The sequence below is a fragment of the Mauremys mutica genome, chromosome 6 (assembly GCF_020497125.1).
Source record: "Mauremys mutica isolate MM-2020 ecotype Southern chromosome 6, ASM2049712v1, whole genome shotgun sequence".
Taxonomy (NCBI): domain Eukaryota; kingdom Metazoa; phylum Chordata; order Testudines; family Geoemydidae; genus Mauremys; species Mauremys mutica.
In genome coordinates, this window is record NC_059077.1 from 113,080,601 (window position 1) to 113,224,779 (window position 144,179).

Here is a 144,179-nt window from a genome sequence, read left to right on the forward strand (position 1 = left end):
GAATGAGCAGGGAATAACAAGGTGTTCATTGTTTCAATGCTGTTTAAAGGGCAGCAGTGATGACAATTATAATTACCATCTGCTGTAGTGCATAAAGCACCCACATGCTTTTCATACGGCCCCCAACGTCAATCTGAACCAGCATGTTGAGACTTCTCGGTCTAGGAAAAGGAGGCATTATCCCTCCATTAATTTTTCAGTGACAAGAGTCATAGGATCAGTTATACCAGTGTCTCAAACCTCTGTGTCCCAAGGGGTGAGTTGAAGTGTAATGTTAAAGTAGATCAACTTTTACCATACTCCTTTCTCTGCTCTTCTGTTATAATCCACATGCTGCAATAATGAAGCCAATAGCATATTCACCTGACACATAAAGCTGTCAGGCAACTTAATTAATCCTAGCAACTTAATACATATTTAAAATACTCAGAGTTCTTTACGCACAGCCTCCACCAGGGATTTGAAAACTGTGCATTAGCACAGGGGTATGCACTAGCTTTTGAAACCTACGTAGAAGCTCACTCTCTTCTGGGCTTCAGTACAGAAAGCAGCTCAATAATTAACGTCCACTTCGGCTCTGCAAATGAAATCTGGTTTTGCTCTTTCAGTTGAAAACTCACATTTACATCAACATTCCAAATGGGTCAGCAGGGATGCAGATGGAATCTTTACACTGTTCTGTAAATAGCTTTAGCCCATGTCCGGGGTGAAAGTAACTGACATTGCTTACTGATATGGTCGTATTGCAAGCAACCCACCTCTCTTACACATTGAACTTCATGGATCCATTGGCAGGGCTGATATAGAAATTAGAGCTACTGCTACCAATACTGTCTCCAGTAAAACTTTAATATTGGAATAAAAGCCTGAAAAGTGAAAAAAACCTCACTCTGTCACATTTCTCTCCTCTCTCCTCCTCTGGCCAGGCTGTGGAAGGTGGCTAGGCTCGGCACTTCACCCCACTAGAAGGATGAGTTTTTTAAGTTTTCCAGGAATGCTTTTTCCCCCAGAAGCTTTGAATTCCACAAATCCCAAGTGTGTTTCCTATTGACTGATTCTCATTTGATCAGCAATGCTCTTATTTACTTTTCTCCAAAGTGGGAATTCTCTTGCCATTTTTCAGGATTCAAAACTGACAAAATTGTTAATTAAGTTCTTATAATCAAAAGCCCTTTCTTCGCGTGTGCTTTGATCGGCTTCATTTGAGGCAGTTGTGAATAGTTTTGTCCTCGTATTGTCAACAACTGCTTGAATGAATTGAGATGAGTTGATTCCGGGGCTTTTTCCAAAATCATTTGGTTTGCTGTTTTTGAACATCATGGATCGTTCAGCCTTCTGAGCTTGATTCTCTTGATGTAGATTTTCATTAGGTTGTCTGCTTTTGGAATGGTCACGTCTCATTCTTCCAACATCTCAGACAAGTTCTTCAGTTCGTCAGCACATCCAGCATTAAAGAAAGGTTTCTGATGAAATTTACAGAACACAGCTTTGAATGTAGTCCTTGAAATTTAAGACATTCACTTCCGATCTCGACTGGTCTTGTGAGGCCGCTGCGAAGTGTTTTGCCAAACCAGGGTATGTTTGCCACACTGCACTTGAACATTTTGCCGATTTTTTGAAGTACAACATGTAATTCATTGGCATGATCACTCAGTTCACTAGAGTTTTTTGGTGATTGATTGTACAAGGAATATAATGCATCCAAAAAAGCCTTAAAGTCATTTGTATCTCTGGTGACTTCTAAAGCTTCATCGACAGCAAGTTCCAGTCTCTGGTTGAGGCAATGCCATAATATCACGTTAGAAAAGTCCATTTGTAGTAGTTTTCCAACACCAGCTTTGACTCCTAACATCACATTTGCACCATCACTACAAAAGCTGATCAACACTTCCAATACTAGTTCTTTAGTGAACCCACAACACAGCAAGCATTTTAAAATTTCCCCTTTAATGGCTGCTGCTGTTGCGCTTTGCAGCTCAATCAAGTCCAGAGGAAATGTAAGTGGCCTCATAATTCCATCTGTACTGGCTTTCAAAAAAAATGATGAGACTTTCCAGCGAGAGTGGTCGATTCATCGACAAGTACTCTAATTTTTGACTTATTGTGGATGATTTTGTTGACAATTCTCTCTCATTTCAGTGGATAAATGATTGATCATGTCTACACAAACTGTTCTACTATGCAACAAACGCCCCATTTCAATTCCGTTGATTTGCTGTAGGTCAATGAGGCTCTCGTGGTCACTGAGTGGTTGATTTGTTTTGGCAATGTAGTAGGCTGTTCGGAATACACGAGCAGTAGTTTCAAATGCCGCTTCTTTACTTTTAGCATTCAGATTAAGAAGAGTTTCTTTTGTAGCCATGGTTTGAATTTTTTCGTCCTCCATGTGAGATGCAGATTTCTTATGTTTAATTTTATTTATTTATTTTTGTGAAGGGAGGACACCTCTGTCTCTTTATTCATTCCATACAAGGATATTTCACAAGAGGCCAAGTTTGGAGAGATGTTGACCCCTCTTGCAGAATGTAGCTTCAAATCGGAAACATCATGACATACTGTGCACCCAAGTTTACTGCCCGAAGCAAAAAGCCAGTAGTTTTTCTTTTTGAACTCCTCAAATTGCATTTTTGACCACTCCGCAGGGGTATGGTGGTGGAGTCTCCGTTTTCTTACCCAGCAATTCAGCAGTTTCATTTGTCTCCTCTCTTTGTGGAGGCTGCAGCTCACCACATGACAAAAAAGTGTAAAAGTGTCAGCTTTTTTTCCCTGTAGATGACTAGTTTCAGCTTTATTTGTTGCTGTTCTTTTTGACTGACAATCCCCCATTTCCTCATTTTTACATTTAAACATGCACATTCAACAAACCCTAATCGGTATCATCTCAGGTGGCATTTTTTCCCCCGCACTTACTGTCCTCCTACTGTAAATTCCTCACCTAACAAAACTTGACCAATAAGAACTAAGTTCGCACAGTTACCATGTGGTAACGTTTCGAATAACCATGTGAACGTCTTCCTGTGAAAACAAAATCATCTTATCTTGCTTGACAGATCTATATCCATCTCTCTGATCCATATGTGTTCTAAATGTATATATTTGTACAGTATGGATGGATCCTCACTGTAGGACCAACAGCCCCCCGGGGGCAGGACACCATTAAGAAGCAATCCAAAAGCTGGGTGCCCACAGATGGGTGGCCACTTGCTTGCACAAGGACAGTATGTATGTGTATGTTTCACAATGTAGCTGCTGCTGACCAGCAGCGACCCCAACAACCGGCCCTTGCTGGCTGTTGCCTGCAGAGAGCCGGCAGCTATCACTGCGCCCAGCACTAGGCTGGGTCTGCCAAGGAGTAAGGCAAAAACCACAGCCAGCCAGCGGACGGGGCAAGGGGCTGCACTGCGCCATGCCCGCCAGTGCCCCGCCTAGACCCTCTCTATTTCCTAGCAAGTTAACAGATCTCAAGGATTGTTTAATCTCCCAGGTGCATAAAAGGGCACAGCGGGTATCAGTGGGTAGCTAGTAGTAGGGTGAAGGAGAAGTGAATGAAGGACAACTAGAATAGCCTTCATGAAATATATAAGATACTTAGAGAAAAAATTGTCAATTTCAGCTGCCACAGGACACTGAAACAAAACAGAAGGATCTGAGATCACGCCCGTACGTCCTAACGACGGTTCAGGTGTTGAATTCAATATATAAATAGGGTGGAATGGAAACCATTTTTTCTTTCAAAGGTAGCACAATAATTTCCTTAAATATCCAGTTCCCCTCTCCATTCTCTATGTGGTTTTGTCCAACACGCTAATTGCTTTCCCTGTGAGTCTTTCATTGCTTTAGCAAAATTCCTTTGCCAAACATAAGCCCCAGTCATCAGGACACATCTTCCCACCAGGTACTCCATTTTTTTTAAGTAATATTTTAACGAGGATCTGCAAGCAGTTTGGGCATTACATCCATCCTCTGATGGAGAGGGATAGACTTGAACTCGGAAATGGTCCCCGATTCCGATTGTATTTGCGTATTGGATCCAGGGTAGAAAAAAACTGCCCCTTGGTCACACCAACAACTGTGAAATAAACAAGGATGCTAGAAAAAGCCCCTAATCCTGCAGTTTAAACTCAGCTTTGTCTGCGGTTCAAGCTGTTAGTTAGGCACTCCCTGGGCTTCTCTGTCAGCCAGTCTCCCTCCTCCCGACGTATCAGTAAAAAACATGTGTGGTGGTGTACCGGTAAGAAAGTGGCTGAAGCATTCAGTACCCACTTACTTTCACCTCTTTTGGCTGCATAACAGCTTGAACTTTGCTAATAAAAGCCTGAAAAATAAAAACTCACTCTGTCACATTTCTCTCCTCCCTCTTCTTCCGGACAGGCTGCGGAAGGTGGCTAGGCTTGGTGCTTCACCCCAGCCTCACACTCACCGGCCTGTACCAGCTTACTTTCACCCCTGCCCATTTCTATCCAACACATGGGCGGTTCAAAAACATTTTTTTTTTAAAAACTTTCAAATCCTTTGCTGGCTTGGTACATTCCAGCTGAATTGCCCTTGCACACACAAAAGAATGTTCAGGATCCTGGAGTAACAAAGAGGTTAGAAAGTACGTGATGCCAGCGTTTCAGCTTGAATTCACTCTTTTAAGCATTTGTTAAGGTAAGAACAGGAACACAAGAATTGCCACACCAAACCAGGTCAGTGGTCCGTCTTGTCACATGTCCTGCCTGTGATGGTAGCCAGTATCAAATGGTTCAGAGGCAGGCTTCAGACCCCATAATGGACAATTACATAGTAAGTGAAGTCTCTTCCTAACCCCAGAAAGTTAGTGATTGGCATGCATCCCTTACAATTTTAATCATCTCTAATTTATCTGTGGATGTTCTCCTTACCCATATACATAGCTAGTCCCTTTTGAATCTAGCTAAATTTTGGACATCAGCACCACCTTGTGGCAATGAGTCCCAAAGGTATAGCATATACAAATAATTTTATTTAATTAGTTGCCTTAAATTTTCACTGGGAATCCTCTTGCCCTTATGCTATGAGAAGGATTGAACAGGATCATCTGATAGATTCCCATTCATTAATTTATATTCCTCTACCATGTCCCCGCTTATTGGCCTCCTCACTTTCATGTCTCCTAATCTTTGCAATGTCTTCTCATATAGAAAACCTTCCCTGCAAGTACATCCATTTTGTTGCCCATCTACGAGCCACATTGGTCTATGCTCTATTCTTTATGTGACCAGACCTGAACACTAGCATTCAGCCGACTCTGGGCCCTGATGAGAGGGCTGGACCCATGGCTCCACTTCCTCCTCTCCCCTTTGAGACTACATGGTTCCCAGGAATTTCAGTCTTTTTGCTTGGACTGCCCAAGTGGATGAGATCCTGGCATGCTCCCTGTTATTCTCTCTACCCCTTGTAAGAAACAGTCACAATCTAGCTCTACATTTTTACACGATGTATACCCATCTCTCAAGCTGTGTATAAATAGTCATTAGAGTGTGAGGAGGCCTGATTCCTGGTGTCCTTCCTTTGGGAACACTTCTCCTGAACTCAGGGGTGAAGACAGCAGGGTTATGCCAATAGCTAAACTTTCTCTCCACGTTTAATATGTAAATAACATCACAGATCTTCCACAAATCTTGCCACCTTCCACTCTATGTGCAATGTTCACTTTTGACTTTGCCTTCTTGAATATAAATAGAACATAACCATGCCAAAAATAAAAACCCTAGCAAAACACTACGGTGCAAACACAGTTCCCCATACTGGAAAAAGCATGAGTGAGAAAAATGCACCATGTGTGACCTATATTAATCACATTGCTTAATGCACTAATGGAAGGCACTCAGATGTTATGGGGAGGAGGGCAGTACAAGAACCTATATGCAGGGCCATAACCAGGGTGGGATGAGTTGGGTGGCAGCCCAGGGTGCAGAGTCACAGGGGTGGGAAAATAGGGCAGACAAATGATGAAAAAAATGTCCGGGAGAGCAAATATGCTTGCAAGACGCAAGCACTAAATGTCTAGTTACTGCTCTGCCTATATGAATTAAATTAAAACAGTTTCCTTATTAAAAACAAGGAAAATCATTAGTTGCTACAACCCTTCTGATATTTGACTCCTTTGTATTAATGATCATTTTATCTTGTGAGCACTTTTTTTTTAAACTCTGTAAGTAAAAAGTTAAATATTTAAGTAAGTGAGAATGGTTTTACAACAAGACAATTTTATGTTAACATGCCTATCCATTATCAGGAAATTGCCTGTTGCTATTTTTTTTTATTTGCAAGAAGGTTCACCAAAAGCTTAATTAACTTCTTTTATTGGACAGTAACTTTACACATATTATATTTCATTCTGAAAGCATCACCTTCTCTCTAAAAGAAAATTAAGAAAGGGGAAAAAAGTTGCTGTAAAAATGTTGAGATAGTCAGAATATATCAATTATTTATCTTAATATTCATTATCATACTAAAAGGCAGCACAAAGGCCTTGGGGAATTGTAGGGTTCATATAATTTCATTCTAATTATTCCAATTTACTGTAATTAAGGCACTAAAAAAACCACAGTGCAAGAAAGCAATAATATCCCTTTTAATGCCAACTGACAGGGAGACTGTCTAACATTTTTACAATATTATTTACTGGAACCGTGAGAGAGAAAATGCAAAACACCCATCCTGAAATTTAAGGAAATATTTTCTTAAACAAAAGGAAATGTCATCATGTATTTATTTCAGTGGTTTGTTTGTTCTTTTTTTTCCTTTCTATATCATCATCCCCAGAACCCAATGCATGGGGAATGGGACTGGGCTGAAAGTGCCCAGGGATGCTATTCCCAAGCACTGCCACTTGTCTGCTGTGGGCTCAAGCAAGTCAGTACATCACCTTTTGCCTCAATTTTCCCATCTGTAAAATGGGGTGATGATACTTAGCTTCCTTGCAAAGAGCTATGGATGAAGCCATGAAGGAGTCATACAATAACTACCTGTGGTATCTACCCGTCACCACTGTGAAGTCCAAAATATTCAGAGTTGACCTATGGTTCTGTGCTCACTATAACTGATTCTGTACGTTTTGGGGGGTATGCAGTTTGGGACAAATTTTGCACACATGAAAACATAAGGCCAAATCCTCAACTGATGTAAGTCAGTGTAGCTCCATTTATTTCAATGAAGCTATTTTGATTTACACCAGTTGAGGATCTGGCCCTTACATTTGCTCAGTAACTAGGTTGGATCCAAAGTAGTCACACATGAAAACCAGGTATTGAGCACAACCAAAGTTATGCAATTAGGTTGGAGATTTTAGAGGCCACTGTGAAAATTGCACAGCCTGAGAAGTTTTGCAGCTTGACTGCAACAAGGAGAGCAAGGAGCATGACCTTTAAATTCAAAGGATGTTTTCCTTCTGTTTCTCCATAATCTAAATTACAGAGCAGTAACATTAATCCCAGTGATACTCTGTTCTGAGTGATGCACAGAGCTTGTAGTGGCCTGTCCAAGCACTGAATTTCACCCCAATTGCAGTGCCAGCCTACCCCAAGCCAGCCATGAAGTTTGTCCTTCTCGCCAGTTCTTTGAAGTATGCATCTTCAGTTTAGTTCCAACAATGTGAATTATTACACTGAATATCAATTAGAGATGCTTGTAGAAATTGTAAGTAGAGTTTAATATAATTGAAGGATCAGTATTTTTAAATATCCTTCTCAGCTGCAGTCCTGAATAAAGACAGCAAGATTTTTCCCAGCTTTTCTACTGGTCCAGTGGTAGGGTTACCAGACAGCAACTGTGAAAAAACGGGATGGGGTTAGGGGGTAATAGGCGCCTATATAAGAAAAAGTCCCCCAAAACAGGATTATCCCTTTAAAAATAGGACACCTGGTCACCCTATCCAGTAAGTGTTTGCTGTTCCCTGTAAGTTGCTCAAGTTTGTAGCAAGAGAACATGTTTCTGCTATCACCAGCATAATGCCTGCTGGGTCACTGCAGGCAGTGGGGTCCAGCAATATGCAGTGGGACTTGACATCCCAAGAGCAGGCAATTTGGATATGCAAAGCCTGCAAGATCAGATTCTCAGTTACTATTGTGCTGGATGTGAACCTCTTAACCTGCTCATTTAGGCAGTCAAGCTCATACTTTTAAAATCTCTGGATCCTTGGTAAATCTATTTGTTAGTCACCTTGAAAGAAAATAAAACTGGAAAAGTTAATAAAGCTAAGAGGTTACTTGACAAATATGAGACAGGAGCAATCCAAGAAGTATTTGAATGAATTCATACTTTAAAGTAATAAGGCCATGTATATACACCCACTGAAGCATGCCTTTGTGGAAGCATAAACTAGGAGTGTTAAGCCTAGTCAATGCATACAGAAAGAAGAGAGAATACAGCCAGAATCCTGCCTGGGCAGACCCCTGCATATGCATAGACCCATTTAAGCCATGAGGGATGGAGAGAGGCACAGAAGTAGCTGGATTTACAAATCTTTTAACCTCTAATTTAAATATATGCTTTGTAGGGTTCACCAGGATGATTCCGGTTATAATAAATCAAAAAGCGGAAAAACGAAGGTGATCATAGCCGCAGATGAAGAGACGCCTGTATGACACAGCCAGGATAGCACATCTCCTTACTCACAAGTAGGTGCCCTATATATAGTATAGTGGACTATATTTTTAAAAAATTGGACTTTCCTCCTTCCATCTCCCCCCACCACCACACTTGTCACCTTCTCTCCCAAGTGGAATGACAACCCAGTAACACTTGCACTCAAATCTAGCTTTCACATCCACAGTAGTTGATTGGGTCCCAAATTAGGCCAGATGGTTTCAACCCTCCCTTTTATTAATTCAAGAACGGAAGGGTTTGGGGAAGGTGAATTTCAAGGAGTGTCTGTTCATACCCTTTTATGAAGGTTTATCTGATCCCACTACAAAATACATGAGGGCTGTCCCTGCTTGGAGTCAATGCAGGTACAGGGATCTATGCACAGATCAGCTGATATCAGCAAAAGGTGGCTATATAATGTTACGAATATGTTTTATGCTGGGAGAAAAAAACCCAAACAGATGAGAGTTATACTGTATGCCGAGAGAATTATATCTTCCCCGTCAGAGTCTGTGCCCAGTAATCAAGAGACGCTTTTCACAAGACAACTCATATTTCACATGTCAAAAGAAATGAAAAAAAAATAATTAAATTGCATGATATCTTAAGAGAAAATATACTTCAGTACATTGATATGTTATCTTTAGTCTAACCAAATGGAAAGACACATTTTGGAAAAAGAATTGTTTATGAGCTGTAATCCATCAAGAAACGCTATAGAGTTTATAAGCATAGACCTGCATATAACAGTTTGTCACAAGTAGCAAGTGCCCAATGTGTGTTCTGAAAAGCAGAGCATAGGTGCTGGGACTAGGGGCATGGCAGCACGCCCTGCCTTGAAATGGTTTCCATTATATATGGGTTTACAGTTTGATTCAGTGGCTTTAAGCACCTCCATTATACAAACTGTTCCAGAACCCCTGAAGCAAAGACACACACACAAATAAGCTGCAGCTCACCAAATCCATTGCAATACACATTGAAAGCTTAAACTGCCCTTGTGTTCCAAGCTACTCCAATGTTCTGTACAACTGCAGTTTATTAACTTGCATAAGTGATTTGGCCTAGTGTTATGGCACTTATGTTATACATGGGTTAAGGTTTTCCATATCAACTTGGGGGATTTAGCCACGCAACTTCCATTAGTTTCAACCTAAAATTGAATTAGTGGTTATCTATTTATTAGATGCATCCAAAGAAGATAAAGCTGGACAAAAGTGACTAAATTGCCTAGTTGGGTTTGAAAATCTCAGCCAAAGACTTCATTTAAGCTAGCGCCTTAAAAAGTAAGATTTCAATAAAGTGGTTCACATAAAACGTTTCCCCACCCATAGCCTATTATAAATCCCCAAATGGAGGGCTGCATGCATGCTTATAAAGAAAAAGGGGAAGAGAAATTGAATTATATTTGTATCCCCCAAGAACACTTTATTGTTACATCATTATTTCTTTGTTTTGGGATAGCATCTAGGGGCCCCCATCATGGATCAGTGCCCCATTCTCCTAAGCACACTTGCAAGTTTTGTATGAAGTGGGGATATTAGGGATGTGTGTATTTTGCTTCTGAAAAGTATATGATTGTCTCCTATTTGAGTACCTCGAGGGCAGGAGTAACAGCATCGACTTCTCCCCCAGAGTTCATCTAACAAGGCGACAGGAATTCAACCCTTCAGTGACATGTGCAATACAGCATAATTATGGTCCCTATTGCCTAGTAGTTTAATGTTTTGTGAAACTGAGCATTTCTCATAGTTGCCTCTGACAAAGAATATGCCAGATCAATAGCGGGGGGAAAAACAGTTCATTTAACTGCATGGACACAAGTTTAAAAGCAATCTATTTTGTGCACTTCGCAGTGATCAAAGAGAGAAAAAACACATGGAGAAAGCACCTGAGAGCTCAGTGTAGGCCACCCACAAATAGAGGAAAGGTTAAGAAATAAAACCCCTCTTAGTGTTCAGAGCTTTTCCAGCTTCATGAACCCCTCTTTCTCTCTCTTTGAAGGAGGAGACCATTCCAAAACAATTACTGCCAGGTACTACCAGTCTGCACGCTGTTCTACAGTCATATTTATTCCTGAAAAAGCTGAAACACACAAGAAAAACTGAACTCCAGACTTTCCCCATCCCAAACCTGCCTGTAAATTTAGAACTAGTCCCAAACCACACTCACCAAAAAAAATCAAGCCAACAAGAAGGCCTGCACAATAGAGCATTTTGTATGAAGATGATATTATAGGACACAAACCAAAAAAAAGTAAAAGTATTACTTAACTATAGAAAAAATTTCTGATGTCTCTTTTAATGGAATTCTTCTCTTGACTCTCAGAGAACTTTAAATCTCTTCCTCATCTGATGAGGATTCCAAGTTTTTAGAGCTGGACAAAAAACGCATTTTAGGGGGCAGCGAAACTATTTGCTTTGAATTAGGCAAATAGTTTTGGCTGAAAAAAAAACTGAAATTTTTTTTTGAAATGTCAAAACAGTTCATTTAGTCATGGTCTCTAATCAACATTTTCAAAACAAAATGTCAGTTCAAATCAACATTTCATTTAGAGAGGGTCATTTCAAATCAAAATTCAAAACATTTTGTTCTTCCTGCACATTTTTTTCCAGTTTTTTCATTTCAGCAAGAAAAAACAAACAAACCAAAATTCTCTTTCGGTTTGAAACAAACCCTTTTTTTTCGTTTTTATTTTTGGAAGCAACTGAACCGGAAAAAAAAATCAGTTATTTGTTCAGCTCTAGTGGCTGGTGATTTTAGGGGTCTCCCTATGTGGGTGCCCATAAGAAGACATTGTAAAAAGGCTTGAGTTTCAGAAAGGGTTGAGCACCCATCCTCTGAAAAAATCAGGCTACTTTGGGGCCCCTGGAATGGAGACTTCCAAAATGACTAGTTACTGTTCAGAAAATCTTGGCCTAGATTTTTTTGGGTTGGAGGGGGAAGATAACCTTTAACTTGGCTTTCATTTGTATTATTGCCTTATTTGGTGGAGGAATAGACCACCTTCCGAAAGAAGAGACAAGAGGTGGAGAGGGCAGGGAAATAACTGATTACACTTTCATGCAATTATTCTGCAATTATGACTCTACAGCACATAAAGCTGTGCGTGAAATCTGTGTGTGTACAGATGAGAGCTTTATATCTACAGTACTTATTCCCAGGATGTTTAACAAGGTGAACAGCAATAAAAAAGAGACCATTTTTGGAAGTGTCAGACACCACTAGTTTTTTTTTAATAAGTGGTTGAGATTCTTGTTTGTATCCTTGTAAAGGTTTATACAGGGTGCAGTGAAAGCTTGGTTATTTTGCACAAAAATAACCTCTGCAAGCACTCTGCTCATAGAATGTATCATTCAGACATGCACACTGTATAAACAAAGTGTGTTTCTTTTTCCCATTAAAGCACAACTCCATAGTTGCCAAATTAGCAATTATATACCCAGGATCTTATTCTCCGTTTATACAAATATCACTTTACACAGCTCCTGTAGTGTAAAGGGGTGTTAAACTGGGCATAAATTACACTTACCCTCAACTTCAAGGCCCCTCCACCCTGCTGCAGTAGCGTAAAGTGGACTTACAGTAAATGAGAATCAGGCCCCAATACACATTATACTACTTGGACAGGAGACCTTCAGGTAAAGTAAGGTGCTGCAGGAAATGGGATTGGCCATTCAGTCCACAGCTCCTTCCCCTCTGGGTCTGTACTGAACCATGTTACTAACAATGCTAGTGGTGTAACGGGAGGAGCTATCTTTTAGCACGAGATTAAACCTGTCCTCTTATTTAGAGCTCATTAAAATCTCTCCTCCTTTCCTTCCTCATCCTTAAAGCTTTTAATAGATGAGGGCAGGAGGGTGGAATTTGCTTTTCCCTACCAGCCCACTTTCACTTTGATCTCCTTTCCTATTTGCTTCCTTTAGGCCCGTCAATAACCTGTTGCTAGAAACTGCTGTCAGCAAAGTGCGTCTCCCACACCCACAGTTCCCACTCACTGAGTGCACAAATGCCAGTGAAGGTGGGAAAAACAAATCAATCATCTCAATCACACTTTCTGTGATGATGCAGAAAACCTTTTTGCCTAGATACGGTCAACTCTATTTCTGATTTTGACATTTTGAACAAACAGTTCAAAACAAAGAATGGAGAAAGGTTCCTGTGCTGAATTTTCTCAAACTGAGATACTTAACGGTTTTGAAATTAGAAATAAATTGAAAAGAATTTCATTATTTGTTGTTCCCACCAGTTCTTGACCCACTAGCACTTAAGCAATTTCCAACACTGGTTGCAAGAGTGAAAAAAGAGACTGGGTTGCTCAGATCATTTTTCCAAACATTAGACAGGGCCTGTGGGCAGGTCCTACACCAGAAGTGCTATATTGGCACATCTGCACTGATGCAGCTGCACCACCGTAGCACATCTGGTGAAGACGCTCTATACTGATGGGATAGCACTCTCCCGTTGTTGGGGTAAAAATCTTGTTTTTGGTATATTTCTCTTCTAGTCTCCATCTTGTTTTGTAAAAACAACAAAGTAGGACACCATTTTGGATGCCCTCCTTCATGGAGAGCTTCCTGCCCCTCCTGCCTGCCTTTTTCAAATTAGAGCGGGAAAAGGCAAGGAGCGGTTAGAATCACATGACTGCGTAGTCTGCCTAGCAACCACAGACTATTTAGGTGGCAGCCTCACTGCTGCTCGGAGCTGTCCATCCTAGTGGCAGCTAGTGCTTCCCACATTATCAGCCTGTGGAAGGAGTCTAGGTAGGCCAGGGTTATAGCGTATGGTATCAGGTCCCATCGGTGTCACACACTGCACATGCCTGTTCTCATTTTCACTTGCAAGTCTGCACACTACCACTTAGGACGACACATAGGAGACGGAAGACAGAAGGAAGAAGAGAGAAGCCACTTACCTGGTGAGCATCACGTCCTGTTCCTGTGCTCCAGTGTTCCTATGGTCCAGCATCTTCAGTCTTCCTTGGTACTGGCCAGGATTCCAGAATCACCCTCATCATGGTCAGAGAGTTTGTTCCGTGGGACAGTCGGGCTCCATCCCTTGGGCAAGCGGGGTTTGCATCTAGGACAAGCAGAGAGATGGTACCGGAGTTTCCTTTGATTGTCTTTTGGTTATCCCAGTGTATCAGGTTTGTGGGCTCCTGACTTTAAGTCCATTTCCATCTTTTGTTAACAACCAAGCCATTTGTATCTACCTGTGTTTTGTTATTGCTTGTGCTTTGTTATTACTTGTAACAAGGATTCTGCTTTTAAGACCACGTTGGTCTAATAAATCTTACTGTATTTGCACCTTACCCTGTTAGTTTCATTTTTAATCATCCCAGAAACAGATACGGGGAGGGGGAAGGGCCTGCAGATAAGCCCATCTTCTCAGCGGCCTCAGAAGGTAAACACCTTAAGAACTATTTTGGGCTCACACTGTCGGCATAAATTACTCCACCTCTGCGAGAGGTGGAAGCTATGTCAGCAGGAGGCGCTCTACCACCAACATAGCACCGGTGTGGACAGTGCTTAGGTTGCTGTAACTTGCATCACTCAGGGAGAGTCTTTTTCACACCCCTGAGTAATGCAAGTTAAATCAACTTAAGCGGGTACTGCAGACCTGTCCTATGTCTCTTGCCATTCTCAAATGTACTTGTTCTTTTAGCTTCTAGCATCTCTCTCTCTCCAACACCCTTCAAAATCCATTTCCTTTGGGAAATCCTTTAATACTGCTCACTGACTCCAGAGTTGCTACTGAACTGTGATTACTTCCTAGCATGCCTTTTCTGTTTGAATTATAAACTAAACTATACAGAGCAGGCAAAGACTTTGTCCTTCTATGTGTCTGAAAAAAACAAAACCCCATCATGTACGCTTATGGCACTTTAATAATAATTAAATAAAATGTGTACATATATTTGCAGGAAAACTGAAGTCTTGAACAGTAAATATTTAACAACAAACAATCTCTCTTCTTGTCTCTTACTTTGTTTATTAAACGAATTGCTTTATTTCAACAACATTTGCATTTCACATACCCGCCTACATACTTCAGTGCACCTCCCCACCCAGAGAACAACGCACCACTCCCCACTCCACACACAAAAATGCACAGTTCCTCCTGAGTTTTGCTCTGGAAAGGTCAGGAGGAATAGCTTAGTCCTGGATTTATTAACTAGGGTAACTCGTTTGAGCATTGGCCTGCTAAACCCAGGGTTGTGAGTTCAATCCTTGAGGGGGCCACTTAGGGATCTGGGGCAAAAATTGGTCCTGCTAGTGAAGGCAGGGGGCTGGACTCAATGACCTTTCAAGGTCCCTTCCAGTTCTAGGAGATTGGTATATCTCCAATTAATTATTATTATTATTATTTTATGCATGCACAGCAGCCCCAGTCAGACCAGCACTTGCCCAAACTTTACTTTTATTTAATACTGCTCCTATTGAGCTGCCCCATAACACATGGCACATGTTCAAAATGGTTCAGCATATTTATGTGAAATGAGCCAACGTTTTACAGACTGGCATTTTTATATACAAAAATTAATAACCCTATGTTGCTACTTGTAATAGTTGAGGCAATAGCTCTTACATCTTGATCAAACTGCATTTTCAATATGTACTTTTCTTCCTTCCAAGATTTCAAACCCTCCAATCTGTGAAAGGATAGATATCAAATAACTAGTATAGGAATGACTCTCAAAATGTGAGAATGTAATGTTAATTTATATAACCCAGTCAGTGTTTTGGGAACAAAAAATTTAAATTGAAAAATAGCCTAAAAATTGTCAACTTTTTAAAAAAAATCATTTTTGCAAAAATTGTTCTATCAACTTTTAAAATTGGAAATATCAATAGTTATCAATAATTTAGTTTAATAAACCGTTTTTAGGGGAAATGTCAATCGTTTCAGCAATGTTTTCAATCAAACCATGGATTTTAAAAAAATTAAACTGAAAATGGGTCATATATGAACCTTGCAAATAAAAACAACTGAGAGTTTTTGTTTTGCTTAAGCAAAAATAGTGAATGTAATTAACCACTGAAACTATTAAACATAATCTCTTATTTCCAGCTTGAACTTTTCTGAATTAAGCTTCCAGTCACTGGATTTGATCATGTTTTTATTTGCGAGATTAAGTACCCCTGCATAGGTACTTTATCTGTCTATGCATAGTACATATCTGGCCCCCATTATTTTAGTATCTGAGTATCTCACAGTCTTTAATGTATTGATCCTCACAACCCTGGGATGCAGGGCAGTGCTAGCACCCCCATTTTACAGTCAGACAACTGAGGCACAGAGAGACTAGTGACTTGCCCAAGGTGACACAGGAAGGCTGTAGTGGAACAAGGAATCAAACCAGTCCCATAATAGCTTGTTCACCATAGATGGAGATGAAGTTATCTGTGAAAGTTCTCTTTAGTATGCAAAACAGACTGAACTCCTTCAGTCTCATTTATAGGGTTTTGTTGTTATTGTCTTTAAACACAGACTTACTTCTAAAAGGATTTATAAGAATTGATTTGAAGGGTGTATACCAGAACTGGGCTCTGTATTTCAGTACTGGTCTCACTAATGCCATGTACAAAGATATATTATCTCCCCACTTCTACTTGATATTTCCCTGTTAATATAGGCAAGTATCGTGTGACGCCTTTAGTGACAGCATCACACTGGGAGCTCATGTTTAATTGGTTATCTGTGATAATCTCTAAAGTCCTTTTCAGAGTCACTGCCTTCCAGCATACAAAAGCAATACGTCCCTTGATTTTTTGAGACGACCCCAGATCACATCACAGATACAGCCTATAGACGACAATTCTGACCAGGATTCCACTGATGATACAAGAACCATCTTCTTCTCTGAGGAGAAGACAAGATCTTAGTGCACTAAGCACAAGACTGACAGCAAGGAACCTATTCTGACATTGACTCGCTATGGCATTTGCTATCTCACATAGGCAATGTTTTCAAACGTCTGTAAGCTAGACACCTAAATCCAAGGCTCAAGGTCACAGATGAAGCCTATGGAAGAGTCAGTAAATGAACCCAGATTTTCTGAGTGCCAGTCTTGTGCCTTCAACCCAACACCATCATTTTCCAAAGGATCTCAAAGTGATTTATAAACGTTAATGGAGTTGGACTAACACCTCTGTAAAATAGGTATTACCATCCCCATTTGACAGATGAAGAAATGGAGGTGGCACATGGACAGATTAAAGATCTGATTTTGCTCCCACTTTCCCAAGGATATGCAAGATGTCTGTAACAGAGCTGGAAATAAAGCCCTGGTCTCCTGCCTCAGTCCAATGTTTTCTTCTTCTTTGCCCCAGTATAGACCGGGCAGGGCTGCCCAGAGGGGGAGGCAAGTGGGTCAATTTGCCCCAAGCCCCGGGCCCTGCAGTGGCCCCCACGAGAGTTTTGTGGGGCCTCTGGAGCGGGGTCCTTCACTCGCTCCAAGGTCCCCGGAAAACTCTCACGGAGCCTGGGGCCCCGGAGCTTCTTCCACTCCAGGTCTTCGGCGGCAATTCGGCGGCAGGGGTCCTTCCGCTCCGGGACCCGTTGCCGAACTGCTGGGTCTTCGGCGGCAATTCAGAGGCAGGGGCCCCCTGCCGCCAAAGACCCCAGGCCCCTTGAATCTTCTGGGCGGCCCTGAGACTGGGTACCATCAATTGGACGTGGTAACTGTGAATGCTCTGTTGGTTATTCATATTGTGCTTTGTAATCGGCAAACCCTTACTCATAGAAGTTATGTCTGCTTACATACGGGTATACAGAATTGAGCCCTTTGTGAACATCACTGGAGCAAAAATGTTGTTTTAAACTGGACCTTTGTTCCTTCCAACATACTGCTCATGCACTGGGGAATAGGGTGCCCTTCAAGAGACAAAAATATATCTGTTTCTCTAATTTCAGCCATCTGGAAGTTTTCACTTTTACAATGGGCTTCATACTGCTGGTTTTTTACAATGATCTCACTTTTTCAGCAAGATGGATGCCATCTCAAATAATCTTCAGAAGGTCAATTGTAATTATAACATTTCTACTGAAATGCAGTTTACACTTTGTTCATGCTGAGAATTGCTCATGAATTTCCAAACTGCTGAGTTCAACAAAATTATCAGACTTCTCCCTGAATAATTGCTGAGATGATCCACTTTTTAGAGAGGGCCCACCTGGGAAGCACAACAAAGCAGATACTCAGAGGAAAGAAGCTACACATCACTTATTGGTTCAAAACAAAATGCATAGTCAGAAACCTTCAGATAGGACTTACAATATGGGACAACTCTCACTATAATCTTTGCAGGCCTAACAAGTCAGGATATTTCATGGTAAAATAAACCTTTTGAAACATAGTTACATTAACATTTAGAATGTTTTAATAAAAGCCCATGACACTGATACAGGCCTGGATCTGCAGTGCTTTCACTTTCATTGAGAGTAATGGAATTTAAGGATAGAAACAAGTTTACCTCACATCAGATTGTCTACATACAAAGGCAAGTACATATCACAACATAGCAGTGCTTATTAGGGAAAGAAGGGTAAAATAAATTCATGTGTGTGTTAAGATGACAGGAAGTGTCTTTTTTGTTGTGTGCTTGTACAGTGTCTAGCACAATGGGGTCCTGGCCCATGACTAGGGCTCTTTCATGCTATAACAGTCAGCAATGGACCACTTGAAAGACAGTGGCAGAAGTGCCAAAGCAGTTCAGTTACTGTGTGTCATGCTGCAGCATCACGAAGTGGCTAAAATGTCCAATTCTCAAGTGACAATCCTTGCCACAAATAGCACAGGAGTAGGGTACCAGGACAGAGGATGATCCCAGTGCACTACTAGCACTTAAGATCTGCTGCACTTTCCTCTCCACTCTCCTCTCTCTCGACCACCTCCCTTCAGCCTCTCTGACTCCCTGGTGGAGCACAGAGTATCAGTGTGGCCCCTTGCTAGCTGCATCTCCCCAGGTTGGTGTGTTAATGTCAAAAGCATTCAAGTCCCTCTTGAAAACTTCCTTGAACCTGAGTTTGAGTTGGCCCAGCAGCCTTGGAGCAAGTTCTCCATACAGGAGATGCTTTGGCATGCATCCAGTGTCCATCCGGTGCAGATGACCAAGCCAACGGAGGCAACGGTGTTTGAGAATAGTGATTAAACCTGGCACTTTTGCTTTTTTAAGTACTTCAGCATCAGGAACTCTGGTTTTCCACTAGAAATGTAGAATACAGCAAAGACAGCAGGTGGGAAAGGTGTTCACCCTTCTCTGGGTGGTCCAGGTTTCACCCCATACAACAACATACTCAGAATGCACGTCTTGTAGACCCGTATCTTGGCGTTCAGTGTTAGTTTCCCGTTATCCCACATTCACTTGGCCAGGTGCTATGATACCACAAGAAATAAGAGTAATATGCAATTTCAGCGTGAACATTCCTTCTTTTTTACATCTTCAGCTCACTATAATACTCAAATTTGCGCTCATTCAGCATTTTGATTTTCCTATGAACAAAACCACTATACTTTGTTAAGGTCACAGTATGGCTGTTCTAGCACTTTCAGTCTCATCCTGAATTTTACGGTGAGTATCACACACCATTTGTTCAACACCTTTCTTCTCCCCCATCAAATACAATCTAGCTAGGAATAATAAGCATCAGCCTTGTGTGTAAGATTTTCAAAATAATTTCGCATACCTGACTCTGACGTTTATCAGTGCCTTTACAAACTAACATCAAGAAGGGTTGGTAAGAGTGAAGGATCTCTTCTTCTGTATGATCTATTTCCCTTTATAACCAGAGGTAGAAATAAAAATATTCTCAGATCCTATATCTTGATGTCCCTTTACCAACCCTTATAAGATGTACTTTTACAAAAGAAAAGAAAAAGGAGCTTGCCATAATAAATCACCTGAAGTAGGAAAGAAAAAACAGAGAAAGAGGATCATCAACAAGACACATTTGTGGTTTTAGAGGATTTTTATGCTACATTGCCTTTTTATATATTTTAAAGACCTCATAAAAACTAGCCTATCTGTGGACTCAGATATTGATCTAGTCTCCGTGGTGCTGAGACATCAGCTTACTAATCAGAATGTGCTATACTTTCTATTACCTTTCATTCCTCCCCCTGTGCAGTGAAAGCAGTTCAAGGATTGCAACAGCGGAGCAGCAGGTGATGTTATTATGCACTGTGACTGAATGAATCACTTTCTCCAAGATGGTAATTATTTTCCACGTCTTTTATTGTAAGTTCTTATTTTGCAGCAAGATTTTCCAAGTGGGTGCATATGAAGCCTAGAAAGATAAGTGCTCAGTGCTGGCTGCCCTTAAGACCTTTGGAATTTTCAAAAGTGAGCCTGGGTGGAGATAAAAATTTTGAAAATTCTGCTGCCTTTCTGGGTTACCTTGGTCTTCTGGCTCTATCTGCATGCACGTCCTTTGTGATTTTCATAAAGCACCTATCAGATGATGACATGGTATCCAATGATTGGAGCACAAACCTAGAGATTCTGTTCTGTGCACTGCCTTGGGTCTGTTGCCGGGGGGGGGGGAGAGGAAAATGAAAAAAAGAGGGTCTTCTGATTAAAGCACTGGACTCGGACTCTGCAGATGCGGGCTCAATTCTTAGCTTTGCCCCAGGCTTTCTGTATGACCTTGGGCATGTCAATTAATCTGTGCTGCAGTCCCCCATCTGTAAAATGAGGCTCATATCTTCCTCATCTCTCATGAGTGTGAAGGATAAATTCAGTGGTGCTTGAGAGACACTCAGATGCTACTAGGAATGGAGCCCAATAAGTAGACAGGAAGCAATGCACAGACAAATGGAATAAAAGAAGCAGCCCGATGCCTGGCATGCATGTTATCAGAGCATGAGGGGCAAAGCCTCTCTTCCTTTATAATACACCTACCCCTATGGACTGCTGCAGAAATGTCGCAGAAAAGGAACATGCAACCAAAAAAGGGCTACTTCAGCAATCACTCTCTGAAGCGAGACAGACCGTAACAAAGCGTTTGATAACTTCCTTTGCTAGCTGTATTTCAGAACACTGAATATCACAATGCCCCAGGGGACACAGACACATACAATACAGTAAGTCATGCTTGGTTATCTGTGACTGGAGCTTTGGATTGGGATATGAAGGGGATGGTAGAGGGGAGGTGCTGTCCGTGACAGATACCGAAAAAACGATCCTCATTGTAGGCTCCCAGGCTCAGAAGAAGTGAGGGTACCAGTAGAGACCAATAGTCAGCCTTTCTTCAGCCTCAGAAAAGTAACTGGACTCCATATACAAGACGTTGTCTATTAGATGTATGCACCAACTTTTCAAATGAATGGAGTCATGATGTGATGGAGAAGCTAAACCACAATGTCCCCTTTATAAGGCCGGGGGGGGGGGGGAAATAGGGTTCAACCCAATCCTCTCACACATTTCCCAGGCACCTGGACAGACCAAAAATTTATCCATTTCACCGGCACAGAGTAGGTTGAATTCAACAGCGACTATTCTGCTTCCCCAAGTCAAGCATAGCTAGAACTCCTATGCTTAGTTGCTGCTACTGGCAGGCAGCAGCTGACAGCAGAGGGCTGTGTCATGCGTTGCACAGACTCAAAAACCAAAAGACAAGACCAAACAAACACAACCAGCAGGACAAAAATAGAACAAGACCACAAGCAAACCAACATCCCAATAGAGAGTGGTCACTGATGGATCTTCCATTTTCTGTAACATAACATTTTCTTATATTTCAATTGGTCATTCCACATATAAATTGACAAGTGATTGGCTGTTACGAAGAGTGTGTAATATCAGCCCACAAACTCAAAAATACTGTAAAACAAATCAAATAATGTTTATGCCATTATTGAAACCTCTGGGGACCTTCCAACATTTTATTATGCATTATACAGTGCCAGAGGTGTGGATAGTACTCAACATACAGAGAAGAACAATGTCCCTGACCCAAGATGTTTACAATCCAAACTAGCACTGGGGCCTGCAGCAGTAGATTAGGCCATCTGATTTGGAGGACATACACCATGAATGCCACGGCTAACCTCAACTACTAATTTTTTGGAAAAAAAGGTACTTTATATTGATAGAACTTATTCACATGAGAGCTTCCATTGAGCTCAAGATCTCACCTGGGTTTCGCAGCATTGGATGCTCAATGTCTAGCCTTTTTTTGGTTGGGAAGGTATCTTTGCAAGGGTAAGATGATTGCCGAGGCTGGCCTACTACTGGGGGAGGGGCTTGTTCTTTTGGGGAAGGGTTAGGAAGAGGTTTGAAAGCCAGTCTGTGACTGTGAAAAGGCTGTGCTACTTATGATGCCACTGATGCCACTAAGGCTCTCTTCTCACTGCCGGCCATCTGCACTAAGTAGCCATTGTTGCTTCTGGCCAAACAGCTCAACTGAGTGAGCAGTTGACTGAGCTATGGGACAATGCATAGACCTACAAAGTAAAGGAATCTCTCACCAGCTTCCTCTGGGGACTTGCTCAAGTTACCGCTCTTATACCACCTGGTTAGCTACTTTTTTTGCTACATTCCTGTCTTATAATCCTTCGGTGTGTGAACCTAGATTCCTTAGACTTCTTTATCACTCAGTAGATCAAAGAGGTGCATAAGGGGGTTGCAAGATACACACTGATGAGAGGATCTGAGACTCTGAGTCACAGCAGAGAGCGAGTCTAGCATGGTAAAATTGAATCTTTTGAGGGGCCAGAGGAACGTCTAAAGGTAAACTCAAAGACTCACTTTTCAACTTGGCCCTTAGGTTTCCTTGGATATGTATGTAGATAATGTATCCTTCCGTATATTATTGTTCTTTATTTATAAATTGCCATGTGAATATATGACACCTTCTAAAGAGACAGAAACCCAGTGACCTACCTGGTAAATATATAGCAAAAAGAACATTGTTTCCCTTCTCTTACTTCATGTAATAAACTAATTTCTTTGCTCCTTTATTTTAAGAGCTGCATTTCACACACCCTGCACAAACACTACCCCGAGGCTCCCCCTGAGTCTGAGCTCTGGGCAGATCTCAGTGAACTTTGTCCTCCTGTTTTGATTCATCCATGGTGAGTGTTTGTATATACAGGCCTGGTGCACGTACTTCCCCAGTTCTCCCTCAGACTGCTACCTGGCCAAACATTTCCATTATTCAGTACTAGTGCTTCTGAGCGCCACTGTAACACATGCTGTATGTGCCAATTAGCATTGTGAAATGAGCAAATATTTTATACCTTGGCATTTTAATTTGAGACAACGTCAGCTTTAGAACTGCCACGCCAAAACCCCTGACAGGTAAATCATAGCAAGGATATAAATTCAGAGGTCTGGCATTTTCTGATACCAGATTTTTTTTTTCCAAAAAGGATCTTCCATAAAATTGTTTTACATCAGTGATGGTGGATATTAAAAAAAACTGACATCTAAACTAAGCCAGGTTAAACAGAGGTGATACATCGTGCACTGAAGGCTAAGATTGGCCTATCTATCTTCAGCTCATCAGCTGGCTCCAATATCCTTCAATAGCATTCTAAAAGCTTTTAAAGGTCAAACCACAGTGATGGAAATACAGCAAGGTACAACAAATGTCTACAGTGAAAATTTACTGACTAGAACAGCACAGGACGTGCAAATATTAATATTATTTCACAATGTTATTAATTCCCCACCAGTAATATATACTCATAAAGTGAGTTCCATCTAAATCTGATAGCCTTCTGCAAAGTGCATAGCGAGCAGAATGCTGCACTCCATTCTCAGGTTAAATCAGGGGTCGGCAACCTGCGGCTCCCGGCTCGCCAGGGTAAGCACCCTGGCGGGCCGGCCCGGTTTGTTTATCTGCCGCGTTGGCAAGTTTGGCCGATCGCGGCTCCCACTGGCCGCGGTTCGCGGTCCCAGGCCAATGCGGGAGGCAGGAAGCCGCGGCCAGAACATCCCTCGGCTCGCGCGGCTTCCTGCCTCCCGCATTGGCCTGGGACCGCGAACCGCGGCCAGTGGGAGCCGCGATCGGCCGAAGTTGCCGATGCGGCAGATAAACAAACCGGGCCGGCCCGCCAGGGTGCTTACCTTACCCTGGCGAGCTTACCCTGGCGAGCCGGGAGCCGCAGGTTGCCGACCCCTGGGTTAAACACTTCTACCAAAGCCAAGGAGTTACATCTGAGTTAGGACTTTGCCATCACACCCTATACATATAAAGCACTCTAAGAGAATGCAAATTATAATTGCCTTGATGGAAATATGCTGAAGGAAGAGTCTATTTTATTCCTATAATTAATAATAGGTAAGGAGGCCTCCTTCAAGGCCCCATTAGCGGGCAGTGAAATCATTCTTAAATACCTAAATATCACTTTTAAGTATTCTGAAATGGGCGGAAATTTAGATCCCAACAGCTGGTGCTGAGAGGAAGCTGTGGTCCAAGGTGCGGAGGAAGGAAGGGGGCGGGGGATAGAACAATGAAGGAAGAAGAGGAAAGAATTGTATTTTTATTGGAAGACAACATTTTGAAGTCTGGTGTGTGTGTGTGTGTGTGTGTGTGTGTGTGTGTCCCCGCCATTTAACAGGGCTTGTGCAGAGCACATCAAGAGGGATGATGACTGTTCCATGACTGCCATGGAGAATGAGGTTCCATCCACAAAAGGTAACAATGCTTTAAATCAAATGTACTCACATTCCAATTATTAAGCCATTAACAAAAAATCAAAACAAGTTCTCCTAAAGTTACTTAGATTCAGTACTTAAAATCCAGATCCTTCAGAGAGTCCAAGTGAGTGGATGGGAGGACCTCAATGCAGATCAGAGTTCACTAAAAAGATCTTTAGTGTTATGAAGAAAGATTGGATCCTAGTCCACATTATTCATTTAAATTTATATTGTTGAAATGCTTGGTTGCTAACCACTTTAAAGGCACCTGGTGCTAATTACTGCACGACCATTGCCTCAAAAAGATGACTATCTACATTCATTTCAGAACAGATTTCAAGCCAGATTAATTACTCCTGAATTATAAAAAAAAATATTTTTCTTATTGAAAATGTAGTGAATGTTTTCACCAAAAATTTGGGCTGAAACTTCTAACATTGGAAAAACATTGATGCACTCTGTGATGGAGTACACTCAGCTCCTTGTGGCTACATCTGGGGATCAGCTCCCGCCTGGTCTGGAGCCCCTTTCCATTGGTTACTCATGCTGTGACCTCCCACACACAACTTGGGGTACTCTCTCTATGATTTAGCCCTACGGCCAGGTCGTTCTCTAGTCCTCCCCTCTGGGGTAAAAAAGTCCCCCCAAACCAGCTGCCTTGGCATCTCCAACTATCCTCTGCTACTTCCCAGGGGCTGGTAGGGAAACCCAGGCTCGCCCCCTTCTCTGGGTTCCAGCCCAGGGGCCCTAAAACAAGCAGCCAAGGTCTGCTCCATCCTACTCCTTGCTGCTGTTTCCCTGGGCTTCTTCCTACTCAACCCTCTCAGACGTTCTTTCTTCACAATTCCTCTGGGGTTGACCCTTCTTCCAGGGCTAGGATCCCAGGGCTTTTGCTCCCCTGGGGGTGTCTCCTCCCCACCTCTCCTCCCAGAGAGTGACTGCCGGGTCTCTCTGTGCTCTTCTCTCCACTTCCTGATCATACACCAGCCCAGCCGGACATCATCACCAATAACAGTTTCAGCCCTGACTCTCCTCCAGGTGCAGACAGATGCCATAATTGGCATCTCAGGGCCACATGAACCCATCCAGGGCCTGCGGACGGTGCACAACCCATCCCACGCTCTATTTATAAATCACAGCACTGGGCCTCACACTCCTCTCTCAATCTAGAACAGTAAAATGTTTGTTTCGCAATGAAATACCCGGTGTTAAATTTTGCCTTCTGCAAACAGACACATTCAGTCTTCCGCACAGCACAAACTGAACAACAGTACCCATCACATACTCTGGGCATCTAGCCCCTCCCGTCACGTGTGCTGCCATGGCTACACTCTATTTTTAGTGTCCTGGTTTGATCAAATCTAGCAGGGATCTGTCTCCTTCAGCTAGAATTTACCACTCCAGCCCGAAGTGCAGTGTGTCTTCTGGTGGCCCACACTCATCTCTGAGAAGAAAACTGATGAACCCTGCACACAAGGTTGACTAGCACATCCTGGGCCGGCTCTACAACGATTCCTCCGATTTCCCAGAATCAGGCCCTGCACCAAAGAGCTCTTGTGCCCACGCCTAAGAGGGCCCCACTCCGGGGGTCTTCGGCGGCATTTCGGTGGCCCGGGGGTCCTTTGGTGCCGCAGGAGACCCGGAGCGGACCCCCCGCTGCCGAAGTCCCAGACCAGTCGGGCCCCGTGGGTCATAAAGCCGGCCCTGAGCACGTCAGACACAGAGCGTCAGAGTATTACACAGAAAAGCAGAGGCATTACAAGTTCATTTAGAGGCCTTTAGGCAAGCAAGGAAGGGCCACCTTAGAAGCAAGGGTCTCCAGTCCTATCCAGCCTTCAGTCCCATGAAACTTTTCTACCAGGCAGTTCTCATTGTTGGCACTTAGCAAACAATAAATAATAATCCACCATGATCATAAATACTGCACTTTGCAAATATTGATATGTCTGCTTTCTGCACAGGAAAAACTGCAGAGAGAAATATGGAATTTCTGGCCCTAACCATGCGTTCCAATTACAGAAAGAAGAAATGTCAGGAGCATATATCTTTAAATCCACTCCACAGTCCACATAGAGAAACACCTATTTCTAAGATGCAAGTGAAAGAATCAGACACCGTCTTACAGGTCTGCTCATGCTTGCAGAGAGCTGAGCTGTTGAACAACATATACAGACTATTTCAAAAGCAGTGTAATGAACTAAGTCAAATAGCTATTGTAGGAAATATTCATTTAACCCATCTGAATCTCTCTCTCAATCTTGGATCACGTTCCCTTTGATCTCAAGCTAAAAAATAAATAAATAATAATCCAGGCCTATTGCTCGGCCCTGATACCTAGCTTTGTTAGCTCAGCCCTCCCACAATGAACTTTGTAAATTTAAGAAGCAGAAGTAAAGAATAAAACTTTATCTCCCTGTTCAAACACATTCTTATATAGTGACAAAACAAAGCCATCTAAAGTATTCAGCAACATTTCTTAAATGTCACAGACATTCAGATTTCTATAATCAAGAGTGGTGCTGGCTGAACACTGCATTAAGAGCATTTATTATTTATCTGTATTACCATAGCACTGGATCCCACTGAGCGAGGTGCTGTACAGACACTGAACAAAAACAAAGTCCTGTCCCTAAGAGCTTACAATGTAAGTATCAGCAAAGAAATGGATACAGGTAAACTGCTGGGCAGTCAGAGCCGGCTCTGGCTTTTTTGCCGCCCCAAGCAAAAAAAAAAAAAAAGGAGGGGCGCGCTGGAGCGGCAAAGCGGGGAAAAAAACAAAACAAAAAACCCTGCAGGGCGGCCGGAGCCAGGGAGCAGGGGGACTCCCTGTGCTGCACCCGGTCTAGTGGGGGGAGGGGGAGGGAGTGGGGGGAGAGAGCGAAGGGGGGCAGCCAGCACTTCAGCGGGGCATTCGCTCCGCGGCCCCCAATCGCCACGCCGCGAGGGCTCCGCGCCGCTCCGGTCGGCGGGGAGGGACGGACGCAGGCTGCCCTGCCGAGTTTGCTGCAGGGCACGCCCCTCCTCCGCCCGCTACAGGGTGGCTGGAGCAACGAAAAAATAAAAAGCAGCTGTGCCGCCCTAGGTTTGGGCGGAATGCTGCCCCGTAGAATCTGCAGCCCCAAGCACGAGCTTGCTCGGCTGGTGCCTGGAGCCTGCCCTGGGGGCAGCATAAGGAAACAGTGAGACAGTGTTAGTCAGCAGGAGGAGTTAGTTCAGTCCCTTCGTTAATTAGGGATCAATCTTAATTTTTGTGATGCATTTTTTATTCTTAAGTATTAGTCAGTTGGTTTGGAAAAATAGTGTTCAACTATACAAGAAGAATAAAATATAGTCAAACACTCATATCCTGGTCACTTCAGTCACAAGTATTATTTCTCCTCCCCGACTGGATGACTGAAACAGTATACCAATGGGAGAACACTAACAGGGGTATCCTGGTTTACCCCTTTTCCAAAATCCTTGCAGACAATTACAGTTATCAGTTCATTTCAGCAACACTGTCAGGGGGGTGATTGTATTGTCAGAAAGCCAGAGGAGACTGCAGAAGAGGTAATCTTGTGGTTAAGGCACTGAAGTCAAATTCAGGAAATCTGGGTTCAATTCCTGGCTCTCCCACAGATTTTTCCATGTGAACTTGTACAAGTTCCTTAACCATGGGTTGCCTCATTCACATCTGTAAAATGGGGATCATAATACACCTAACCCAGTAACTTCGGTGACAGAATGGCAGATGCTTTGGTGGATAGCCTTCCTGGATTAGATCTGAAATCTATCTAGTCCAGTGTCATATCCTTGGACAGACACCAGTGCCAGATGCTTCAGAGGAAGAAACCTTTTAAACCCTTGAGCTTGGTTTAGCATGAGATTTAATTTCAATTAAAAATGCTATCATTAAGTAAAACAACTCTGGAGCATATTGTTATCCATATAAATGCCCAATCTCTTTCAATCTTATACTAAATTCTTGGCCTAAACATCCTGTGGCATTGAGTTCTACAGTTTAATTAATTGTATGAAAAAATCAGTTTATCAGTTTTGAATCATTTTTTCATTTATTTGAATGACATTCCTACTTGCTTAGAGGGTAAGTCATCATCAGAAGGACTTCTCCTCCTTGTAACTGTTCAGATCCAAGTAAGATAAATATGTTGTGTTCATCACCCGTCTTTGTGGCAGGCGATCAACCAAACTCAGTTTTTGGCAGGTATTCTATCTAGTCAGAGCTCCATGTAAAGCAGATCATTACCCAGGGAATTCCTCCAATAATAGCAATTATTCAAACCAGTCTTCCATGCCCAGGAAGAGATTATCAGATGAGTGGCCTGAAATGCAGAAGAGAGTTTGTTAGTTTTGAAAGGCGATTCATGTTTTGCTTCTCATTTAGAAAATGGAATAGATTTACACACTGCTATCATTTTTCCCAGACATGAAATAACCAGATTAGGTATCAGAAGATTATCATAAACCAATATCATTGTACTTTTCTGTGTCACTTGTTAGTTATGCCACTTGTTAGTTAACTACCTTTCTTAATTATAGCTGTCTAAGTGGATTAGGAGAATATGTGACACGTTCTCCCACATGTAGGAGCTAATCACACTGTATATTGAAGACATGCAGTAATTCTTGCTCTGCTCATTCCCTTTGCTTATAGTGAGTGGCATTTTCAAAACCACCTAAATGAATCAGGAGCACAAGTCTCACTGAAATTAAACGCTGTGGAAAAATCTCACCCACTATCCTTCCATTTAGCACAGAAATAGGGTTACCCTAGAGCAGGGGTAGGCAACCTATGGCACATGTGCCAAAGGCGGCACGCGAGCTGATTTTCAGTGGCACTCACACTGCCTTGGTGCTGGCCACTGGTCTGGGAGGGCTCTGAATTTTAATTTAATTTTAAATGAAGCTTCTTAAACATTTTAAAAACCTTATTTACTTTACATACAACAATAGTTTAGTTCTATATCATAGACGTATAGAAAGATACCTTCTGAAAACATTAAAATGTATCACCGGCAGGCGAAACCTTAAATCAGAGTGAATAAATGAAGACTCGGCACACCACTTCTGAGAAGTTGCCGACCCCTGCCCTAGAAGCCGCTGGACTCTGTTTTCTGGCAGTCACCAGCAGAGTCAAGGTATGTCTACACTACAATTGGTATTTGTGAGTGCAGCATGTGTGCACATACCCAGCTAGCTTTAATCTAGGTAGCTCACCTCTGAGAGCAGTGAAGCGGTGGCAGCAGGAGCTGTACAAGCCTGTCCAGAACCCTAGGTAATTACTCAGGAAGCTAGTCTGCGCTGAGCCCATGTTGCCATGGCTTCATTGCTAACAGTATGCATGATGGTTAGATCAAAGCTGTCTCGGTATAGCTACACATGCTGCAATCACACCTCTGATTGCAGTGCAGACGTATCCTCAGAGGGAGAGAGAAGCTGCAGTATGTGATCATGGAATTAAAGACTATCCTAATGCAAGTGAGACAATTTAATTCTGACTTCTGAGTACCTGACTTTTCAACCTTAATGGTGTTCTTCTAATGTATTTTTCAAAAAGAATATACACACTCCGGATAGTGGGGGTGGGAAGGGACCTAATGACCCAAATCTCTGCTCTTCTCAAATGAGGTAACTCATTACCACTAGTTACACAGGAGATTTGCCATTAAGTAATGCAACTATTGTCAGAATCAAGGTGTGGGTGTTTGTTTTGTTGGGGGGCCTCTTGAGGGAGGAGATAATAAGGGGGAAGGAAGGTTGTTTTCATTGAGTTTTACTGTTTAGTCTAAAAGAAATGAAGAATGCAAAGAAGAGCCACAATCATCTTTTTAAGGTTTCAGAAAGTGCATCTTGATTGAAATAGTTTTGCTTTTTGCTATTACTTTGCTTTTTCCCCGTTGACTACAGGCCAGAGCTTTAATTCTTTGTCGTCATCAGTTGCTTGAATTCGCTACACTTCTACAAAGATTCTGGCCTTTTTGATTTTCACACCCTTCTCCATGGAACATGTTATGCTACAAAAAATAAAAATAAACATTTTAAAGGGTTTTGAATTTCCCCTATTGGTAAGTTTAACAATAAATGACTTGTAAACAATTTTTATAGACATTGACATAATGCTAACCATTAAAAACTGAATACAGCTGATGTTTTCAGATGTGAGTAGAACTCCAAATGATTCAGTAGGAGCCATCTGCAGCTAGTTCTATTTCACCTTTGCTGTGATGAACTGTTGCATTCTGACAAGTGAATCAAAGAAAGTGCATTTCTTCTACTTTGAGAAATGGTCAAAATGGCATCTTGAAAATATTTGTTGTTTTTGTTTTTCCATTTTCTAACCATGGAAACTCAGCTTGAGTTCTGAGAGATAAGCTAAGTCATTTGATATCACCTGTAACAAAGGTTCCTTCAGGCAAAACTATGCCCTCAATGAGGTCTGTGCAAACTCAGTTCTTCAGGTTATGCCCTCACAGGCACTTGTGTAATCCATGTCAATGGGTTTGCACAGGGGTAACTATCAGTAACCCTTCCCATGCATCATCCACAGAATTTAGTAGAACCCAGATCACTCTGTACAAACTCTATAATGTGAACAAGAGTAAAAAAGGAGTAAACTCATATTGTCGCCAAAACAAGCAGGCAAAACCCTGAATTACAGCTCACCAGAAAAAAATAATCTTCATGCAAAGCTTCAACATTTCAGCCAAAAACCTGAAACTTTTCATTAGAGAACAACAATTTTGATTAAAAAATGAAGCTGTAGTGCCTCTTTCATAGGCTGGAGTTCCCTGGTTGGATTATATCTTCCATGGATGGATGTACCTTTAAAAATAATTTAGAGAAAAACGTATATGTTGACCCTATTACAGTGATTTAAATGGTTTTAAATTATTGGTTTATTTTAAGTCAATATTTAATCAATCATTTAAAACCAGATTTAAATAAATTTAATAGTGCCCTCACAGGGGCTTGTAACGCATGTAAATATATCAAAACTTACACCAAAAGTAAGCCACTGAAATCTATTCGACTCCTCATGTAGTAAGGGGATCAGAATCTGTTCCTAATGACTATTTTATCACAGATACAGAAACTGGTAAATCTTTAATATTAGAGAGACAAGATAACAAGAGAGGTAATATGTTTTATTGGACAAATTTCTGTTGGTGAGAGAGAGACAAGCTTACACAGAGCTCTGAGTACGCATGTAAAGAACAGAGCTCTGAGCAAGCTCAAAAGTTCATCTCTGTCACCAACAGAAATTGGTGCAATAAAACATATTACATCACTCACTTTGCCTCTATAATATCCTGGGACTAATATGGCTGCAACTGCATACAATAAGAAAAAAATAAAATATCTCCCATTGGGACATGCTTGTAGGATACTTTTCTAGAAAAAAAAATATCTAGCCTTGGACATGGTGCATGGGAAAGAATTAATCACATGTTACCGTTCGCTAGCTTTTAATTGGTTTATCAAAACTCAATACACAGGTCATGAAATCCTGAGTTTATCAAACTGATTATAAAGACACATCAGAAGATGGTACTTTAAATGAATCTGCCCAATGATACCTTGGCAATAAAAACAAACTTATAGCAATGTCTGCCTGCTTGCTCCTCTTCATTTCCATTTGTCCTGCTGACAATAACCCTAATTATTTTAATATCATAATTAAGGCTGTCAATTAATCGCAGTTAAGTCATGAGATTAACTCAAAAAAATCAATTATGATTAATCACAGTTTTAATTGCACTGTTAAACAATAGAATACCAATTAAAATGTTTTAAATATTTTGGAGGTTTTTCTACATTTTCAAATATATTGATTTCAATTACCACACAAAATACCAAGTGTACAGTATTCGCTTTTATTATTTTTATTACCAATATTTGCACTGTAAAAATGATAAACAAAAGAAATAGTATTTTTCAATTCACCTCATACAAGTACCATACTGCAATTTCTTTATTGTGAAAGCGCAACTTACAAATGCAGATTTGTTTATTACATAACGGCACTCAAAAGCAAAACAATGTAAAACTTCAGAGCCTACAAGTCCACTCAGTCCTATTTCTTGTTTAGCCAATTGCTAAGTGAAACAAGTTTGTTTACATTTATGAGAGATGCTGCTGCCCCGCTTCTTATTTACAATGTCACCTGAAAGTGAGAACAGACATTCACACAGCACTATTGTAACCGGCATTGCAAGGTATTTACATGCCAGATATGCTAAACATGCGTATGCAGCTTCATGCTTTGGCCACCATTCCAGAGGACATGCTTCCATGCTGATGATGCTCATTAAAAAAATTGTGTTAATTAAATTTGTTACTGAAATCCTTGGGGGAGAATTGTATGTCTCCTGCTCTGTTTTTTACTTGCATTCTGTCATATATTTTATGTTATACCAGTCTTGGATGATGACCCACCATGTTAGTTTTAAGAACACTTTCACTGCAGATTTGACAAAACACAAAGATGGTACCAATGTGAGATTTCTAAAGATAGCTACAGCACTCAACCCAAGATTTAAGAATATGAAATACCTTCAAAAATCTGATCAGGGCAAGGCGTGCAGCATGCTTTCACAAGTCTTAAAAGAGCAACACTCCGATGCAGACACTACAGAACCCAAACCACCAAAAAAGAAAATCAACCTTCTGCTGATGGCATTTGACTCAGCGGATGAAAATGAACATGCATTGGTTTGCATTGCTTTGGATCGTTATCGAGTAGAACCCATCATCAGCATGGAAGCATGTCCTCTGGAATGGTGGCTGAAGCATGAAGGGACATAGGAATCTTTAGCGCATCTGGCACGTAAATATCTTGCAATGCCAGCTACAACCGTGCAATGTGAATGCCTGTTCTCATTTTCAGGTGACATTGTAAACAAGAAGTGGGCAGCATTATCTCCTTCAAATGTAAACAAACTTGTTTATCTGGTTGATTGGCTGAACAAGAAGTAGGACTGAGTGGACTTGCAGGCTCTAAAGTTTTACATTGTTTTATTTTTGAATGCAATTATTTTTGCATATAATTCTACATTTATAAGTTCAACTTTCATGATAAAGAGATTGCACTACAGTACTTGCATCAGATTAATTGAAAAATACTATTTCTTTTATTTTTACAGTGCAAATATTTATAAAAAAATATAAAGTGAGCACTGTACACTTTGTATTCCGTATTGTAACTGAAATCAATATATTTGAAAATGTGGAAAATATCCAAAAATATTTATATAAATAGAATTCTATGATTGTTTAATTGCACGATTATTTTTTTAATCACTTGACAGCCAATTGATTCTGTATCAAATTAGTGTCATTCTTCAATTATGGAATACGAAGTATTTAATGATTCCAATTAACAAACCACAGTAGCACAGAGTAAAGTTAATGAAGGGCCCAGTCCTGCAAGGTGCCAGGTGCCCTCAAACACTTACACACTGGGCCTAAAGCTGATAGTGCGAAAGCCAGCGAAGAACACAGTGCAATTAATGGAGCTATGACACTTTACCCCAGCTGAAGATCTGGCCTGTTTTGAGGTGAGCAATGCCAGAAGTGCCTCCCTCTACCTTGAAAGATTTTGCTGTGGTGGATATTAAGGGAATGCTGTCCAGCAACTTCATCATTTCTTTATGAAGCATAGAATGTACACTTCAATTCTGTTTATCATTCAGTAGCAAGAGCAGTTCGGTCAAAGAGCAACCATTTTTTTTCAGTACAGAATATGTATTTGAAATGTGGTTTACTTTGACTGAGGCTGTGTGCAAGGCTGTGTTCTTCTTGACAAACCTTACTTCAAAATCTGGTTTTCACTGCATGTGCTTTTACAGGACTCTAGTCTCATTACAGAGGAACACCACGTAAACAAGGAGAAAGGAAAAGGCTTTCCCCCATATGGATGTGCTTTTCTGTTACAACAACTTGTAGAAATATTTATGGACTAAAACCTATTGGGTCTATTACGATTTAATTTCTTGTAGACAGAATCACAGGCAATGCTATAAAATGGAAAAGAAATTGGCGTGCCTAAGGAAAAACAGGCAAGTGTTTTGAGGCAGCAGTTGCCTCATCCATTTTCTGACATTCCTGATATTTAAGTGTAGGTCTTTGGAAGCGTACAGCAACTATAGATGGGAGTGTAAGAATTTATTGATCCCTGAGGCTCTGCACCAGATATAGACTAAAAATTTCAAAAGCACCTAAGTGAGTCAGGCACCTGGGAGCCTACATTCCAGTGATTTTCACAGAGACTTAAGGCATGCCTACACAGCAATTAGACACCCGTGGCTGGCCCGCGCCAGCTGACTTCGGCTCATGGGACTTGAGGTAAGGGGATGTTTCATTGCAGTGTAGAATTCTGGCTTTGGGCTGGAGCCTGGGCTCTAGGACCCTGCGAGGGTCCCAGAGCTCCAGTTGTAGCCCGAAGCAGGAAATCCACACTGCAATGAAACAGCCCCGCAGCCCAAGTCCCAGGAGCCCAAGTCTGCTGGCACGGGCCAGCTGCAAGTTTTTCTTCACAGCATAGACATCTCCTTAGGCTCCTAAATCACTTTTTACATTTTTATCCTGAATCTCCACTGTCACAGTGATACGTACCAGTCTATTTTTAGTTAGGGGGTCTTTTCTTCCCTTGATCTGTGCATACACTTTCAACTTACAATAGCAGAAACTGCACATTCCTCCACAAAATTCATTTAGGTTTCTCCTACTTTAAGAAAACAATATTCAGGAATTATATTTAATTGAAAAACATATAACAAAGGATCAGGAGTCAGACTGGAGGCAAAGGCAAAAGAGTGACACTACTTCGGCTGCACCCACAATCCCAGAGGAGCTGGGTGTTGCTTAAAATGATCAGCAGCTAAACAATTTAGTGTTATGTTTATGTTAACATCACTCTGAGAGGAAGCTGAGCCACCATGCCTTAGCTATACTTATTTCTACAGGTTAATAAAGATGCACCCAACCAATGGTCAGTGCTTATATATAATGAAATCAAACAAATTAGCCAATGATAGATTATGGACTCCTCTCCCATCATGCAGTTGGGAATAATAAATACCCATCTTATACATGTCCCATACACATTCATTAATCAATCAACCAACCCCCTTCTCAGAAGCTTGGGGGAAATGCCCCCAAAATGTCAACAGATTTTGCGTGTAGGACCAGTGTGTGATGTGGGTTTCAAAGTCAAGGTCCATTAACTGAAAATACCTTCTCGTAGTTAGACTAGTGGTTTGTCAACTTAACCACCACATCTCATCTCAAATGCTGCAGTGTCAAATTGGGAGGCAGAAGGTCTAAGGAAAGGCAGGTCATATTCCAAACTCATTTAGTGCTTAAGGGACAAATACCTTAAATTGAACTCAGAAATTGGCAGCCAGCACAGAGAACAGGTGTAAAGTTACTCCACAGGAAACCCCACTAAATAAGCAAACTGCTGGATTCTGCACTGGCTGAAGTTTACCAATGATTTTCAGGATAAGCACCTCTGAGAAGACAAAGCTATAAATAATGGTAGAGAAGTAAAAGCCACAGCCCTTTAGCCAAGTGAAGACAAGAAAAGGATTCTTGGCCAACACAGTTGTTTGGCCATCCAGATCAGTTGGAAGATCCAGTAAGATGCCTAGTAGAGCTGGTCAGGATTTTCTTTCCAAATGTTTTTTTCAGTGGAAAAGGTGGTCTCTGGGATATCAAAATTTTTCTCGATGAAGAAGATTTTTAAAATTTTTCCATCTGGAAAAATAAATCACTTTGGGTTGGGTTGGCACTAGGCCACCACAACATCTATGTGAGGTGTAGTTTCAGTGTCTCATACCCCCATGCTCCTCTAGGGACGGGACTGCCTGGCTAAACTATCTTCCACTGAGAACAACAGTCTCCCATCTGACTGAAATCCTTAAGTCCCATTGCAGCGCTTTGCTGAATGGAGGCAGACTTAAGCATGTGCTCAAGGGCTTTGTTGAACTGCAGCCTTAATCAACAGTTGCCTTTATATTTGTTACAATGGAGTCCTGTTTCTTCTCAACCACTTGAGAACATTACACCATGGCAGTTCATATATTCCTGTATTACACTAGGCTAAGAAGATTAAAGACAACCAATTTCTACTTGCTTTGTTATGGGAATAGCCACTGGTTGGTTGTCCCCGTTCATTCTGCTTTCATAAATTAATCAATTTATTCCGTCCCCTTTCCTCCTCCCACTAAATTTTGGTAAATAAATTTTGCAATGCAACAGAAATCTTTTGTAGATAAAACTTATATCACATTCATTATGCATTACAAAATGCTCATGTGTACCCTAGCATTGTAATTAAATTATTTTCCAAAATTAACTTTTGCTGTGTAGATGATGGAATTCAAAATCCAATTTAATGTTAGATTAGTGAAGTATCTCCTCATGGGATAAGAGCTAGAGAGTTAACAAAGCTCATTTACCATAGGAATAAAGGTTCAGAGAATTGGCACACAAAGATAGATGCTGCAATCTAAATGCCAGACACAGTCAGCTTCTTGTTTAAGGTCTCTAAAAGTAAAAATATTCCACAAAAGACAGATGACAATTATAATGTATTTTAACAATAATATAAAATGAAGGCACACAGCAGTCAAAGGCTCCATAATTATTTTTTTCCTTCATGCCTGTAATTTTCCTCCTGTTCCTAATGTTAATACAATGCTAGATTGTGGCTTACAAGCCAGAGCCCTAAGTAAGTGGTGATGCAAAGCCAAACCACCGGTGAAAGGAGCGCCAGAGAGACAGACTCTGAGGGTACACGTGCAGTGCAATAATAGACCCACAGGCACAGCTGTGGCTGGCCCAGATCAACTGACTCGGGCCAACAGGGCTCAGGTTGCAAGGCTAAAAATCACAATGGAAATGTTCGGGCTGGAGCCCAGGCTCTGAAACCTCTTGGGGGATGGGCTGGTCTCAGAACCAGGGCTCCAGCCTGAACATATATGCTGCAATTTTTAGCAGGGGTGCCACTTGCCCACAGCAGTGAGGGGACTGCGCAGTCTGCTCCATTTATGCCCATGGGGGGAGGGGAGCCAAGCCCCAAGACCCCTGAGAGTATACATGATCATCTGCACTATCTACTGTGAGTGGTGTCTCCTGCGGATGGAATTTATTCTGTAGGGGGAGCTTGGAAGAGTACCATCACCTTCCCCCTGCCACCTAATCTAACCTCTGGTTTCACTTGGGTCGCTTGGCAGCAAGGAACAGTGACCTACTGGTACTTATAAAGGTTGCATTATGTATGGCCGTTCTCAATAGCATTTCCTCCCTAGCACTTGAGCACACACTTGTTTGTTTGCTTTTCTTCATCCTAAGCAAATCAGCCCATAGAGTTTTCAAGTCACTTAGCAGAGATGTAACAATACCACATGGACTACGCAAGGGAAGTTTGCAACAAGTGTTTTGATTATGAATTATTAGGCGTATTCTCAAAAGCAAGATTTAATACCAAATTATATTTCTAGACAGCTGCAGAAAATGCTGGCAGAACACGACATTAATGAGTTAGCTGAACAGCTCTGTGAGCCGCATTTACACCACTTAGATAAAAGTGCAAAAGAATATTTTAGCTTCAACATGTGAAATTGCTCCCTAACAATATAGCCTGTTGGCTTTTTTGATAAGTGATTCAGAAATAACTACTTTTTAAAAAGAGTGCATACATGTAAGTGTCCATACTGAACAGACCTCTGTTTTTTAGGTGTTTTTTTTTTTTAAACTTTAGCACGTTAATCAAACTTGCTTAATTGACAAATCTGTTTTACCTATGACTGGCAGAACACAATTAATAACTGGTGCCTTATGAGTAGTTGTATTGAGATAGCCTGTTTTATATATTTGGAATATAAACTATAGATTTTATTTTCCACTGCCTTATACACAGACCTAAGGAGGTATAAGTAAAAAGTGGGCACAGTACACTATTACATTTTTACACCCTCCAATATATTGCCTGAAACCCAATATACCACAGGAAGTTATATTATGTATATTCTGTATACCATCATACACATACTCTGGAGAGCTGAGTGGAAATCCAGTTTAATATGTTTAACTGTCCTCAGTTACCAGCTAGGTTTTGGAACAGAGCAATGGACCTATTGAGCTTCAGTAGAAACCAACAAAGACTAGTAGACATCAACAGATAACATCTATAGGGACTATCTGAAGGATTCCAACAGTCTAATGGAATTTCCAGTAGAGAAAATGATTGATTTTAAGGCCTGAAGGGACCATTATGATCATCCAGTTTGACCTCCTGCAACACAGGCCACAGAACCTCACCCAGTAATTTTTGCATCAAGTCCATCACTTCTCAAAGCCATGCAGTCTTGATTTAAACAAGTTTAAGTAATGAAGACTCCACCATGTCCCTAGAAGAGCTTTTGCAAAGGTTAATTACCCTCACCATTAAAAATCTCAACATAATCTTCACACAAGAAATGGCAACCTAGTTTTTAATGCCATCAGGAAGTAAATAAAGCTACAAAACTTCACGTAGTACGTTTCCCATTGAAATCCCCTTCCCCTTATCTCTCATGGGGGAATCTTTACAGGACAGAGTCCACTATTGAGGGCTTAGATCACATGCTTCATGAGACACAAGAGGCTTCAGATCCAGCTCCAAGCTCAGCAGATCACTCCTAGTTTGTGATGTGAGGAAATGAGCATGCTCAGACCAGTCGTCTTTGCCCCTTGTGGGGGAACTTCTTAATCCAAAATCAGAGCCCTGTTGCATTTTTTGTTCTTTTCACAATCACACATAATGTGGAGGAACCACATGGTAACGGCTGGGCGCAAATAACCTTGTTTAGTAACTACAGCATATACACGTCAGCTTCTAGCAGCTTCTTAAACATAGCAGACAAGTGAGGATCATTAGAGGACTCTGAAAAGAGACATCACTCAATTCCTATGCATTACAGGCCCCTTTCTGACTCAGGTTATGCAGCCTGCCAGAAATTTCCCGGCATCTCAGATGCTATCCCCCTCCCACAGTTCCGGCACTGAACCCAAAGGCCTCTGGATTTCAGACACAGGACGTGTGCATTGAGGAGCATTTGTGGGCTAGTTGGGGGATGGAAGGAGCCAGCATGTTCCATTCCCGCCATGCGTAGATTTAGGGCAGTTAGTGCTCTAATTGTTATTGTGTTGCACTCCCATGCCTGTCTTCCGGTCTTCTTACTGGGAAGAGATTAAGGCCTCTGGGTTCTTGTAACTACTTCAGAGGCTGTAATGGAAGTAACCAAAATGATAAACGAGTACCTACTGCTAAAAGGAGAGGGCACGGTAATTGTTTATATCTTCAGACCCTGAGAAAAGTTATTGTTTAATGTATCACATCATGCACACCAAGCTAGTCACAGAGCACAGTCCTGCTAACTTTACCCTCTTTGAAAAGGGATCAGTCTTCAAAAAAGTAAACAAATAATCAGCCATAACGAACATGCATTTATTTGCCCTTCCCCATATATACTACTTAGCTTTACACTAACGATAAAAAATGGGAACATGTTGAAATGATGGAAAGCTCTGACACCTAGCTGATGATAGCAACAAGCATAGGGCAGCAAACTGCATTCTCAATTTTTCATATGCACTCAACTTCATTCCTGGGTTGCAGCCATAGACCAGGAATTTGATTTTGCATTTAAAATTGTTGATTCACTGCTTAAACAGCTTCATGTCCTTTGAAATTTCTGAGCTCCCTGGCCATGACAGTCTGACAGTGTCAGGAAGACATGTCTTCCTTTCCCTGCATTTACAGTTGCTGGTCAGGTGTCTAAAGTTTCATACCAAACTTCTTGTGTTGTTTGTAGTTATAAATGTTGATTTCTTTCATGGTATTGATTTGTTTACAGTCCTGGAGTTTAAATTCCACTTCCCTTATAGGATGGGGATGGACTTTATTTTTTACAGGAGCCCAGAATTCACCTCACTGGACAGGTAGAAAGAACTTTAAAGACTACAAGGTTGTGTACTTAAAACTGTGATTTGGTAATGGATATTGCACATTTGCTCTGCTTAAATTCAAAGCTGGAAAAATCACATCAGCACCTCAGAAAATTAGGCCACAGATGTTGGCACACAAGTTTGAAAGTGTTGACACGCACAAGTCCACAAGAACATAAGAACGGACATACTGGGTCAGAACAAAGGTCCATCTAGCCAAATAGCCTGTCTTCTGTCAGTAGCCAATGCCAGGTGCCCCAGAGGGAATGAACAGAACAGGTAATCATCAAGTGATCCTTTCCCTGTCGCTCATTCCCAGCTTCTGGCAAACAGAGGCTAGGGACACCATCCCTGCTCAACCTAGCTAATAGCCATTGATGGACCTATCCTCCATGAATTTATCTAGTTCTTTTTTGAACCCTGTTATAGTCTTGGCCTTCACAACATCCTCTGACAAGGAGTTCCACAGGTTGACTATGCATTGTATGAAAAAATACTTCCTTTTGTTTGTTTGTTTTAAACCTGCTGCCTATTAATTTCATTTGGTAACCTCTAGTTCCTGCTATTAAAAGGAGTAATTAACATTTCTTTATTTACTTTCTTCACCCCAGTCATGATTTTGTTGACCTCTATCATAACCCCTCTTAGTCATCTTATTTCCAAGCTGAAGAGTCCCAGTCTTATTAATCCATCCTCATACAGAAGCCATTTCATACCCTTATCTACAGTGACTCCAAGATCTCTTTCTTGAGTGGCAACAGCTAAATCAGACCCCATCATGTTATATGTATAGTTAGAATTATGTTTTCCAACATGCATTACTTTGCACTTATCAACTGTGAATTTCATCTGCTATTTTGTTGCCCAATCACCTAGTTTTGAGACATCCTTTTGTAGTTCTTCATAGTCTGCCTGGGACTTAACTATCTTGAGTAATTTTGTATCATCTTCAAATTTTGCCATCTCATTGTTTACCCCTTTTTCCAGATCATTTATGAATATGTTGAATAGGACTGGCCCCAGTACAGACCCCTGGGGGACACCACTATTTACCACTCTCCATTCTGAAAACTGACCATTTATTCCTACTTTGTTTCCTATCTTTTAACCAGTTACTTATCCCATGACAGCTTACTTTGCTTAAGAGCCTTTGGTGAGGGACCTTCAGAAAGTCAAAGGCGTTCTGAAAACCTAAGTACACTATATCCACTGGATCCTGCTTGTCCACATGCTTGTTGACCCCCTCAAAGAATTCTAGTAGATTGGTGAGGCATGATTTCCCTTTACAAAAACCATTTGACTCTTCCCCAACAAATTATGTTCACCTACACATCTGACAATTTTTACTATCGTTTCACCAGTTTGCCCGGTATTGAAGTCAGGCGTACCGGCCTGTAATTGCTGGGATCACCTCTGGACCCTGTTTTGAAAATTGGCATCATAGTAGCTATCCTCCAGTCCCTTGGCACAGAAGCTAATTTAAATGATAGGTTACAGACTACAGTTAGTAGTTCTGCAATTTCACATTTGAGTTTCTTCAGAACTCTTGGGTGAATACCATCTGGTCCTGGTGATGTATTACTGTTTAGAGGAGATTTTAGAAGAAATAGATAAACTAATGACATCTTAATCTGGGACAGTTCCTCAGATTTGTCACCTAAAAATAGTGGATCAGGTTTGGGAATCTTCTTCACTTCCTCAGCCATGAAGACAGATGCAAAGAATTCATTTAGTTTCTCGCAATGGCCTTATCATGCCTAAGTGCTCCTTTAGCCTCTCGATCATCCAGTAGCCCCGCTGGTTGTTTAGCAGGCTTCCTGCTTCTGATGTACTTAAACATTTTTTTGCTATTACTTTCTGAGTCTTTGGCTAGTTGTTCTTCAATTCATTTTTTGGCCTTCCTAATTGTATTTTTACACTTCATTTGCCAGAGTTTATGCTCCTTTTTATTTTCCGCACTAGGATTTAACTTCCACTTTTTAAAGGATGCCTTTTTGCTTCTCACTCCTTCTTTTACTTCGTTGCTTAGCCACAGTGGCACTTTTTTGTATTTTTTACTATGTTTTTTTTTAATTTGGGGTGTACATTTAAGTTGAGCCTCTATTATGGTATCTTTAAAACGTTTCCATGCAGCTTGCAGGGATTTCACGTTTTGTGCTGTACCTTTTAATTTCTGTTTAACTAACTTCCTCATTTTTGTGTAGTTCTCTTTCTGAAATTAAATGCTACAGTGTTGGGCTGTTGTGGAGTTTTCCCCACCACAGGGATGTTTAAATGTAATTATATTATGGTCACTATTACCAAGCAGTCCAGCTATATTCACCTCTTGGATCAGATCCTGTGCTCCACTTAGGACTAAATCAAGAATTGCCTCTCCCCTTGTGGGTTCCAGGACTAGCTGCTCCAAGAAGCAGCCATTTAAGGTGTCAAGAAATTTTATTTCTGCATCCCATCCTGAGGTGACATGTACCCAACTCAATATGGGGATTTCTGAAATCCCCCATTATTATTGAGTTTTTTAAATTTTGCTAGCCTCTCTAATCTCCAAGCATTTCACAGTGACTATCACCATCCTGGTCAGGTGGTTGGTAATATAGGCCTACTGCTATATTCTTATTAGAGCATAGAATTACTATCCATAGAGATTCTATGGTACAGTTTGGTTCATTAAAGATTTTTATTTTGTTTGATTCTACACTTTCTTTCACATATAGTGCCACACCCCTGCCAGCACAACCTGTTCTGTCCTTCTGATATATTTTGTACCCTTGTATTACTGTGTTCCATTGATTATCCTCATTCCACCACGTTTCTGTGATGCCTATTATATCAATATCCTCATAATATGAGCACTCTAGTTCATCCATCTTATTATTTAGACATCTAGCATTTTTCATTTGACTGTTTCTCAGCAGATCCCACCTGTATTTTATCATCTTCCATCCTCTCCTCCTTACTAGGACATAGAGAATCTCTCTTAATAGATCTTCCCCTAAGGGATGTCTCTGTCCGAACCATGTGCTCCTCCGCCCCTGTGAGCTTTCCCCCAGCCCTAAGTTTAAAACTGTTTTACGACCTTTTTAATTTTAAGTGCCAGCAATCTGGTTCCATTTTGGTATATGTGGAGCCCATTTAAACTCCTCCTCCCTACACCATCGTCTCATCCATGCATTGAGACCCTGCAGTTCTGCCTATCTAACTGGCCCTGTGCGTGGAACTGGAAGCTTTTCAGAGAATGCTACCATGGAGGTCCTGTCCTTCAATCTCTTATCTAGCAGCCAAAATTTGGCTCCAGGACCTCTCCCATATCCTTCCCTATGTCACTGGTACCTACATGTACCACGACCACCAGCTCCTCCCCAGCACTACACATAAGTCTATCTAGATGTCTCAAGAGATCCACAACCTTTGCACAAGGCAGGCAAGTCACCATGCGGTTCTCCGGCTCATCGCAAACCCAGTTCTCTATGTTTCTAATGATTGAGTCACCCATTACTAATACCTGTCTCTTCCTAATAACTGGAATTCCCTCCCACGGAGAGGTATCCTCAGTGCGAGAGGGTAGTATAACATCATCTGGACAGAGGATCCCAACTATGGGATCGTTTCCCTCTGCTCCAGTTGGATGTTCTCCTTCCCTGAGACTTTCATCCTCCTCAATAACACAGAGGCTGTCAGACCAGGGGTGGGACCATTCTACTGCATTCCGGAAACTCTCATCTAATGTACCTCTCTCTGTCCCTTAGCTCCTTCAGTTCAACCACTCTGGTCTCCATAGCCAGTACATGGTCTCTGAGGGCCAGAAGCTCCTTGCACCGAATACACATATACGCCACCTGCCCATTGGGCAAGTAATTATACATGCTAATCAGTGGCCAAGGTAGCTCTGGAAAATGTCAGGCACCAGACTAATGCTTATTCCTCTAGAGCTCACTGACTTCCTATACCCTTGAAAACAGGGTTTAATAATAAATAGACAATTAATAGAAGATGCACCAAATGTAAATGGATCTAAGATGAGTAACCACAGGAACATATTTCGACAACCCTGATCCTCCTTCAACCCTAGTCCCTTTAACCCACACACATCTCCAACCTAGAATTTAGTATACTTTTCAGAGCAATCATTTGTACTGCAGAAGCAGGAGAAGCCTTCCTGTGACATATCTTGCACACATCCGAGCACATTAATAAACAAGTACTGATAATACACACATGGCTTAGGAGAAGAACATCAGAAATAAGCTAGTCCAGATTTCAGAACTTCTAAAGCAGGTTTCACTTATTACTACCTATGTAATATCAAACCGGTGGGTGCAGCTGACCCCTCTGCAGAGACCTGGCACAAAGACTATGTGCACTTTAATCCAATTTATGTCCCCCAAATAAGGCTTAAGTGGGATTTAAATGGTTTGAAAGCATTTGTTGCCCTCTGCACAGGGTGAATTGCACCATATGTTAATGTCTATATACACAGAGAGAAATGTAAATATAAAATCAGATATTCTGCATCTAAATATTAGATTTTTATATGAGCTATGCCTGACTTATTTATGAGTCAGAGTGAAGCAGAACCTCAAGTAGATTAGAAAGTCATGCAAAATTTGTCAGTGAATTTCTTCTGACACAGATTAGTATATGCTATTTTCGCCTCAGACCATAAAAATTGACTAATAGCTGGTTTTGATTTATGCAGTTAGCCTTCTTTCTACAGACAGAAATGAAGTGTCTTACAATACAAATCATTAGCATACATAAAAGAAAACCTATCCCAAAACAGAGTTGCTGTTGCACACATCTTATGGGAGGCAAGGCAGTAAGAAGTGGGAGGAAGTGTTTGTATTCTGCAGATTATCAATACCTATATTTCTGTACCAAGGTTCTGTCAACTCCCTTCTCTGGCTACACATCAGTCAGCTCACCTCACTGTGCTTCTGTAACCCACTGAGCAGTGTGTTCATCAGGGCCGCCCAGAGGATTCAGGGGGCATGGGGCAAAGCAATTTCAGGGGCCCCTTCCAAAAAACAAAGTTGCAATACTAGAGAACACTATATTCTCGTGGGGCCCCTGTGGGCCTGGGACAAATTGCCCCACTTGCCGCCCCCTCTGGGCAGCCCTGGTGTTCATTATGAATTTCCCAATTCACAAAGGATATGGATCTGTTGCAGCTCCAGTTTGACAGCCTGGCTCTCTTACTCAAGCTGCAGAGACTTGTATTTCTAGTTTTGGAAACCACTGGGTCAATCCTCGGTGTCAACAAAGATAGAGGCCATCACTTTTACCTGTTATATGGAGAGTAAGGAGCAAAGGAGAGTAAGAAGCAGTTGATTAAGGGAGCATACGACACCATGGGCCTATTAATTGTAAGGAAACCATGGTTGTTTCTCAGAGAATAGAAAAATCTTGGTAAACAGAAAGGTTGATGATAGCCTAATCCAGAGCCGGAGAGAGAAAAATATGTCCCTTTTGGGAACAGATCTTTTTTTACAGTTCTTGTTTAGCTACAATGTAGAAAATGTTGAAGAATGAGACTAGATTCAAGTTCTCTAAGGGAGACACTGCCAAGATAAAATGACTTGTATTTGACTAAAACAGGTCTTCCAGAATGGCATCCAGTCTTGATTTGAAGACTTCAGGAGATGGAAAAGCCACTACCTTCCCTTGTTAGTTTGTGCCAGTGGTTAATCATCTACAGTTAAAATTTGTGCTTTATTTTAATTTTAATTTCTCCAATTTCGGCTTCTAGCCCAGGGGTAGGTAACCTATGGCACATGTGCCAAAGGCGGCACACAAGCTGATTTTCAATGGCACTCACACTGCCTGGGTCCTAGCCACCAGTCCGGAGGGCTCTGCATTTTAATTTAATTTTAAATGAAGCTTCTTAAATATTTTAAAAACCTTATTTACTTTACATACAACAATTGTGTAGTTATATGTTATAGACTTATAGAAAGAGACCTTCTAAAAATGTTAAAATGTATTACTGGCACGCGAAACCATAAATTAGAGTGAATAAATGAAGACTCGGCACAGCACTTCAGAAAGGTTGCTGACCCCTGTTCTAGCCATTGGTTCTTGTTATGCCTTTCGCCACTGGATTAATGAACCCTTTAGTTCCCAGTATTTTCTTCCCAAGAAAGTACGTATATATTGTAATCAAGTCACCTCTCAATCTTCTTTTCAATAATTTTAACAGATTGAGCTTTTTTAGGCCTCTCCCTATGGTGTAGCTATCCCATAAATTAAAGCCACACAACGCAGACAGCTGTCCATAAAAATCCACCATACATCTCCCAAATTAAGCCTACTCTCTTCCCAAAAATCCAAGGTGGTTAAAAAAAAAAGTCCATTTCACTTTTTGGTTCTCTCATACTAGCAGAATACAATGGTGCCCTGATGTTTTAAAATCACTTCTAGGAATTATTTAAAACTACATTTTATAAAAAGTTAATTAATTTTTATATTTAATGCTAACTTTGAAATTAATGACCTTTTAAAAGATACGAACCCTTATATATAATCCTGGCCTTCATCCTCAATGAGCTCTGTACAAGCAAACTCCAGCACCAGTGACACTTCTCTTTGAAATCAGCAGGACTCTATGCGGGTGCAGTGGTCTGATCAGTCACTCATTGCAGGATCAGGGACCTATGCTGCATAGCAGTGTTCCTTAAAACAGCCTTCATAAAAAGTTCAGAGGCCTGTCCCCCACCACCATGGCAGATCTTGAAACACAGCAGAAAAATCATAGAAAATGGCTCCTCGGAGATAGCACTTCAGACTTATTGTCCAAATTCCTCCCATCCAATTAGATGATTTGAATTGATAGCACATAAATTGTTAATATATTGCTGGGTAAGTGAAGAAATATACTTATCTCATTTTTCCAGCCCACTGGCTCAGTTTCTGCATGATACAATCATTTATTACAAAATTTTCATTTTTTCATTACTTTTTATTGTTAGTACAGAAATAAAATCCCATTAACAGAGGATTTATGATGACAAGATAACTACAGTGCAGGAACAGAGAGTGTGTGAGTTTAATGACACACAAATAAAGTTTAATGAAATATTATGTAATGGAAATAATATAGAGCCTGAATAAATCTCTCCAGGAACTATATATTGTGATTGTTAGATGAGAAGATTTAGGAAAACAGGCTGTAAAAATAAGACAACACACCGAACACAGTGGCACTGTCCGAAATAGTTATCCAGGTCTACTTTTATATTTAAGAATTTCTCAAAAAATACCCAGCACAAAAAACCCTTGCCTTTCCCCCATCTATAGTGTTCTGTTAAAGAAATCTGCAGCAGTAATGTCTAACAGTAACACACATCAAGAGCCATTCAGAATAAATACTCATGCAATGAAAAAAGAAACTGAGCCCATAGTTAAGGTCATTGAAGCCTGTCTTTTTAGTCATCCTCCAATTCCCTGGGCTGAAGGCAGGAAATTCAGTAATTCCTAAACAACTTTGTTAAAGCAGGAGTTTTAAATATGCCTACCTTATACAGAAAAGAACCAATAAGAATGAGCGGGCTCCTACACTGCATCTAATTCATGTCAACAGGGTTAGGTTGATTGATGCCAGCAGAGAAAATGGCCTTACAAATCTAGATGACTGAAAGTCAAGAGCATTTGGGATAAAATCCTGGCACCATCGGATTCTACGATAGTTCGCCATTGAGTTCAATTAGGACAGAATTTCAGTCTTGTAGTTTAAGTTCTACAAATATATACTTGATTGTCATCCCACATCTGTTTCCGGAGGGTACTACACAGCAAAAAATACCTGTTGGAGTGATTCTCAGAGCCCAGGTCAACTGACTTGGGATTGTGGGGTACATGCTATGGGGCAAAAAAATAGCAGCTTGGGCTGGATCTCAGGATGTGAAACCTGGCAAGGGTCTCAGAACCTGGGCTCCACATCAAGCCTGAACATCTGCACTGCTACTTTTAGCCCTGTAGCATGAGCCCCAGGAGCCCAGGTCAGTTGATCCAGGCCAACAGGGGTGTTTTTTGCTGTGTAGACAGACCCTTAGATATTTGTACACCTATATACCCAACATCTTCTACATTTCTAAGATGGATGTTCATATTGGATGTTTTGGTTCAGGCAATTATAGACAGATATAGGCCTTATCCTGGAAGATTGAATCTGGATCCAAATTTCTCCAGGAAGTGTTCAGATCTTGGGTGCTGGTTCAGACCATCTCTAATATATTTTGGACATTCCTTAATATTTTTGTTTCCTCCATAAAAAGGTTATTTGGTAATTTGCATTATTAAGTGTGTTCTCTTGGGAGAGAAAACGGATGTTGCTTCTTCAGCTTCTTATAATTCAAGTCAAACATTAAATGAAGAGGTTAAATTTGATACAGTCTTTGTTTCATGAATTATAGTGAATCTGTCCTTGATAATTTTAAGTATTTGCCAATATCTCAGATGAGTAATTTGTAGACAATGGGTTGTTCACCAAATGTTCACACCAGCTATTTGCTATTCATTTTTCATTATTCATGATTAGTCATATAATATTGTTTTTGCTTTTCTTTATACACATCTTTTTTCACAGGCAATAGTTTGTGTTTAGTTTGGTTTTGGTCAGACATATTAATACTTGTACACAGAATCATCCAGAACTCACTGAAGTCAATAAAAGGACTCAGGCCCATAGACATTTGCAATTGAAAATATGACAGTAATGGCCTGTCCTTGTCCTTGGAAACTAAAGGTTTGGTGGGGTTTTTTTTTTGGTAATATATATTTCCCTCTCCTACACATTAAAAATTATTTTAATAAATGACAGGCTCAATCCATTATCGTTGCTTTGTGATATATGGAATAAGAGAATTGTGTTGTAAAATGTTGATGTATATCAACATTAGTTAATAAAATGTATCTGGGCATGTTTTTCAGTGCGCTGTTGTGTTGCAAATCTTTTGCAATCTCTTTTGAGGGAAAATAAACTATGAAGTTGCTTCTAAAAATATACTGATTAATGTGACAAAAAAACCCAACACATCAGAAGAATGGCATTCAATCCTTACTTTAAGTATTCTGGTTTTTTCTCCTACATCCTCAGTACCCTCACTTTAAAAAGGTAGTAGGAGATTCACAGGTCCCAGAACAACTTGTGTTACGAGTTTTGCAATCTCTCTCTCACACCTACCCCTCAACTCCCATACACACCCTCCACCTTATGGCAGACATTTTCAATTTGCTCTCCTAAGAATGTGATTCCCCCGCAGCCATTTTTAAATCCTAGCTTTTCAAATGCCTCTGCACTCAAATGTTTTCTACTCCAAGGCTGCATCTGCGCTACAAGCTAGTGGGGGTGATTCACATGCTTGTGTACACATACTCATGCTAGCTCGCGTTCAGCTAACTTGAGCATAGACAGCAGTGCAGCCCCAGTAGCAAGGCTGAACTGTGCCGAGTACAAACCCACCTGACCCCGGTGGGTATGTACTTGGCCCTACTCAGCTGTACCTGCACTGCTGCTACCCATGCTCTACTGCTATTTATATGTCTGCTAGCTCGATGAGATCTATTGCAAGTATGTGTACGCGAGGAGCAGGGGAATCACAGCCCCAGCTAGGGTTGCCAACTGTCTAATTGCACAGACCCAAACACCCTTGCTCTGCCCCCTGCCCACCCTTCCACAAGGCCACACCCATTCCCCACCCCTTCTCCGAGGCCCCGCCTCTCTCACTCCAGCTCCCCTCCCTCCATCGCTCGCTCTCCCCCACCCTCACTCGCTTTCACTGAGCTGGGGCAGGGAGTTGGGGTACAGGAGGGGTGTGAGCTCTGGGATGGGGGGTGAGGCCAAGGGGTTTGGAGTGTGGGAGGGAGGTCCGGGCTGAGCCTGGGGCAGAGGGTTGGGGTGCAGAAGAGGGTTCAGGGTGAGGGCTCTGGGACGGAGTTTGGGTATGGGAGGGGGCTCAGGGATGGAGCAGCGGGGTTGGGAGCGGGAGGGGCCTCAGGGTGCGTGCTCTGGGAGGAAGTTTGGGTGAAGGATGGGGTTCTGACCTGGAGTAGGGGGTTCAGGCTCTGGGAGGGGGTTTGGGTGCAGAAAGGGGGTCAGGGATGGAGCAGGGGGTTGGAGTTCAGGAGGGGGTTTGGGGTGCGGGCACTGGGACAGAATTTGGGTGCTGGAGGGGGCTCAGGGCTGTGGAGGGGGTTCAGGAGGGGGTTCAGGGCTGGGGCAGGGGGCTGCGGTTCAGGAGAGGTGCTGGCTCCAGGAGGAAATTTGGGTGAGGGAGGGCTCTTAGGGCTGGGGCAGAGGTGCAGGAGGTTTGGGGTGCTCTGGCCAGGTGGTGCTTGTTTAAAGCTGTTCAATGCTCCCTTATAAAGTCATTTGGCAGCCGCCTGCTTTGTCCACTGCTTGCAGAAAGAACAGCACGTTGGAGCTAGTTGGTGGCGGCTTGGAACCAGGGTGGACCAGCAGCCCCCTATCAGCTCCTCCCTCCCCTAAGTTCCCTGTGCGGCAGCCGCCCAGCAGGCTATCAATTGCCGGCAGTTCAGCTGTCCCTCCCCCCACTGCCATGTGCTGCTCCTGCCCTCTGCCTTGGAGCTGCTCCTGGGAGCCTCCTGCTTGCTGTGCAGGTGGGAGGGAGGGGAGAGGGGTGCTAATGTCAGTGTGTCCCTCTCCCCTCCCCGCTTCTGCTCCTTTACCCCATCCAGCCATCTCCACAGAGCAGCGGGGACATGACAAGGCTCAGGACAGAGGGAGCTTGCTGGCAGCAGCTGCTGTCTCAACTTGCTGATCAACTTAAAAAGATAGTGTACTTAGAGTGGGGTCAGCGTACTTAAAGGGGCAATGCAGTCTCTCTCACATACACACAGACACACACACAGTGTGCGTGTCTGTCTCTCTCTGCCATGCTGTCTCCCCTCCCTCCATTCATGCTGCCTTGTAGAGTGTGAGGCTACATTAGCAACGTGTCAACCCTTGAGGGCTCAGCCGAGTGCTAGTTTATCATTTAGCAGTAAGGCATTCCCTGGGAAATATCCCACCCTCTAACTTCACCACCTCAACCAACCTTCACAAACATCATTGCACTGTACAGTATTAAAATGTTTAAAACTGTGTGTGTGTGTGTGTGTGTGTGTGTGTGTGTGTGTGTGTGTGTGTGTGTGTGTGTGTGTGTGTGTGTGTGTGTGTGTATTTATATATAGTCTTTTGGCAAAAAAAAGTTTCCCTGGAACCTAACCCCTGCTATTTACATTAATTCTTATGGGGAAATTGGATTCACTTAACATTGTTTCACTTAAAGTCGCATTTTTTCAGGAACATAACTACAGCATTAAGAGAAGAGTTACTGTATTGCAAAAACAATACTCCCAAGAAGTTCTAGGCACAGGGTATTCATGTATGCAGATTCCAGAAGATGCAGGTACCCCCTAACACAAAGGAATGGCATAAACACAACACTGGGAAATGGAATAACAACACACCAACCCCAAGTGAAGCAAGGATGGGAACACCTGACAGGATAAGACGATGAATGAAAATGTTTTGTTTGAATCAGCAGGTACAATGTGTAGGGTTGGTAAATAACCAAGTCAGAAGGATAATATGTAACTTGTTTGTATCAGTGTATAAAAGAAGGTTCACAGAGCAGGTGTCTTTGTCTGGCTGAAGAGGGAATAGAAAGTCCTGTTGTTCAGTGAGCTGGTCCATTGTAACAGGCATACATGTGGTCCTATAAAGTCTACGGGATACTAGAACCTTGCCTCGTTGACAATAAACCTAACCGAGTGCCTTCGCTACCGAACCAAGTCTGTGGTCTTCTTGGGCAGTTTGATTGAGGTCTCCTGTGTCAGCTATCTGCACCGAGCTGGCACAGCACACATTGAGAACACACACGTAGCCAGCAACCAACAATGTTATCTAAAACAAGCTTGAATATCTGGATCAAATACAACTGAACAGCATCATGGAATTAGCACATTTGCAAATGTAGAAAGGATTTCACACTTTTTGTGCAGTATGATTGTGATCATTGATGGGATATGGTCTCTCTCTCTGGAGCTTCATTCTCAAAAGTCAGGAAATGCCAAAGTTCAGATTCAATAAGCAGCCTTAACTAAGCCCCTTGTAATAGAGGACGAAATGGGAATACTTTGTTAACAATTTCTTAAAAATAGGATTTGTAAAGATATATACAGTTTCTAGAATATATTTCTATTCTGAGCTCCTCAGAGGAAGAACTCTGCCTACTTCTGTTTGGAAAGCAATTCATGGGGCTGATTGAATATTTTCCCTCAAAACTTTCTTGATGGTGTTTTTGACTAAAAGAAAATATTTGTGGAAAGGATCTGCTTTCCTCCAACAATGTATGTTTTTCCCCCTTTGGAAAACTGAAAACTCAAAAAGCAAATATTTTCAGCCAAAACCCAAAACATTTTCCATATTCAGCTGCTGATTTTCAGTTTTGCTTACCAAAAATTGAAAAATGTTCATTTTTAACTTTTCACTAAAAAGTTGGTGTTTTTCCAATGAAAACCTTATTAAAAAGTAAATGTTGTCAACATTTTGTCAACACACAAAACTAATGTGACAAAACCAACAATTATTAACGATGGATGCCACCAGAAAGCAATAGTGATGAGTACTTCTTAATGATATGAGCACTAGAATTGGGCAAGTTATCAAATATATTACTTATTAAGTTTCACTCTTCCTTCTGTCTCAATTGGCCACGAACAATTTGCAGTTTTCTCAAATGTATCCATGATTCCCAAGGCTTCAACAAGTAATTTTGGTTTGTACACAGCTTGTTTGAAACGGTTGAGAGTATTCAAATGTATGCAAGCCTGGATTAACCAATTTGCACTTGCCCTAACCACCAGATCTGGGTGGGTGTCAGTGCAAACAAGAGCATGAGGTCACAATGCTGCTCAGCTTTGGCCCAGCCACCCCTCCGTCGCCAATGTGGAAGGAAAGAGGGAGTAGCAGGCTTAATTTGAGTGAAGGGTGGCAATTTCCACAGTGCACAGAGCCACAAAATTCGTTAACCTAGCACTGCTCATGCGTTTGTTTTCTGATTCCATGAGTATAACTATTAAACTCATACTTCTGGTGCAAATACTTTGCTTACAATGACAAATTCTATATTCTTTTTCTGCAAATAGTCTGCCACGCTATTCCCACCAACTAACACTTTATTCCACAAGCAGTCCCATGGGGAGATATTCCTCACTGGGAGTAAAGGTTGCAAACTGATACCTAGTATTTAACTGGTCAGCAAACAATTACAAATATATCAGTTGAGAAACATTTTTAGAAGAACGTGCTGTTTGTTGGCTGGATCATTTGAGAACACCCAGTTCTATTTTTCACCCTGAAAACTATCTGTTGAAAATTAATTTATTTTTGAACTGCGAGTTTAAAAAAAAAGCTTTATCGTCCCATAAACTCGCAAACAGCTAAACAGATTTTGATCAACCCTTCCAGAAAACTTCACCTCTCCAGTGAGGTTAAGCATGGCAACTTTCTTTTGAAAAGGTTAAAAAATTCAGAAAGTTCTGGGATCCTGAAAGTAGTGGGTTATAATGAAAAGCCGGACATAACCTTAGTTATAGTGAGCGCATGCCTGCCTCTGTTATAATAATGGTCTGGTATGTGATACTCAAACATTGAAATTATGGAATAACTGTCCAGGTTCTGGGATTTGGACTAGATTGTGCCCCTAGTTGTTAGCTTGTAGCAAGAGGCAAACTAGCACTATACTACACAAAGGGGAGCACTAGAAGCACTGCGTCTTGGAGAAAGAGAGCACCTTCCACGATGCAGTGGTTGCACAGTGGGAAACAGATTGTGACACGCCCCTTTAAGGGACTGCAGCATATTCCTCTACTGAGCAGTCAGACAGCTCTGCTGGTCAGTATATTAGGAGAAAAGCCAAAGCTGTGCTTTCTCTGCATTCCTCCTAGTCACTTTTTGGGTGATTTGCTTCAGGAGGAGAAGGAACATTCAGATCTTCTCCATCCTCCCTCCATCCACCAGCATACAGACTAGCCATGCTCAGTCCGGACTGAGAGAGACATTCCCTGTTGCATCTTTGTTCTCTATACAACTGAGAACAAGGATGGGATCCTAATCCAGGAATACTATGGAATAGACTGAGCCGCTATAACTTGCAGCAATGTATCCATGTCAGTAGGGCCTGTGTGTTTATCTATAGTTAGGAAGCACGGTTATGTAGAATACGAGGAAACCCCATATTCACAATGGGGTTCCAAACTTCTCAGTCCCCGCCTCCAGTCTGCAATCTCACCCTATTACCCAGAATGTTTTAAAACAAAATACAACATTTTGAACAGTGATAAAAATACATCAGCCCCTGTGGAGTGCTAACAAGCTGTGCACACAGCCCACGCAAGGTACTTTTTCAAACCTTGATCTGCAAAGACATTAAGCAGACATCCATTTATGAAATCTTCCTCCTCCCTCTTATACCTCTTCCTTTGAACTGTATATTAAAAGGGAGACTTTGGAAGCACCCTCTGTTGTCTAGGAAGTTTTCCAGTGCAAGTTTTACTAAAGTGAGGCACCTAAAATATTTTTTAGTTCTATCAGCAGCACTAAATATCTGTTGTGAACTAATCTCACTTGGCAGGCAGCTCAGGTACAAAACAGCACTTTGTGCCACAGCTGGCTGCTCATTTCCTAATACATTGAAGTGTTTTCCCTTGAGCCTATGGGCCAGCCATCAAGCAAAAATTCTTCCAGTGTTATAAATGCAGATTGATTCTGCCTCAGTCTTGTTGCTTCACTCTAAGGCTAATGACAAAGACCCTTTTTAATCTATGTGCTCTACTGAATGTCAACTCTTTCTTGATGCAGTGCACTGCCCCTGCTGTTCTGAGTACTGTTACACATACTTTTTTTTATGATAGAGCAGCAATGGACGTCCAAAGAACCCAGAAGCCTCGTATGCCCTGCGTGCAGAAGAAAACCCTGAACAGTTTATTACGGGATGCTCGTAAATATGTTTGGATCTGATTTTCCTCTGCCTTACTCCTTGCACAGTCATTTAACCCTATGCAAAATGCCACTATTCTGATTTTGTAGTGCTTTGCACAAGTGAGTGAGACCACTCCAGAGAAAAAGGCAGTGGAGAATCAGGCCTATTTGTGTCTCTTCATTTCCTTGGGCAATACTATATGTTACGCTCTATATTCAGGGTGTGCTTCCAGATAGAGCCCAAAAGCAGTGTAGGAGAAAGAGAAAAGAAGAACTGACATAGCCTGTTGGACCTTGAAATTCTATATGTGTAGAATGAACTTTCATTTTGACCCTTGAAAGAGAACAAACAATATATTCTGTCCCCGCTTTTCAACTAGAGCTGTTGAAAAACATCTCAAGTTTATTTTCCCCCCAAAAAATATCTAAACACAAAGGGAGAGGGAATGCAAAGAAGGTAAAGATTGCTTGATGTTGAAATGAAATTTTTATGTAATTTCAAATTATTGTCTTTGAAAGATATTAAAACATAGTTGAAATGGAACTGCTTAGCTGAAACAATTTGACAAACTGCCTTTTTCAACTAAAGAACTACTTCGCTTGAAAAATTTGAACCAGTTCTATTTCTTGTATTTTAATTATGGTGAAGTTCATGATCAGTTTCCAGTGAATATGAACCATATTTTTGTTACCACTGCTGCAGTTTTCCTTTTGCTTTCAAGTTTCAATATATTTTTGTCATCAGCTACTATATACAAAAGAGGATGTACAAGTCCATGCTCATACAAAATATTATCAAGCATTTTACTTAATCATAGAATCATAGACTATCAGGGTTGGAAGGGACTTCAGGAGGTCATCTAGTCCAACCCCCTGCTCAAAGCAGGAACAATCCCCACCTAAATCATCCCAGACAGGGCTTTGTCAAAGCTCATATTAAAAACCTCTACGGAAGGAGATTCCACCACCTCCCTAGGTAACCCATTCCAGTGCTTTACCACTCTCCTAGTGAAAAAGTTTTTCCTAATATCCAACCTAAACCTCCCTCACTGCAACTTGAGACCATTACTCCTTGTTCTGTCACCTGCTACCACTGAGAACAGTCTAGACCCATCCTCTTTGGAACCCCATTTCAGGTAGTTGAAAGCAGCTATCAAATCCCCCCTCATTCTTCTCTTCTGCAGACTAAACAATCCCAGTTCCCTCAGCTGCTCCTCATAAATCACATGCTCCAGCCCCCTAATCATTTTTGTTGCCCTCCGCTGGACTCTCTCCAATTTTTCCACATCCTTCTTGTAGTGTGGGGCCCAAAGCTGGACACAGTACTTCAGATGAGGCCTCACCAATGTCGAATAGAGAGGAATGATCACATCCCTCGATCTGCTGGCAATGCCTCTACTTATACAGCCCAAAATGCCATTAGCCTTCTTGGCAACAAGGGCACACTGTTGAATCATATCCAGCTTCTTGTCCACTGTAACCCCTAGGTCCTTTTCTGCAGAACTGCTTCCTAGCCATTCGGTCCCTAGTCCGTAACAGCGAATGGGATTCTTCCGTCCTAAGTGCAGGACTCTGCACTTGTCCTTTTTGAACCTCATCAGGTTTCTTTTGGCCGAATCCTCTAATTTGTCTAGGTCCCTCTGTATCCTATCCCTACCCTCCAGCGTATCCTACCACTCCTCCCAGTTTAGTGTCATCTGCAAATATGCAACATGTTTTGCATAGAATAGAAATTAAGTTAGACACTACATATGCTAGAACATAAGACACCAAAGAAGAATTGGTTACAAGTTTACAACAAGCAGGAGAAAAGGTTTGACAGAAGTAAACTCCAACAGGCCTAGTACATGTTTGCTTCTATTAAAAGATTTCAGCTTATATCAGACAAGAGTGAACTCCAGCTGCAGAGGGTGTGGTGGGTTTTCAGGAATGGTACAGGAATCAGCAAGACATGAAAACCATAAATCTTGCAATTGGCTGAACTATACTGAATGAGTTGCATTGGCAAAGATGGCACTACAGCACTTTTGCATATCTCTAACTTTAGAGTCAGCTGGGCTGCCCACTTTATATCGGGCTGTCTATGGCTCCAAGGGGCCACTGCGGCATCTGGAGATCAATGGGGCGTAGATTGTCTAACATGGCATGACCCAACAACCAGATAGCTTATAAAAGCACTGTCATCAAACTAGCATTAGAAAGAATCACCAAGAAGATTCCGAGCCATCACCTAGGACATCCAAATATCTTTAAAATTAGATCTGAGCTTGAATCAAACCCTCAAATCTGGATCAGAATAATGCCAATTTTGCAGAAGTTCAAAACTACATGGATCCATGTTTTGCAGATGAGGCCTCTCTATAGTCAAAATAATCACAACCTTGAGGGCTGTTTGTGGTATCTCTCTTACATTATTGCAAGGACCAAATCAGGGGACTACACTTCTTGAAATGATTCAGAGTCCAGTGTGTAACCAACGTCAAAATAGTAACAAAAAAGCCATCCTGCCCACAACCCTTCTCCATTGCCATACTCCCACCTTCCCATTATTTCCCTCCCTGCTTTTGGGCTCATTCCTATTATCTTGAAGAAATTTCATAACAGATGTGCAGTCTGTTGCGTGCCCACTACCCACAAGCTAAAAAGGAATTTTTCTGCTTCCTATATTACAACAGATTCACTCAGCCAATGGCAACAAGTTTTCAGGCACAAGGAATAATCAAGTATGATCATGACCCCAGAGCAGAATTACCATTATACAAGGTCCTGGTAGTACTGATAAAGTGTATGAAAAATTAGTTGGCCTTCAGCAATTTAGTCTAGTCATCCTTCATAGTGCCCTGCATCTAAATGTATTCCTGGCAAGGAAAAACATATTTCAGAATGAGAAAAAAAACCCAAAAAACAAAAACAAACAAACAAACAAAAACTTTGTTGCTTAAAGGGTGGAGCATTTAAAGGGCTTAGCTACAGCAGATCTTCCTAGTGTAAAGAATGGTGTGCCGCTTTGAAAATGATATACATTGAGCCCAGATGTACATATAATATTTTTTAAAAAGGATGAAAAAGGCAAGAACTACCTTAAGTTCAGGAACTGGATTTACTGAAGTGTAATATACAAGTTAGATCTAGTTAGCAGAAAAGGACTATTCAGTGAGAATCACATTAAACTTCCTGATCTCTAACTTGCTAGTGGATACAGCTCCTCTGTTCCTGCCATGAGGCAGGAGTATTTTAGCAAGAAATACTTACAGACTTACCATACACAACGTGGATCTGATTTTGAACTGGCTGCTGGAAGGAGGAGCTCCTCTTTCTGCTTGACTAACAAATCAGCTTAAAAATGCTGCTTGCTAGGGCTACAATCCTGCATCAAGCTCCATGTGGGTGGTCTGCCTTTGTCCATGCAGCGCTCTAATTAAGTTAAAAATCATGATGTATATCCACCTCCCAACCAGTACTCTTCTTTTAAATCCATTTTGACAAATACATTCCCTGAACTGAAGCCCATACAGGCACAGGAGCCCACTGCTGCAGAGCTTATTGCAGGATCAGAGGTCTGGGATAGCTTTTTTAGTGACAGCAAATATTATATCTAATGTACTGGAGCCAGGTAGGAAGGAACACACACAAGTCACTGCCCCAGTTAAGCTCATATCTCCCAGCGGTCCCAGGTTTCATGGGACTGTCCCACTCTGGCCCCCAAAACCTCTTGTCCTGGTTGAAGGAGAACATTTCCCACATTCAGTGGTGCCCACAGCTGTGCATTACGCATAGCGCGCACTATTGGCAGAGGCAGAGCAAGGGAGGACAGCACCTTCAGCTGCTCCTATGCATGCTCAGCCCCCACAAGTATGCTCAATGGCTGAATGGAAGCTCAGGAATGGGGAACAACACGGACTGAGCATGGCGTGAGCCCAGCAGGCAAGATGCTGGGGCCAGTGACTGCAGCAAGGCCGGCTCCACAGTGATTGGTGGCTACCAACTGCTTCCTGCTTTAGCTACGTGCAATCTTGGGAGGTACAGGATCTAAATTGATTGGGTGGGAGAAAGAGAGACTCATCCCCATATTACAGACGGGGAACAGAGGTCAGCATGGTCTCGGCATACCAGCAGCGTAACCATTGTCAATTGGCTTTAGGCATCAAGCAAAGGAGTGTGTTTTAAAGGAGATTTTGAAGGAGGGACAAAGTTGTAGCTTTGTGGAGGTTTATGGGGAACCCTTTTAAAGTTCCCATGCTGCCCCTCACACTTGGACTTTGCTACCATATCCCAGCTATTATTATTCAATGAATTGAAATCAGACAGCCCTAGGAATTCTATACATTTGCAGACTGGGTGAAATGCAAGTCCAAATCACCTTGATCTGACCACATAGCCAGTCACCACCAAACCCAACAGAGGGAGTTCAATCACATGTATTTAGTCTTTAAGCTTTCATTAACATGACTACTACTCTGCTAATTCCTGAAATGCAGAGAACAGATGATTTTTGAAAATAGCTTAAAACCAATAAATCCTCTTCAGAATTATACCCAATAAGCTACTGCATCACATTCAGGCAGTCCGGTGCTTTTTTCCACATGCTCACATTGTTGTGATATAAATGTTTATCCCCACTCTGCCTGAATGCTTGTTTTATTACCTTAGATACACCGGGCTACAGATTAAGGAACACATACTGTAGATAACACCACATTCACCTCTTTTCTCATTAGCAGAGACATATCTTGGTAGAGCTGGTCAATGAATACGCGCAAACTCTGATTCATTTGACTAACTCAGACAGATCCATTTCATGGATTTATTTTTTATAGCACCTTTGACCAGAGTGAGGGGAAAAAATAACAGAAAGGAACCACAACCAAATAACCCAACAATATCCATAGTTAAAAAAAAATAAAAAATCAGCAACCGGCTATCCTGAAAGAGATGGAGATCAAAACAGAGTGGTAATTAAACAGAGGGAAGGGAAGACACTTTAAATCACTAAAAGAAAATTACACTGAGGAGAGAGAGAGATAGATTTTGAGTTGGGGTTGAAAACAATAGAGAAAGTCAGGAAAACAGAGTGGAAGGAAGTTGCAGAGAACTGAGGAATGTCACTTTTAAGGCATGCAAATTAGGGGGATAATCCAACACTATTTCATTATTTGGGGAGTGCAGGAAGAATCCGGCTTGATGCTTTTCAAAGCCAACATAGTCATGGCTGCAAATACTTTCCTCCATTCCATAGCATAGGACCCACCCTTTGACAGACCATCAACTGCTAGCATTGTAAAACAGCTACATTGGGCACTGAAAAGCACAGATCTTCAAAAGGAAACTCCCTGTTTATTGCCCTGATACAAAGTCCAACCACGTCAATGGAAAGACTCCCACTGACTTCAGTGGGGTTGATAACAGGCTTTATAGGGGATATTTGCAAACGGGGATCTGACACTCCAACCCCTGACTTTCAGGGAGAGTTGGGAGTCTACGTCTTTGAAAATCTTCCCCTATTCAGTCTGCTTTTCGGCACAATACCCAAGAAGAGGGCCTAGGTGCCTACATTTTCAAGCCAAGCTACCTTCCTGCCCGCCCGCCCGCACACAACTACAGGTGTTTGGGTGGGTTTACCCCAACAAATTAGTGTGGCCCACTTAGTTTCATAGCAAGCCTAGTTGTGATCTCTGTGTTCAGACAGCAACAAGCTTTGCTACCACTGATACACAATCTTATATTGGCTTAGGTCAGACTTTCTGGGCAGGTCGACACTACCACTTAAGCCACTGTAACTTACTCACTCAGGAGTGTGAAAAAGACACACACCCCCACGCACCGTAAGTTACAGCAACCTAAGCGCTGTCCACAGCAGCCGTATGCTGGTGGGAGATGCTCTCCTGTCAGCATAGAACATCTTCACCAGGTGCACTATGGTGCAGCTGTAGTGCTTCTAGCACAGACCTGCCCTCTGAAATCCACCATGAATGCAGCATGTGCACTGCATCACCGAACACACATTGAAAATATATTACCAACATTTTATATTGAACTCTTATTACATTACCAAACTATACTAATATGTACAATATATGGGACATTTCACATGTTATTCCTATACTTACAGCTGTATTTTAGTATGTTGTATCAGTTATCTGTTGTATTTTTGTAATCATGATTCATTTCATACAAGGCTAGATTGTTGCAACTTTACAATCTGTCCTGAGTAAAGGGCAGCACACAGCTATACTGCTCCAGGAGTGGAGCAGAGAATGAACTGACTCAGGGTCACAATTCCGACCCTGCAATTGCTCACCATCTTACTAGGGGCAGCTTCACTTCCACATTCAAGGACTTTAACAAAATGGTGGTCATCTTCCCTGACTTCAGCTCCATTGAAAGTCATGGAGATAGCAACTATGTTGAGTAAATGAAAATTCATGAGATGAAGTCAAGAAACATGCTTTCATGTTAAAGATAAAGAGATTCCAGAATTCACAAGACTCACAGTAAAATCACAAGAGACGGCAATGCTGAGGATGTATATTATGAAGATGGACAAAATCTACTCTGAGTGACCCCTCTTTTTGGGAAGGCTTTTAACACATCAGGGCCAAAGGAGGATGTGAATGCTTTTTTTCTAGAAGGGAAGCTCATCTGTCAAAAGTTTTGGAAAGGTTGCCTCTTAAGTGGTGGGCACTTAAGAGCTGGGTTCATTTTTTAGAGTTCTCATTTAAGCAAATATGCACAATACAACTCTGAAAACTTGGCTCTCAAAATAACTGAGATATATTAATATTTCTTTCTTTAAGAATGCCTTGTATGTGCCAATGGAAAGTAAAGCCATCACCCCGCCAAAAAAACCTCTCTCTTCATTATATATTAGCAATAATGACTAGACAGAGGACATTTTCTGGGAATTAATGGCTGACGGAGATTAATGGCTCTGCTATTCTTTGTGCCATCAACTCCTCCCAGCCAGTCATTAATTCCAAGGAAATGCCCCACACCTCAATCATTATTGCTTGAGTATGATGTGTTCAGCAAAAAAGTTGTCATTGCAGTCTTAGCTGTACTTTCCCAAGCAAGATGCAGCAACTGCGGCAAAGCATTTATGGTATTATTGCCTCTCTTTCATACATCTTAAAGATCTCAGTCTCAATTTAACCACACATCCAAAATCACCAGACTATTACAAAATACTGAATTCAGAAAGCTTCTTTATCAGAACACCCTGGGCTAGACTGGTACAGCCCTTACTCGGCCATGCAGTTTTAAAATGGAGAAGTAACCCCACCTCCATTCCCTTACTTAGCTCTTAAGGCCTGCTGCTAACACAATACTCCCTGGCTGTGGGTAAACAGGTGGGGTTGGAGAGGTGTAGAGGAGGTGGGGGTGTGGCAAGGGACTTGGCTTCACCCCTTATATGTCAGCCAGAGAAGCTGGCTGGCTACACTGCAGGGTATAAGCTGCTCTAGCTTTGTCCTCCCCACGAATCAAGATGGGGGAAGAACTGTGGCCAAGTCACCATTATTCCCAAGGCTCCTCCTGGGATTTAATGTGGATAAATGTAAAGTAATGCACATTGGAAAAAATAACCCCAACTATACATACAACATGATGGGGGCTAATTTAGCTACAACGAGTCAGGAAAAAGATCTTGGCGTTATCGTGGATAGTTCTCTGAAGATGTCCACGCAGTGTGCAGAGGCAGTCAAAAAAGCAAACAGGATGTTAGGAATCATTAAAAAGGGGATAGAGAATAAGACTGAGAATATATTATTGCCCTTATATAAATCCATGGTACGCCCACATCTCGAATACTGTGTACAGATGTGGTCTCCTCACCTCAAAAAAGATATTCTAGCACTAGAAAAGGTTCAGAAAAGAGCAACTAAAATGATTAGGGGTTTAGAGAGGGTCCCATATGAGGAAAGATTAAAGAGGCTAGGACTCTTCAGTTTGGAAAAGAGAAGACTAAGGGGGGACATGATAGAGGTATATAAAATCATGAGTGATGTTGAGAAAGTGGATAAGGAAAAGTTATTTACTTATTCCCATAATACAAGAACTAGGGGTCACCAAATGAAATTAATAGGCAGCAGGTTTAAAACAAATAAAAGGAAGTTCTTCTTCACGCAGCGCACAGTCAACTTGTGGAACTCCTTACCTGAGGAGGTTGTGAAGGCTAGGACTATAACAATGTTTAAAAGGGGACTGGATAAATTCATGGTGGCTAAGTCCATAAATGGCTATTAGCCAGGATGGGTAAGAATGGTGTCCCTAGCCTCTGTTCGTCAGAGGATGGAGATGGATGGCAGGAGAGAGATCACTTGATCATTGCCTGTTAGGTTCACTCCCTCAGGGGCACCTGGCATTGGCCACTGTCGGTAGACAGATACTGGGCTAGATGGACCTTTGGTCTGACCCGGTACGGCCTTTCTTATGTTCTTATGTTCTTATGGGGCAGCACAGTTGTACTGTTCCCTTTGTTCAGGGCTAGGTGCTAAAAGAAAGCACCCAAGCCTAACATGACGAAGGGAAGCAATGGTTAGAGCATGAGATGGGGAGTGAGAGGACCCGGATTTGATTCTCAAGTTTGCAGGTGAGTCACTGTTTCATCTTGGACACAAGATTTACAGCTTGTCTACAAACAGCAAATTGCTGCATGGCAAGTCAGGGTGTGACTCTACAGTACACTGGCCTACTGCACAACACCCTGTGTGAACACCACAGCAGTTAAAGTCCCAGGGTACGTCTACACTATGGGACTATTCCGAATTTGCATAAACCGGTTTTGTAAAACAGATTGTATAAAATCGAGTGCGCGCGGCCACACTAAACACATTAAATCGGTGGTGTGCGTCCACGGTTCGAGGCTAGTGTCGATTTCTGGAGCGTTGCACTGTGGGTAGCTATTCCGTAGCTATCCCATAGTTCCCGCAGCCTCCCCCGCCCCTTGGAACTTCCGGGTTGAGATCCCAGTGCCTGATGGGGCAAAAATCATTGTCGCGGGTGGTTCTGGGTAAATGTCGTCAGTCACTCCTTCCTCTGGGAAAGCAACGGCAGACAAGCATTTCGCGGCTTTTTTCCCTGGATTGCCCTGGCAGATGCCATAGCATGGCAATCATTGAGCCTGTTTTGCCTTTTGTGACTGTCACCGTATGTGCAATAGATGCCGCTCACAGAGGCGATTCAGCAGCGCTACACAGAAGCATGCTTTTGCTTTTGCATGATAGCAGAGATGGTTACTAGCCATACTGCACCATCTACCATACCATAAATTGGTAATAAGATGGTCATGGTTACCAGTCCTTTTTCACTGTGCCATTTGCTGCTGTCATAAGTGCCCCTGGCCGATCAGCCAGGGGCGCAAAAGCCAAAATTGGGAATGACTCCCTGAGTCAATCCCTCCTTTTTGGTATCTAAAAATAGAATCAGTCCTGCCTAGAATATGGGCAAGTGTACTAGAGAACCACTGTATCATAGAGCCAGAGAGCACAGCTGCTCTGTGTCAGATCCCACAGAAATTATGAGCTGTATGCTATTCACAGGGGGTGCTTCTGCAACAACCCCACCTGTTGATTCCGTTCTTCCCCCAGCCTTCCTGGGCTACCATAGCATTGCACCCCCACTTGTGTGATGAATTAATAAAGAATGCAGGAATAAGACACAGTGACTTGTTAGTGAGAAATGAGTGGAAGGCAGCTTCCAGCTGCTATGATAGTCCAGACAGGACAGTAAGGAGTGTGGAGAAGAGGAGCCCAGCATCCCTCTGCTAGTCCAGGGGCAATTGAATCTTTTCTTTACACATGAAGGGTGGGGGCTGATGGAGCTCAGCCCCCTGTTGCTATTATGAGGATGGTTACCAGCCATACTGCACCATCTACAAGGAAAAATTAGGGCCAGGCGCCCTTGATTGACCTCACTGATGCTAGTCGGCATGGTTACCAGCCCTTTTGCACTGCCCCATGTGCCAATAGACTGATGACGAGGACGGGTATCAGTCGTATTGCACCATCAGCCACCCATGGCGGGGGGGGAGTGAGGATGTTAGTGTTGACGGCTGCAGCATCGCGTCTATCTGCAGCATTCAGTAAAGATAGGGTGACATGTAAAAGAGTCAAGAGAGGATTGTTTTCCCTTTCACTTCTGGGGGTGGGTGGTGGGGTGCATAAATTGCCGAGCTATGCCCTGACCCACCGTGGACACGGTGTTTGACCCTAGAAGCATTTGGAGCTCAGCCAAGAATGCAAATGCTTTTCGGAGACTGCAGGAACTGTGGGATAGCTTGAGTCCTCCAGTCCATGAGCGTCCATTTGATTCTTTGGCTTTCCGTTACGCTTGTCACGCAGCAGTGCGCTGAGCCCCTGCTATGGCGTCTGTCTGGAGATTTTAAAAAAATGATTTTGAATTTCGTCTTCTGTAACGGAGCGCTGATAGAACAGATTTGCCTGCCCTTACAGCGATCACGTCCGCATGGTCCATGCGGGAGCTCTTTCTTTATTTTGATTTTTAACTGCATCGCCACACGTGCTGATCGGAGCTCCACGCTGGGCAAACAGGAAATATTCAAAAGTTCGCGGGGCTTTTCCTGTCTACCTGGCCACTGCATCCGAGTTCAGATTGCTGTCCAGAGCGGTCAGTGGTGCACTGTGGGATACCGCCCGGAGGCCAATACCGTCGATCAGCGGCCACACTAACCCTAATCCAATATGGTAATACCGATACTAGCGCTACTCCTCTCGTTAGGGAGGAGTACAGAAACCGGTTTAAAGAGCCATTAAAATCGATATAAGGTGCCTCCTAGTGTGGACGGTTGTGGCGTTAAATCGGTTTTACGCTCCTAAAACCGATTTAAACGCCTAGTGTAGACCAGGCTCCAGAGTGCGGTTTGATGGAGTCCTGTTTGACAGTGCAGTGCGCCAAGCTGCACTCCTGGATTTTCAGTGTGCTGCAGCAGTATCTGCACAGTACATTATGGGAGGGCAAGCTTGTGCACCGTAGATTCATGCCCTGGTTTGCAAAACAGTAACTTGTCATGTACACAGACACTTTGCCTCAGTTTCCCCACCTGTAAAGTGGGGATAATAAAAGCCGCCAACTTTGTGAAATGCTGAAAAAGCCCCCAGTTAAGTCCAAATAATCTTTTTTTTTTCTGTCTCACATCTGATATTTTGTTATATTGTGTGTTACCTGGGTAGGATTTCTCAAAAGTAAAATTAAAAGTTTTCCTTTTCACTACATTTTTAATGCTTTGATTGAGTTTTAGGGCGCTTTTGCATCAAGTGTATTGGAGTATGACCTAGATTATATTTGTGAGCCTAATTGGAAAAACATTACACTGAATGCCTAATAATAATATGTCACACTTGTGTTGTGATAGTTGCAGCAGTTTTAAAGAAACTAAATCAGTAGCAATTACCATTACCACTACAATGTTTTTAAATGAAGCATTTCAATTATTAAGTCTCAAATTCCATTTCATATACCCACTAAAAGCTGCATCCTATAAAAAAAATAAATTTACTCATAATAAGGTAACGTGTAAAAGTAATTTCATGATGCTTAATTTTTTATTAATACAATAACTCTTGCCAAGGTCATTAAAACTGATATTTTCTCTATGCAATTAAGGAACAGCTTCACATTTATATAACATGTTCCTATAATTTCTTGCTTAGCTCAACTGGGACAAAGTGCCACTTCAATAAACCCCAAGCTGGCTGATCTGTATGGAGTCTACATAGGCAATCTCAGGGTTCTGCCTTTCTCACCACATTCAAATGAACAAAACTGAACTCTGTGACATAATACCATGGCTGAGAATGGACTGAATCGAACTACTGTCTAGCACAACACAATATTTCAGCACAACTCATAGAATATCTGGATTGGCCTATGGGAGGTATATAAATAATTGAAAGGACAAATACTGGGGATGTAACAGCTTTGGTGGTTCATAGATTCTAAGGCCAGAAGGGACCACTGTGATCATCTAGTCTGACCTCCTGTATAACACAGCCCATAAGCTATGCTGTTGTATTCCATAACATCCCAAGGTGTAACATGGAATCCAAACCCTGCCAGGGACACTGGGACACCTGGATAACCAGTAGGTTTCCCAGTGGAAATGGAACATATGTCAAAGCTGTCAGTGTTACTGAGCCTAGATCATGGTTTTGATATATTTTAGCTAAGTGCATCACAGGCATGCGAGAATCAGGCATCAGTACAAGAAACTACCTGAATAATAGCCATCAAATTATTTATTCAAGAAATTCACAATTTTCACAGATTTGACAAAATATCCCCCCCCCATCCCACTATTCATTTCATTTATAGGAAACAGAGTAATTTGGTGCAGAATGTGATGAGCTCTTGTGTGGGTGCATAGTATGGGGGAAGAAAAAAAAAGAAAAAAAACAAAAAAAACCACCTTACCTCAACTCCTTATAGAATCATAGAAGAATCACAGAAGATCAGGGTTGGAAGTGACCTCAGGAGGTCAGCTAGTCCAACCCCCTGCTCAAAGCAGGGTCAACCCCAACTAAATCATCCCAGACACGCCTTTGTCAAGCCGGGCCTTAAAAAGCTCGAAGGCGGGAGATTCCACCATCTCCCTAGGTAACCCATTCCAGTGCTTCACCAATCTCCTAGGGAAATAGTGTTTCCTAATATCCAACCTAGACCTTCCCCACTGCAACTTGAGACCATTGCTCCTTGTTCTGTCATCTGCCACCACTGAGAACTGCTGAGCACCATCCTCTTTGCACACACCCCCTTTCAGGTAGCTGAAGGCTGCTATCAAATCCCCCTCACTCTTCTCTTTTGCAGACTAAACAAGCCCAGTTCCCTCACCTCTCCTCGTAAGTCATGTTCCCCAGCCCCATAATCATTTTCCTTGCCCGCCGCTGGACTCTCCAATTTGTCCATATCCTTTCTGTAGTGGGGGGCCCAAAACTGTGCCAGATGTGACCTCACCATTGCCAAATAGAAGGGAATAATCACTTCCCTTGATCTGCTGGCAATGCTCCTACTAATGCAGCCCAATATGCCATTAGTCTTCTTGGCAACAGGGGCACACTGCTGACTCATATCCAGCTTATATGGCCTGCGGAATGGTAAATCGCAATAGGACCGATCCAGTGCATACTGATGTCACTGAAAGGATTCCCATTGACATCAGTGGGCATGGACTGAGCACAGTTGCAGCCTGTACTTAGGGGTGGATATGAGCAAGGCAAAGCATTGGTTCAGATAAGCACCCAGTTTTTGGATGCTTATGTGACCTTTATCCAAACTATCTGAGTCTCTTGGATCTGAATATCTGGACCAGATGTCCTATGAGAATAAGCTTTCCCCCAAAAATTCCATTAGTTCCTGCTTTCCATCTCATTGAAAATGCCAGGAAAAAAGAAGTCTTGCTGTAGTACCTCAGATCTTTTACTTCTGCTCCTGTCCAGAAATGTGGTGACAAAGAATAAGTTAAATAAAATGTAACAAACTGTTGCAAACCTGGGAAAAAATCAGTTTAGGTTCCGCTGGAGTTGTGGCAAAGTTTGTGACTAGGTCTTATCCAATCCAAACGACTCATCAATCCCTCTTTGACGTTCTCTAATTCAAATCTCATAGGTTCCCATGCAGGAAAGCACCTAAGGCCAGATTTTTCAAGGCATGTAGGAGTTAATGATGCATTTGGGCACCTAGTGGAATTTTCAAAGACCCCAGGCGAGTTGGGCAATTAATTCATTAATTTCCAGTGGAAGTTAAGTGCCTAGCCTACTTAAGATGCTTTTGAAAAAATCTCACTATCTGCCTCTTTTAGCACCTAAATACTTTGGAAAATCTGGTTCTTAAGCACATGGCTTCCACAGGAACACTTGTATCATATACTTCAAGTTATGCAGCTGCATATGCACTTTGCTAGATTGATACTTTATGTGGCATTATTTGTCATTTTAAATGAAGGGAACAAAACATTTTCTTGGGCCTTGATCTGTTTTCTGGTGGGTGTTCTACTTTTTTAAGACAGTTTTCTGCTCAACGATAGCCACTAGAAAAGGATTGCAAGCCATCCCCATGAGCATGTCTTTCTAGATTAGGCCTTCATTTAAATGTGATAACATCTGGCATAGAGAGTTTGCTGAGACAGCGAGCCATGCAGGCCCTTTATTAAATATTGAACTATTGAGTAAATAATATAAATTCTACAAGTGCAGCAAGTTACTTTAAGATAATAGTACATGATTAGGAGTTCATTACATTTCAGTGAGGGGAAATTCCTGTTACATATCACTCCTAGGATAAGCAGACTAATGTATTGACTGGAAGATGATAATACTTGAGGGGAGAAGGACAGCTGGGTTTTATGTTCAGCCTTTGCAATAGCACTGGGAGGATTTAAAACTCAAACCAGTTAGTTCATTTACAGAAAGCATAACAAACTCCAATAGGGATGGGATAGGGTTATATTTTGGGAATTTTCAGCTCCATTCAAAATGGTCTTGAAATTTCCATTTGTGATTATTTGTATTACAGTAGCTCATTGAATCTCACCTGGAAACCTGAGATTAAAAGGCCAGAAGGGACCACTGGGATCATCTACTCTGATTTCTTGTAAACCACAGGCCATAAAACCTCCTCAAAATAATTCCTAGAGCATCTCTTTTAGGAAAAAAACCCCACCCAATCTTCGTTTCAAAATTGTGGATTCTCCATCACTAACCACAACCCTTAGTAAGTGGTTAATTACTCTCACTGTTACAAATGTATGCCTTATTCCAGTCTGAGTTTGTCTAGCTTCAACTTCTAGCCATTGGATCATGCTATACCTTCTCTCATAGATTGAAGAGTTCATTATTCCATGTTTGAACCCCATGTAAATACTTAGAGACTGTAATCAAGTGACCCTTTAACCTTCCCTTTGTTAAGCTAAATAGACTGGGCTCTGTGAGTCCATCAGGCATGTTTTCCAATCCTTTAATCATTCTCATAGCTCTTCTCTGAACCCTCTCCAATTTATCAACATCCTTCTTGAGTTCTGGCCACTAGAACTGGACACAGTATTCCAGAAGCAGGAGCACCAAATACAGAGGTAAAATAACATCTCCTCTTCTACCTGAGATTCCAGTTTATGCACCCCAGGATTGCCTTAGCTCCTTGCCCCAGCATTGCATCGGAAGCCTATTACCTGATTATCACCTGATTATCTAGCGCAACCCACAAATCTTTTTTCAGAGTCAATTCTTCCCAGGATAGAGTCCCCCAGCCCGTAAGTATGGTCTACATTCTTGGTTCCTCGATGTATACATTTAGCCATATTAAAACATATAGTGTTTGCTTGCACCTACTTTAACAAGCGATCCAGATCACTTTGAATCAGTGAGTTGTCCTCTTCCTTATTTACCACTCCCCCAATTTACCACTCCCCAGGTCATTGATAAAAATGTTAAATAGAGTAGAGCCAAGAACCTTCTCTGTGGGATATCATTGGAAACACACCTGCTTGATGATTTCCCCTTTACAAGCACATTTTGAGACTTATCCGTTAACCAGTTTTTAAATCAATTTAATGTGTGCCATGTTACTTTTATGTATGCAGTGGAGTTGAAGCCATGTCGGTCCCAGAACACTAGAGAGACAAGGTGGATGAGGCTTGCAAGCTACACAGAGCTCTTCTTCGAGTCTGGGAAAGCTACTTCTAACATCACAGCAAAATGCAACATGGAACAGATTGTTTAGCATTAATGGGCCACTCTATCTTGAATGGTCCCTTACAATAGGTACTAACGACTTACGCTAAACAATCCGTTCCACATCCCATTGTGCTGTGACACGAGGAGTACTTTTCCCAGACCGGCGGAAGAGTTCTGTGTGTCTTGAAAGCCTCTCTCACACCAACAGAAGTTGGTCCAGGAAAAGATATTACCTCACCCACCTTAACTCCCATGTTCATTTTATATCTTTCTAGTTATTTTAATCAGAAATAAGTGGTACCAAGTCAAACACCTTACAGAAGTATAGTATGTCAACAACTATTTTCTTTATGTACCAAACTTGTAATCTCATCAGAAAAGATATTAAGTTAGTTTAACATGATCTATTTTCCATAAACCCATGTAGGTTTGCATTACATTACCCTCCTTTCATTTTTTTTTATTAATTGAGCACCATATGAGCCACCTCTTGCCCAGGATCAATATCAGGCTGACAAGCCTATAATTAACTGGATCTTCCCATTTACACTTTTTTTAAAAAATTGGCACAACATTAGCTTCCTTCCAGTCTTCTGAAACTTCCCCAGTGCTCCAAGACTTATTGAAAATCAACATTAATGGTCCAGTGAATTCCTGATCAAGCTTTTTTAAAACTTTTGGATGCAAGTTATCTGTACCTGCTGATTAAAAAAATGTTCAACTCTAGTAGCTTCTGTTTATCATCCTCCAGAGATACTAGTGCAATGGAAAGAGTTATTACCACCATATCATGAAACTGCATCATCTGTTTTCCCCACACACACACAAATACAGAACACAATTATTTATTGAACACTTCTGACTTTTTGGTATTATTGATAATACTACCATTTCCATCTAGGACTAATGGACCAATATCATTGTCATCAGGGCCCTATTGTGTTAAGTTGTGCAAACAACCTATTCCAAAGAATTTACAATCCAAATAGACAAGACTGAGAAGGTGTGAAACAAAAGAAATCTGAGTCCCATTTTACAGATGGAAAATTGAGGCACAGAGACTATAAAATTGATCCCTAGTCTCACAGAGTCAGTCATAACTTAACCCAGTCCATTGCTTTAAAACCATCATTCCTCTCATATAGAGCCAAGGCCATTGGATTTAGTAGCATGGGATCTTTTACAGTTGGTTGAAGGTTGGGAGAGAAAAGAAGGTTGGCTGAAAGTTGTTTTCTCCTCCCATCCCTGATCAGACATTATTATATACCTTATGAATTACAGGAAGTGGAGGTGAAGAAAAATTTCAAGAAATGACACTGAAACTGGTTCTAATGCAGTCAAGGAGGAGTTACGCACCACTAATTTGTGCATGGTAGTAGCAAGAAAGCAGCTTGAATTTTCCAATGGGTTCTTCTTCAGAAGAAGAGATTGGCTCAAAAGAAGTGGGCCTGCAGGAAACGGCAGATCTGGCTGAGGAACAAAGCTAGTTCTGAAGTCAAGAGGGTTTGGTCCTTGAGGGAATGTCATGGAGAAGAAATACAATTCCTTCCAACCCAAACAAACACAGAAAGGCAACGGTTTTCTGAAAACTACCATGGGATTTAATAATTGCAGTTGATCATTCATTTATGTGCACAGGCCTTGCAGATGTACAGGGAAGGGGACAGAGCCTGAAATTTTCATATAGGATGGTAATTACTGACCTAGGGTCTCTCTCTTTCCTCACATCCATCCCCCACCCCCCATCTCAGCCCAACTATATGGCTACCTGAGCAGGACGACTTCTGTACAAATCACACTGACAGAGCAGGCGTCACAAACTGCAATTGTACTCTGGCAACATCAACTCACTGGAAATGATCAGCATGGGAGGGAAGACTGGAGCACTAGATATGATGCTTCTGTTCCTTGACTCTTCCTTGCCGTTCTTGGCTTCTCGCCCATTAGAGAGTGGAGCTTATTTTTGGCAGGAGCTCCTCACAGGGCCGGCTCCAGACCCCAGCGCGCCAAGCGCGTGCTTGGGGCGGCGTCCCAGCAGGAGGGCGGCAGGCGGCTGCGGTGGTCCTCCCGCAGACATGCCTGCGGAAGGTCCGCTGGGACCGCGGCTCCAGTAGACCTCCCACAGACGTGCCTGCGGAGGGGCCGCTGGTCTCGTGGCTCCGGTGGAGCATCTGCAGGCGTGCCTGCGGGAGGTTCATCGGAGCCGCGGGGCCAGCGGACCCTCCACAGGCATGTCTGCAGGATGTCCACCAGAGCCGCGGGACCGGCGACCGCTAGAGCGCCCCCCACGGCGTGCTGCCATGCTTGGGGCGGCGGAAATCCTAGAGCCGCCCCTGGCTCCTCAGACCATCGTCATGTGTTAATTCCACACAGCACACTAAGCAGTGAGGTTTCCATTACCAAGGCCACACAGTCCTTGTCCACCTCCACCAATGACACCTCCCTTCCTATACCTCCACTGCTTCCCCCCACCAACACTGAGGATGTCCACCAGCACACACCTCCACTTCCCCTCATGTCCCCAGCCATCGTCTCTTAGCCTAGCTGCTTCCTCTTACCCAACAACCCCTCACCTAACTGCAATCCCTAATTTCCTCTTCCCTGTCTCCACATACCCCTCCCTGCCACTCTATCAGCACCATGCCCCTGCTGACTCTGAGACCCTACAATCCCTCTTCTCCATCCATCACCCGTTGCTGTACCTGGCCTCCCCCAGCCCACCCAGTCCTCCCATTGCCTCCCCCACACCAATCAATAAACCTCCACAACTCTCACACACAGCAATTCTTTCTGCCCTCCCTATTTACACTGTCTCCCCACCATCCAAAACACACTCCTCTATGCAGGGCCGGCTCCAGAGCCCAGCGGGGCAAGCACCTGCCTGGGGCGGCCCTTTCCCGGGGGGGCGGCAGGCTCCTCTATGTCCTTCACTCAACACCTTCTACACTTCCCCACACCTTAAACCAAGGAAATCATACCTCCAAAAATGGGTCACTGATTTATAATGAAGTTTGCTCAGGTATTTTCTTTCAATACAATCACTGAATATCCGAGAAATCATCCATTAAGACGTCAAGACCACCTACTTCATTTCACATGCCTGTTACTGCTCAAATATCTTAACATCCAAATGCCCTCGCCGACTTCTTTCCCCCTCAACAAACAGCCTTTCATTTTCAATACACAACCACCCACTTTCCACATGTCCAGTTTCTCAAAGTCACACGCAGGCAGACAACACTAAAGCCTACCCTCAGATTTGCTGAAGTAGTAATGATAGGCTTTTGGATTAAAAGTACACACACAGTAACAGCATAACCTTGCTGAGGGCAGAATTACAATTGTGCCAACAGTGTACATAATGGGGCGATAATGGAACAGGAATCTATTATGCTGCCAGTGGGAATGGCACAAAATGATTTCAGATGCCTGCCCAAAAATGTTAAAACCAGGTCCAGTCCACTCACCTTATTTATATTCAAGCACCACAAAAATCAGACACTGAAGAAAGCGAGGCAGTGATTTTACTTTATCTTTTTTCTCCCCCCATATATGAACCAATCTCTTTAATTATTAAACTGCTTTGTTGCAGTTTTACTAATTCCTTTGCTTAACCCAAACTTGTCCCTGCTAACATGAACTGTTACCATAGAAACATAATTAATCAACAAAGACCCCTGTGCATTATAGAAAACAATCACTTCTGCTAAGAAAGAACTATTTCAAATGAATCATCTGCCAATCTCTCCTCTATGTATAATAATGCCAGATGCGGATTGGTGAGCAGTTTGCAAAGATAGGGAAATTACATGCTCTGCACAAACTGTTTGTCTTGCTCCGTCCACCAAATGTTTTAAAGCAAATGACCATTATCTAAATTGACAGGATTGCTGCCAAAGCATTAAATCCTGAATCACAGTTGGAGAAAAATCCTCTGTGCTGGCCCATTGGTGTTGTGCATGTAGACTCCTCTGTTTAAACTGAGCCACTACCACTGAGCTGATTTAGGCTGCCTTTCATTCAGCACCCCTTCGTGGTGATACCAGGATGTGTGCAAACATGCTATTAAGTCCTTTAACATCAATGTAGAAAGCTGGGAGGAGTGCACAGAATCCCATCCAATCTGGAGGAAATATCTGGCACTGGGTGAAGCTCAACGTGAAGCTGCCTTGATCCGGAGGATGGAAGCAAAGCGAGAAAGAAGAAAGCAGCTTGTGTAAACTTGGATTCTAATGCAGACAACACTTGGATCTGTGACATTTGTAACAAGCTGTATCACTCTCAGATTGGGCAGGTCAGCCGTAAACAGATTCATAAGGCACATGACTAGACCTCTTATGTGTACACCATGATTCAGTGGATTGATGGGTGCCTATACTATACATTCAGCATCAGGATTATCTTCCATACTCCAATAATATACACTAGCAAATAAATGGTAGGATTGTCCCCTGCTTGGGAAATAGCCTACATATGAGCCAGGAAACTGTGTTTCAACTCATGTTTTCTGCAGATCCTTCTAGCAAGGGGAACGGGGTCATTTTACAATAGGCTGGACGAACAGGTCATCTCAGAAATTTACCCATTGTGTACACATTATAAATTTCAGAACAAATTACTAGGTGTGAACAAACCCATCAAATAGTCTGTTGGCTAAAGGCTATGCATTTTACTGACACGGAGAAAATGATTCAGGACAGAGTAGAGTTTGATACAAATTCACCAGAAGTCTGTAAAAAGCTGATTACTCAGGGAGAGTGTTTGAATGAAACATTGCTAGAACACAAGAAATAGCACAAGTCCAGCTAAAAATATATATCTAAAGCCATATTGTCAATTCCAAAACATTCAAAAGCCATAAGCCAGGCCACTAAAAATCATGAGAGACTTCTTAAAAATAATAAACTTGGGGTTCTTTTTATTTACCTTCTGGGTTTTGAATTTTTAGGGTTCATATTTTCAAGCCTGCCATGAGAGCTAGAAATTTACTTAAATGAAAGCTGAGATTCTCATACAATCACATGACTCCAGGGGCTGGGGATTTAGGAACATGACAAAATATTGTGAGTCTTGTGATAACATTGCCTAAATTGGCAATGGTGCTACAGAGGACACAGTATACAGAGTAGCAAAGCCTCACCATAATTTCAGGCAGCTTCAAAATCAAGAAAGGGTTAAATCCTAGCTCCACTAATAGTTAGTCAATATATAATCACATTGACTTCACCAGGATTCCATGCAAAATATCTAATTCACACAAGCACGCAGGCTATAAAACAGTAAACAAAGGGAGAGCCTGTGGGGGACACACACACACACACAGGCAAAATGGGTCACAAATGCACATGTCCAGAGAATGGATAAGAATCCATAATACAACATAGACAATGTTTTAGAGGAAGCAATATCCTACTGATGAGCTTGAGTTGCAGCAACTCCATCTGCAACAGACCAAGTCTTCACATAGGTTCCCAGTTGAAGACAAAGGTCACCAGATCAATGTAAAATCGCGTACTTGTGCCCAAGTTTGAATAATACACACATAGTATATACAAAGTTAAAGCACTCACGCTCATCGTCCAGAAATTGTTTAGCTGTGTATGTGACCCACCAGGCATGTAAAGTACATGTACTGAGACGTGTAAGCACAATAAGGACCACAAAGCATGCAAAATGTTGCCTTGTAAAATGAGTGCTTTGTCTCAGAGCAAGTCCGGATCTTATGAAATTGATCATATTGGTAACAGTAACTCGGCCAACAACCCAGTCTCATTGTCTCTAAGCCACATGATCTAATGAAAGAATACAGTAAAGTATTTCATATTTTTCTTTAAATGTTCTTCTCCTTGGAAAGTTTCAAAACTAACCAAACTTTTTTTTAATTCAGCTTTCTAAAAAAAAAAAAAAAACCTGAAAAAAGTTGGATTTTTTTCTCACGTCCACACATCTTTGACCGTTGCATTTTTTTCCCTTTTGTTTCTCTGTAACTTTTCCACCTTTGGAGAAGTCTTTGAAAAGTTAGAATGTGGGGGGAAAAGTGGACATAAATGCAAAATGGAGGAGGGCACAGAGGGGGAAACCCTAAACAGTTATTCATTCTATACCATTCAGAGACAAAATGGAACAAAAGGGGAAGAGGGAGGGGGCAGGAATCAGTTTCAAAATATTGAAATTAAGTGAAAATTTTAAATGAGAAACAATTTCTCTAAGACAAAAAAATCAAAATAAATATCAAAAAGGAACTTTTCTACAAGAAATATTTTTGACAAGATTTTTTTTCTGTAAAAAATATTTTGATTGGTTATATTCACTATACAAATTTCTTATATGCAAAACTGCTGCTTACTGAATAGACCCAAGCAGACAAAAAACAGGTTCAACAACATGATAAATTTCGCTGTTTGGCCGTTTCATTTTCAGATTCTTAATGCTGTTATGTTTGGGTTTCTATAAACTATTTTCACTAGAATTATTTTTTTAATGTGGAAATATTGACTGATCTCAAATTTTATTTTAAAATATTTTTGTTTTATAGAATTTAATTTTGGCCAAATTTAAACACTGCTGCTAAAGAATTCCAATAATCCAATCCAGAAGTAGAAACAATGCCATCTGATTTTGGTAACAAATTGCACACCTTGAATACACAGGAAATAGAGTTAACAATTAATGAATTACCCATAAGGTACCCTGGGCTGATAAATATTTATCAATAATCAGCACATGGACAGTAATTAATGCTCCTTTCCCATAAAGTCAATGGGGCTTCATACAGGCAAAGTAGCTTATCCATGGCGATCATAGCACAGGATTGCCATCTGGGATGAGTTTGTGAATCACTTGTGACCAGTAAAAAGGATGAAATCTTCATTGAATATTATTCATGACGAATAACTCAACAGACTATATTTATGACCACACATGATGCATTTCTGATACTCGCTCTAGTCAGCATTAAACTGCTCTTTTTCCCCCATCCTGACCATCTCAGCAAGTAGTCATGAAGTCAAATAATGCAGCATTTAATGCTTCTTAAGTTAGAGTCAGCATTACAGGTATCTCCCCTCTCTGAAGACTGCTATTAAATCTTGAGGAGAATCTCTAACTTCGGGCATATAGTTCCAGCCTTTGCTTATTTAGCTTAACCACACCCACCAAATGGGAAGTTCTATTATTTATAAGCAGACAAGAGCTCATTCTCTAAATTAGACAAGTAACATGATGAATAATGACATGAGACCACTGGACCGTGTGTTTGCAGTGGGAGTAGGTAGCAAAGCCAAGGAAGCAGGAAAAAAATGGAATAGTTTTGGCATTAAATTTATAGCTCAAGTTCCCAGAAGGCAATGAAAGAGAGAGAACAGAATGAAGGATCGCTGCAGTAAAACTCAATGAGGAAATATTTGTTCTACAGGATCAGGTAAGATATGCAATTCTGACATACAAATGGGTAATGGTCCAAAAATATGAGCACTGGCTATATTTAATTTGGGAGAAATAAGGAGATCTCAAACAAAAGTCCTTCTAAAGTAAATTTTACTTCCTAACTATCCATAACATTCAGGAGGTGAGTTACTGAGTCAATGCTTTGGACAGGTAGATGGGAGAGAGTTTGGGAAAGCCCGTTCCATTTTGGGGAAGGGTGTTCTGGAAAACTGCAATTTTTAGAGCATCTATAATAGAAAACTTGACAATCCTGGAACAGTGAAGTTCTCGGTCTGCTGAAGAGGCAGACAAGTAGCAATTCACGTTTCCACACATTGACATGCCAATATATTTAAACCAGGACCCAAAGGGTTAGTTCAGATACCACGTGCTCTGATCCCCATTAGAAGAGCCCGGGGAACGCATGTGATTTACACTAGTGAGGGAGTGCAGAGGAAGAGGTCCTTGGTTTCCTTGCTGAGACCATCATCTAAGGTGCCTATTATGGTGGCTGTTTTGGTGATGTGGAATCCAGGATCTGGATCTGCCAAACTCAGTTAAATGTAGGAGGACACTGAAGAATCTTATCTGGTAACAAAATTCAGTCACTGCTGACCTAGTGACAAAGTAATTTATTTTCCCATGGTCAATTATACCATTTCTATGACAATTATATTGTGAGGCCACAAAATCCCAGGTCATTTGTCATATGGTACATAAGAAATAGCAGCTTTCTGTAGAATATAGGTCAGGTAAATAGATATTTTAGAGATTAGAAACTTAGGCGGTTTTAAGGCCCAACCCAATGCTGATAGAAGTCATTAGAAGGACTCATTGGTATCAGTTGGTGTTGGATTAGGCCTTTGGATGACGAAGCAAAATATTTCAGTTCCTGGGCCTGATTCACTGTTACCCTGCACCTTGTGAAGATATTTACCCCAGTGCAAAGTGGGTATAAAATGCTTCCCGATCAGAATGGTACCATCGTACATTCCCTTTGAATTGGTCTAAATGACTACACAAGGCACAGGGACACAGATTGTCAAGCACCACCATCTACTTTGAATCTTCACTTCCCATAGAAGTAGGCACTGGATTTAGGAGAACCACCATCAAAGCAAGTGACATGCCTATTTGAATTACTAAAATCAGCACAGCTATATAGGAAGTGTGTTAATTAAGAACTAAACTCTGCTATGGTGAACGACTGCAACTCAGATTTCATTCCGAATATCACAGGTTTCAGTAGTTTCACCTGCCTGCACCAGGGATTAATTTGGCCCTTTGTATAATCAGAAATAATGTATCTGTACAGCAAACCTAGGTCAATGGGGCTCTGGTCCATGACTCGGCCTCCTCAGTGCTATCTGAGCTCAATACCAATAAAAATAATAGAAGTAATATGATGGTGCAAAATATTTGTATAACTAGTAAACGTGAAAAGGGATGAAACATGACATGACATTCAAAGCTTGTTTCTAATATAGCTCCAGATTTTCCGTGTTACTGAACTATATGCTAAACCTAAAGCAATTCCTTCTTCCCCTTTCAAAAAAAAAATTCAGTGGTTTCTCCCATACACAATGGGATTGGGACACTTCTCATGCCTGTCGTTCTTGTCTAACAACTAACAAAAGAGCTGGCAAAATGAAATAGCTTTGCCATTAAATGCACCATAAGCTTCCCACCCTAGGACCCTGATATACAAACATAACATATGAGTGTTGGAATCCGTTCCACTGATTACTTCAGCTTTGCCAGAGGCAGCAAAAACCACTAGATAACTCTACAAGTCAGTGAAGGCCATTTTCCCTACTCTTTGTTGTTGCTTAAATAACTACCTAAAGTAAACAAAACATGAAGTAACAAATGAGACTATTGCCTTCTTTCTGAAGCAAAAGAAACAGACAGGCAGCTCTTATTTATCAAAGGACATTGTATGGTACCATGCATGTGCCTAGAAATGCAGATAAAAGAAGTAATGTCAAGATGAAAAAGCCTTATATTGTATAAAGGGTATTGCTAAGTAGTTTTAATGAATAAAAGCCAATGCGGGCCTTCTTCAGAAATTCAGAATGAATTTGAAACACACATATGAGATCTGAAAAAGTTCTTTTTTTGTGTGTGCTTGAGATGCCTAAATATATTTGAGGATCTGGGCCTTGCGGGCTACCTAGTACCATCTGGAATCGGCAGTGCAGAGTCACCATGAGAGAAGTTATTACATTCTGAGGAGGCTTCCAGCCCAGTTTTGGCAATGGTAGGTTCAGATACACTTTGGACAATTATCTGTGTTTCTGTGTGTTCATGGGCACACCAATGTTCTCCCCTATGTTCTATTATGTCGGTGGGGGAGGGAGGTTCTATCCCACCAAAGAACAAGGGGAACAGGTGATGGGTCTGGAATTGGGGCTTTGTGAAAGGTGGTTTTCTGTGGAACAGGAGAAGGAGAAAATGTGTGATGTCCCGCAGCTTGTAGTGTGATAAAAGGGGGGAGATATTCTGATTCTCCACAGGCTCAGGTTATTTTCACCACAGAGCTCTCACTTTGCATGAAGCAGCTCAGACCCCACACCACGCAGCACAGAAGCCTAAGCAGTAAACACCATACCAGCATTTCAGCTTGTTCTGGCTGGGGTTGCAGGCTTTGATGCATTATCTCAATTGGCCCTGAAGAACTAAAAGCTGGTGTGGACCTGCACTGTCTCATGTCACACCAGAGAGGGGAGCTAGAAAATGCAGCATGTGCTCCATTCCCCCTCCAAAAGCTCAGGGAATACCACTGTGATTGGCAGTCCTGCAGCAGTGCAAGGTTCCTTTATATACTTCCCCAGGTGTCATCCACAATTTGACCTTGAGTGTGTTTTATTCTGGCTTGCACAGTATTCTGTCTTTGTTTGTTGAAAGCTTGTTACCAATCACATAAAACCATCTTCCTTTCCAGGACAGATTACTGTGTTGTGTACCCAGTAAGAAAGAAATAATCTCCCAAGGGAAATTCTGGAATCCCATCACATAGGACATTTAAAATCAGACTGCACAAAGCAGTTCTAAATGTACTGTAGGGAACAGTACTCATTGCCAAACACATGAACTATGTGACCTAGACATCAGAACTGGTCAGCAAAGTATTTTTCAACCCAGCTGTGATACATGCAATGATAAGAAACCATGCACATGTTTTCCTATGACAGAGGCATTGGGTACAATTCTGATTATTAGACACATACAGTCAAGTTAGCTCTAACAAATCCCAAATTTTGCACTTATTGGTTGTTGTTTTTTGTCTTCCTAAGAATCTATATTGTTCTTTGCATAAAATTACACTGTGAAATAAATTATTTGGCATTACAGAGCTCTTTTATCTTATTCTCTCTAGTCTCCTAACGTCCAACAGTATTTTAAATATAGACTTTCCTTTAAAGTCTCCAGGAACCAAGGTCAAAGTACTGATAAACAAAAACTATACAGTATATACTGTCGATTGATTCTCCATTGCCTTGCTGCAGTTTTTTTATGAGTGTGATCTTATTGATTTCAGTGGCATTAAGCGGTCATAAAACTGGACTAACACAGCAGAGAATTAAGTCATATATATTATGGGATGTCAGGCTTCGGAAGTAAATTGTGTACTACCAAGTTATAAACACTGGGAAGCAGGAGTTGCAACAAACTGGGATGTTCATACAAAGTATGTGGCTAAAGCGTCTGCTCTTTGGTGGTGTCCACCTCATCACCCCCCATTGTCCTTGGCAGATCCTGTCCCAATGTTCATAAGTAATTGTCTACAAAGTTTTCAGACCAGGGGCTGTTTACGAACTATTTGGTGTTGTGTACATATCTATGTTGCATGCTTGGTCATCTCAGTCTCATGGCATTATTTCTTTCACCTGATTGGATGACAATGTCTTTTCAAATGACTAGAAACATGCTAAAAATCTATAAACTTTTGGACTCCATAATAATTTCCCTAAATTCATAGTGGTCATCCAACTACTTGCAAATGATGAAACAATACGACACCATGAATCAGCACAAAATTAATGTGACACTCATCTGTTACTCAGTAGCTTTATTATTCAGTAAATTGCTTTACTCATGACTAATAATGAAATTGACACAAACCTGAAAGAGAGAAATAACATACCCCAGCCTTTCAAGAGATTCCTGAATACTCCTAATTGCTCCTATTGCTTTAAAAAGGTCCCCTGACTTAGAAAGGGAGCTGGATTCCTTATGAGTAGTTCATAAAATACAGATGTTCAGTTTGCCTTGGATGTGATAGACACGCACCAGGATATAATGCATCCCCTTTACTGCCCCAATCCCAACCCAGAGACCTTTATTGTTTCTGTGGCACTTGCTACTTTAGAATCTTTAACATTCTTCTTTTATTCTTCCTACCACATTATTCTTTTAGCAGTTTGCCTTGCAGTATATTAAAAGGCAGCATGACACAGTGAGGAGAGCACTGAACCAAAAGTCAGGAGACCTGGGCTCTATTCCTGGCTACTCTGCTGAGCTGTCTTATTTCCCTGGGCAAGTCATTTCTCCTCTCTCTGCTTCTGCTTCTCCCTCCCTTTGTCTTGCCAACATGCATCATGTTTGTACATTTCCTAGCACAATGTAAACCCAATCTCACCTGGGCTGCCCAATACTATTATTTTTGTATCCTCCTCTACTTCAAGAGCCTCTTCCCCAATTCAAGGAAAATGGGAGCTCCCAAATAAAGGAACTTGCTTTTGTTGGAGTAAATCAGTGACTCCTTGATTAGCAGGAGAGGCTGCTGTTGAGAGAAGCAAGCCACTCCAGACATTTAGATTGGCTCTTGGCAGAGCCATTTAAAAACAGGGCAGAAATTGTTTCAATATCGAGCAGTGTCAACAGCATTTGCCTTTAAAGGGACAAGCGCAGCTTGAAAATAGTCACACTTCTGCCTGAACACCTATCACCCTACTATTGTCACAAGCAACGCTCAGTATCACTGCAACAGTAAGATGAGAGTGACACTATTTTACTCCCTCTATTCAGTTTGTTTGAGCATTTGACAGCACTTTGCGTAGTCAGTTTCTCTGCTTCTCTTGCATGACCACTCAGCTCGCAATCCTGCAATCTGATCCACATGAGAAGATTCCTGCAGCCAAGGAAGCCCCATGGATTTCAACGAGGCTCCACACGGAAACAGTGTCTGCACTCAAAGGTCCATTTGAACAATTGGGGCCTTAGTTTGTTAGAATCCCTTGATGTTGGTATGGATCTTTCACCTAACAGAGGGGAAAACATTTTTAAAAAAAATAAAGATGGAAAAAATAGATTGCAAGCCCACAAAAATAGGCTGAGGGACTCAGGGACAGGTGCAATTTGTGAAACTACTTTTTGTTTTTTTTAATAGACTAGATTTCAATTTTACAGTGTCCCTTTTACCTGTAAGGTCAGACACTGAAAACTACTTAGAAAAAAATATATATCGCTGCATGAGTTCTTCGAGATTCTGCAATGTGTAATCTGGACAGTAACAATGCAGTGCCAGAGAATAAAACAACTGGTGTGAGACTATTATATTGGGTGACTATTCAGTGGTTTGCCCTGCAGGATATATTGATTTGTTTGAAACTAGACCAGTTTAGGATAGATGTGCATGTGGGGGCATGACCCAAATTGGATTCTATTAACTTTAAAGCCAGGCTAAGATTTTCAAAGCCATCTGAGGGATTTGGGTGCTCAAAAAATTAAATGGGCACCAAAATTCCCTCAGAGGCTTGGAAAACCTCAGACTAAATGCCTATTTTGACAAAGAATTTGCATGTCACCCCCATTGGTAAATCAACCAGTCCTTCTGAATGCCAATTAAAGCTACTACATTTCCCTGGGGGACAAGAGAAGTGACCGGGATCCTTCCTGCTGCCAGGCATTGCTATAAGTTGGCTTTTCTCTGGTCTGGTATCATTACCTCTATCAGGTGCTGGCCAGTAAAAGTAAGTCTGGCAGGTCTTGTCATGTAAATAAATACAACTCAATAAAAAAAGATAATTGCAGTACTACCCCCTGCTTTATCATCAGTGTCTCACTCACTAAACCGATTCTATCTGGTGCATGCAGCTCGCACCCTGGCTCTCCAGCATAATGTGCTAATTATTATTTTGTGATACATCAAGCTACAACGGTAGCACGATGCAGTATCTAAATGGCTCATAATGTTCTGGGCTGCAGTTATGTAGATTGAAGGAGAGACACTGTAAAGCCTTGACATATTTTTAGAGCATTTCAATGGTCACTTTAAGAACAATGATGGTGTATGATAAAAATCTCTGACCATCAATAATATTGAGTAGGGTGATTTTGGTTGCACTGCCTGGTTTCTACAAAAGCTAAACACAATTCAAGGCACCAGTTCTACGTGCCTGGACACTCTCAAACTAGTATTCTAGAATTCATTAACTTCCCTCCTCATTCCCATGAAGCATTAGACCCTTCTCTCTCCCCCCCAGCCCCTGCCACTAATGGCCACATACTATATGGAATATGACTAACACTAGTGACCCACATAGGTACATTCAAAAAGGGGTCATTGGCATAACATGTACAGCGTTCTAGGAGCATGACTTAATTTTGGTGTCCATTAAAAATGGTCTTTTAAGACTCAGCCAAACATACCAATGACAAAGAAAACATTGGGTTAGATGATGGACCTCTTAGGAGATAGCCATCATGGTACTGGGAAATGATCTCCGCTTGAGCACAGAAGAGAGCCATAACTCCATACCCATGCTGCTGAACCTGTTTGCATATCTAGCAGGGCTGACCATAGAATCCTGCTGTCCCACCTCACTCATGTAGCAGGACCTAAGGGGAAATCACTCGGATATGGATCTATCGTTGCTTTCAAGACACCCATTGTAACTCACTGAGCGCACTTGCTCTTCCATCTCCAAAGCACTCACCAGTGGAGACCCAAAGGGACCCAATCTTTCTGCGATCCTGTTTAACATTTGTATGAAACCATAGGGAAGACCTCTGATGTTTTACTTGAGGCTGTCTCAATGTGCAGACATCACTCAGCTCTTCATCACCTTCACATAAGATGCAACGTGCATCATTTCCCTGATCTCCTTGGACTTGACTGAGATCGGCTGGTTGGAGCTACATCCTGGAAAGACTAAGGCATCTGTAACATCACCCTCTACTGAAGACTTCTATCCTTATATTGTTAGAACCATCTGCACCATCTATTCACCCAGGCTCCGTCAGGATATGCAGATAGTCAGGGCCATGAAATTGGCCTTTTCCTTCTCTATGGCTGGCACAGACCCTCTATCACCGAATACTACTACAATCAGATTTAGACACACTGTTCCACCCATTTATGACCTCCAGGGCTCAAGTGTAGTATTTTCTGGACATGCTGATCTTAGAAAGTTACAATTCTTATTTAGAAAAGTTGCTCAGCAGCAGAGTGTGGAGAGAACATTTTTCCAGTGCTTCACTTTCTTAACTGGCTCCTCTTTAAATAACATGCATCTGATGAAGTGGGTATTCACCCATGAAAGCTTATGCTCCAATACATCTGTTAGTCTTTAAGGTGCCACAGGACTCATTGTTGTTGTTTAAATAGAGACTCAAATTTAAAAACATTTCAGTCCTCATCTTCAGTGGGGCCTTTCATGGTGCCCAAGTTACCTGAGGGACTGCCTCACGCTGCAAGACTATAACTTTACAGCTCAGCTACATAGTGACACCTCACTGGGTCTTTGATGGCACAGAAGCACCAGCAAACTCAGATGGTGTGCAGCAGGGATTTTATCTCACCCTGGCACTTCGCTGTTGAGCTATTGATTGGATACTAGGACTTCCCACTCCCCATGTCAGAATCAAGATTGGCCAAGAAATGTTCACCAACCAAGGCTATGCTGACAACACTGCCTTGCTTGTGGAGAACCGAGAGTATTTCAGCCCGGCCCTTCAAGGTTTGCAAGATTTTGACTACACTATGGAGTTGAACATCTCATTGCAGAAGACCAAAGTCCAAAATCTCAGAGATGGGCCACCAGCCCCACCAATGCAGTGGGTCAAGTACCATGGAAGGCCAGTTCATCTACCTAGGCAGCAAGAAGAGTTCAAATGAGTTACAGTAAGTCAGATGTCTGCCAATGAATAGGTTCGCCACCTCCTGAATGAATTCCATTCTCATCTACGGATGCAAAAATCTCTCTGTGCTGAGACAAAGTTTGGGATCTATCCAACCTGTGTAGTACCTGTACGGATATAAGGGTCAGAAACCTGGACCCTCTTACAAGCAGACTTGGAGAGACAAAAGGTATTCTATATCCACTGTCAGCACCAAATCCTGTACATAAAGAGGCTTGACTTTGTGCAAAATGCATCCTGTAATCTTGTAGAGGTCTAGTTTTCCTCCAATCACTCACTACATACAAAAATGGCATTGTGTGCTCTTTGGCCATATCACTAGGATGGAGAAAACATTCCAACACATCATGCTCTCAATCTGTCCATTGACATGTAAAGGGGTGCATGGCTTGACCATACCTGGCATCACTCACAGGGACACCCCCAGAGATTCCTGGGTGCACAGGATCGAGCCAGTTCTAGGAACTTCACTCTACAATGCATGGTGCAATGGTCCTCAGAAGACTATGCACATTTGATAATGGTGACAGCTACATATCATGGGAACAAAGACACTGCCATTGTCACTTGAGAGATTCATGTATGCAGGAAACCATTTTATTGGCAACTGACCTCAAATCTGGAATTCCCAGAAGAGCTCAGAATGACTACAACGTGCAGCCTATTTGACACTAAATACTAAACTTCCCTCAACTTACAGGAGCCATCCATACATGCACATGAGATTAGAGCTGGGAGAATTTTTTGGCCTAAACCTTTTTTTTTCCTATTGCACGGGAGAGGGTGGGGGCAAAAATGCAGTTTTGTCAACTCCAAAACGAGAGAGAGAGAGAGATTTGCCAAATTCTTCTTAAAAAAAAAATTCTGCAAAAAAGAAATCAAGACATCTCATTTTGACATTGTCAGGATGAAACGTTTTGATGTTGCAGTTTTTCAATTACTTTGTTTCAAAATGTCCTTGAATTATATTAAACACACAAAAATGTTTTTAAATGGTCAAATCTAAAACAAGATATTTTGATTCTGTTGAAACAAAATGTTTAGTTTTGACCCTAGACAAAAAAGATTGACCTACCTTTCAATTTGCTAAAAATTTCAGAAATATCCATTTTTGTTCTGACCAAACTTCTTATTTTTTACTTTTTGAAATCGCTAGTGAACTGAAAAATCCATCCAGCTTTCCCTCTCAAAAATCCCACTTTAAATCATTGCAATCATGTTAGTTTTGAGTCTCCCTTACAAAGCATCCGACTGCCCAAGAAGAAACTGAGTGCCACTCCCAACTGGGGTAAACTTTAGGTTTGAGTCCCTATAAGATCTGGGCACCCGCAACTCCTGTTGAAGTCGATGGGAAGTAAAGGTTCTCAGCACCTCACAGAACTGCTCAGCTTTGTGCATGAGTAAACTCCACCTCTAAGTTCTAACAACTTTATTTCAACATAAGATGCCATATCAGGAGTTCACTTCTGTCCAGAGAAACTGCCTCATGTTAAAATAGCTAGAAACCTAAAACTACTAAGCGCCATCACCCAGATAATAGTTAATCTCATAATCACTAACTCAGCTGGCTGCAATTGTCATGTATTGTTTCATCAGTTTTCATTGGCAGGAAATGAATGATTTCTATCTCCCAGAAAAATGAAACAACTCAGTGAGTATAACAGGAATGTTATTTATCAGGGGGAGAATAAATCATAATCAAAGTACCAGCAAATAAATAGATGGGACATTCTGCCAGGTGAATGAATAAAGTTGCCAGTTCTCTTTCAGGCAGGTGGCAAAGAGATACTACACTGCCTTTTTATTTTTTTTTAAATCTAGATCCAAGCTTTAATGGACACTGATTTCTGTTCTGCTCTCACATGTCAAGTGCCAAGATATTTAGTGCCAACAGAATGCAACTATTCATCTTGTTTGGAAAACAGCAAACAAAAAAATAAATCAGGAGGCTGTTTCCCAGAGTGGGTCGTGAAGAGTGGTGTCTGAGCTTTGGGCATCGAAATAGAGATTAGCCCAATAAAAATCACCCCACAATTCAACATGGACATCTCCAGGGACTTGGGTTCAAATCCTTGATTAGTTCATAAGCAAAGAGAGGCTGGAGGCATCATCCTAAGTGTGGGGGGGAAAAAGGAAAAAAAGCCCATTTGGCAGCTTACTGATCATGAGACCCATTACAGGATAAAGCAGGGATGGTGCAGATTTAGGAGCGGGATGCACTGGCAGAGCTGCGTAAGGGAGTTTGCACAGGAGCAGCCCATACTCTGTCTGAACACAGCTGGCGCTATTAGTCTCACTTACTGCTTCAGCCCACAGATAGTAGCAGTAACTGGCCTGCTTCCCTTCAGCACACACCAAGTGGTGGCACATTCCTAAACAGAGAGATTGGATGGAAGCAATGTGATTAAACAGCAACCCCAACACTCCAATTAGCAGATTTACTCGTTCAAGCGGTACCTTTTTCTTCTGCGGATCTAATTCTTTTTGTGTCATTTGCCAGAGGATACACTTGACGCTATGGCCAGAAATTAATATAATTAAAATGGTGCATTAGGAGCCCCTTTCCTCTTCAGGCTCTGCTCTGGCAAGCTTGCCCCAAAAACCAGGCCTTCTAGATCTGATAGCTGCAGCGACTCGCACCTTTGAGCCTTCACAGAAGTTTATGACGACTCTGGCTACGTAGTGTCTTTGCAGCCATGCAGAGGGGATATGTGGACGTGCCATGCCCAAGTGTTGACAGCATGCTGTTACAGGCAGAATTCTTTCAGTGGCACTGAAGGAGTACTCTCAGCAAAGACAACTGCTACACTTCAACAACGGGTGCAGTAGGTATTCTTCCCAGAACTAGACTACAAGTGCTCATGGGTTGGGAAGCCGGTGAGGCTCCGCTCACCAAAATCTGAGGGATTTTTCTCACTAGCCTGTCCCATTTCCCTTGCACTCACAGAACACAATGCTCGCTCCTCCCCATGAAGGTGCACCCAGTTGCTAAAGGCTGTGTGTAGTCACCCTCCCACCTTACATCATTCACACAAGAGAAACCCAAATTTGTTTCTTTGGCTAGAACAGAGAAGAAAGAGGGGCATCACCTCAAGAAATTCTCGGATTGCAGTCTGTCAGACAGAGCCTTGTGCCCTAAAATCATTTCCTCAGATTTTGGTTAAGGATAAAGGTCTTTTTCATAGGACAGATGGAACAGAAACTAAAACCTTCACACTGTCATGGCTGTTAGTGCAGTGTGCAGAGTGCAGTCAGCAGTCTTGACCACATATTTCACACCTTATGTCCCTTCTTGCAGCAACCAGATGATTTACTTGAAGGAAAAACCCTCTCTCCTATCATTTCCAGGAGACTCTACACTCTCAGGTTATGTCAACACAGCAAAAAAAAAAAAAGCCATGGCTTGCCTGTGCCAGCCAACTCGGGACTGGGGCTGTGTCATTGCTGTGTAGACTCCGGAATCAGATTAGAGCCCAAGCTCTAGGGCCCTGAGGCCTGGTCTACACAGGCAGGGCGGGGGAGAGACTCAGTCTAAGTTATGCAATTTCAGCTATGTGAATAACGTAGCTGAAGTCAACGTACTTAGATCGACTTACCGTGGTGTCTTCACTTTGGTAAGTCGATGGCTGACACTCCTACATCAACTTCGCCTGCACCTCTCACCCTGGTGGAGTACCGGAGTCGATGGGAGGGCACTAGGCGGTCGATTTATCGCTTCTAGACTAGACGTGATAAATCAACCCCCGCCGGATCGATCACTGCCTGTCGATCCAGCGGTTAATGTAGACAAGCCCTGAGCTGTGGGAGGGTCCTAAAGCCCAGGCTCCCGACCGAGCCCGGAAGTCTACACAGAAATGAAACAGCCCCACAGGCCGAGTTCTGAGAGCCTGAGTTGGCTGGCACAGGCCAGCCATGGCTTTTTTCTTTGCTGTGTAGACATACTCTCATGGGCTCCAACCCTGGGTTTACCTAGGACTGAACTCTACAGCATGTTTTTCTTCTGTGACAAAAACCAGTGCTTACAGTACACATTAGAAATACATGGCTGCTACAAGCTAGCCTTATGGTTAGGATCACAACTCCACATAGACATCAGAAACATCAACCAAGTGTACACATGGAAGGTCAGAGTTAGAACTAGATATGGATTCCAGACCTACAATTTAGCTCCAGGGGAATCAGAATTTGAGGGTTTTTTTGGCCTATCTCTAGTCAAAACTCACAAACAGGGCTCCAGAAACACAGGTCTCAACCCACAGCATTGAACTAAAGGAACAGTCCCATTGACTCAACCAATAGAAGGAGACTATACATAGCCATGTCGGACATGACTACATAATCCAGACTCCCAATAGCGCTGAAAGTTCTCTTGATCACTGGTACTTCCAAGCTCACCTCTCTTGCCTGTCTGCTTTCCTGTCTTTATAATTAAACATTGCATTGAACTGTACTCTATGAATTAGCCCTGCTGTTTTCTCAGCCACTACTTTGATATTTTTTCTTCCTTTAATTTTAATAATTGCACATATTTTTATGTAGGAAAAGAACCAAAGCAATTCACGCCTCACCCCTCCCCTTCTCACTGCATCTCCAATACCCATGCGCATTAAAAGCTCATCCATCATTGTTTCTGGAGATTCAACTTTTTAATCAGGGCTGTATGTATATTGGTTTGAGCATGTGGCAGTTTAATTACCCTCTTGAAAATGTGAAACACGTCTTTGTCATATCTACTTATATCTGAAGAGAGAGGCATCCTATAACACTAATTAAAGTAGGATGATGACAATTTTTCCATACTCAAATTATATCCCATCTGTCTAGTCATCCCTGTGTTCATTCTCTGCATTAATTAAGGGCGGGGAAAGGTTGTTTCCCAGGAGTTTCACCTAATGCTGGGTGAAAAGTCAGTTTTAATGAAGAAACATGTAAAATTGCCTTCTCCCCTCTCCCCCCCAAAAAGGAAAAAAGTAAAATAAAAGTACTTAATTTGCTGATGTCTGCCTAATCTACCTATCAAGATATGTGCCTGTTCTATGTGCCCTGATTTTGAAAGCAGTATGTGCATGGTTATTTACTGTTGCCAGCAGCTGGTCTAATAGCACACAGAGTACTGTCAACAAATCACAGATAGTCACTGTGTCCTGGTACCTGATTGCTTTCTGGTCAGGCCAATTGTGCACTAATGGTGTTATTAAAGGACAATGTGACATTGGAGCAAATGGACATAATGACAAATAAATTGATTTTTGATCATCATCATCTTTTATCGCCCTGAGAAAGTTTTGTCTTGAGGTATTTTCTTCAAGGGTTTGAGATGTTTGGATAAAATGTAGCTCTCTAGATTCTTGTCCACAAGGGATTATATAAACACACAAAATGGCTCTCACCATTAGCACCAGTTTTGCTCCACTAGTGTTCGCCGTATTGGGGGGGTAAAACAGACTCTGGCTGTTTTCAGTATATATTAGACTTCATCTGAGACAATTTAATGAAGGAAGGATGGTTCAGTGATTGGAGCGTTAGCCTAACATTCCAGAGACTTCAGTTCACTTCCCTGCTCTGCCACGGATTTCCTATATGACCTTTGACAGGTCAGTTAGAGTATTGAGATGCCTAACTCACAGTGGTTTCAATGGGAGTTAGGTGCCTATAAACCTTTAAGATCTGTCCCTTACTCTCTGTTGCCCATCTGCAAAGAAAGGATAATAGCACTTCCCTACCTCACAGGTGTGTTGTGAGGGATAAATACATAAAGATGGTGACTTGCTCAGCTACTAAGGTAATGGGAACAATACAGTCCCTTCGATAGCTAGACAGAATTAACACAGGAACAGCTGAGTACAGCTGCTGGAACCAGACAGTTACAAAAGGGCATCCACTGCTGCTATCACTAGTGCAGCTGGCCGGCTCTTTTTAAAGTGCCCTCTTCTTGTTTAGCCAAGTCCCACTGGATTAGGGGCCAGACTTGGGCCATGATGTGTAGCAGCCCCTCATTCCCAGCTCCAGCAGTTGGATCATCTCTAATTTTGAGTATTTCAGTGTTTTGTTCAGAGCTATCCATTGCATGGTATTTTTGCTAGATGACTGAGACACTGAGAATCCTGTTTTTTGGAGAGAATATTCATGACTAATGCTGTGTTGGACCAGTTTTCTGCAAATACAAAGTTGGCAACCCTACCTCTGATGGTTAGAAACCTTCATCTAATTTCAAGCCTAAACTTGGTGATGGGCCATTTATATCCATTTGCTATCTCTACTGGATTCGGGGCCATCCTCTCCCTCCTAAATTCCACCCTCATCCCCATGCAGATCATGGACACTGCTGAGAAGGCAACTGAGCTCTCCTTTGGAGCAAGAGCGTGGAGATCTGCACGTGGATGGGTGTCTCTATACACTGATTCGAAGATCTCAAGCCAGCTATATTCTCTGACTCTCCTGCTTTACCCTAGGGTGACCAGATGTCCCGATTTCCCGATTTTGAGGAGTTTGTCCCGCATCCCGACCAGAGTACAGTTGGGATGCCATTTGTCCCGATATTTTGTTTCCTGGTCTACGGCAGCAGTTTGGCAGAGAGTCCCTCAGTCACAGATGGTCTTTGGTGGGATTTCGGTGGCGGGTGCTTCTATCTTTGGCGGCAAGGTTTATTACCCCCCTCCGAAATACCGCCCAAGACCGTTCGCGACTGGAGGGCTCTCCACCGAATTGCCGCCGAACTCCTAGACAGCGGAGTGTAGCCCCCCCACTCCCCTCCCGCAGCAGTCCCGATATTTTCCCCTTAACATCTGGTCACCCTACTTTACCTACAAGATTATGCTACTGATAGTCCAAGTTAGATCAGGGTAGTAATACCACCAAAACCTGGACTTCAGTGGCCTGTATTATGCATGATCATTATGCATGTGGCCTTCAAATCTATAGAGATCTGCTCTACTTTTGCTGATGTGACTCTGCAGGCCATTTCCCCTATCTCCTCCCTATTCTCTCCATGTCTAGATCACCTGCCAGTTGTAAAGACAGCAAAACTAGGATATGGACTTCTAAGAAGGGACTCTGATCATACTCTTTATTATCTCAGAGTAAGGCTGATATTTATTATGTATTTTTTAACATGATGCTGCAAATACATCATAGCAAATTAATTCATTTTATAGCAATAACTGTTCATAATATTAATTTAGAATCATCAATTGCTGTGAGCGTATTCTGATCCTGTGATTAGGCAAGAAGATATTAATGACTATCAATTTGCATGAAAGAAGAGAGTAGCTGTTGAAGCCATTAAAAATATTTCTCTAGTAGCAGTCATTTTTTATTGTCACTCTTCATAGACAGTACTTAAGCGTAGTTTTCATTTTAACATTTCTCACAATTTAGTATTTGCAAACTTCTTTTTTTTGTTTTTGAAAGAATGAATGTTGACAGGAAGCTTATAGATGTCTTGCAGTTCAGTTTTGTGTTTATAAACCAGTGTTAACCTGCTTGCCAATAAGCCATTAGGAAATAGGAGGAGGAAAGAATAAATATGCTGCATATATAAAAGTGAACAATATACATTTCTTCAATCAAAGTTTTTCCACAGGAACTGCTCCAAACTGTTGTTTTTTTAAAATGCTTCCCAGAAAACATTAAGAACTTGGTCAAACCCTACAAATTTTGAAGTTAATATAGTCTATACTTCGATCTTACTGCAGTTGTGATGATAGCTTAAGGGTTATCTTCAGTTTAAAAAAAAAAGCAGACGAAAGTGGTGGTAAGATATTTAAACCTATTATTGTTAATAGTATCACACAATCAATCATTAATGGAATAGTCTAGGTTTAAAAAAAAAACTAATTTTTCACCATTTTCCACATAATTAAGCTCCATTCCTCCAGTCGGAACCATGCAGGTGGGCCCCTCCGGCACACATAGCCCCCTGAGTTTTATACTCTAGGTTTTCATATGTTTTCTGTTCATTTTAATAAATATTTAGATTTTTATATGAATCAATAACTATAAATTCAAATAACTGAAGCACCAAAAATGCAACCAGTTCTTAGGTAAAAATGCAGCAGCTGTTTTACAATGCACAGAAACATACTCCAGGTTCAAATCCCGGCAAGGCCAACTTGGCCCCTGAGTGTTCCAAGGGAGATCAACTGAGTGACCGTGTCATTTACTTTATATGTCTCTTTTGCACTAGTCCTTAAAAATGAGGTCCTGTCTGCTCTGCATGGATAAAGATTTCCATGGCAGTTTCTGCCAATTTTTGTGGACTTTAAATTAAAATGTGACTGTAAAGTGTCATTTTTTCCCATAGTGAATTAAGCCCAATATTTTGGTTAGTCATCCATAGTTGAAGCTTTCTGGCTTCCCTACCCTAACCTTTCTGTTCAGAAAGGATGATTAGTGAATAGGGCACTGGACAGGGACCCAGGAGATCTGGTTTCAATTCTCAGTTCAGTCAGATTTCTAGCATGATCTTAACCTTGGGGAAGACAGACTCTCAACCACTCCCGTAGGTCAATTCACCATTGGGAAAATGGAGATAATACTGCTCTGTGTCACAGGGATGTTGTGAGGCAAAAGTCCAGAAATGAGTGTGCTCACACTCTGAGATATCCAAACAGACAGAAGGACTTACTCCCAGTGAACGTAAAGTGATATGGTGTGGGATTTATACAACCACCTCTGGCTTTCAATGGGACTTGTCTCTCAGTGATTTAGGAGAACTTTTTAAAATCCCACCCAAGCTATTCTATTCATGAACCCAAACACAGAGCTTCTAACCCTGAGAACTCATAGATCTAAACCTGCATTTCCACCAACAAAATGCAAGTTGTAAGTTTACCACAGCACCCAGCGCAATATGTGACAGCCCTGAAATTCATCGCCTGCCATTTCTTACTGTGAAATACTGAAACAAAACACTTTGTTTTCATTTGCTGAGTATTAAAGCCATTTTAAACGCAGAATGGAAAGACACAGTTGCTTATATAGTGGCAAATGGAGGAACAATCACAATGGAAACAATGCTTTTCAGGCAGATGTAGCAGCTGTAGGCTTTGTCAGGATAACTTCATAGTTTTGCATCTTACTGTAAATGGGAGGGGACTTAGTGGCCTAAATATTATCTTTCTGTGATAACAGATGAGTGTCCTGGTAGGATCATCCCAGGCCTTTATTCTTCCAATTTATGACTGGTAAACGGAGTTCCATGTCATTTACTGTGTGTGGCTTTTCTAGACCAGATCATGAGGCCCTTGGTTCTAATCCTGGCATGAGAGGAAGGATGGTCCAGTGCTTTGGGCACTAGTCTGGCACTTGGGAGAGCTACGTTCAATTTTCTGCTCTGCCACAGACTTCCTGAGAAACTTTGTGATCTGCAAAGGTACTTAGGCACCAAGGTCCCAGTACTGGCTCCACTGTGACCCACAGAATTCCCACTGAACCCTGAACTTTCTCACTGCCTTGATCATCAGGGTAAAAGTTCACTCAGTACTTAAATTTGTGCCTCTGGTAAGTGAGAGACCCCTGTTCATAGCTTCTCTCCCTCTGACCAAAACAGGGAACTGAACCTGGGTCTCCAACATCCCAAGTGATTACTCTAACCACTGGACTAAAAGTTATAAAATAGGCATCCCTGTCGCCATCTCCTCCTCCTCCCACCGTGTTGTGTGGAGTGTATCAGGTATCTAACTCATTCCCACAAGAAATGCCCCAGGTGCCTAAGTTGCCTGACTCCATTTCAGAGCAGGTGAGGCTTAGCACACACCCATTATCATCATCTCCCATTGGCAAGCTTGGGCCACTCCCCATCTAGCATGCTGGCTTTTGTGGATCGCGTTCAAAGGTACCCATCTCTCCCCAGGCATTTTATAGGGAACCTAGGTACCTAACTCAGGCTTTGTGGATCACAATGCTGTTTCCGCGATTGTCTAGGCACCATCATGCCGAGACTTACAATGCCTTTGTGGATCTTAGCCTTAGTCTCTCTGTGAGTTCCCCATCTGTACAATGGGAATAATAGCACCTCCCTCTCTCACAGGGGTGTTCTGAGGATAAATACATTAAAGATGGTCATGTGCTCAGATATTACAGTCATGGGGGCCACAGAAGATAGGCAGACAGAGAAGGGCCAGGTTTTCAGACTTGGGTCCCTAAAGTTAAGTACCTGCATCCATATTTTTGCAGCTCCAGGAAATACCTTGGGCCTCATATACAGAACTACTGCATAGTCCCCTTGGCTACAGTCACATGAATAAGAGTTACAGAATTTAGCCTATAAAAAAAGGCACGATGTGCTGCCCCAAACAGACGATACCATCAATAGGCAGAACACACAAGACACCAGGCGATGCAGAGCATTGGGCTAACTCACAGGTCTGTATACTGTAAATGAGTCCACTCGCTGCTAGGCGCTCCCTCATGGCCAGGCACGGCATAACAGCTCTCTTGCTTTGCTGGCATGCCCTTGTCAGTGATCGATCTGGCACTGCGTTGGCTTCTCTTCCAGTTCCTCTGCCCTCCATCCAGGTCACCATATTAAATCCACCCCTTCGGGGGTCACAACTATCCACATGAAAAGTGTCTAAAACAAACAAAATCCTTCCACCATCTCTTGGGCTGCTCCTCAGCTTGTCTTCTGGGCTTAGCCTGCAGTACTCCTGCTGGGCTCAATAACCCATGGCTTGTAGACCTCCTTCCTTAGGGCCAGTAGGGAAACCCCATGCCACGCTCTACTCAGGGTTCCAACCAGTGCCCTGTGCTGAACAGCTAGTTCTGCTCCTGTAGCCAGGCTTCAGTTTTCCCTAGGCCACTTTCTACCCAGCCTCTTAAGTTCCCCTCTCGGTCCCTTTCTTTTCTTTCCTGCTTTATGCAGGGTATCTCCCAGGCCTCCCTGCCTGGAGAACTTTCCTTCCTGCTCCAGGCTGCCCACCTGGCTATCACTCCAGCTCTTCTCCCAGCTGGGCGTTATCCTCAGGTATGCCAGACTCTTCCTCATAAAGAGCAGAAGGTGGCTTCACCAAAGAGGACTTGCCTGATTCCCCTCAGGCCAGGCTCATTCTGTAACGAGGTTGGCTTAGCCCTAGGCTCTCTGTTATATTTACTGATGGACAGATAAAAGGAGATTTAACGGGTTTTTCTGACCGAGCATTTGTGGGCCTCATAAAGTAAGTGGGTCACAAGGAGGGACTTGACTGAAGAGAGGGTAGCTTCACTGACGAGCTGTTAATTTTTTGTTTTAACTAGTCTCCCTTTATAAGCTTTTCCGAGGGTTCAGTAACAGCATCGATAGCCAACATTCTGAACTTATTGCAATAAATGGATGGAGATCACATTATCCAATTTAAAACATCACTTTACCTCATATAATCACTTACTTGCTGTAATTTAATTTCACTTTACTTCATTTAATGAATGTCGATCATTTGACATAATTGAATAAGAAGTTTAACTGGCACTCTCCTCCTCTCATACCACAAAAATAGGCTGCTTTTCTGTAATCTGCTGGAATGGTGTTGTAAAACAAGAAGCTTGGGCCTGGTTTCTCCTCTCCTCTTTAGGTAACTCAGTTGATTTATGCTGGCATACATGACAGCAGAATCTGGCCACTAGAGCCTCAGAAATGACCTGCTACCACCACCATAAGCCAAGACTTCTAAAATCATAGAATCATAGAATCATAGAATTCAAGATCAGAAGGGACCATTATGATCATTTAGTCTGACCTCCTGCAAGATGCAGGCCACATTAGCCGATCTACCCACTCTTTTAGCAAGCGACCCCTGCCCCATGCTTCGGAGGAAGGCGAAAAACCTCCAGGGACACTGCCAATCTGCCCTGGAGGAAAATTCCTTCCCGACCCCAAATATGGCGGTCAGCTGAACCCCGAGCATGCGGGCAAGACTCTCCAGCCATACCCTCTGAAAGAGGTTAAGAATATCATATTATTGACCCAATTTGACCCAATTAAGTACCAGTTTGGCACTCAATTGACCTATTGACTAAGCCCGTTATCCTATTATACCATCTCCTCCATAAACTTATCTAGCTTAATCTTAAAGTCATGGAGGTCCTTCGCCCCTACTGTTTCCCTCGGTAGGCTGTTCCAGTATTGCACTCCCCTGATGGTTAGAAACCTTCGTCTAATTTCAAGCCTAAATTTCCTGACTGACAATTTATATCCGTTTGTCCTTGTGTCTACATTAGCACTGAGCTGAAATAATTCCTCTCCTTCCCTGGTATTTATCCCTCTGATATATTTAAAGAGTGCAATCATATCTCCCCTTATCCTTCTTTTGGTTAAGGAAAACAAACCGAGCTCCTCAAGTCTCCTGTCATACGACAGGCCTTCCATTCCTCGGATCATTCTAGTGGCCCTTCTTTGTACCCGTTCCAGTTTTAACTCATCCTTCTTAAACATGGGAGACCAAAACTGCACACAATACTCCAAATGAGGTCTCACCAACGCCTTATATAACGGGACTAGCACTTCCTTATCCCTACTAGAAATACCCCGCCTAATGCAACCCAAGACCGCATTAGCTTTTTTAACGGCCACATCACATTGCCTACTCATAGTCATCCTACGATCAACCAGGACTCCCAGGTCCTTCTCCTCCTCCGTTACTTCCAACTGGTGCGTCCCTAGCTTATAACTAAAATTCTTGTTAGTCATCCCTAAATGCATAACCTTACACTTCTCACTATTGAATTTCATCCTGTTACTAATACTCCAGTTTACAAGGTCATCCAAATCTCCCTGGAGGATATCCCGATCCTTCTCCGAATTGGCAATACCTCCCAACTTGGTGTCGTCCGCAAACTTTATCAGCCCACTCCTACTCTTGGTTCCCAGGTCAGCAATAAATAGATTGAATAAAATAGGACCCAAAACCGAACCTTGAGGAACTCCACTGGTAACCCCCCTCCAACCCGACAGTTCCCCTTTCAGTACTACCCTCTGCAGTCTCCCCTTTAACCAACTCCTTATCCACCTCTGGATTTTCATTTCGATCCCCATCTTTTCCAATTTAACCAATAATTCCTCATGCGGTACCGTATCAAACGCCTTACTGAAATCCAGATATATTAGATCCACCGCATTTCCCTTGTCTAAAAAATCTGTTACTTTCTCAAAGAAGGAGATCAGATTGGTTTGGCACGACCTATGTCAGGCACCTAAACAAATGGCCTGATTTTTAGAAGTTCTGAGTACCTAGCAACTTCCAGTTAAGCCCATGGGTACTGATTGGTTTGGAAAATCAGGAGGCTAGGATTTCATTTATTTATTCTCAGAGCATGCCTGTGAGGTAGGGGAGTGCAATTATCTCATTTTACAGGTGAGGAACTGAGACACAGGGAGATTATTGGTCAGGTTTTTAAAGGAATTTAGGCACCTAAAGATACAGCTGGGCACTTAGTGGAATTTACAAAAGCCCCTAGGCACCAAGTTCTAAATTCCTTCAAAATTCTGGCCCTAAGTGACTTGCCCAAGGTCACACAGGAAGGCTGTGGCAAAGCAACCAATTGAACTCATGTCTCTTGAGTCCCAGGCCAGTGCCACTGAACCATTCTTCCCCCACTCAAAAATGAGACTGAAAGGGGCTATTTAACATTTGCAAGAAGTCTGTATACTAAAAGTCAGTTGAGATATAGGACCAGATCCTCAACTGGTGCAACTCAGCCAAGCACGATTGATGTCCATGGGGCTATAGCTACACTGGAAAATTGACTGGAATAGCTGTTTTGGAAGAGCTATTGCACTTTGGAAGTGGATTAAGCCAAACCAGAAACAGGCACACTTATCCCAGAATAAGTGTCTCCACAAGAGAAGCTACTCCGGAAGAGCTATTGAGTTTTAAATTCACACGCTGCCTTATTCCAAAATAGGTTCCCCACGTAGACAAGCTCTAAATCATTTCATGTCAGCTGAAGATCTGCACCTTAGATTGAAGAGCTGGCAGCACTAGCAAATAGTAATATAAGCCTCTTTCTTTCATAGGCCTGGTCTACACTAGGACTTTAATTCGAATTTAGCAGCGTTAATTCGAACTAACCGCTCAACCGTCCACACCAGGAAGCCATTTAATTCGAACTAGAGGGCTCTTTCGTTCAAATTTGGTACTCCACCCCGGCAGGTGGAGTAACGCTAAATTCGACATGGCTAGTTCGAATTAGGCTAGGTGTGGATGGAAATCGAACTTAGTAGCTCCGGGAGCTATCCCACACTGCACCACTCTGTTGACGCTCTGGACAGCAGCCCGAGCTTGGATTCTCTGCCCAGCCACACAGGAAATGACCCGCGAAAATTTGAATTCATTTTCCTGTCTGGGCGGTTTGAACCTGACGTTCTGGTTGCACATCGGGGCGAGCTCCGCAGCACCGGCAGCAATGCAGAGCTCTCCAGCAGAGGAGTTCATGTAATCTCTGAATAGAAAGAGGGACCCGGCATAGACTGACCGGGAACTCTTCGATCTGATCGGTGTGTGGGGCGAGGAGTCTGTGCTTTCGGAGCTGCGCTCCAACGAACGGAATGCAAAGACCTACGAGAAGGTCTCCAAAGCCATGATACAGACAGAGGATATAGCCGTCATGCAACGCAGCGCCGCGTGAAAATCAAGGACCCCAGACAAGGCTACCAAAAAATCAAAGCGGCCAACGGACGCTACGGAGCCTGCCACCACTGCCCCACCAGTGACCATGGACTCTGATGATGGGACAGTGTCGACGGACAGTTCCTCGACGATGTTCACGGACGGGGAAGATGAGGAAGGGTTTGTGGAGGACGAGGCAGGCGATAGCGCTTACAACGCTGGTTTCCCCGACAGCCAGGATCTCTTCATCACCGTCATGGAGATCCCCCAACAACCCTCCCCGGCCAGGAACCCGGATCCTGAATCAGGGGTAGGAGCAGTCAGTAAGTGCTTTAACCATGTTAACTTTTATTCTTAATATAACAGGAATCTGAAGTGTGTGAAAAGGAGGTCTCTGTATATATGGTGATAGAACAGAAATCCTCCTGGGAGAACGCCACGAAGCTCTCCTGCCGTTAATCGATAAGCATCAGCAGGAGGTTCCTGGGGAGAGCTGCCTTATTGGGTGCTCCGTGATAGCACACTTTTCCGCGCGAGGCTTTCATGCGGTATTCAGGGAGCACTGCCTCCCAGAGCACGGCTGCATAGGTCCGTGGTTCGTGCTAGATTTCACGCAGCATGCGCTCTCTATCTCCTTCAGTGCCCGTCCTCACGGTGATCTCGCTCGGAGACTCCTGCATCTAAGTAGGGGAAGAAATGTTACGTTACGCCTGGTCCAAAGTATTTTTAATAAATAAACGGACAGACGGCATAGCACAGACTCAGCACGCAGCTGCGTGACGAGCGTAACGGAAAGCCAAAGAATCAAATGGACGCTCATGGAGGGAGGGGGAACGAGGACGCAAGGTATCCCACAGTTCCTGCTGTCTCCGAAAAGCATTTGCATTCTTGGCTGATCTCCAAATGCTTCTAGGGTCAAACACAGTGTCCGCGGTGGGTCGGGGCATAGCTCGGCAATTTACGCACCCCCCCGACCCCCAGAAGTTAAAGGGAAAACAATCCTCTGTTGACTCTTTTACATGTCACCGTATCTGTACTGAATGCTGCAGATAGACGCGATGGTGCAGCACTCAACACCAACATCCTTGCTCCCCCCATGCTATGGATGGCTGATGGTACAAAACGATGGAAATCCATCCTCATCATCAGCCTATTGGCACATGGGGCAGTGCAAAAGGGCTGGTAACCATGACAACCGTACCAACTTGCTTGGGACCGGTCGGTCAAGGCCGCCTGTTGCTAATTTTTCATGGTAGATGGTGCAGTATGGCTGGTAACCGTCCTCATCATTGCAACAGGGGGCTGAGATCCATCAGCCCCCACCCTTCATTGTAAAGAAAAGATTCAATTGCCCCTGGACTAGCAGAGGGATGAGTGGCTCCCTCCTCCACACCCCTTAATGTCATCTCTGGACTATCATTGCAGCTGGAGGCTTCCTTCCACTCATTTCTCACAAACGACTACCTGTGTCTTATTCATGCATTCTATATTACTTCATCACACAAGTGGGGGGACAATGGTATTGGAACCCAGGAAGGCTGGGGGAAGAACGGAATGAACAGCTGGGGTTGTTTCAGGAGCACACCCTGTGAATAGCGTTCTGCTCAAAATTTATGCAGGATTGGACAGAGAGCAGCTGTGGTCTCTGGTTGTACGATACAGTGGTTCTCTAGTACACTTGCCCATAATCTAGGCAGGACTGATTCTATTTTTAGATACCCAAAAAGGAGGGATTGACTCGGGGAGTCATTCCCAAATTTTGCTTTTGCGCCCCTGGCTGATCGACCAGGGGCACTTATGACAGCACCAAATGGCGCAGTGCAAAAGGACAGGTAACCATGACCATCTTATTACCGTCTTCTTACTAGTTCATGGTATGGTAGACGGTGCAGTATGCCTGGTAACCATCGCTGCTGTCATGCAAAAGCATAAGCATGCTGCTGTGTAGCGCTGCTGGTCCGCCTCTGTCAGCGGCATACAGTACACATACGGTGACATACACAAAAGGCAAAATAGGGTCCATTGTTGCCACGCTATGGCGTGTGCCAGGGCATTTCATGGAAAACGTGATCGAAATGATTGTCTGCCTTTGCTTTCCCGGAGGAAGGAATGACTGGCGACATTTACCCAGAATCCACCGCACAAATGATTTGTGCAACAGCAGGCACAGGGGTCTCAACAAAAAATTCACAGAGACAGCCTAGACTCAGTTAATTGTTCGCAAAAAAGTATCATTGCAAGGAATTAACTAACTGTTTCCCATCTCACAGCTTCCACTGTCTCCAGACCTTCCACAGCATCCCCCTCGCAGAGGCTGGCGAAGATTAGGCGGCGAAAGAAAAAGACAAGGGACACGATTTTCGATGAATGTGTGGGCTGCTACCTAGCCGAGGCGGACCAGCAGAGGCAGTGGAGGGAGAAAGTCTCTCTGTACCAGCGCTCACACAGCGAATGGGAGGAGAGGTGGCGTGAGGAACACAAGCAGGCGAGTCAAGCAATGCTTGTACTACTGAGGGAGCAAAAGGACACGCTCCGGCGACTTGTGTATGTTCTGCAGGACCGCTGCAGGACAGAGCCCCCGGCAGTATCTCTGCAACCGCCCTCCCCCGCCACAAAGTCACATACCCCCCTCACCCTAAATAACCAGGAGGATGCCTGCCCTGGGCCGTGAATACTGTCACTGCACCCCAGCAGAGTGCTCAAGTAACCAAAAGCTCTCATACCCTACGTTTGCATAAGTCCTTCCCTTCCGGACTCAAACAAGTCCCAATCCCAGTCCCATCCCATAACTGTGTACTTAAGTAATAAAAATACTTTGCTGTTAAGTACTGTTTCCGTCATGTTTCCTCACTGAAGACTGTGTTTGAATGGGGTGCGTGGGGAAGTGCGTTGCTAATTGCATAGGACAGGCACCTTTCGCAGGGTACAGACACGGGGGCCGGATCAGCAGCGGGTAACACACACAGTGCAATCAGCAGGCACCGTGGTCGGTATGGGAGGTGGTTTCCAGGTTCTGTGTGGGCGGTGGGGATGTGACTTTTTAGCGGGGGAGGGGGTACAGATCTTATACAGCGGTCCTTGTTGTGGACCGCTGAGTCACGCAGCAGAGGAATCTGTATCCGTCCTCCTCCGCCACAAGGCCACATAGCCCCCCGCACACAGAATCCCAAAAAGGAGGGATGGCAGGCTCCGTTGAAACAAGCAGTTCGGCAATGCGGACCGCTGTAGGAGCAGGAGCCTGTCATTCCTTGAGTTTAGAGGCGGTCTTTACATCAGCGCACACCCTACCCACCGCAGTCTGCGTTCCAGTTTCGACCCTTTAACGAAAAGTCATGAATAAAGAAACCTCTCCTCAGTAACAGTGTGACATGTATTTTATTTTTACACGTGTCTTGGAAGTGGAGGAAACGGGGAGAACGGGGTATTTAACCGAAGAGGAGAGTCAACAGTAACTGGGTAAAGAAACAGGGGCAGGTTCAGCTTCTCTGTAAAGAAACTGAACAGTCACAGGTCACGCTGCTCGCTGCTCGCTTGTATTTAAAGAGTTCCTTGTCGCTGTCCCAGGCGCCTGTATAGGGCTTCATGAGCAAGTGCATTAGCGGGCAGGCTGGGTCACCGAGGATCACTATAGGCAAATGCACATCCACAACAGTTATTTCGTGGTACGGGAAGAAACTACCTTCCAGCAGGCGTCTGAGCAGCCCACAGTTCCTGAGAACACACGCATCAGGAACCTTGCCCGGCCATACGATGTTCATGTTGGTAAAAAGGCCCCTATGGTCCCCCAGTGCTTGCAGAACCATTGAAAAGTAGCCCAATTTCTCAGCAGCTGAATGTGGAAGAGGTGGACGATAAAGTGCGAGGAGGAGAAAACGGCGAGGATCGCAGCGGGCTCCATGCTTGCAGTGCTGTGGCGTCCACGCTGTCACTGACCAGAAAAGTGCACGAACAGATTGCCCGCAGGCGCTTTCAGGGAGGGAGGGAGTGATTGACGGTTCAATGACGACAGTTACCCAAAACCACCCTCGACACATTTTTTCCCCCAGCATGCATTGGGGGGAAATCCCAGAATTCAAATGGGCAGCGGGGACTGCGGGAACTGTGGGATAGCTTCCCACAGTGCACCGCTTCGAAAGTCGATGCCGGCCCCGTGAATGTGGACTCAGAAGTTCGAATTAGTGTATTTAGTATGGATACACAAATTCGACTTCATAAGGTCGAATCCACAAATTCGAATTAAGTAGATTCGAAATAGTCCTGTAGTGTAGACAAGGCCATAAAAGATCCAGGTTCCTGGTAGATGTTAACGTATACACAGCAGCTTTTAGGAGACAGAGTTCACACATTACACCCTGGAGGGTTACACGACACTGTTTAGATTTGAGCAATTTCTTCCCTCTTTCAAAAGGATGTTTTCAGACTCTGTGGTTAAAGTACTTTTTTCATTGCCAATGAAGCATCAAACCCCCTTTTTATTAATTTAGATTCAAACTTCATACTTTCAGTAACAAACAAAGCTGAATTTTGGCTAATCTTCTTAGGAGGTAGCAAATAAGCCTTGATAAGAAATGTAACAGTTTCAAACCTAATCAAAAAGGCATGCTTGCTGCATCTGTTGATGGTTATCAGAGGAGACACCTGATGGCATATTTTAAAGGATGAAGCAACAGATGAGAAATTCCCTGTGAGCAGGAACTACCTGAAACTACCTGAAAGGGCATTACAAAGAGGATGGATCTAGACGGTTCTCAGTGGTTCCAGATGACAGAACAAAGAGTAATGGTCTCAAGTTGCAGTGGGGGAGGTTTAGGTTGGATATTAGGAAAAATTTTCACTAGGAGGGTGGTGAAGCACTAGAATGTGCTACCTAGGGAAGTGGTGGAATCTCTTTCCTTAGAGGTTTTTAAGGTCAGGCTTGACAAAGCCCTGGCTGGGATGATTTAATTGGGGATTGGTCCTGCTTTGAGCAGGGGCTTGGACTAGATTACCTCCTGAGGTCCCTTCCAATCAGGATATTCTATGATTCTAAGTCTCTCAGGCATTCCATGTGATCAACAGCTACCACATGAAGTTCCCTTAATTAAAAAGGGACATCTAAGAAAAATTGCAGTACTATTACCCAATTTCAGCCTTATCACCCAGTGAACTTCTGTGCAAGTCTCTAAAGGATCCTCACACTTTTTTTTGTTTTAAAGTTACTTGCCTAATACTGTAGAACAGATAATCATGCTTTTATTTATTTCAATGGAACTTTAGCACCCCACCGTATACATGTGCATGTGTTTATGCACAGACACACAAGTCACACATTGCATATTCCAAACATACCAACATATATGAAAAATCATGCACAATTTTGCAAGAGATTTCCCCTACTAAGGATCCATACAAAAGTTAAGAGTGAAATAAACTCGGAGGGATATACAACCTGAATACCTTAGTGGCTTTCCTACTAGCCTAAGTGCTCAGCTACACTTGCAAGTTGGAGTGCATTAAACCAGCCCCAGGTGTCCTAACTCCTGAGGTGTCCACACTGGCAAAAGCACATAGAGCACCTGGACTCTGCAGCTGGAGCGCTCCTGGTAATCCACCTCCATGAGAAGCATAAAGCTTGCTGTGCTCTGGCTGAAACGCCAGAGTGTCAGTGTGGATGACGTGTTATATTACTGCACTGTGATTGGCCTCCAGAAACGTCCCATAATCCCCTGAAGTCAAGTGGCCACTCTGGTCATTGTTTTGAACTTGGCTACAGGCATGTGGATATCCTCTTTCAATACTCCGTTTCTGACATCCGGCATGCTTATCTGTGGAATGCTGCTGCCGCTGCCAAGGCAGGCATGTGTGCATGTGCGAGAGAGAGAGAGAGAGAGGTGCTCAGGGGTGAGGGGGGGCTGATGTTGGGGTTTCCCTCTGCTGCTGTCTGAACTTACAAGACAGCATGCTGACACACACTGCCCCCAAAACACACTGTCTCTCCCCCCACACATACACACAACACATTCCCTCTCACACTCCACCCCCCCCCATTTGAAAAGCACACTGCAGCCACTTGCATACTGGGATAGATACCACAATGCACTGCTTTGTGGTGTTGCAAGAGCTGCTAATGTGGCCACATCACTGCACTTCCAGCTGATGGTGTGAACACATGACAGAGCTTTACCTGGTGTGGTCTCCGAGGGCTGGTTTAATTCCCAGCGCTCTACATCTGCAACTGTTTTCTTCTGCAATTACTAAAGTTCAAAGAGCTGATGAGTTGGCTTCAAATATTAGCAAGAAACTCTTTAAACAGATTTTTTCCAACGTAGGATTTCTCTTGGAATGCCTATTTTCCTTCCCTAATTATTGAGTTTTATAAGATATTAACAAGACAGCATAATTTTAAAAAACCCAAAACACTGCTTGCAGTCAATTTGCAAACAGAAACAAGTATTTGGAGTCATTTCTGTGATGTTCATCCACAGCATCTGTGCATGTGACAAACGCATGAAGCCGCCACACCTCTGCATGGTTGGGAAGTTACTATTCCCATTTGATAGGCAGGGATTGTGAAGTACAGAAAGATTGTGTCTGGGCAAAAGCCATTAAAGGAGTATGCAGAAAAACCTAACTCCCAGTCCTGTGCCTTAAGTACTAGACTAATTTGTGTGTGTGTGTGTGTGTGTGTGTGTGTGTGTGTGTGTGTGTGTGTGTGTGTGTGTGTGTGTGTGTGTGTGTGTGTGTGTGTGTGTGTGTGTGTGTGTGTGTGTGTGTGTGGAAAAACACACCCCACACCTGCTAAATTTGTCAGCCAACTTGTTATTCACACAGCTCTGAAAAGCAGAATGGAAATCTCTTTGAACTGATTTGTTTACTTTTTCATCCCCTTTGATATAAACATAAAACACAATTCCTTGGAAGCAGTGAATATTTGGGAATTTTGATGGAGTCTTAGGTACCTGAAATACAAACACTTACAAATCTGAGTACCTTTAGTTAGATGAGTAATTCCACTAGAGTCAAGTTACTCACCTGCACAAGTGTTTGCAGGGTTGGTCCCTTAAAGTCTAAAGTGAGTAATTCCAGGTAAAGTACCAGTATATTCTTATACCAAAGATGACAAGTGTTTTGTAAGAGCTGTGCAAATGTAAGTCATCAAAAGGTCTCTCTCCCCCACCCTTTCCTTACAATTATCCCTGAGTTGAAATACCAAACTATGATTTTACATGCAGTTACAATGCACATGTGATTATTCATTATTATTTATTTGTATTACTGTAACATTTGGGAGCCCAGAACATGGACCAGGATCCCATTATGCTAGGTGCATTATAAAACAAAAGAAAAAGACCCAGCCCTGTATACAGCCCATCACTGAGGCAATTAAACCCAGAGTATCATGTGCTTTGAACTTTTCAATTAACCTTAGTTTCTATTTAGATTGTGGCAAGGGTATCTGTTTCCATAATGACCCACAGCAAACAATAGCAGATTTACTGAAAAGGTTACCTCCTTTAAAAAGAAAAAAAAGCAGGCAAAAGGGGACCCAATAAAAAGCCAGGTTTTAGAGCACTCTAAAGATCTTAATATTAGCATATTCTAACCCAGAGGTCAGCAACCTTTCAGAAGTGCTGTGCCGAGTCTTCATTTATTCACTTTAAATTAAGGTTTCGCGTGCCAATAATACATTTTAAACCTTTAAGTCTGTAATATATAACTAAGCTATTGTTGTATGTAAAGTAAATAAGGTTTCAGAATGTTTAAGAAGCTTCATTTAAAATTAAATTTAAAATGCAGAGCCCCCCGGACTGGTGGCCAGGACCTGGGCAGTGGAGTGCCACTGAAAATCAGCTCGTGTGCTGCCTTCGGCACCTGTGCCATAGGTTGCCTACCCCTGTTCTAACCAGACATGCCAAACCCCCCCAAAATAAAAGGAAATTTGGCTTGTTTTTGGCTTAATTGCCTGTGAGGTGCTTGTTGGCTAGTTTTTGGTTTGTAGCTTGTTTGGCCTGTAGCTTTTTTTTTCTGGATCGGCTCCTGGGAAGCCCAGGAAAGACAGTCAGGGGTGCACAGTGGGCCCATCACAGTCCCAGACTTTACACCAGGGAGATCTAGTCACAGAGTGTTGGGGTGCTTAGGGATTGCCTTCTTTTGAAATGGGATTAGCTTGATTTTTGGTCGATTGTGAAAGTCGGGGTTATTTACCACGTGAAAGTTGGCAACTGTGATTCTAAACCCTCCTCCTCACCCTTCAGACTGTAACTGAACATCAAACAGTTGTGAACTCACTGTCATGTTACTTCCGCATTGAAAGCCTCTCAGAAACTATTCTGCTGCTTTAAACAATCCAGTTCCCCATGGGATAGTTGTACAAAATGGGGATTCTACCATGTGTTCTGTCCCTGGTGGTGTTACTCTGCATGCAAGATTCTGTTTGCTGACTAAAGCTGCAGCAGTTGCATGGAAACTTTCCTAGCTGAGGCAGCTCACCCAGCTGAAGTGTTAAGGCCTCACCATTTTTCATAGAATCTAAGGCCAAAAGGGACCTTTAAGATCATTGAGTCTGACCTCCTGAACAACACAGGCTACAGAACCTCAGCAACTAGTTTTTGCATCAAACCCAGAACTTCCGTTGGAAAAAATAAACTTCTGGTAATTTTTCACCACTTAAGTGACAAAGCAGGCAGGACACGACGTTTTAACCACTTGGACACAAACACTTTCCACTGCTCCACCAACCCCTGTACATGCCCTGCCCCCTGTTTATTTTTAGAACTATGTATTAACATCCCCCACAGGGGATGGGACAGTTATTGCATCAGGGCAAATACCAACTTCTAGTGTTAGTGGCTCCTGAGCTAGGAATAAAACAAAATATCTTTCAATCTAAAGGGCCAAATTCCCCCTGCGATAACATACGATAACTTCAGAAGAGAGAAAAGGAAATAATAGGAGTTGTTAATACTCACCAGTGAAAGGTGTAGAAGAGTCAGTGAACAGCAGCTAGTTCTAAAATGGCCACGTCTTAAATTTGGCAACAGCTGGAGCGCTAAGAAGACAGCCCCAGAAAGGCTTGCTGGGAAAAAAGGTTCTTATAAAAGGGCAATCCTGCTTTAGGGAGGATTAAGAGGGATTAGTTAGGTATCAAAGAAGGTGTCTTGTCTGTCTGCCATCACATCATCTTGATTATATTTCCTTTCCTTTGAGAAGGGGTGACTTCTTTCGCTGTTTACATTTACTTCAGTCACTTTTGTTAGAAAAAGAGGTTAATCCTTCAGATCCCACTGATTATCTCCCCAGTGATTATCTCAGGAGACAGTCTACACAGATAACATTCCTGTAGAATAACCTGGAACCTAAAGATCACATGATGTTTTGTAAGCAATGAGGGTTGGGCTCAGAAGATATTCCCCTAAATTTTTTTTGGTAATACTGTAGTTTAAATTTTGCCACCCTTTACCAACTACAGTTCGTCCTCAAATTCAAAAGCTAATCATTTAGTATGATTGAAAACAATTTAGTCCTTCTTTAGCTTTGCCATAAAGTCTCAAATACTTTTCATTAAGTAAAGAGGGGAAACATGAGGGTTTATTAAATTAACCACCTCCATAGCAGCTGAGCTGGTGCCCCTGTATTATTCCAGGTCTCTTGGTTTCAGTACAGTAGATGTTAAATATTAGAATGACATTAGTCTGTAATAAAAGTGTATCCTAATAGAGTACTCTTGTTTTGATCCTTTTCTCTCTCAGGCCTGTAGCATAATGCCAGATGTGAAAGGCTGGAGATACTAGTCCGCTGGTTTGAACTGATGTTTAAGTAATAGGAACTGTTTCTGTTAAGTGAGGTCAATTGTCAGATTTATTCTAGTGATTTAGCCCCTGCTCCTACAAACATTTAGGCATGTGCTTAACTTTAGTACCATAGCTAATCCCATTGATTTGGCTAATGATGCTTTCCTGAGCCAAATTAAGCCTCCAACTATACCTGTGTGGCCTCTCCTTTATTTTCAGCAATTTCAGCTTTGCAGATACTCAAACGTGCACCTCTTCTCAGGGGGTTAATTGCCCACTCAATTAACTGAATTGTATTTGCAAATACAAGTTATTTATTAATATCAGTTTTATAAAATCAAATCCAGGACCTGACCATTCTTTAAGAGAGGGTTTTCCATTTTAGGGAAAATTAACATTAGGTTAGGATGGGTTTCTTGTGTTTAAAACAAACATCTGCATTCAGTACAGGTGTAACTGGTGCTGACCTACATCCTCAGGAGATATGGGGGAGATCAAATAAGTTCCCGCTTCTTAAGTCTATGAAAACGTGGCAGAGTCCAGAATTCGGAAGTCTTGGAATGGCCTATGCTTCATAAGTATCCCATTGCTAATGGCAGCTAACATCTCCAGAAAGCCTACAACAATGCAGCACCAAAATACATAGCCCATGACAAACTGCAGCCGATAGCCCAGCTTCCTTAGACAGCCCCCGTGATAGAGCTGCTCTGACTGGCGCACATCACCAGTACACTCTGAATAAGTCTCTTTACAACAGCTTTCAGGAGCACGTATATTTCCAGTGTGGACAGGTTGTGAAGCTGCTGCCTCTGCCCAATCTGTGTAGTTGTGGACCCCACAACACTGCAGCTGTCTCTGGATTACATCCACAGCTCTACTGCCCAGATGATGGGAATAAGTCCCATTGTACTGATGGAAGAGGAGACCCATGGTGCAGTTCAGTTCAGAGCTCATCCTGTCAGAATAGACGTGTGCCAAGACTGCGGAAGAAGCTTCCAGGCAAAGCAGAACAAGCAGCAAGTACATGAAAGTCCCCTGTTGATAGCGGGAGTTCCTTGTGGAGATACAGATAGCCAAAGCACCAGTGGGCAGCAGCAGAAAGGCAGACACAATAGCCAGCCAGCCTGGCACAAGCAGAAAACAATCCCCAAAGAAGGATTTATAATTTTTGTATGTAAGGATCACAAAAGCACCACCAAAGACCAGAGCTGCAGCAGCCCCCCACAGAATCAGACCAAGTAGTGCTAGCAGCACTCTAGCAAGGGGTCTAACCCAGGACTCCATGCTGCAATAAAGAGACTGCCAACTAACACTGTTTCTAACCCCCTTCATCTTTCTTAGCTCCTATCTCTGTGGGTGTTGCAGCCACCATTTGAGAGCCCTCTATCTACCTATCCAGGTGAAGCAGATACAGCTCCCACCCAGCATCAATTGACATTTTAAAGGAGACAAAGCAAATTAGAAGATCTAGCTCTCTGGGATAGATCACAATTAATATTATCCCAGGCATGCATGTGTGTTGCCTTTTCAGTGCAGTTTGCATAAATCTGTGAGATCAACAGAGGGCTTGTTAATGAAAGTCCATTTATTTTGCTGTCTGTGGAGACATTTTCATTTGCAGAGGCAGTGCAAGGATGGCAGCAAAAGGGCAGTATTAGCTATAAAACAAACCATAATCTACTCCATCCTCATGATAAAGGGCTAAGATGAAGGAAGCAACTAGGGTGGCTCATTCATTCTGCATTAATCACACCCCTTGGACCTTCCAGCTTACAGGCTAATGATAAACTCAGTCCTTCATCACTAGTTAAGACATAAACTATTACACAGGTCAAAGTGGTTTAAGATGGACAGGTCTGTTTAGTCCAGTAACTCCACATTTACCGCCAACACCCCCAAAACCAGACTCATTATCCTTTTCTTCTTAGTCTTTGTGTTTTACCTTCATTGACTTTTATGAGAGTTTAACATAATAATTAATACTCGGGCTTTGTCTTCATTGACAAACTTCCATCTGTGAAATGAAAATCAATCTAGTTATGTGGGTGAACCCCCGCCCAACACACAGACTATATACAGGCTTAACCCTGTTAAGATTGCACCAACTGATCTAGACAAATGCTATTGTAATACACACAATAATGACATTATTATCTTCACTTTGTATACGGGGAAAAGGAGTCTCAGAAAGGCTAAGTGACTTGCCCTTGGTCACTAAGGGAGTCAAGTCACACATCAACAGGTAGAAAAGAGTCAATCCCTGGGTGTATATGATATGGAAAAGGATAAAGAAAGGCAGCATAGTCTAGTGGTTAGAACATGAGCCTAGACGCCAGGAACTCCTAAATTTCAGTGTCAGTGACTCCCTCAATGTTTTAGATTAAGTCACTGAACATCTCTTCTTCTATTTCCCCCTATGCATAAGAACATTAGAACAGCCAAATTGGGTCAGACCAAAGGTCCATCTAGCCCAGTATCCTGTCTTTTGACAGTGGCCAGATGTCCCAGAGGGAATAAACAGAACAGGTAATCATCAAGTGATCAATCCCCTGTCACCCATTCCCATCTTCTGGCAAACAGGCTAATAGCCACTGATGGACCTATCCCCCATGAACTTATCTAGTTCTTTTTTGAACCCTGTTATAGTCTTGGCCTTCACAACATCCTCTGGCAAAGAGTTCCACAGGTTGACTGTGTGTTTTGTGAAAAAATACTTCCTTTTGTTTGTTTTAAATCTGCTGCCTATTAATTTCATTTAGTGCCCCCTAGTTCTTGTGTTATGAGGAGTAAATAACACTTCCTTATTTACTTTCTCCACCCCAGTCACGATTTTATAGACCTCTATAATATCCCCCCTTAGTCGTCTCTTTTCCAAGCTGAAAACTCCCAGTCTTATTAATCTCTCCTCATATGGAAGCTGTTCCATACCCCTAATCATTTTTTGTTGCCCTTTTCTGAACCTTTTCAAATTCCATGTATCTTTTTTGAGATGGGGCAACCACATCTGCACACAGTAGTCAGGATGTGGGTGTACCATGGATTTATATAGAGGCAATCTGACATTTTCTGTCTATCTATACCTTTCTTAATGATTCCCAACATTCTGTTCACTTTTTTGACTGCTGCTGCACATTGAGTGGATGTTGCAGATGACACTAAACTGGGAGGAGTGGTTGATACGCTGGAGGGTAGGGATAGGATACAGAGGGACCTAGACAAATTAGAGGATTGGGCCAAAAGAAATATGATGAGGTTCAACAAGGACAAGTGCAGAGTCCTGCACTTAGGACGGAAGAATCCCATGCACTGCTACAGACTAGGGACCGAATGGCTGGGCAGCAGTTCTGCAGAAAAGGACCTAGCGGTTACGGTGGACGAAAAGCTGAATATGAGTCAACAGTGTGCCCTTGTTGCCAAGAAGGCTAATGGCATTTTGGGTTGTATAAGTATGGGCATTTCCAGCAGATCGAGGGATGTGATCATTCCCCTCTACTAAGCACTGGTGAGGCCTCATTTGGAGTACTGTGTCCAGTTTTGGGCCCCACACTACAAGAAGGATGTGGATAAATTGGAGAGAGTCCAGCGGAGGGCAACAAAAATGATTAGGGGGCTGGAGCACATGACTTATGAGGAGAGGCTGAGGGAACTGGGATTGTTTAGTCTGCAGAAGAGAAGAATGAGGGGGGATTTGATAGCTGCTTTCAACTACCTGAAAGGGGGTTCCAAAGAGGATGGATCTAGACTGTTCTCAGTGGTAGAAGATGACAGAACAAGGAGTAATGGTCTCAAGTTGCAGAGGGGGAGGTTTAGGTTGGATATTAGGAAAAACTTTTTCACTAGTAGGGTGGTGAAGAACTGGAATGGGTTACCTAGGGAGGTAGTGGAATCTCCTTCCTTAGAGGTTTTTAAGGTCAGGCTTGACAAAGCCCTGGCTGGGATGATTTAGTTGGGCTTGGTCCTGCTTTGAGCAGGGGGTTGGACTAGATGACCTCCTGAGGTCCCTTCCAACCCTGAGATTCTATGATTCAGAGAACTATCCACAATGACTCCAAGATCTCTTTCTTGAGTGGTAACAGCTAATTTAGACCCCATCATTTTATGTGTATAGTTGGGATTATGTTTTCCAATGCGCATTACTTTGCATTATCAACATTGAATTCATCGGCCATTTTGTTGCCCAGTCACCCAGTTTTGTAACTCTTCACAGTCTGCCTGGGACTTAACTATCTTGAGTAGTTTTGTATCATCTGCAAATTTTGCCACATCACTGTTTACTCCTTTTTCCAGATCATTTATGAATATGTTGAATAAGATTGGTCCCAGTACAGACCCCTGGGGGACACCACTATTTACCTCTCTCCATTCCGAAAACTGATAATTTATTCCTATCTTTTGTTTCCCATCTTTTAACCAGTTACCGATCCAAGAGAGGACCTTCCCTCTTATCCCATGACAGCTTACTTTGCTTAAGAATCTTTGATGAGGGACCTTGTCAAAGGCTTTCTGAAAAATCTAAGTACACTATATTCACTGGATCCCCTTTGTCCACATGCTTGTTGACCCCCTCAAAAAATTCTAGTAGATCGGTGAGGCATGATTTCCCTTTACAAAAACCATGTTGACTCTTCCCCCAACAAATTATGTTAATCTATATGTCTGACAATTTTGTTCTTTACTATAATTTCAACCAGTTTGCTGGGTACTAAAGTCAGGCTTATCGGCCTGTAACTGCCGTGATCACCTCTGGAGCCCTTTTTTAAATTGGTGTCACATTAGCTATCCTCCAGTCATTTGGAACAGAAGCTGATTTAAATGATAGGTTACAGACAACAGTTAGTAGTTCTGCAATTTCACGTTTGAGTTCCTTCAGAACTCTTGGGTGAATACCAACTGGTCCTGGTGACTTATTACTCTTTAGTTTATCTATTTGTTCCAAAACCTCCTCTAATGACACCTCAGCCTGGGACAGTTCCTCAGATTTGTCACCAGAAAGAATGGCTCAGGTTGAGGAATCTCCCTCACAGCCTCAGCTGTGAAGACCGATGCAAAGAATTCATCTAGTTTCTCGCAATGGCCTTATCGTCCTTGAGTGCTCCTTTGGAATCTTGATCATCCCGTGGTCCCACTGTTTGTTTAGCAGGTTTCCTTCTTCTGATGTACTTAAAAAAAATTTGCTATTACATTTTGAGTCTTTGGCTAGCTGTTCTTCAAATTCTTTTTTGGCCTTCCTAATTATATTTTTACACTTCATTTGCCAGAGTCTATGCTCCTTTCTATTTTCCTCACTAGGGTTTAACTTCCACTTTTTAAAGCATGCCTTCTCGCCTCTCACTGTTTCACTTACTTTGTTGTTTAGCCATGATGGCTCTTTTTTGGTTCTCTATGTTTTTTAATTTGGGGTATAATTTAAGTTAAGCCTCTATTATGGTGTCTTTTAAAAGTTTCCACGAAGCTTGCCTGGGTTTCACTTTTGGCACATACAGAATAGGGATAATAATATTTACCTGACAGGACACTGGTCAGGTCTAATGCCCTGATATTCTGAGGTGCTGACCGCCTGCATACGCAATCAAAATCAATGGGATCTGCTTGGAACCTTTGACAATATGACCATAGCTGATTAGCCAGTGTCTGCAAGGCACTGTATAAAAGTGCCTCATATTACAATACTGTCATATATACATACAGAGAGTGGGGCTGATTTCCATTAACACGCTCCTTCCGTGTGCTGTACAAACATGTCACTAAAGCTAATTAATTTGGAATGAAATGTATTGCTTTTATCATTTTTAATCCTCACCATTTACAGCAATTAGCATACAGTGATTGACTTGTTAAATCTTAAGCAAATGCTTACTTATTTCAAAATGGGACTGGGATGTGTTGCCCTGCAATTTGTCTCTGAACTCCCTGCCCACATCCTCCAGCGTGCAGAGCTGTGCTGGTTTAAGTGAAGTTGCATTTTCATTGTGTGGAATGTCATTTTCTCTAATGGCTGCAGTCAGTGTCTCCAGGGAAGGTGGTAGAGCGGGAGGAAGAAAAAGGAACACCAGTCCCCCCACCCCTCAAATTTCCACTCCTCCGCTGATTTAATATTTCCATGAAGCAGGAGAGATGCCTCACAGAAGTATTATAAATAGTCTCTAAGTCTAACGGCAAGCTGGCTGTTTATTGCTGTTTTGTAGGCTTTGTGAAAAAAGCCCACAAAGCAACCTCTTTTTTTTGCTTCTTCCCTCATGCTCATAAAACTTAATGGGATATTAACAATCAAATTACAGCACTCTTTATTTTTAGCTTATTCTGCAAGCTTTGAAATACATTAGGCTGCCTCAAACTGCCTACAGGAGAATTTTATAGCACCTGCAGGTTGTTTCAACCTGGGTAACTGCCATCACCTCTCAGAATATACAGGAGGGAATTTCAGTAGTTATGGAGGCCTAGAGGCTCTCGTCTTGCTAAATATTCCCCAATATACAATTTCCCATTTACTTCAGTCTTATTCTTTGTACCACATAAAACCAAAGAACATTATTTGTCTCCTTTTGTAAAGCATCCATATGTCTAAGCACTTTCAGGCCTTTTATTAGTTTCTTTTTCCACCTGGAGAGCAAGAGCGGAACAGGGTTTTGGAGATGTAGGCCCCAATCCTGCCCTGAGTTCAGTACAGTTGTACCCACATGGAGACACACTGAAATCGATGGGGCTCTGCGCAGGCACAGGGTCTACCCACATGGAGCTCATTGCCACAGCTGGGTCCTAGCTGGTAAAGTCAACATGTGGAAGGATCTGTGTATCTTTTTGGTTACTCCTTTGGACAACAGTCTAAGCTGTGGTTTCCCCAAAATGCTAAAAAGCACCGCTACCCAAAAGTAACCAACAGCCTGATCCTGTAAAGTACTGAGAGCTCTCAACTCCCATTGGAATCAGTGGACTGGAGAGTGCTCAGCATCTTACAAGAGGGGATAACAACATTCCAGGATTATTGTTAATTGCACGACAGGAGTGTCTAGAAGCTCCAGCTAAGATCAGGGCCTCATTGTGCTAAGCATTGTACATACACACAGTAAGAGACAGTCCCTGCTCCAAAGATCTTACAATCTACATAGATGAGTCAGGCAGTGGGTGGGAGAAATGCAGCCCTTAACTATCACCCTTAAAGATGCCATTTTTTTAATGTGTAAAATAGATTTTAAGGGCACATCCAGCCAGAAGGATTGCAAAGTACTCAGTGAAGGTATCCACCAAAGCAAGAAAATTTGATGATGAGAATATAGATGAAGTGGAATGGGAATGCTCTTCTGGTTTCCTCCCAGTGACAAAGCGGTATAACATGATGAATGTTGTCCCTGCTTTCTCTGGGGTCATTTCTGCATGTGAAATGATGGGTATTGAAATTCAAATGCAAATTTAACAGCTAATACAGCTTAGATAAAATGCTTTCTGATACATTGCTGAAAGCATAATCCTTCAAGTTAATAAAACACCAAGGGCATGTTTTTCGCATTATTGTTGTACCAAACTAAGATTAAGATGGAACTGTTTTGATGAGGAGAATGGGTCAAACAGGTTCATTCCACAGCGGATTGGAGGGTGGACTTCAGAGCACTGTGATGTCAGCATGTGTATTGACACAAAATGAGATGCAGACAGAGATGTGGATTGATTTGATATGACATGGGCTGTCATTCACAAGGATCAGCAAGCCCTTGCTGTGACAGACAACTGAATTTAAGAGGGCCAGTTAAGAATTATGCAGCAACTGGAAATAGAACCTAGACAGGATGAGTGAACACAAGAAGATACAACTAACCTAAGCATAGCACAAAGACTAAACAAGACTTAGCGAAAGATGGAATTGGACGTTCAGGCCAGATCCTCAGACCCTGGCAGTTCCTGTGCAAGTCACTGCAGTAACATAAAAGAAACTTAAAGCAGTAGCTGAAGATTCCCCTGAATCCACAGCAGGCCTTAGGCCAACTCCACCGCATTTCAGGGGCATTTCAGGATAGGGTGGAGTATGGGTAGAGTGACCAGACAGCAAGTGTAAAAAATCAGGACAGGGGGTGGGAGGTAATAGGAGGTAATAGGTAAATCGGGACATCTGGTCACCCTAAGTTTGGGGGTGGGGCTTGAGCACACTGATTCCTGGTGATCCTGGCTGGTGGAACAGCTCCTTTCCTGAAGCATATGTTATGTGCACCAGGGTCTGGTTTAGTCCTCAGTATCCCCCAGGATTGGGAGGTGAGGGGCAGAAAGTCGGTGGAAAGCCACAGCATGGGAACCAGTCCTAAGTCTTTATAAGAACTGGAGGTACTTTGACTAATTGACCCGCCTCAGGTTCAAGTTATTGTGGCCTTAACACATTTTGGCTGCTCATCAGAGGAGTTAGCAAATTGGGAACTGGTGACTAAAGCTGGTTGAAAATTTTTCATTTAAACAGTTTTTCAACAACAACAAAAGCCACTTTTGTCTAAATTGGAGAGTTTCAAAAACGGTGTGATTTTGATTACATTTTGTTATAAAAAAACCAAAATGATAGTGTCAAATTGTCGCATTTTGACATTTTAACTGGATGTTTCAATTTTTTTGTACTTCAAAATGAAAGTTATTATTTTCACATGAAAGACATTAAAGGTCAAAATCCTTTTTTTTTTTAAAAAGTTTTCCCATTTTTCATAGAAATTTAAAATCTTGGCATGTTAAATGTCAAAAATTTGAACTTTTGAATTTTGTTATGTCATTTCTGCTTTCCCTCCTCCTCCCCTACTCCCTTTTTTTGCCACTGACTATAATAGAATGCATGATGTCTAGGGTTAATTTATCCAGTTTTACATTTTTCTTTTTCCATTTTTTTTTCTTTTTATGCCACTCAGTAATTGCTGAAAACTCCCTCAGACTTTGGAAAAAGTACAGAGTAACAAAAAAGAAAAAGAAAACTAACTCTACCTCTCTGCAACTTCAACATTTGGAGACGTATTGAAGTTACAGAGGGGCAAAAGGAAAAAAATGAATAAAAAATTAACAACAAAAGCCTGGCCATCATTCATTGTATGGCACTTGCTAACAAACATAAATAAATAAATAAATACATACAACAGGAGGGAATGGAAGGGGGAAAACATTCAAAATTTCAAACATTCCAAATTTTGAAATTGTTGGAAAAAAAATTTTTTTTGGAGGGGAGGAGAGGGGAACTGTTCTGAGCCCTGTGAAACACAAGTCACTTAGAAATTATTGTTTTTTTCAATCAGCTTTAGCTACATTATTTTAAAATGTGACTATTTATAGTTCACACTGAGCACATAACATTCTGGAGGTTGCGAAAATTCTAAAGAGCCAGCCTCATCCTCATATTACAAAACAAAACAAGAGGCACTTTAATTGCTAACTCGTGAAAATGATGTACTGCTCTGCCTGTAGGGAGATAGACATCATGTCTCCGTGCGTTAGTGGAGAATTTTAATAGTAGTCGAGTCAACCTCACTGCATAAAGAGGAGGGAATGAGTTCAAGTTTCTGACAGTGCATTTTGGACAAACCCATCAGCTGGAAGGGATCCTAGTGAGGCATTTTCCCCTTGCTAATATGACCTCATTCAGTACTGAGCTGAACAAAACTTTAGGCTGAGAGTTTTTAAAACTGCCTAAAGAGTTTGGAAATAAACTTTTCAAAAGCACTTTAGAACCCTTAGTCCCATTGAAAGTCAGTGACTGTTAGGATCCTAAGTCACTTAGATACATTTGAAAAGGATACCCAATTCCTAATGGGAATGAGGCATTCAGATCTTCAAGGTACCTTTGAAAATTTCAGCCTTAAACTCGACAGAAACTGCCACATTTTGCACAGTTCTGGAGTGATGATCGCATTCCAAAATAAACTCATACAGAGGCATCCACTGGCCATGAACAGCAAAACTGTGTCAAGACAATTGTGGCCTGTAAACACAGAGGGCTGTTGACATGCATCACCTGCAGGAGACTCAGATACTTCCTCCAGTAGGGGAGAACTGGATTACACAAGTGCAAGTATGTAGCAGGACCTGTTCGGATTGTGCTATCAGGTCATGAAGTCCCACCAGCTGTAGTGTGACTTTTTATGAAGAAAGAGCTCCTTCATACAGAAAGAGGTTAGTGATGATAGTAACTTAAATTCTCTAGGAAATCAGGATGTCTCTGTTTCTATTACAAATCACATAGGGACACGTGTTACATTTATTCTTTCATCCTGTTGTATCATCTATTTTCCAATGTCTCTCACAATCTCTCTCTGTCTCACACATATACCCTGTCTGCAATTCTGGCCACATTACCTGTTCTTCAGTTCAATTCCTTTCTCTCCAACTGCCAAGGTGTAGCAGTTGAGAGTGGGGTGAGGAAGGAAGTTGCACACTAAAATCTTGAGCCTAACAATCAAGGAGATCACAATGAAATAGATTTGCAAAATGGCCTAGATTTACTTCAACCATGGAGGAGAAGTTGGCCAGTATGTTGTGGAGCAGAGGTGTTTAATTCTGGCCCATAAAGCCCTGGACTGAACATTGAAGTAGAAATGTTCAAATGTTCAGCCTTTTTTGGCACAGAGGCAGTTCCACAGTCCAGCAACTTTGTTACTTGTGTCTTAGTTCCTGTTGCTGTTATGAGTTCATAGGGAAAGCAACAGAAGGTCTACAGAACTGCAGAAATCAGAGATGGGGAAAAAAATCTATTTGCTGATTTAATCCATCCCACTTAGTGCATGATTGTTGTCAACTGTCCATTTAGTAGATTTGCTCTTAAAACTCATGCTGCTTGTTGTTCTTACTTAAATTGTCTCCCTGTTTAATGAATCCCCTCATCTTCCCCCTTTAATATTTCATTCATTACTTTACCGGTGAGAAACAGATTAGAATTCCTTGATGGTAAGTGTCAGGACAATTCTTTTAGCCTTTTTTGAAAGTTGGCCCCACATTTCTGGTTTCTGATGTTCCTGACTGTATCCAATTGTTGATGTTCCTGATTGTATTAATTTTTTATCTGTGGATGTCATTGTATAATCAAGGGGAATGCTTCATCATTCTTCAGGATAACGGACATCCATTTCTTTGGCTTACAGTCAGCAGCATAAGATCCTGTTATCTGTATGTGGATTGCAGCTGTCTTGAACTAAATTTCTTCTGACAGAGGAAAGAACATGAATTCAGAGTAATGGAGTATATTTTATGCTACATCACCACTCATCCCAGTTTTGAATGGGTATCCCTACGTCCCGTTAATTATATTGAAAGTGGGGTTTTGTCTATTCAGAAAAGTACTTAGCGGAGGCAGCACAGGCTAGCAGGTAGTGCAGTGGCCTGGGTCTCCAGAAACTTGGATGTTATCCCAGTATTGCCACTGGTCTGCTGCCTTACCTTGGGCAAGTCACAGCCCTGCTCTGTGCCTCAGTTTCCCCCTCATTTTACCTATCACATCTATTATGTTGTAAGTTCTTTGAGGAAGGGACCATCCCTTACCTGGCTGTGGGTACATACAGTTCCTAGCACAATGGGACCCTGATCTAGGTGCTATTGTAATACAGTTAATAAGACATTTTTTTTGTTTTCTTTATATTTTATTGATTTTTTTCCAAAAATAAGGGAAGGAAAGGAAAGAGAAAAAAAAGGAAGTAAAGAAATGGGAAGGAAAGGAGGAGAGGCAAGGAAGGGACAGGAGAGTGATTCCTAATGTATGTTTCTGTGTTCTGCTTGATCAGAGCCAGCTGAGAGAATCCACATTCTCTCCCCAGATCTGTGTTGATAATGCTGATGCTGTCTGGACATAAACGAAGATAGTAAACTAAACAGGACCAGCAGGTTAGAAGAGCACAAGAATTAGAAATCTTCTCCACTTGGCAAAGGACAATACCAGGAGGGAATACATTTTATTATCAATCTATAAAGAGGGTGAAGATATTTGATATGGCAGCTGTAGGGGTGGGAATTAGGCAGCATCCCTCTCTTTATTGTTCCAGTGATAAACAGGCATAAATCAAATGTGATGTTCATATTATATCAATATCACATTTTATAGTTACTATAGTACATAATCTATTTTGATTATCTTTCCTAGCTCGTGATAGCAGTATATAAAATGTCAGCAATGTCAGAATTAGTTCTACAGTACACAGCTAGGAAGCAGAACCAACCTTAATGGGATTTTTAGGCATTTCTATTCAGATGAAATGTTAATTAAAAAAAACCATGATAGTTGCAATTTACTTTTAAGCTGTGTTGCTACCTACAATTCCCTCACCACACAATTGCTTTCAAAGGCATTTTTCTTTTAAGCATAGGTACTGTTCTCAAGTGGGGAGAGAGTCTATTAGGTTTAAACTCCTAGGAGCATCTGATTGCAAAAACAAAACAAACAGCTGGAAAAGTTATTTGAACATGGAAAAATAAACAGAACGCAGCACAGTTAAAGAAGAAAACAGAAATACATTTCCCCTGCCTATTTCCAGGAAAGGGGTCCCCACAAAACCTTACAGACCAAATTCAGCCCCACAATATATAGGCTCAGAACATCCCCTCGTCACCAATTGCAGCTATGCTCTCCTGTTGCCATGGTTTCATTTGGCCCTCAGGGCCCAGTTTTCAAACGTGGGTGCTTAAGTTTGGGCATCTGGGTACCCCAAGCCCCACTTTAGAGACCTAAGGATGGCATTTTCATAAGTGCCTAATCTAAGGTAATTTATATGGCCCCGATTACCATAGTATGTGAGTGCCCCTGCGATCCTGAGAGCCCCTCAAGGCGAACTCACATCAGTCCTGACACATCATTGCCCCGAACACACTGTTGGCATGACAAAGATCTCAAAGGTATCATGTGAGGCAGTGGTGACCACACTTTCCCTCTCACCCCTCCCTCCCTTACCTGTAATGGAATGTGTCCACACTCCCCCATTCCCCAGCCAGGAGTGGAATCACAGCCAGGGGCCGGGAGTGGAGTCGCGGCCGAGGGCCGGTGGCTGAGCTGCCGCCAGGAGTGGGGACACAGCTAGGGCCGGGAGCCAGGAGCCGAGCCGGGGCTGTGGCCAGGGGGCCAGGATTGGTGCTGGAGTGCTGCTGGGGGCAGAGCAGGGGTGGCCAGTGCCCTGCCGCGCCTCCCTGGATGTTCCTCAATGCCTTCCTAGGGGTTGTGCCCCCCAGTTCAGGGACCACTATTGTAAGGTAGAGGGTTGCCAACCTTCTACTTGCACAAAACTTCCCTTTGCCCCACCCCCTGCCCTGCCCCTCCTTGAGGCCCTGCCCCGTCCCTTCTCCCAGGCACTGCCCCCACTCACTCCATCCCTCTGTTGCTCATTCTCCCCACCCTCACTCACTTGCTCATTTTCACCATGTTGGCTCACGGGGTTGGGACGTAGGAAGGCTCTGGCTGGAAGTGCAGGCTCTGGGGTGGGGCCAGAAACAAGGGATTGAGGGTGCAGGAGGGGGCTCCGGGATGGGGCAGGGGATTGGGTTGTGTGTGGGGGTGAGGGCTCTGGCTGGGGGTGCGGGCTCTCGTGTGGGGCTGGGGATGAGGAATTTGGGGTGCAGGAGGTTGATCCAGGCTGGGGTTGATGGGTTCAAAGTAAGGAACTGGGGCTCTGGGCTGAGGCCGAGGGGTTCAGAGAGAGGGAGGGGGATCAGGGCTGTGGCAGGGGGTTGGGGCACCGGGGGGGTGAGGACTCTGCTTTAGGGCCCTGCCTTAGCCCTGCTACACTGCCGACAGGACTTTTAACGGCCTGGTCAGCAGTGCTGACCGAAACCACCAGGTCCCTTTTTAATTGGGCGTTCCGGTCGAAAACCAGACCCCTGGCAACCCTAAGTAAGGTGTCATATATAAACTGGTGACACAATGGCCCTGAAAATCACTGTATGATGTATATATGGGCTGAGTACAAAGAGTTACAGATGTGTGCTGAAAATATGTTCTTAAAATGTGTTTGGGAGGCAGGGCATAACACCAGCCTGTCCTAGACAAAGGAATGTGTATTTACCTGTCTGACCAGCTTGGTTAAGGCAGAGGACAATGGATGTACATTCACATATAAGATAAACAAAGTCATTAAGATTACCAAGCAGAGAAGAAAACTATTTAATGATCATGCTGGGAATCAGAGTCTGCACCCCTGGAAGCCTTCCTGGCTCTTGAGGCAAAGACAATGGACTTTGAGTAATATAAGGGGAGCAAAAAGACCTTTTAGTTACCATCACGGAGGGGACATAGGGAGAAGCCCCTTTGAGCCTGTGAAAGTTGGATCCTCTAATCTGGAGGGCTAGTGATGCTGATAACTTGATGTAAGTAGGGCAATTGCTTAGGTAAAGATTGTACCTTGCCAAAATCAAGTTTTAGTAACTTGAAGCTGTGATTTTGTTTTATTTGTAATCGTACCTGTCTCTTCTATTTTTGCTTAGTATCACATACATCTCTGTTCTTTGTTAATAAACTTATCCTTGCTTTATTACAAAACCATCTCAGTGCTGTGTATTCAGAGAAGTGGGAGTCTTCCGCTGATTTAACAGCTGATGAGTGCTCTGGCTCTTTGGAGGCAGCGAACTTAATAATTTATCTCAGTGTCCAGTGAGAGGGACTGAACATGGCAGGGAGCTGTCCCTGGCAAATTCAGGAACTGGGGTTCACTAACTGTTACCGTCAAGGCAAAGTTTAGACTGTCAGAGTCTTGAAGAGTTTGCTAGCAAGGCAGAGAACTGACACTCAACTTAGCAGCAGCAAACTTGCTAAGACAGAGTGGTAACACTGCACACCGCACCATAGTAACTCTAGCTCAGGAACCAATCCATGCAACAAACCTCGATGCCAACTCTGCCCACATATCTACACCAGCAACACCATCACAGGACCAAACCAGATCAGCCACAACATCATCGGTTCATTCACCTGCACTTCCACCAATGTAATATATGCCATCATATGCCAGCAATGCCCCTCTGCTATGTACATCGGCCAAACTGGACAGTCTCTAAGGAAAAGGATAAATGGACACAAATCAGACATTAGGAATGGCAATATACAAAAACCTGTAGGAGAACACTTCAACCTCCCTGGCCACACAATAGCAGATCTTAAGGTGGCCATCCTACAGCAAAAAAACTTTAGGACCAGACTTCAAAGAGAAACTGCTGAGCTCCAGTTCATCTGCAAATTTGACACCATCCACTCAGGATTAAACAAAGACTGTGAATGGCTTGCCAATTACAGAACCAGTTTCTCCTCCCTTGGTTTTCACACCTCAACTGCTAGAACAGGGCCTCATCCACCCTGATTGATCTAACCTCGTTATCTCTAGCTTGCTTCTTGCTTGCTTATATATACCTGCCCCAGGAAATTTCCACCACTTGCATCTGAAGAAGTGGGTATTCACCCACGAAAGCTCATGCTGCAAAACGTCTGTTAGTCTATAAGGTGCCACAGGATTCTTTGCTGCTTCTACAGAACCAGACTAACACGGCTACCCCTCTGATAAGTGGTAACACAGAGGATCAGAGTTCCCGGTGTCCTGCGTATGATGTCACAACCCCAGAATCCTTACTGTATTTTTCTTCACAACACCCCCGTGCGGTAGGGCAGTACCATTGTCAATCCCATTTTATAGATGGGGACCTGAGGCACAGAAAGATCAAGAGACTTGCCCAAGGTCACACAGGGAGTCTGTGGCAAAGCAAGGAAATGAACCTGTATCTCCTGTGACCTAGACTGCTGCACTAATCACTTGATCCCTTTTCCTCCCTGCCCCCACAATGGCACTTGCGCTCCTAAATTACATGTGCTCTTTGAATCCTATCCTAAGTGCTTCCCTCAGCAGAACTGGACAGCCAGACCTGCCCATCTTGATAAGAGAAGGACAGTGAGATAATGCATAACTGTCTCTCCCAGCTGTGTCCCTCTTCAGATCCCCTGTTACCCAATAAAGCTTTTAGCCATGACTGAGTCTTGACCCACACTTAAGCATCAATGCAGTAAGCGCTCAAGCACATGAATAGTTCCATTTCCTTCAGTAGCAGTACTCATGCTTATTACATACATGGACCAGGACCTTAAGCTTGGAACTGAGTAGTCCACAGCATGGGGAAAGAAAACAAAGATGATAAACAGCACTAAGAACGGTGCAAAGGATAAAGTAAGTGGGAAACAGTTATTCATAATAACTCCATGACCCATTTCCACAAATAATGCTGCTCACGAAACACCTGTAGATAGCGGATGCAGTTGCTGGATCAGGGTAAAGCCTGGAAGTACAGACTTAAAGAATGTATTAGCTTTTCTCCTCTAATCTGACTTCAGAATTTTCCTCAGAGGTACTAGCACAGAGAAGCACTTTTCATGTTCATACCACACCCAGGGCCGCCCAGAGGGGGGGCAAGTGGGGCAATTTGCCCCAGGCCCCGGGTCCCGCAGGGGCCCCCACAAGAATACAGTATTCTATAGTATTGCAACTTATTTTTTAATGGATGGGGCCCCTGAAATTGCTTTGCCCCAGGCCCCCTGAATCCTGTGGGCGGCCCCGACCACACCACTGCCACCCAGTACTGGAGGGTAGATATTTTTGTAAAGTCTGAGTTTGTTACATAGCTATAGCTTTGTTTCCAGAGAACAAAACCCAGAGGTAATTTTCAGAGCTATTGTAACAACTACCCTCTTGGCCAACACATCTTGCACTGAACCAGGGACCTTGTGAGCTAACAGCACGGGCGGCTATAGCAGTAGCTGGGAGTGTAACAGATGCGTCGCCTCTGTGAATTGGGCACAGAAACACACACTGCCAAGTGGGTAACACTATATGGCCTGTATAAATGTGTTTCATTCAGCATGCAGCATATTATTGACCTTTGGATGGGACATAGAGAAAATCTTAGTGCGTCACAGGAGCAGGAGCAGCAGGGACCGGGAAGTCAAGGAATTAGTAATGGGATATGGAAACTTTCCCATCTAGGCAGTTAGTTTCAATCTGGTTCATGACATAGGCACCAATCCTGTAATTGTGTCCACATCAGCAGATGTCTTCCACCAAAAGACTTCACAGAAATGGACTGGTTTTGATGATGCTTTCATCAAGAAGGTTTTTGTCCTAAATGCTTCAAGTCCCAGCCTGATTTGGAGAGGTCTCCCCTATTCCAAGACAGTGTCCTAACCCCTAAGCTAAACAGAGTCAGAGATTCTGTCTCACTCTTTCTCAGCTATAAAAAGTCAGAGTCTCTGAGAATGTATGCACTGAAATCAGGTAAATTTATTGCAGCTCCTGTAGACAGCTAGCTTGGTTACCAGTAGCAGTGAAGCAGCAGCAACATGGGCTTCAGCGCAGGCTAGCTGCCTGAGTAGTTACCCAGTGTTTCAGGTGGCCTGAGTTTCACTGCTATTTGTACCCAAGCTAGCTAGATGAAAGTGAACATGTGTATGTCTACACAAGCTGCAATTGCCCCGTGATTACAGTGCAGACATACCCTCTGTCTCCAACTTTTGAAAGATCTGATTTTCTTTCTGTGTCAGAATGAAAACCAATTTCAGACCCTGCAAATGGGCCAGAAAACTGAACTGTATTCCCACCAGCCCATGATGGTGCCATGTGATAGCTCTTCAGGCGCTGGTATGAAATGAGTTGATGGTCTCAGTCACTACAGCCTCTGCTACCCCCGGCACTGGCTAGCACCCCAGTGCATAGGCGCCGACTTATATGGGGCTCTGGGGCTTTAGCCCCATGAATAAATCCCAAGCAGGGGCTCTGCCCCACCAATATTTTTTCTCCCCTGCTTGGAGCGCCCCCCGCCGCTGCCGCCGCCGCCGCCGGGGCTGCCCAGAGCCCTTTAAATCCCAGCCGCGGCCGGGAATCAGAGGGCTCTGGGCTGCCTGCTGCAGCGGGAAGCCCAGAGCCCTCTGATTCCCGGCTGCGGCTGGGATTAAAAAGGCTCTGGGCTCCCCGCGGTTGCAGGCAGCCCAGAGCCCTTTAAATCCCAGCAGCGGCTGAGATTTAAAAGGCTCTGGGCTCCCCGCGGTTGCAGGCAGCCCAGAGCCCTCTGATTCCCGGCGGCGGCTGGGATTTAAAAGGCTCTGGGCTGCCCGCCGCAGCAGACAGCCCAGAGCCCTCTGATTCCCGGCTGCGGCTGGGATTTAAAAGGCTCTGGGCTCCCCACGTTTGCAGGCAGCCCAGAGCCCTTTAAATCCCAGCCGCGGCTGGGATTTAAAAGGCTCTGCGCTCCCCGCGGTTGCAGGCAGCCCAGAGCCCTTTAAATCCCCGCCGCGGCCGGGAATCAGTGGGCTCGGGGCTGCCTGCTGCAGCGGGACGCCCAGAGCCCTCTGATTCCCGGCTGCGGCTGGGATTTAAAAGGCTCTGCGCTCCCCGCGGTTGCAGGCAGCCCAGAGCCCTTTAAATCCCAGCCGCGGCCGGGAATCAGAGGGCTCTGGGCTGCCTGCTGCAGCGGGAAGCCCAGAGCCCTCTGATTCCTGGCCGCGGCTGGGATTTAAAGGGCTCTGGGCTCCCCGCCGCAGCAGACAGCCCAGAGCCCTCTGATTCCCGGCTGCGGCTGGGATTTAAAAGGCTCTGGGCTCCCCGCGTTTGCAGGCAGCCCAGAGCCCTTTAAATCCCAGCCGCGGCGGGGAGTGAAATGGCTCTGAGCTCCCCGCGGTTGCAGGCAGCCCAGAGCCCTTTAAATCCCAGCCGCGGCCGGGAATCAGAGGGCTCTGGGCTGACTGCTGCAGCGGGAAGCGCAGAGCCCGCAGATTACCAGCCGCGGCGGGGGTTTAAAGGGCTCTGGGCTCCCCGCCGCAGCAGACAGCCCAGAGCCCTCTGATTCCCGGCTGCGGCTGGGATTTAAAAGGCTCTGGGCTCCCCGCGTTTGCAGGCAGCCCAGAGCCCTTTAAATCCCAGCCGCGGCTGGGATTTAAAAGGCTCTGCGCTCCCCGCGGTTGCAGGCAGCCCAGAGCCCTTTAAATCCCAGCCGCGGCTGGGATTTAAAAGGCTCTGCGCTCCCCGCGGTTGCAGGCAGCCCAGAGCCCTTTAAATCCCAGCCGCGGCCGGGAATCAGAGGGCTCTGAGCTGCCTGCTGCAGCGGGAAGCCCAGAGCCCTCTGATTCCCGGCCGCGGCTGGGATTTAAAGGGCTCTGGGCTCCCCGCCGCAGCAGACAGCCCAGAGCCCTCTGATTCCCGGCTGCGGCTGGGATTTAAAAGGCTCTGCGCTCCCCGCGGTTGCAGGCAGCCCAGAGCCCTTTAAATCCCAGCAGCGGCTGAGATTTAAAAGGCTCTGGGCTCCCCGCGGTTGCAGGCAGCCCAGAGCCCTCTGATTCCCGGCCGCGGCTGGGATTTAAAGGGCTCTGGGCTCCCCGCCGCAGCGGGAAGCCCAGAGCCCTCTGATTCCCGGCTGCAGCTGGGATTTAAAAGGCTCTGGGCTCCCCGCGGTTGCAGGCAGCCCAGAGCCCTTTAAATCCCAGCCGCGGCCGGGAATCAGAGGGCTCTGGGCTGCCTGCTGCAGCGGGAAGCCCAGAGCCCTCTGATTCCCGGCTGCGGCTGGGATTTAAAAGGCTCTGGGCTCCCCGCGGTTGCAGGCAGCCCAGAGCCCTCTGATTCCCGGCCGCGGCTGAGATTTAAAGGGTTCTGGGCTCCCCGCCGCAGCGGGCAGCCCAGAGCCCTCTGATTCCCGGCCCCGGCTGGGATTTAAAAGGCTCTGGGCTCCCTGCGGTTGCAGGCAGCCCAGAGTCCTCTGACTCCCAGCCGGGGCTGGGATTTAAAGGGCTCTGGGATCCCCGCGGCTGCCAGCAGCCCAGAGCCCTTTGAATCCCAGCCTCTGTCCGCTGATTGCCCCCTCCCCAGACCCCTGCCCCAACTGCCCCCCAGAACCTCCACCCCCTATCTAAGCCCCACTGGTCCTTGTTCCCCAATTACCCCCTCCCGAGACCCCTGCCCCTAACTGCCCCTTGGGACCTCAGCCCCTATCTAAGCCTCCCTTCTCCTTGTCCCCAACTGCCCCCTCCTGAGACCCCACCCAACTTCCCCCCCCCAGGACCGCACCCCCTACCTGTCCCCTGATAAACCTTAGACTCCCATGCCTATCCAATTGCTGCCTGTCCCCTGACTGCCCCTTCGAACCTCTGCCCCATCCAACTCCCCCTGCTCCTTGTCCCTTGACTGCCCCCCGGAACTCCCTACCTCTTCACCAACCCCCAAACCGCTTACTGTGCCACTCAGACCAGCGTATCTGGCTCCATGCAGCTCCAGACAGTTGCTGCCATGCTCCCCATGGAGCCCACAGCCCTCTCCCACCCCCAGCACCTGCCTTCCAGATTTGAACACCTCAAAATTCAGGAGTGCTCAAGCTCGGTTTGGGCAGCTTTTACTTCATTTCTCCCAAATCAGTTTCCCCTGCAAGGTGCCAACTGAAGGTGTTGGAGAACAGAGAGATCAGGTGGCCTCCTAATGCCTGGAAAAGAGACAAAGGCCGGAGGAGGGAGTGTCAGTGCCTGTGCGGACTTCTGGGAAGTGCACGGTGTGGAAGGGGATGCTGTGATGCTTTGGAACATCTCCATACAAAGCCAGTCAGGACTCTGGGGGAGCCTCCTCTCTCGGAGCATACTGTCTCCAGGGCAAGAAGTTTACACCTTCCTGGGTCTGACCTCGGAGCATTCAGCATGCCCTTCCACATCATGCACTTTCCAAAGTGAGTCTGCCCAGGCTGGTCCTGGGGCAACCAGAGGTCGCTGCACCCCAACTCTGCAGTCAGATGTGACTCTCAGCCAGACAGTAAAACAGAAGGTTTATTAGATGACGGGAACACAGTTTAAACAGAGCTTGTTGGTACAGAAAACAGAACCCCTCTGTCAGGTCCATCTTGGGGGGTAGGGAGCCCAGAACCAAGTTCTGGGTCTCTCCCCATTTCCCCAGCCAGCTCCAAACTGACACTCCCTCCTCTGGCCTCTGTGTCTCTTCTGGACAAGGAGGCCACCTGATCTCTTTGTCCCCAACACCTTCAGTTGGCATCTTGCAGGGGAAACTGAGGCACCCACACAGTAGTCAGAGAAAATATTAAGAACATTCCCACTTCATCACAACAGATGCAACAAAATATAATACTGTATATTGAAGTAGGCAAGTGCTGCTTCTGACTTTCCACTTTTAATTGACCCTTGTAATCTTGTGGCACTGACGCGTTGTAGCTTCATTTTATATCGGCTTACAGGGCGGGAGCGGGGGGGCACCACCATTTTGGGCCCCACCAAAAATTATACAAACCTGCCGCCTATGCCCCAGTGGCTGCCACCCCTTGTTGCCATTCTTAGCAGAAATCATTTTGAATGGGCGTAAAAGCTGCTCTCTCCTCACTTGCAGTGGTCCCAATAGGTGTGAGGAAGAAAAGCATCCAACTGCTGTCAGTGCTGTATCAGCGCTGGGGATAAACAGACAGCTTCCATTTCTCAGCTTGCCATCCTGACATCGTGCACCAGCACTACATTTACTTTATAAATATTTATAGTTACAGGCCTGTCACAGAGCCGATATGCAGAAAAGCTGCTGCAGACAAACAACAAAAACACCCGTCTCCAGCAAATACAGGATTCTGAGGTAGCGGGCTTAGCTTTCAGTCTGGTCACCAACATTTCTGTAATCCAGAAAAAGGAAGGTCGGGTCGCTCAGAATGCAGCCCTTCTAAGGGTGCATCTACACTTTGAGCTGGAGTCTCTTTTCCAGCTCATAGAGACATACCTATGCTAGCTCCGACTGAGCCACTGAGCTAAAAATAGAAGCATAGCTGCAGCAGCGTGAGCTGTCAGAGGGCCTAGCTGGCCCAAGTATGATCCAGTCCAAGTGGATCCCCTTGTGCCTCTCACCCCACAGCTGCTACAGGCTATAGTTAGTGCTCTGCCTCTATGAGAGCAGGCATGGGTGTGTCTCCTTGAGCAGGAAATTACACCTCCAGCTCGAAGGGTCAACATACCCTAAGATTTCGTTTTTCTATTCTCCTCTCTCAGCCTCTTCCCTTTCCATGTACTATGACAAAGGCTGTGCAAAAGACTGGATGGAAAGGGAGGGGGAGAAATGAAGGATTACAGGGCAGTGGGGAATTCACTGGATCCCTTAAATGTTCATTACAAGAAGCAGTGCACCTCTGATATACACAAATACTAGCTTTATCACTTTCAGGATAGTTGCATAGCTTTTGCCAAGTATAGAATATCAGGGTTGGAAGGGACCTCAGGTCATCATCTAGTCCAACCCCCAAGTAGCACCCCCATTCATTTTCACAACAAAACCCAAGGATTCCACACCCTCGCTCAGGCTCTATCCACAGGCATCACAGTGGCAGATGCCTTAGGTAAGCCTAAAATATAGATTAGAATAGATAGAATGATGAGAGAGCCATTCAGCCTCAACTTCCCACCTGGACTGGAGCTGATGCAGTGAGAAACACTCTGCAATGCTTCCTCAGTGCAAACACAGGAATAGAATTAAATTCCCCTATATCCATGTACCTCTCTTTTTTGTGTTTGGTTTGGTTTAGTTAAGTGACTGGCTTTTGTTACCAATGATTACTCTCAATACCAAAAGGCTTTGCATTTCAGTTGATTAAAAACATTTTCAGCCCTGTGTTGCTATGCATGGCCCAGGGTGTTGTAAAGAATGAGCTGCTGCTCTTTTGCACAAGTGATGTGTGTGTGTGTGTGTGTGTAAACATTTTATTATGTTGCCACCCTGCAGTGTTTCTGCAGCTGTGGTCAGTGTAGCAGTTCCAACTTGGTCTGCTTTGGTTACAATGGGGAAGCGACTGTCAGTTCAAACAGTGTCAGTGCCTGCTAATGTGTGGCCCAGTCCAAGAGAGTTTTAGGCTTTCCAGATGCTTTTCAAACAACAAGAACCAAAGGGCTTTTTAAAAAAATCCATATCAACAATCAGATCCAGTGTGTGGCTTCTTCCATCGTGAATGTTTCTTTGGCTTAAATTTACCCTGGATCAAATTTGCAGAAAAATGCAGCAAACAACAAAGGGCAGAACTAAACAACAAAGTGAACCAGAAAGATTAGAGTAGTGGGGGCTAAAGGTAGAAAAATGGGATTGGGTTACAATTAAATGGAAGGTCCTGCACCTAGACAGAAGAAATGTAAAGCACTGATACTATGGGAACATCCAAGCAGCCACCTACATCTCTGTAAAGCAAACTTATTTTATCTTTCAAAAAAAAAAATACTGCCCTTATATTGATCAGGAAAGCAGGCACTTCATGCTTCAGGGAAATCAGAGAATCTAGATTCAGAGGAGGAGAAGGAGGCAGTTCAGAGTTGGATCCAGCTCCCATTGAAGTCCATGGGAATCTTTCCATTAAGTTCAGTGGTGATGAACTCGGTTCCATGAAAGGATCCTTATCTTTGCAAGTGACCTTCTTCTCTATGAAAAAAACTGAGAATAATGGACTGAATAATGGACATAATGTATATGAATGTAGATAAATAGATAGACAGATATTTCCATGAATGTATATTAGGACCCGAAACAAGAGCTGGTCAGAGAAACTTCAGTGGAACCATATTCCACTGGAACATGCATTTCCATCAAAACTGAAATGCTTCACAAAATGGGTCTATTTAAACAGAATTTTGTGTTGGACATTTTCAGAATGAACTGTTTCAATCTTTTGTTTTGAAATGGTTTTTCATTATATACATATATATGAATGTCATACAACATTTTTAAAAACTCAAAATCAAAAGAAATGTTTTGAACAACCTGTAAAGAATTTTTTTTTCACCAAAACCTTCCTTAGGGGAGAATTTCAAATGTTTTGGCTTTCACTCTGATTCATGGCAAAGCCAAATTTTGAAATCTCAAAATCCTTCACAAAATGGAATTCCTGGCCTCCACTCAGCTCTAACAGAAACTCACGAAAGTCTTGCTAAAGATGCAGAACGATTTTTGGGGTGGGAAACGGTGATCTCTGTTCTTCCCTTCTGATATAAACTTTGATCACAAAGCTTGATCCTGCCTTTATCTTCAATATGAGTTTCCTGTATGTGAACTGATGGATGGGTTGGGCCATTATTTAAATAATCAATATTCATTTACTCCACTGTGCACTTGGAATCTTTGCATGCTTTCTGATTTGTCTCTCTACTGATTTACTCATGAGTATATTTATCCCAGTAGAATCTCTGGGCCCAATCCTGCAATTTTTGTGCATCCAGCATGCAGGGGCGGCTCTAGGTATTTTGCCGCCCCAAGCACGGCAGGCAGGCTGCCTTCGGTGGCATGCCTGTGGGAGGTCCCGGTCCCGCGGATTCGGCGGCACACCTGCGGGAGGTCCGCCAAAGCCGCCGGACCAGCGGACCTTCCGCAGGCATGCCGCCGAAGACAACCTGCCTGCCGCCCTTGCGGCGACCGGCAGAGCGCCCCCCCATTGGCTTGCTTGGCGTGCTGGTGCCTGGAGCCGCCCCTGCCAGCATGGCCAGTGCAGAGTCACCATCAGTCTTGTAGAAACTCAGGCCAATGGAGCACATAGCGGCTACACCCCATTCATGGTAAGCAATGTTCATTGGGGAGGGGAGAGAAACCAAAAAATGTCATTACTATAAAGTATAAAATATCGGATCTGGTTCTAATCTCACAATGGAGTAAATCAGAGAGAACTCCATTTGAATAATTGAAAATAGAATAGTGTAAAGCCAGAATGAAATCAAACTTGGGCCTAATCTTAAAATGTGTTTTAAAATCTCCTCACATCCAGTAAGGTTAAATTAGCTAATTAAAATATTTTATAATATTTTTGGATTTCAAACTTATAAATCACACACACATACACACAAAGCTGGAAAAAGAATAAAAGAGGTAAAGGTTTGAACAATAATAAACCATTAGCCTATCATCAGGGATATACAAAATGCATATTCATGTAGTAGATAATATTTTGGTGAATAGATTAGCAGGTGGAGATAGATGCTGGCTTTCATATTTAATTTTCACTCTTTTTCAAATGAAACAATAAACTCATATCTATTCAGGCTGCTTAGACAAGATTTCAGTTGCATTTGAATAGATGCAAATATTGACATCCTCAGTAAGCTTTGACTAAAACTTGGGCTGAAACTTAAAAGGACATCATTAATTCTGAAATCTAGTCATTTTTAAAAAATAAATTCAAAGTAGTTTCAGATACAACACCTACTTATATTTTAAATCATTGTGGGCAGGGACCATTTTTAATAGATAAATAAACAGTATTAGTAATAATATGCCTAACCCTGAATCCTCCTAGCAAATTTTGTCATTTTATAACCACATTCTCCTCCTCCAACTTTTTAAACATATTTTTTCTCCCTGGAAAAACAACAAAGGAAACTGACTACAGGAGAAACAGTGAAACTGACAATATACAACATGCTCTTGAATGCACAACACTAACAAACTGAATGAAAGAAAAATATTTTTTCTCCAATCCCTTTAATTTCTAGGTCACATTAGTCATTACATGTAAAATAGTAGGCAAAACTTTTTTTCAGCTAGAAGTGTGATTTTTACATTAGTGGTAACCCTTTAATTGTATATTCTATGACCAACTCCTGTGCAAACAGTTGTAGACTGCAGTGGTTATTATAAGACCATATATGATTTGACAATCATTTCATGGAGGATCAAGGAGAAGAAGTAAATTATGATCAATTTTGGAGCAAGGATAACATTTGTAGAATAGAAACATACAGACGAATGAAATGTTAATTCAGAATGACCATGAGAGATTAGAACAGTGAGCTTGATACAGCAAAAGGAAATTCAGTAGAAATAAATGTGAAATCACACATCTAACCATTGGGAATAAACATCCTGGATATAAATTAAGGGATGACTGTGTGAAAAGCAACATATCCAAGAAAAGTTTTAGGAGTGACAGGATTTATGGGCTGGATGGGGACTGCATCTGAGATGGGCTGATAATTTCATAAATTGTTATAAATACTAGGGCAAATCTAAAGATTAGAATACCCTAGTGGAAATGGTGGCTAAGAAGGACAACCAAAGATGGACCAATTCCTCACCATCTGCATTTACTGGTACATCCCTTTCCTTATATCAGCTTTGTGCCTTTTAGACTGTAAACCTTCAGGACAGATATTTTCTAGGGCTGTCAAGCGATTAAAAAAAAGTAATTGTGATTAATCACACTGCTAAACAATAATAGAATACCATTTATCTAAATATTTTGGATGTTTTCTACATTTTCAAATACACCTCTACCCCAATATACCACCACCCGATATAACACAAATTTGGCTATAACGTGGTAAAGCAGCGCTACGGGGGGGGGCGGTGGCTGCGCGCTCCAGTGGATCAAATAAAGTTCGATATAACGTGGTTTCACCTATAACGCGGTAAGATTTTTTGGCTCCATTGATTATCCTCTTTCCACCAAGTTTCTGTGGTGCCTATTATATCAATATCCTCATTTAACACGAGTCACTCTAGTTCACCCATCTTATTATTTAGACTTTTATTATAGGGACTTTTTTCATTTGACTCTTTCCTCATCAGATCCTACCTGTATTTTATCATCTTCCATCCTCTCCTCCTTACTCGGACATAGAGAATCTCTCTTAATAGATCCTCCCCTAAGGGATGTCACTGCCCGAACCAGGGGCTCCTCCACACCTATCGGCTTTCCCCCAGCCCTTAGTTTAAAAACTTCTATATGATCTTTTTAAGTGCCAGCAATCTGGTTCCATTTTGGTTTAGGTGGAGCCCATGCTTCCTGTATAGTCTCCCCCTTTCACAAAAGTTTTCCCAGTTCCTAATGAATCTAAACCCCTCTTCCCTACACCATCGTCTCATCCATGCATTGAGACCCTGCAGTTCTGCCTGTCTAACTGACCCTGCATGTGGAACTGAAAGAATTTCACAGAATGCTACCATGGAGATCCTGGTCTTCAATCTCTTACCTAACAGCCTAAATTTGGCCTCCAGGACCTCTCTTCTATCCTTCCCTATGTCATGGTACCTACATGTACCATGACCCAGCAGCTCTCCCCCAGCACTACACATAAATCTATCTAGATGTCTTAAGAGATCTGCAACCTTCGCACCATGCAGGCAAGTCACCATGCGGTTCTCCTGGTCATTGCAAACCCAGCTATCTATGTTTCTAATGATCAAATCACCCATTACTAATACCTGTCTCTACCTAGTAACTGGAGTTCCCTCCCTCGGAGAGGTATCCTTAGTGAGAGGATAGTATAACATCATCTGGAAGGAGGGTCCCAACTATGGGATCATTTCCCTCTGCTCCAGTTGGATGTTCTCCTTCTCTGAGACTTTCATCCTTCTCAACAGCACAGAGACTGTCAGATCAGGGGTGGGACCATTCTACTGTGTCGCGGAAAGTTTAATCTGTGTGCCTCTCTGTCTCCCTTAGCTCCTGCGGTTCAGCCACTCTGGTTTCCAAAGCCTGTACATGGTCTCTGAGGGCCAGGAGCTCCTTGTACCAAATGCACACATACGCCACCCGCCCACAGGGCAGCTAATCATACATGCTGCATTGGGTGCAATAAACTGGATAGCCCCCACTCTGTTGCTGGACTTCTGCCTGCATTCTCTGTTAACTCCTGAAGCTGGTTCCTTTGTTGTTCTTTTGTTTTTATCAGGGGCTGGTTTTGGCTTTAGGTTTAAAGAAGTTTAAGGAATGTTAAGTGTAGGTAGTCCCCCTGCCCCCCCCACACACACTTGCCCTGTAAACTCCCTGCAAAACTCCTCTGTTAGCCGCTCCTGGTTGCTAGCTCCTCTGGTTGCTTAGGCACAGGCTTTCTGAAGCCCTGGGCTTCCTGATTAGCCCCGCCCCCTGGTTAAGGGCTAACGGGGTGCTAAAGGGTTTAGAGATCAAAGCCTTCTTAAGAAGCTCTCAGGCTTGCCTAGCAGGCCACTAGGCTCAGCACACAGTCCCCCAAACAAAGGGACCGCAGGGTATATGTCAGTCAAGCAGGAAGCACACCACAAACACATACACACACAGACACACACACACACCTACAGACAACAAACTTACCCCAAGGGTCACGTAATCGCTCCTCCTCCACCTGGAGAACTCCCTCACAACACTCCCCTGTTAGCCGCAAACCTCGTGTTAAGTGACTTATGATCTATCTAGCTTAGGGTTTTATACTGCTTCCATCGCTGTAGTATCTGAGCACCTCTGACCTTGAATTGGGTTCAGCTTGTGTGAGCTGCTTTTCATCTAAGAGCTGATTTCTTGTAGGCATCCTGACATCTCAGCGGCCATGGCTGCATCAGTGGTGAATGAGCGGTGTGGCGGAGTATCACTGGCTTACTGCTTAAAGCTAAGCATTGTTATTGCACACCTGGCTGTCGTTGAGTTCTTCGGGTCAAATTTCCAAAGGGCCCTTCTCCCAGCCCAGAAATTTGCCCAGCAATCATTTTCACATGCAGATACAAGGCAAACGTTCATGAAATTCTTTTTGTTTAAAAGACAAAGTTCTAAATTATCCCATTTTTCAGCATTGAAAGATTTGTAAAACCACCTCACATATGACTAGTCAAGAAGGTGGAGGTGCCACTTGCTTTAGCTCACATCTTCCTGCTGCCTTATATCCCCCTGCATCCCACACCGGCGCCCAGCCAGAGGCTCCATCTTTAGCACGTTCCCACTGCCTTTCTTTCCCAGCTCCCTCCACTAGCACCTAGGCAGCTCCCAGCTTAGTCTCCTCCCTACCCCCCACCACAGTGCTGCCTTCCCCCACCATCACCAGCAGGTGTGAGGGAAGTCTTACCCATACAAGGGAGGAGTGTCACAATTTGTGCCTCATCTCCATTACTTCCATATAGCTGGAAGCTCTGTGGACAGACGAGACTGTGACGAGCCCTCTGCATCGCTAGCTACTTGCAGAGTCACATTCCCCTTGATGTTTCCATGCACTGCTCCCAGCCTGAGAAGATATAGCCCTAAATCTGAGTAACTCCTAGGACAAATATAATGATAACCAGAAACACTGAGCTGTGCTAGTCCTGGTTTTATGGATCCCTGTAAATTGGTAGCCATTAGTGCTGCAGTAAAGCACCCACACAGAGAGCAATGAGTTTTGATTAAAAATGTTTCTTCTCCAGGAATACTAAGTCCCTGCTTGCAAGATTGGAAAAGTGCAATGAAAGTGAAAGGCAGGTTTTACTCTTGCAGACTGACAGTAAATCATTCTGAATTACATGCACCATGGGTACACTTGCTACAAATTTTACAGCCCCATTTTGCTCCATCAGCAAGTGCAACTCCAGTGCTGTACCGGTCCCCACATGCGGAGTTGTCATATGGAGAAAGAACTTATATATTTCTGTCATACGGGATCAACTCTCAAAATTCAATCTAGGAGGAAGGACTAAAACCAGAGAGTCTCTGGTAAAGAGGCACTAAGGATACTGAAAGCTATTCACTCACTTTGAGTAATGAAATCATTTTAAAGATCAAGCTTAATTACTTACAAATTTGACTTTTTTTTTACCTTTCAGATTGGAGTCTTTAATGAGGAGCAAACTGAGAAGGGACAAGGATAATGTGTGATGAAAAATTAGGTTTATCTCTGAAACCAGCGGGGACATTTCAGAGATGCTAACAGAAATCTCAGTACTGAGCTAACAACATCTTTAACTCTCACCTCTTCTCTCTCTTTTTCTTCCATATTTTACTGTGGGTCCTTAACGCCTTCGGCCCATTGTTAATAAAAATACTTTGTACTACACAGGAAGTGGGCATAAGGCACCGGTGAGCAGGGAAGTGGACAGGGCCTGGACTCTGCCCCCATCCCATGTTCCAGAACACTTCACATTCCCCATGGAGCAAGCAGGAAGCTGGCTCTGTATTGTGATTCTCTGTGTAGTGCCCCTTCCTTAGACTAGATGGCAAGGTACCAATCCCACCCATGGCCCTTTCCATCCCAGTATCTCACAGCTCTGCTTTATATATTTACAAACATTAATGAATGTACTTTCCCAATAATGAGCTGGGGAGCATCATCATCTACATTTTATAAATGGAGAAACTGAGACACAAAAAGTAACTGGCCTGCCCAAAGTCCTTCATAACTTTCCTTATTTCATGTCTTTGTACCATAGCCACAAGAGTTCCCTTCCTCTCAACAGTTTTGTGGAAGAGTTTCTTTAAAATGATGCTGAAGAACAGCAGGTCACACTTTATAATAGGGGTATTTTAATTACAGTGTAATTACATTGCAGTTACAGTGTACATTCACTGTGGCTTTGTTTTCTGGCCTGCAATTACCACTAAATCTTACAAGCAGAAAGTAATTATCTGACTGATATATTTATTACTTAAGAACCCTTCAATGTTATTAACACATCTATTATCAGAATCCAGGTTTATTAACTACATTGTATTTACATTTACTCTCAGTCATGTCACAAACTTATATGAATTGGTGGTTATTACATATATCAAAAAGTATAACCACAGAGTCATTATGGTGTAATTGCAATCTAGCCACAACGTAACTACCATACATTTATTATAAAGTATAACCAAACAAGATATTGTTTTCACTATCACCAACCTGTCTAGCCCTCTCATAGAGTGTTATGAGAATTAACAAGTTAGGGTCACACATTGGTACATGCTCGAATGGCTGCATGTAGAAACCATTCTCCAAGAACTCTGCACCATGCGGAACTGAAAAAACATTTTTAAAAAATTGACTAGCCCTAATTATAACATCTATTAATAATTTATTAACCTTTTATAAAAATATTTAGAGTGTGCCCTTACTATAAACAAAGTGAGACAATGAATGCTTACTCAGATATAGAAAGGCAGCTGTATGCAGGACTATGAAAATGGCTTCATGCCCGTAGGCTCTTTATTAATTATTATTATTATTATTGTAGGCTGTTCAGCAGAGAAAGGAAGTACAGAACGTAGGGTATGTCTTCACTGAATTTTAACCCAAGCTCTTGCCCAACAACTCCCCCCCCACACACACTGTTCACACATTAAAAACGCCGATCTGGGATTGGAGGTGTTTTAAGCCTGGGCTACCTTGCACACTGCTTTATCTCAGAACCCACCCACTTTGCAGTGAGGATGCAGGTTAAATAACTCAAGTACTGTTAGTCCTCCAATGCCCTTCCCACAATTCCCCTGAAGGACTGACCAGTTCTCCCACAATTGACTGGGAAACAGCCCTAGAGCATCACTACTCAGTGAACTCTCGGATACGTCCCGGATGCACACAAGCGAGTGCAGAAGCATTGAGGACACAGTAACCCAGGTAGGGCTTTGCAATGGGAATGCTTATACCCAGGCTAGCCTAACCCAAATGCCAATCACTCCGGGTAACTCTGCAATGAAGACATATCCTTTGTTTAATTCCTTTTGCTCTACTTTTGTGTCCTACAAGGAGTTCAGGAACCATTTATAATATTAAATCCTGTTAAGTCCCAGGAGAGTGGATGATCAGCAGCCAGTTCCAATTTGAACAACGTCTTTCCAGAAAAACCCCGGAATCTTCACAATTAGGAGATATATATTGCAATCTGAAACTTGGCCTAGCTGTCCTGAAAGTCTGCAAATCTTTCAGAGAATTTAGGCCAACCTTCAAGCAAACACCTGATAATTTGTGAAAAACATGTAAAATTAAGTAGCTTTGTATCATTTTGATCTGAAGCTCAGCTAAACTTTGGTGTTGCAGCTGAAATGCTGTCTGAATGATACCCTGTAAGCTGAAACTCTCAAACTTCCTACACTGGTAGTCCTAACAAGGAAATGCAGGTTCATTGTCCCATGAAATCACAAGAGAAATACATGGCATAAACCTTCAAAGACATAGCCCAATGGCAATTTAATGTGAATGAAATTTAAAACTCCTTGATTTGTTTAAATAACTTTTTATGACTTCTATGAAGCCATGCAATTGTCACCGTTAGATTGTCCGGAAACTTTTCACTTGGAAGAATTGATGCAACTTCATATTTTTAAATAAAAAATAAAGCCATGCAATTTATATCTCTGGAGGAAACTTGATGGAGGCACGTTTATCACCTTACCCAATGATACCAATGTCAAATGATGAATAATGCCTGAAGTACAAGTGACAGTGTCATTTACATTCATTCGCTCTATGCTGGGAGCATCTTCAGAAGCTCCAATTTTCAAATTACCCCATTATCTTTAGTACATCATTTGTCATTGATGTCACATTATAAAACAGGCCACCTCTGAAGGTCCTGTACAAGCTAGGAGCAGCGATACGGTATTTCAAAAACAACTGCTATTAAGGATTATTGGTGCATTTTTAATATGGCAAAATATTTCAGCAGACTTCACTGTAAATTGCACATTAAGGTTCAAAAGTGTTTCATCTGGAGGAAGAATGATCTCCTCCCAGGTTTTTAACACTGCATTCCCCTCCTCCAGAGATCTAGATTCAGCATTACCTAACCTGGTACAAGACTGATTTATGGTAAATACTTTCTCAGCAGCTGGAGTAAAGTATACTATTGGAGGTGTAGTCCACTAATCAAGATTCAGATCACATTAACAGTGTAACAGGGTGTCGAAGAAAAAAAAACAGTATAGTCAATCAGTTACCTGCATGTACAGTACAGTATATTAAAGACAGCCTCAAGCATTCACTTAAAGTTGCTAGCATGGCTGCTGAGTTGACACTTGGGAATTCCTAGCAACTGATCAAACCAAGTGGAGAACTGTAATCAGTAAGAGAACAGATACCTTTGAAAAGAACCTACTGGAGAAACTCAGACTGAAAAGGCTTCCTTATTATTAATCCAGACAAGCTAGATCAGGGATCGGCAACCTTTGGCATGCAGCCCGCCAGGGTAAGGGGCCCGTTTGTTTACCTGCCGCATCCACAGGTTCTGCCGATCGCAGCTCCCACTGGCTGCGGTTCGCCGTCCCAGGCCAATAGGGGCTGCGGGAAGTCCTGCGGGAAGTGGCACAGGTCGAGGGATGTGCTGACCACAGCCTCCCGCCACCCCCATTGGCCTGGAGTGGCAAACCGCAGCCAGTGGGAGCCGCGATCGGCCGAACCTGCGGACGCGGCAGGTAAACAAACCGGCCCGGCCCACCAGTGGGCTTACCCTGGTGTGCCATGTGCTAAAGGTTGCCAATCCCTGGGCTAGATTCACGTTCCCTGCTTCCATCACATTACTGTTCTGCTTTCCTAACTAATGAGGGGAAATGATGATCATCATGCTCCAGCAATTCCTTAATGAATCAGTTCCACACCTTAAATCAAATACCAACAAGAACAATTCAGAAAACCAAATCCTCACTTTTTACATTTCTGTTTATTACTTACTCTCAGTTCAGTGAAAACATAGCAGAACAGGGGTTCTCAG

General features: G+C 43.0%; 1 long non-coding RNA gene across 2 annotated transcripts; it reads right to left on the reverse strand.

Annotated features, from left to right (window-relative positions):
- Window positions 1-28,385: 28,385 nt before the first annotated feature.
- LOC123372336 lies at window positions 28,386-110,082 on the reverse strand. Of its 2 annotated transcripts, none has more exons than XR_006580219.1 (3): window positions 110,011-110,082; window positions 30,140-30,271; window positions 28,386-28,579 (listed from the first exon to the last, which is right to left on the reverse strand). It is a non-coding gene; the product is annotated as an uncharacterized LOC123372336 (long non-coding RNA). The 2 variants fall into 2 exon arrangements; XR_006580220.1 differs by lacking the exon at window positions 110,011-110,082 and adding an exon at window positions 58,491-58,756.
- Between the last annotated feature and the right edge of the window lie 34,097 nt (window positions 110,083-144,179).